General features: G+C 43.3%; 1 protein-coding gene across 1 annotated transcript; it reads left to right on the top strand.

The window, feature by feature from the left end:
* Positions 1–24,722: 24,722 nt before the first annotated feature.
* TBX15 (T-box transcription factor 15) lies at positions 24,723–128,377 on the top strand. Its single transcript, XM_054386451.1, has 8 exons — positions 24,723–24,924; positions 80,639–80,852; positions 90,637–90,738; positions 93,551–93,722; positions 94,140–94,307; positions 98,409–98,473; positions 108,989–109,086; positions 127,593–128,377. The coding sequence occupies exons 1-8, from the start codon at positions 24,723–24,725 to the stop codon at positions 128,375–128,377; spliced, it is 1,806 nt and encodes a 601-aa protein (XP_054242426.1).
* The last annotated feature ends 10,198 nt before the right edge of the window (positions 128,378–138,575 follow it).

The following is a 138,575-nucleotide window of genomic DNA, read 5'->3' as shown; positions in this document are numbered from 1 at the left end:
GGAGAGTTGTGCAGAGAGGAACCTCATGAAGTTCAGTGAGTGCAAGTGTAGAGTCCTGCACCTGAGAAAGATCAACCCCCTGCACCAGTATAGGTTATGGGCTGACATGCTGGACAGCAGCTCTGCATGGAAGGACTTGGGATTCCTGATGGACAACAGGCTGACCATGAGCCAGCAATGTGCCCCTCGTGGCCAAGAAGACCAATGTCATCTTGGGATGCATTAAGAAGAGTGTGGACAGCAGGTCAAAGGAGCTTCTCCTCCCCCTCTCATCTGCCCTGATGAGGCCTCATCTGGAATACTGCTTCCAGTTCGGGGCTTCTCAATTCAAGAAGGACAAGGAACTACTAGAGGCAGTCCAGCAAAGAACCACTACAATGATGAGGGAACTGGAACATCTACCTTAGGAGCAATGTCTGAGAGAGCTGCAGCTGTTTAGCCTGGAGAAGAAAATACTGAAAAGGTCTCATTAATGCTTACCAATATCTAAAGGGTGAGTATCAGGAGGATGGAACCAGACTCTTCTCAGGGATGTCAGGTTACAGGACAAGGACAGTGAACACAAACTGGAACATGGAAGGTTCCACATAAACATTAGGAAAAAATTCTTTCTTTTGAGAGTGGCAGAGCACTGGAACAGGCTGCCCAGAAGGTTGTGAAGTCCCTGTCTCTGAAGGCGTTCCAAACCCACCTGGACACATCCCTGTGCATATTGCTCTAAGCAAACCTGCTTTAGCTGGGAGGTTGGAGTAGACAATCTTCAGAGGTCCCTTCCAACCCCTACTATTCTGTGATTCTGTGTAAGGCACACAGTGCTGCTTACTGACTTGCCATAAAGTGTTTGCTGTGAGACTGTTAAGAGGGGTTGACTTCTGCAAAAGTCATACAGTAAGTTCCTTAAGAGAAGCTAACACAAACACTCATGAAGATACCGGGAATCTTCATGATTTCTATCCGGTCCTCTTTTTCACTAGCAAAGATAGGAGCATGTATTTAAAAGGCAAATCATAGTTTCAAGGTCTTTTCTGATACTCAAATTGTCTAATACACAGCAATTCTGGCTCATTACCAAAACTGTTCTGAGTGATATATCCAAAACTGCTAGATTTTTGCAGAAAATCACATAGGTGAAGCAGGAAAGAGCCCTTTCTGTGGTTTAGTGATTTAATACATTATGTATTTAGCAGAGTTTAAATCGAATTCACTCTTTTCTCTAACTCAAGACAAGATTAGGATTTTTCCCCTTCCCTTTCCCATATCAGCTAAATCTATCCTTTCAAGTAAGGAAATGTGTCTGCTTTGTCTTCTTTGGGAAAGTTAAACTTGTGTAAAATGAGTATGTCCACCTACTGATTGTTGACTTAGCCTTTTAATTTTAGTAGTTCCTGTGGAGGAATTCTCAAAATAAAGGCTGCCTCTGCCCAGTGAAATAATCCCAGTTCCACTGACAACCATGATCATCAGAGTCCCCTGAGAGAAGACAACTGTAATGTAGATGTTTGCAGGTTTCTGCTGCCTATTTCAGTTTTCTTAGAGCATGGCTTTTCTGGGAAGTTAACCATCTTGGCATTCAGGTTAAGAGTCTAGCTGGACCTAGACTGGCTGCCTCTTTGCATTCCTTGAGCCATTTAATTGGCATCTGGGAAGAGTTTGGCAAGCAGAATCTGAGCTCGAAGCAGCATGCACTCACTGCTCTTAGTAAAAGTTCTTTGAAAGCAAACTACTCCAATCTCTTTGCTTTTCTACCTCCCTGTTTGCTCTTCAGAACATTTCTGTACACAGGTATTCAAGATGGTGTACTGTGGTAGCACTTGCTTTAGCAATATAACACAAAAGAGTTACAACAGCTTTTTACAGAATGGTTGTTGGAGAAGGCCCGATGCTTTGCATTTCAGAAGGATTTGTTCCACAGTAACTCTAGTCTGGTGTGCCAGGGATTTACTGTTTATATCTGGCATGCAGTAGGTGCGTTTTCATCTTTGGTTTCATCCAGTTCCCTGAAACCTCTCTGTGGTGCTTGCTGAAGTGCACTTAGTGGTGACAGTGGGGAGCTTCTGCAAAAGCACACTTCTGACTACAGTGCTAGTGTAGACACACCCTGTGGTGCTGTGAAACTCATAAGGTGTTCCTCCAGGACTGGATGGGAAAGAGATCCAATCACATCTTTCCTAGTCAAAGAAGAGTTGAAAGGTGCTGTGTTCTTCATTGTTTCAGTTTCCTTTTATTCAGCAATCCTTGTCCTCTAACACAGAAATTTGAGTCTTAGTTTTCAAATCTTCTCCTTTCCCATTCCTATACGTTTAGTGCACAGGAAGTACATAGGTAGTGGTTGGGATCTCTAGTGTCAGACATAGCATCTCCAGGTAATTGAAGAGATTCATTTACATTTAGAGTTGAACGTAACTCCACAGTGAATGACTTAGTAAGATCTAACTAAAACATTTTTACAGCTGAGACGTTTGCTTTTGCAGGCAGTGGTTCCTAGGATGTCATCACTTACCAGAAGATGCTGAGAATGACTCTCAGTTCTGTGCTCCAAATTTTGAGTACGGAATTTACTGGGGATTTCGGACTCAGGAACAATATTTTCTGCAACGGAGACTCCACGTGATGACTGGCCTCATAAATTAACTCTGGCACTGCTCCAGCATTTGCATACATCCCTGCCTCAAACAACTGGAGTCTATGTGCATTGTACATTATACTGGAATTTGTAACTTTTAAAGATGTGGTTGAAGTATACTTAGTTTTCCGACACTATGATCTGGGTTCTCATGTTCTCCAGAAGGCCTTATGTGTAGTTCTGAGTCAGTATGTGTTTATCTACAGACATTAGATATTAAATCACAACAGCTGGCTGAAAATGAATGAGTGGTGTGCCCAGGTAGCCAAGAAGGACAACAGCATCAAGAGTTGTGTGGCCTGAAGGACCAGAGAAATGATCATCCTCCTGTATTCAGCACTGGTGAGACCAGTCGACCTTGAGTCCTGGGTTCAGTCTTGGGGCCCTCCCTACAAGAAAGGCATTTTTGTGCTAAAGTGGGAGCAGAGAAAGGAAGCGTAACTGGTGAAGGATATGGAGAACACGCCTTCTGAGGAGTGGATAAGGGAAGTGGGGTTGTTTAGTCTGGAGAAGAGGAGGCTGAGAGAAGAGCTTACTGCTCTCTACAACTCCCTGAATGGAGGTTGGAGCCAGGTGGGTGTTGGTCTCTTCTCCTTAGGAACAAATGATAGGAGAGGAAATGGCCTCAAGTTGCAGCAGGGAAGGTTTAGATCAAATATGACGAGAAACTTTTTTACTAAAAGCTTTCTCAAACCCTGTTAACAGGCTCCCCAGGGAGGTGGTTGAATCCCCATCCCTGGAGGTGTTTAAAAGACACAGAGATGTGGTGCTTAGGGAGATGGTTTAGCACCAGCCTTGGTAGAGTTAGATAATGGTTGGACTCAATGATTTTAAAGGTCTTACCAAAACGATTCTATGATTTCAAGCAAAACTCTTTCACAGGGTTACGGTTGCCTCCATTCAAGGTTAGGTAGTTCACATGAGTGAATACTGAGACAGGACAGTGCAATGGGATCCTTAGGGACTGGCCTGCATCTAAAGGTTCTAGGACTATACACTATCAGAGTGTTTTCTTATCCTTGGCTAGCGCCATCACAATCCTGACAACAGTACAGCTGTAAATGCTGCTGCTGAAAGCCTTTATGTCAGCTGATGTAGGAACTCTGCTTATGATTTGTTGAGGACTGGACTGTAATACGAAATTTTAACTCTTCTGGTCTGTGCAGTTTGCTAGACTATTATGTCAGCAGAAACCTGTTTGGAAATCATTAGCCAAAGCCAAATCTAATTCTCAGATCAAAAGCCTTTGAATGTTATTCCAAAAAGAGGATTTCCCTAAAACAGCTTGGGATTGATAAACTGCAGTACCAATTTCAGTAGTTACTGTAGGGTCAGTAAAAGCAGAGGTCCATTCTGAATGATTCATTCATATACTTCATTACTGCTCTGATGCATGTTCTACTTATCCATATGGCTTGAGGAGCATGGCAAAACTCAGGATCTGCACGTGGTTCTGGCAATAGCAACAATATGGCCCCGGGTGGGTTTGGATCTTGAACCTAATGAAGGTGCTCTTTTAGTAGTCCATCTTGGTTACATGTATATTCAGAGCAGCAGATTAGATCAACCACTGATGTTTCCATAGCTGAGTTCCTACATGCTGCCTATTTGTTAATTTATGACTGCTTCACAGAGAGAAAGATGGTAGCATGCCCACATAGGGATTTTAATGGAAAATAGTTTCTATTCAAGAAAGATGGTATCTGTCCTTGCCAGAGGAAAAAAAAAGAAAAAAGGAGAAAACAAACACCTCTTTCTGCTATGTTGGACTAACTAAATTCCTTCAGATTTAATCTGTTCCTTCTTTCTGGATAAAGTTGGCAATAATAACTGCAAGAACAATGTCACTTTATTGTGTAGTCAAAAGTCTTGGAAGGGCTTGAGCATCTCCTCTCACTATTTTAGAAGTCCCTTAACGTTGTGGAACTTTATTAGGTACACAAGCCAGTGTCAGGGAAAAATGTTGCAGCACAGCTGTGACATTCATTGAGCTAACTAAAGCTTTGTGTTTCCGTTTGATGGTGGGTTGTTTTGTTTGTTCATTTTTTTAGCTCTCTAGGTTGTGAGAAAAGACTTTTGGTTAAACTTCAAGTTTCCAACTAAACTTTCTATTGCATAGTCCATAGTCCTTTGGTGACTAGATGGCAGCCAAAGTAATGGACCCATCTCTATATAGTCATAGGTTTAACAAAGCCAACTGCCAGATCCTGTGTTTCAGTCACAACAACCCCATGAATGCTCTGGGCTTGGGGCAAAGTGGCTGGAAGCTATCCAGCAGAAAAGGACCTGGTGGTGCTGGTTGACAGCCATCTGAACATGAGCTAGCAGTGTGCCCAGGTGGCCAAGAAGGCAAACAACATCCTGGCCTGTATCAGGAATAGTGTGACCATCAGGACCAGGGAAGTGATTGTCCCCCTGGACTCAGTGCTGGTAATACCACACCTTGTTACTGCATTCAGTTTTGCTTTCTTCACTACAAGAAGGTCCAGAAAAGGGCAACAAAGCTGGTGAAGGGCTGAAGGAACTGGGTTTGTTTAGTCTGTAGAAGAGGAGACTGACAGAAGACCTCACTCTACAATTCCCTGAAAGGAGGCTATAGTAAGGTGGGGGTCAGTCTCTTCTCACTAGAAACAAGTGATAGGAGAGGAAATGGCCTCAAGTTGCACCAGGGGAGGTTTAGATTGATTTCTTTACTGAAAGGGTTCTCAAACACTGGAATATGCTTACCAGGGAGGTGATTGAATCCCCATCCCCTGGAAGTGTTTAAAAAATGTGTAGACATAGAATTTTAGGGCATGGTTTAGTGGCCATGGTGGTATTGGGTCTGACAGTTTTATTTTGTGATCTTAGAGATCTTTTCAGACCTTTATGATTTAATAGAAGATTCTGTGCTGATTCCCACTGTCTTTTTGGTCAGTTTCATTGCTTGTACTGATGATCATATTGTGGAAGGTCTGACAGAAAAGGTTTTCTTAGTTTTGTGCCAGTGAAAAATCATTCTACTTGCAGCAAGTCCCATGTTCTTATGCAAATGGCAGATTCATGGATAATTTTTTTTCAGGCAGCACCTTTGGTTTCACACTTTATCAAAACCCAAAAGCCAACGTCCAGCGTTGAGGGGTGAGCACACGTGCCCAGTTACAACCAGCAGTTTAACATCTGGGAAGATACTCTGCTGCTGTGGTTAATCACTGTCACAGAACACCATGACCAAAGATGAGATTATCCACTACAGCAGTAGTCTTGTGCTGCCTGTGGACATGAAACTAGGCACTGAGCTTCATGCCTGTTGTGCTTTCAGCACACCAGCACGGCTGTGAGACAGAAACAGCAAGTCTCTGCCTCACCAGAGGCCTCAACCAATTCCACATGTGCTGGATTTTGGTATATCTGCAAGAAGAAATGTCAGGACAGGAGTTCTAGAACAAAAATCTTTCAAAGTTATTAAATGTTTGGTAGTAACCGTGTGTTTGTAAAAGTCTAGGCATGACAACATGGTCATAACCTTGTTCTTATGCCTGACACAAGAAGTCAAAGGGCTACATGGGGTGGTGGAGCGAAGTAAATCATCTGCTTCCTTGATACAATCAGTGTAAAGACAGTATGAGTCTAATCTGAAGGGATTAACCCTTACAGGTGAGACACAACAGGCTATGGCAGACAAGGTGGTACCAGAACTCCATGCTGTCCTAAACCATTCTGGAACCAGATGTTTGCTGTTTGGGTGGGTACTTCACATTGTACAAAATAACCTGATGTGTTTGTCAAGAGCCAGGTCCTGCAGTTGGGTCACAACAACCCCATGCAACACTTTGAGGCAGAGTGGCTGGAAAGCTGCCCAGTAGAGAAAGCCCTGTGGGTATTGATTGACAGCCAGCTGAACATGAGCCAGTGGGTGCCTGGGTGGCCAAGAAGGCCAACGGCATCCTGGCCTGTATCAGGAATAGTGTGAGCAGCATGACCAGAGAAGCTACACTATGTCCTTCAGCACCGCATCTCTGTGTCTTTGAAACACCTCCAGGGATGAGGATTCAACCACCTCCCTGGGGAGCCTGTTGCGGTGTTTGAGAACCCTTTCAAGTCAAGAAGTTTCTTCTGATAGCATATCTAACCCCCCACTGGTGGAATTTGAGACTATTCCCTCCCATCACTTGTTACTGGGAAGAAGAGATTAACACCTAACTCACTACAGTCTTCTTTCAGGGAGTTGTAGCGAGCGAGAAGGGATCCACTCAGCCTCCTTTTCTCCAGACTAAACAACCCCAGTTCCCTCACAGACTCTTCACAAGACCTGCTCTCCAGACCCTTCACCAGCTTTGTTGCCCTTCTCTGGACCTGCTTTAGCACCTCAATGTCTTTCTTGAGGTGAGGACTCCAGAACTGAAACCAGCACTTAAGGTGTGGCCTCACCAGTGCTGAGTTCAGGGAGACAGACTATCACCATCCTGGTCCTGCTGGTCACACTATTCCTGATACAGGCCAGGATACTGTTAGCCTTCTTGGCCACCTGAGCACATGCTGGCTCATCTTCAGCTGGCTGTCAATCAGCACCCCCAGGGCTTTCTCTGCTGCACAGCTTTCTAGCCACTCATCCCCAAGCCTGGAGCATTCAGGTCCTGGCACTTAGCCTTGAATCAATGAAATGTGCTTTTGCAGAAGGCCTATTTCTAATTGGCTTGACTCCTGCAAAGCGTTGTTAAAACAGATTTCAGAGTTACAACATACCTCAATATAATAATAGCATATTTAATCCCTTTTACTTACCAGTATCACATGCTGGCAGGAACAGAAACTCAACTTTGTTCCTTCATTAAGACAGTGAAATCCTGACCCCAAGGGCTTCACTCTGCTCTCTGCTTGCCTTTGAGGAGATGGATTAGCTGATGTGTGAATGTCACTTATTGTGGTTTATGAGGATGTTTCAGTAAATTATGAGTAGGTTGTTGAGGGAGATCTCTGGGTGGCCTGAGAATGTTTAGTGGATGCTGGAAGATCTGTAGTGGTTAGTTAAAAAAAACCAAGCAAACAAAAACAAAACAAAAAAAAACCCCAGCAAAAACACACCATATCTGCAACTAAAGATCTAAAGATCAGGAGCTGAGGGTTTAAATAAATAAGATTTCCTAACGCATTCATAGAATCATAGAATCATTTTGGTTGGAAAATACCTTTAAGGTCATTGAGTCCAACTGTCCAAATGTTTTGCTTCAGCTTTGTAGAAAACAATTAAATATGCCTCAGCAAGGCCATTTTGGTCTGTGGGGTCCTTGTCTGTCTGCCTTACAGTTCTCTGTTCCTTTAGTAGTGTTTCTGCAGGAGGAGTTTTGCTATTTGGCTGAGCAAAGAAAACCTAAAAGTGCACATTACCTTCTATTTCTTTGACACCTTTGAGCAAGTTGCTTAACTGTGCTTGGATTAAGTTCTTTTTGTTATAAAATGTAGGAAACCTTATTACACAGGTACAGGGAAGCTAGGCTAATATTTGCCAAATATTTTAAGCATTTCAGTTGAAGATGCCTTCATGCGGTGTTAAGTCATAGAATCATAGAATCATTTTGGTTGGAAAAGACCTTTAAGATTATTGAGTCCAACCATTAATCTAGCTCTACCAAGGCTGGTGCTAAACCATTGCAGTATTTCATCCTGAGATGCTCTATTAGTGATGAGCAAATGTAGTGAAATGTACTGAGGGACAGACATTTCAATCCAGAGTCATAAAGGATGGGTCAAACTCATCAGCTTCACAGAAACCTGCAGGCTGTCGCTTTCTAATTTAATACGTTTTGTAAAAAGTTCAACTGTGAAATGCCTGGAAATGTCCTTTAAAAAACTCATGCCACAGTCTCTACAGCAGCTCCTTAATCTTCCATCTCCTCCTCCCTACTGCCTTAAAGCAAGGGCTTCCAGCAAGGATCCAATATCAAAAGAAAGGTAATGTCGCTGCAGGGTGGGAAAAAAATAATTACTAAATTTCCTGAATAGTAAACTGTTTGGGTTGTTTTGGTTTTGTTTTGCATTTTTCAAGGAGTTTGCCCCTCTGCTCTGCTGGTGGATGTCGCTGGGGTGGGATGCCCCTGTCTGCATGTGTTGCAAAGCCTCCTCCCACCCGGAAAACAACCAGTGGGAAAAACAGGTTTGATGAGGAATGGTGTCAAAGGGGTCAGACAGCAGGGAAGGAGCTTTCCCTTTGCTAGGGGAAAACCGCATCCTGGGTTGGACCCCCAAGACAGGCAGCTGCCCAGTGCAGTGCAAGGCGGTAGTCACCAGGCGGCAGCCACGAGATCGGGGAGCTGGCTCCAGAAGGGAGCACAGCCACATCTCCAACCCCATCTCCATCTTCTGCATCCTCTCCATCTCCCCAGCTCAGCAAGGACCCCCCAGCCCAGGAACATGGTTTGCAGAGGCTGCTTTTGCACCTGTCCTGCTGTTCTATCTGTGGTGAGAGGGGGTGATCCAGAGAGATGCAGCTCTGGGCACCCACCAAGCCACCCCAGGCATCAAAAAAAACCCAAAAGGGGGGCTATCTTAATGCTTAAGTTTTGTGTCACTTTTGTAAGCCCCTTGTCCTCTTCCTCTGCTCCCTCTGGAACAATGCTTTTTGCTCACTGCAGGGAATAAAGTCCCAGCACTGAAAGTCATCATGACATCTCAGCATCCTGAAGGGGTCTTTCCTCACTTTCCCATAGATTTATGAGCAGAAAATGGAAGTTCAGGGTAGTCACAGAATCATAGAATCATTTGGGTTAGAAAAGGCCTTAAAGATCATTGAGTCCAACCATTATCTAACTCTACCAAGGTTGGTGCTAAATCATCTCCCTCAACACATCATGCTTCCTTGAAACACCTCTGGGGATGGGGATTCAACCACCTCCCTGGGGAGCCTATTCCAGTGGTTGAGAACCCTTTCAGTGAAGAAGTTGCTTCTAATACCCAACCTAAACCTCTCCCCTGCTGCAACCTGAGGCCATTTCCTCTCCTATAATTTGTTCCTAAGGAAAAGAAACCAAAAACCACCTGGCTCCAGCCTCTTTTCAGAGAGTCGTAGAAGAGCAGTAAGGTCTTCCCTCAGCCTCCTCTTCTCCAGACTAAACAACCCCACTTCCCTCAGCCACTCCTTATAAGACCTGCTCTCCAGACCCTTCACCAGCTTCACTGCCCTTCACTGGATCAACTCTAGCATTTCACTGTCCATGTAGTGAGGGCCCCAAAACTGAATTCAGGACTCAAGGTGTGACCTCACCAGTGCTAAATACAGGGGGATAATCACTTCTCTAGTCCTGCTGGTCACACTATTCCTGATACAGGCCAATATGCTGTTGACCTTGGCCACCTCAGATCTTACTGGCTCATGTTCAGCCAACTGTTGATCAACTCCAGGTCTTTCTCTGCGGGGCAGCTTTCCAGCCACTCTGCCCCAAGCCTGGAGCATTTGTGGGATTGTTGTGACCCAAGTGCAGTATCTGGTACTTGGCCTTGTTGAATCTCATACAATTCGCCTCAGCCCATCAATTCATCCTGTCCAGGTTTCTCTTCAGGGCTTTCCTACCCTCAAGCACATCAACACTCCTTCCCAACTTAGTGTCATCTGCAGACTTACTGTGGGTGCCTAAATCCCCTCATCCAGCTCATTGATAAAGACATGAAAGAAGAATGGCCCCAAAGTTGTTGTGTTGAGGCCAGGGAATAAATCTGTGAGTTGCTGAGCACTCCAACACGGAACATTCCCCGTGGTTTGAGCTCTTTGGGATGAGCCAGAGGTTAAACTCCAGGTTCACCTGAACATATCCCAGAAGCAATGTGCATCAGGTGGGGGGAGGCTCGCTCATTTTGGAGCACCACAGCAGGGAAAATTGCAGCAACTTCCCCACAACAAAAAAACAATTATATGGAGGAAAATTAAAGAAAAAAACAATCTGAGAGTTCATGTGTTTGCAGAAATGAAGCCATAGTGCCCAGCAACTCTTCCAATGTGAAGGGTACAGGATTGGCTGCCTTAGCTAAATCCCACTGATCATTTTAATTCCTCCTGGAGAATCCCATGAATCTTCCAGCAGTTCCAGTTGAGGCTTGGAGCACTATAGCCAGCAGGGCTTGGGTAGTGCATCACTCCTGTGGTTTGGAGCAGCCACTTTCCCTCTGCTTCCAATGCTGGTGCTCACCTGAGTGGGATATCTCCTATCCCAGCTTCTCCAAAAATCCCAGTCTCATGGAGGCAAACACAGATATAATCTTCCTAGGGTCTCACTTTTTTATAATGACTTCCATGGAATCAGTGATGCAAAACTCTTTATCTTACAGTGCAGTGCACAATGTGGCGTTGTTACACATATGGTTTAGGTTCTCTCCCCACCTCCGTTACCCCCCTCCTCTCGCAGTTCTTGTGAGCTGGGCAGCTTTGAGCTGGGAAAGGCATCTTTATAACGTTTGACTCATTTCACATCCTAAAATGCTGAGGATAGTTTGGGAGGTGTGTTTGTTCACAGGGATTAGATCAGATCTTGAGCAAATGCACTTTAAAGCAGAGGGATTCCATCCGTAAGACAAAATGCTCTGGAAAAATGGTTATTGCTATTGCTGAGAACAAACTGAGCATGGAATGACTGGTGGCCATGACAAGCAGGTCAAGAATAAGAGTTAATATCCCATGTGAAAAAGAAAAAAATAGATATTTTAAAAATATGGAACAGAGACTAGGAAGGTACATGTAAAGTGGCTGATACAAGAGGAAGCTGTGGAGCTTGGGGATGAGGCAGGGGCTGCTGAGATGAGGTTTGGTGGGCAGTGAAGGGGTACTCCATAAAGGGGGAAGACAGGGGGCAAGTGAAGGGACATCCTGAATGAGGGAAAGCAGGGGACAAATGGGAGGAAGGGAGCATCCTCTGTGTGTGTGTATGCATTAGGCTGCCATGTTTGTGCCTGGTTGCTGTTTGAAGACATCTACAAGTGTTGTCTCCGGTCATCACAGAAGCCACTGGCCAAGACGATGAGGGTTGTAGCCCCTCGTTGTAAGCCCCCTATTTGTGCCGTGTCAGAGCTGCCGTTGTCAGAGCTGCCAGGCCATCTTGGCTAGAGTGTGATTTCTATCTTCTGCTGCTCAGGAAGTTTAGTCTGCATTTACTCCTTCCTCCCCTGCACTTGACAGGGAAGTGTCAGTGCAGGTGTGATTCCATGCAAAGCACTGCCTGCAAAAGTCACATGTGCATCCATCCAAAGAAATAAATCCCAGTGAACTCCACTCTCTAAACTGCTCTCCAACCGCCACCCTTGCACCCCCCTTTCCAAGCTGAAGTCAAGCGTCTTTTCGAACTTTCAAAATCTGTGTCCCTGCCCGTTGCCCACTGTCCCTCCATCTGCCTACTTTGGGGAAAGACATTCTGGGAGAGTCAAATCAGATTGGTTTGCGTGGGGTTCCCCGCAACCTGCCCCCGGAACGAGACAAAGACAGACGCATCCTCCTCAACAGCCAAGGCCAAAACTCATTCAGACCGATTAAAATTCAGGTGGCTTCTTTGAAGGAAGTGTATTTCTATTTACATATATTATCAGTAAAAAGCCCTCGAACCTCACTCGCATGTAAACGACGTGTGAAAAGGTGTTTTACGTGTGAAGAGATAACATTCATCTTCTTCTAGGCGCATTTAAAATAGGTTACCAATGTGTTGGCTGGTTTTCTTAATCTCCAGAAATCAACATGAGCCTATTTCTGAAATCATTCCTCCCCCCTCCCTCGTATTTCCCACTTTTTCTGTGGTTGTAGCTGCCGCTGCAAAAAGGATTCGGAAATCTCGGGATCGCGGTTAGAGAAGGAGCAAAGTTAATGCCCCCACCTCAAGCTCTGTTTCTAGAGTGATATATTTAGGAAAGGGCAAAATGCTGAAGCAAAAGGGCTCTCCGAAAGGACGAGCCGCTCTGAAGCTCTGGAGGAGGGAAGCTCTTGGAGCTTGTGGAGTTCCTGATCCTGAGCCATTTGCGACGATTATTCGTAGCGAGTGCGGGTAGGTCGAATATCACAGCTCTTATTGCAACTGTGCTTCGGTTTACGGCCCTAAGGGGACCGTGCTGTAAAGACAAAATCTTGAGAGCCTCCACTTTGGCCAAGAAACACCTTGGTAGGACACCGCGACTGATGAGGTGCTGCCGATGTGTCCTCCCCAGCAATCAAGGTTTCTGCGAAGTCCCGGTCTCTAGGGGTGGGGTAAGTCTTTGCTAAATCGTTTTCCCACAGCCGCAGTTAAAATTAAAAGACCCTTGGAAGCGTCGTTTTTGAGACCGGGATCCGTTGTGAATCCTAAGAGAGGATATGGAGCCTGGAAATATTTACAGCAAGCAAAGATGATTAATCGGTATCACAGCGCCCGAGCCGCGCCTTTAAAAATCAAAAGGGGGCCGGGGTGGGGAGGGAAGAGAGGTGGGGGAAACCCCTATGCGAAAACCAGAGAGGGTGCAGCTACAATAAAAAGCGGGTCACATCAAACCTTCACTAGGAGGAAGGTATGTGTGACTCCACCGGCGAGGCCACGGTCGCGAAATGGAACTGAGGGTCACGGAGCCCTAGCGCCGGTGTATTAGGAGGGAAAGGATCACAGATCCGAAACTAAAGTCCCAGAGTTCCTGCCCCTGGTGTCAACTCCGGGGTCTTTTTGCTCTGGGTAACTCGCAGCTCATCCTTTTTTCGGTGCTGGAGGAGAGGAGACTCGGAGTCGCTCTTGTTGTCCTGAGCAGAGAGCAAAGCTCTTCTCTCCGGGTGATTTCTCTCCTTGTCTGAACAACTTCGCCAGGATTTCTGTTCCCGGGGGTCTCCAGGATATATCTCCCGACACTGAATAGTCGCGGTCGGCTTTTTCCATTTGGCAGGGAACCGCCCAGCCCGTGGGGGTTCCTTCTCTGCTGCTCCAAGTTCAAAGGCACGGTCCTGAAATCGTTTAGTGGTGGACGACGACGACGACACAAAAGGGATAATTGCTAGGGAGGCACTGGGTCAGGCGGGCAGGGTCGAAGCCATTTAGAGCTTTCTGAGCCATGCGGACCCGGGGACTTAAGGGACAACGGGGAGGGGAAAGGAAATGTCATGGTAATTCCTTTTGGAATCACTAAAGAGATGGCACACGCATAAGGGCCACCGAGCTCCCGAGGGAGTGATCCCGCTGGTGAAGCGGGGCTAGAGGAAAGCTCTGTTTCTCTTCCTGGCTCCTTCCTGGGATCCGTAATCCAGAGGATCCCAGAATGGGCATACCCCTCCTAATAAACAGAGCAAACCTTGCTCTGCCGCTCCCGGGACTCTGCCTCCCTCCACCCCGTCAGCTCGAGGGAATCGGAACCTTCCCTTCGCTGCCTCCTTCTGAGAGTTACTGGTTTACATTCGGCTTCTATGTTATACGGGGAATGTACTGGATTGTTAGAAACCTTTGTCAAAAAATCAAGCCTTTAGTGACCGCCCGAGCCTGAAACTCGTTTCCCTACACATTAGAGGACATCGCGCTGTTTAGCAGTGCCGGGATCAGGGCTGACAGAAAAGACGAGCCTCGTGTTACTTCCGTTTGATGGAAAGACAAAAAAGCCGTGTAAGGTGTTTTCTGCCTCCTCCGGGTTTTGTATAGCTCTTTAAGCAGGTTATTTCTTTGGACAAGAGCCACTGATACTATCGTCTTTATCTGCTGCTTGAAAGATCGGGGAGGAGAAGAAGGAGAAAAAAAAATCAGTGTTAAAAAAACCTCAAACACTTTGAAGTTGTGCAACTGTTGCTGCTCCAATTTTTTTCTTCTGCAGTTTCCAGATGCATCAGAAAAGCCTTACTTTGATCTCACAAAGCAGCAATTTATAATTTTTTTAATTTTTTTTTTTTTTTATAAAAATGGTTGAATAACTCCGAGTGTAATGGCAAACATGCTGGGAATGAGCTCATGGAGCAGGGAGGGCCGGAGGAGGCGGCAGCGAGAAGGGTAGTGGAGAAGGAAGGGGCTTCCCTCCAAACGAGCCTGGCTTCGGAAATCTGCTGAAGGGCTGGCCTTCCATCTCAGCTCGTTCACAAGGGAAAAGGTTCTGACAATGTGTGAAGCAGGACCTTTCAGTTCCCTGCGCCTGCCTCGGTGCTGGTGAAGCGACACGATGCTGTAGAGAGAGATGAACATAGGTCATACAGTCATAGAATCATTAAGGCTGGAAAAAAACTTTTAGGAATATCAAGTCCAACTGTCAACCCAGCAGGACCATGCCCACTAAATCAGGTCCCGAAGTGCCATGTTTCCACATGTTTTGAATACCTCCAAGGATGGTGACCACCACTTCTCTGGGGAGCTAAATTACCCCCCAAGTGAAGAAGTTCCTTCTAATATCTAATCTCAACCTCCGTTGGTGCAACTTGAGACCGTTTCCTCCCCTCCTATCACTTGTTAGGAGGGAGAAGAGACCAACACCCACTTCACTCTGGCCTCCTTTCAGGGAGCTGTAGACAGTTCTCTCCTCAGCCTTCTTTTCTCCAGGCTAAACAATTCCAAGTTCACCCAGTTCCCTCAGCCGCTCTTCACAAGACCTATTCTCGAGACTCTTCACCGTCTTTGTAGTCTTTCTCTGGACTACGTTCTTCTAAGTGAGGGCCCCAAAACGGAATCCCGGACTCAGGGTGTGGCCTCACCAGTGCTGAGTACAGGGGGGACGATAACTCCCCTTGGTCCTGCTGGTCGTACCATTCCTGACACAGGCTCAGATGTTGCTGGCCTTCTTGGCCACCTGGGCACACACTGGCTTGTATTCAGCCAGCTGTCGAGCTTTCTCTGCCTGGCAGCTTTCCAGCCACTCTTCCCCAAGCCTGGAGTGTTCATGGCGTTGTTGTGTCGGGTGGCGCGGAGCCCAGAAGCTGTTAAAAAGTGTATCTGGGGACATTGCAAAGGCGAGAAAGGTCCCGTCCCTCTTGGACAGCAGACGGGAGAAGAGGGCGAGCCCTATGGTTTCGCTGGTGCACAGCCAGCATCTGCCCCTCCTCTGCACAGTCGCGCCTGGACCGGCATCCTGTTCTTTAAATTCCCCTCCATGACCGAGCCACAGCCACCTGTGTAAGTCAAGCCATCCATCTGGACTCCCAGGAACCAGCCACACGTGTGGAGGTCGTGGATTTATTTTGCCAAGGAAAAATCAAATAGGTGGAAGGCTGGAGTGTCGTGTGTGAGGGGCTGTTTCCCCGAGTGGGTTGGCTTGTCACCTGCGGGCAATCCCGGGAGCAAAAGGGTCCAGCGCTGCCGCAGACCGACACGCCCGCTCCTTGCTGCCCTCCCCCAGGAAAAGGGGACCGCAGTGATCCGCGATTGAGTATGTGGGATCCGTCCTGACCATCCCAAAACAAGGTTTTAAGAAGGACAGAAATAGTGGAATGGGGGCAAGAGAAAGAAGCGATAGAAAGGAGATGCTGAGTCCCAGGGGAACATCAACATATTGGTGCCTACAGACCGCATCAAAGGGATGCCGAAAAACAATAAAATGCCTCGAAATGTTTCTTAACGCAGCGTTTGCAAGTCCACGAATGACGCCCAGTTTGCCATCACGGGGGAAAGAGGGCAACTGTTCAGGAAATTTTGGCCAGCGTTCCTCCAAAACCTGGTTGTAGAGGGAAATGACGAAAGGATAGAGATTTTGGTAATCCTGAAAGGCAAAACCACATCAAGGCAGAGAGGGTAAATGCGGTAGGGCAGGATTATCCAGGCAAAAGGGGTGGAATCTGAATCCTCATCCCTGAAGGCGTTTGAAAAACGCAAAAATGTGGTGATGAGGGACATGGTACCAAACTTGGTAGTGTTAGATAATAGTTACACTCAATGATGTTAAAAACCTTTTCCAACACAAACTATGCTGTGATTCTGTTCTATGAATGGACTGACATCTGTGAAGGAGAAAACTTCCACTCGGGGTTGCTACGGGGAATTTTCTACTCTGGCGCTGTTTGGTCGGCCCTGCTATTTTAAAAGAGGCCACACTTGTCCTCCTTAAGCATGGGATTTTGGGGACACCCAAAGCCTGAGGCTCTCACCCCGGTCGTTGGAGAGTTTTCCAGCCACGGGACGCCTCTCGCGTTGACGGAGAAGGAGGGAAAACTGGGGCAAATGTGGATTCCAGGCAGTCCCTGCCAAACGAGCAGTCACATTCAGATGAGCGCTTAATTGCTATTGTGTTTTAGTTTTTTTTCTGTTGTTTTCCAAAGGCAGATCCCCCATTCCCGGAGCGCGGCTGCAGTGTGGCACAGGCTGGCTTTGTCTGGTTGCTGTGCAGCCGCTCTCGTCACACTGGTCCCGCCTGATCCAAGTCCAAAGTCAGTTCTAAACCTGCTTTTGTTACGCTTCCGCCTCCGTAGTTGCTGTCCCATGCTGGTTCCACACGAAACCTTCCCGATGGATTCTCCCCAACTCCAAGGACAGCTTCAAGAAGCGCTGCCGGGCTGGAGCTGCCGCACTAACCTCGCGTGTCCCCTGCTGCGGGGATGTCTCTGTCGTTCGATCCCTACGGATAGGAGATGGCAGCTGCCCATTCAGACAGCAGCCCCGCACCCCTCAAAACATTGTCCTCCAATGGCCCCTGACACCCCCACCCTTGCCCCGATCCGGCTTCGCCAAGGCTACCGACCTCATTGCCCCAGCTCCAAAAACCCTGGGAAGGGAGCCCTCAACTCCCCCGACCCCCGGCTTGGCGGTGATAGCAGAGGTGCAGGCTCGGCCCTCAGGGTCCACCTCCAGGGACGCTACACGCCTCTCGCTTGACCTTGGTCGACTCGGTTCCCCCTCCTTCTCCTCCTTTCCGACAAGAGACATGTGGGTGGGCAAGGGGACGACGAGAGGATTTTCGACAGGAGGGAACATCGCACACCCTTCGTGGGTGCCCGTCTCTTCCTGGGCATGGAGACAGGAGGTAGATTCGCTCGTACTATTAATATCGTGACAGAGAGCGACCCCGACAGAAGAACGATCTCCATCGAGGAGCGATCTGGAGGGAGGGGATTCTTTGCAGGTTTCCTCGCCTTTGCTGGGAATTACCGGGATGGTAATGGGCTGTGGGGAGCCGAGAAGGCTTCACCGAGGCGGGGGATGAAGGTGCAGATGGATCAGGAGGTACCTCATGGCTCGTTTTCAAGATTGCCAACTTCCAGCCGGAAAACAAAGCAAAACAACAAAACAAACCAACCAACCAACCAACCAAACAAACAAAACCCCAAAGCAAACCAAAACAGAACAAAACACTGCGAGGCGGCAGGGAGCACAGCAGGGAAGAGCACCCCAAACTTTATCCTGAGACAGCCCAGTGGTCTGCAGCTGTTTTTGTTACTAGAAATTAATGAGAACAATATTAGAAATGAATTAAAAAATCGCATGATAGTTAATCTGGATAAATTCCGGATTCGGAGCAAGAGCTGGTGAAGTTTGCAATGCAGAAAGGGAGCCCGGGCCAGGGTCCGAGGGATCTGCCGTCTGTTTTCAATAGTAAACCGATCACATCCCTCAGCCTTTTGGATTCATCCTGCGGAACTGTCCCGTTAAAGTCCGCTCCTTTTTAGGATCGGCCCTAAACAAGCTTGTTTTACAATATAACATATCATGTACGAGGAAAGGGAACGCACAGGGGTCTCTTGGTTCAAAGAGCTGTGCCTTGAAGAGAAAAAAATATAATTAAATTCTACATACATATTTTGTTGGGGGTTTTTGTTTGCTTGCTTTGTGAGAGGTTTGGTTTGGGTCTTTTTTGTGCGTGTGTGTGTTTTTGGGGTGGGTTTTGGTTGGTTGGGTTTTGGGTTTGGTTTGGTGGGGTTTTTTTGCTTTGGTTTTTGTTTGGTTTTTTTTTTTTCTCTCTCTCTTGGTTTCTTATGGTTTGGAGGGGTTGGGTTTTTTGGTTGGTTGGTTGGTTTGGCTTTTTTTTTTTTTTTTTTTTTTTTGTTTGTTTTTTTTACTGGACATGCATTGAAATGCTGTGCATACTTCAGTATCCAGTTTCCCTGAAAAAAAAAAAAGACTTCGGATCTCCTCTCTGTGTGCGGGTGAAGCCCCAGATCTCCACAACCATCACACTCAATCCTGCGGGGTTTTTGGAAGCAGAAGGTTTCATCTGGGATGGGGGAAACAAATTAAAACCAAAACCAAAGTTCCCCAAATTTCAAACCCCCTCAATCTACCCAAAATTACAAATATCGTCTATAATCTGTGAAGAATTATGGAATCATAGAATCGTTTTGGTTGGAAAAGACCTTGAAGATCATCGAGTCCAACCATTATACGCAGTAGTTCTTTGCATAAAAGCTGTTTGCTACCAATGTAAAACCGATTTATTTTTCTCTCTCGGAGGAAACGTGGAGCCGGGCTCTCGGCTGGGAGCAGTCATCGGCTTTCCCAGTGCTCCCCTCATCTCTCCATCTCTTTTTGAGCTATCCCAGACCTCCGCATCTCCTCCGAAATCCCATAAGGGAGATTTATTTCTTGGGAAAAGCCACACAAAATCCCCAAAAAGAGAAACAAAAAAAAAACCCAAACAAAACAACCCCAACCCAAACAACAAAACAAAGTAACTGCAAAACCCTAAACAAAAATGCCACCCTCCTCCCTCCTGCTCAGAATCGCTTTGAGATTTCTCTCATCCCCTTCCCGCTGGCCAGCACGACCCCCGAGTCCACCTGCAAACGAGGGCGGGAGGGGGCTGGGGGTGTGAGGGGGGAGGTGGGGGTGTGTGTGGAGAGAAAGGAGGCTTCCAGGGAACCCCGACGACCTCGAAAAGCTCTTTTCCAGCTGAAACGACTATGGGATTCTATGACTCGCTGCACGTGGGACACTGCCTTTCCTCTCGGCACCAGCCTTCCCGTGTGAGCGACCACATCCCGCTTCCCCACCTCGGGAGCAGGGCGGGAGTAAATATGGATGTCAGGAAGGCGATGTGGCGATGGGGAGCTGTGGACATACTGCCATGGTTGCTTAGACAACTATTTACCTCCTCGTCATGCCCAGAGGAGCAGAAGAGAGCGAAACCTTTTTTGGGGGGAGACCTTTGCTCCTGCCTCAAGCCAATTCACCTGTCAGCAGAGCCCTCAGCACAAGGCAGGGAGAAAATCTGCAAAGGATTTGGTTTTTTCCTCCCGAAAGGAAAGGAAAATTAGATTAATGATTAAAAAGCGGGAGGCAGTAGCAGCCAAACAGGAATGAGTTCTGGGGCTCCCGTGGGTGTGAAGTGAGGTGTCCTGGGGGACTGCAAGGACGCAGGGAGCGAGGAGGGGCAAGAGTCTGATTTTCTGATAGCAGTGAAAACTGAAAGCCACAGAAATTCCCGCGCCCTGCTGCCAGCTAGGCGAAGGAATCTTGTAGGCAACAAACGAAGGAAGACCTCACCTAGAACCTTACAGACAAACACACACATACGTTTATCCTTTCAGGTTGATGTGAATTTTGGCTTGGTAAACACAAAACGGATGACTCCTAACTCTGCCTGTGTTGTCCCAAGTTAGGAGCAGTTAGGAGCAAAGCAGACAAAAAGGCGTCTCCAGCTGGGGCTTTCCTCTTTGTTTGCCAGGGGAATATTTTTTTTTTTTTTAAATTATTCATCACAGGAGACCCGGAAAAGTTAGATGACAATAAAGATTTTTTTTCCAATCGAAACTTTTCTATGATTCTCTAATTCCCTATTTTCCAAACAGTTCCAGGTCTGATTAGTGCCTGCAGAGAAGCGACTCCCGAAGCTGGAGGAAAGTTAGGGTCAGTTTTGACTTTCCGATTCTCCTTGCTTTCGGGAACACTGGGGTAGAGATAGGGCTGAGTGTACGGGCTTCGGGACATGGGCCATTTTGGTTGCCTTAAACTCAGGAAACTTGCCGATGTGTTTCTGTTCTGCCTGGTCTCTTTCTGATGCACCGAAAATAGGAGAGACAAACATGTCCACGCCTTGGCGCCTTAAACAAGCAGGGAAGAAATCCTGAAAAAATGGAGGGAAAGTAGTGGCTGTTTTTTATAGCTCAAGTGTATAATCGGATTTTTCCCCCTTCTCTCCTGATAGAAAGCAGATAAATTTATGAAGGGAGAGCTAAGAGAATAATTACAGAGTGAAGGTAGTTAAATTTTATTTCGGGTCCCAAAGGCAAAAACCTGACATTTTATTGCAAACATCTGGAAGGCTTAAGAGGCTGGCATGGTGTTTGTTTAAACGCTAATAGAGATTTTTTTATTCCCTAAAACGCAAACAAAGCCCATTTAAAAACACTTGAGACCGTAAATATCTTGCGGTAGTTCAGTTCTCAAAGCCTGAGAAAAACCGGGGCGGGAACGAATCGAGGGTATAATAGGGGTATAATTATGAATTAGTTAATAATACTCAACAATGCCGTTTGTGCAGACCGTAAAAATAAATTGCAGACGTATTTATTTTTTGTTTTCTGTAGTCACAATAACTAACCCCGCACAGCCCGGGAACATCACCTCTCTCCAATTCGCTTTCAAACTCTCCATTTAGGAAAGCTCCAGCCTCGAAATCTTCCAGATCCGTTTTAAAAGTGAATCGATGTTGCGTTAAAATCCAGTAAATTTCCCTCGCTCCCAATATTACAGCCTTCCGCCTGCACTCGCTGACCTGTTTTAACATTTTTTCCCAATTACTAACTTAAAAAAAAAAAACAACAACAAAACAATAAATCCTCGGGATAAGTCCGGCTAAAGGACCTTCGGTGAAGTTTTCCATGGTGTAGAAGCAGGATTTGAAAACGGCTGGGCTCAGCCCCTCACATCTGGACAGCACTCCCACCCCGCAGCCGGATTTCTTATTGCTGTCTTTCTTTCTGTTCTTTTTTTTCTTTCTCAAATATTTCCATATATAAACAAATATTTTCAGACTCTCTTTGCCACAACTGGAAAAGCGGGAGTGAATGATTTCTTTATAAATCCCAGGGCCTGGCCCTGCGACCCTTTGCTCCCGCCACTTTATTCAAGGGAGCAGTTTCCTGGATTTAATGGGAGCTACCCCTGCGAGTAAGGGTCTGGAAGAAAAGAGCAGGCAAAGGGAACGCATTCACCTTCGGCTGCCGGGGGTCAGAGTCGAATCCAGATTAATCCCAGGCTGACTCTAGCTTTACGCTACTTTCCAGCGGGGATTCGGTCCAGAGCATCGCTTTGGCCGATGAGAGCCCCAGGGATCAGGTGCCGAATGCGTTTTGCTCTGATCAGCGAGATTTGGGCGCAAAAGCTGAGCCGAAATCCCCATCCCCCGGCTTGAGGAGCGTGGGTTTTCCTCTCAAAGAGAAGGGCAGAGATCCCTGAGAAGGACAAGCGTTGGCTTCCCCCGCTATCCACCTCTCTCCCAGCTCCATCCCTCCCCTTTACTCTCCAGCACATCCCTGTGTGTTCAGCGGCCTCAGGGTCGCTACGAGAGTTGCCCTTTCTCTCCACTCGCATTGAGAAGCAGCAAAGATTTTGTGTTGATGGCCTTTCCAACGCCTGGCACAGACGGGCAGAAGGAAGGTGAGCTCTGCCTAAATCTCCCGGGCATCAGCGAAACGGCAAGGATGAGGAAAGGGAGAGGCTGTGTGTTCCCGCAGCCCCCTGACATCGGGAATGCGGGGAAGCTGCACTCCCGTCCCTAGCAAAAGGGTCCATTCGCTGAGGTCTTCCATTTAGCGGCCATATAGGCATGGAAGTTCATCCGTGTTTCTCTTTGCTGCCGTCGAAGCTGTATCTCGCTACTCGGGGTCCGAACATTGTTTCCAGACCTCGGGGAGCAGTAAGAAGAGCACCGCGGTAAGAGCTCCGAAAAGGAGTCAGGGCTGCTTTAAACTGTCCACCCCTAAACCCACACTTAATGCTGCAAAAAAAGTATTTTTACTGTCTTACATCAGTCTTCCTCCTCCCCCCCCCCCCCCCGGCAATTTTCGTTTACACCGCCCTGCCTCTCACTAAAACTCTGTAAATAATCTTGTTGTCTTGGGCTCTTTTTCTAACCCTCCCCCCCCAACTTCTTGAAACCCCCCTCCTTGCTGTCTATCTCCCAGACCAGCGTTTGTAAGGCTTTCGAAAACAGGGATTTAAAAAAAAAAAAACAACAAAAAACATTTATTTGGGAGACATTCCTTTGCTGGGGAAAGCACACACGGCCAGGGGGCAAGAAGACCTTCTGGAAAAACATGAACCCATTCCAGATCCCAGGTCCTCAGTCAATCCCGTTTGCCGGCTCCTCCAAACCGCAACCTTTTTCCAGGTTGCTCCCGAAGCCGGGAAGCGCGGAAGATCCAAGGAGGCATACACGCGAAAACCTCTGTGACAATGCCACTGTACCCAGCATTGAGTCTTGGGACGAGTGACCTGTCAAAGGCAATGTACATTAGGAGGGGAAGGAAAGGGGTGGTGAGGAGGGGGAGGGTGAGAGAATGTGGCGGGTGGGTGATGGGGACGCACAAAAATCTGCTTCTTGGCCTAAATGACAAGGTTTGGCTTTGCCGGGATTTCGTAAAGAAACGTTATGTTTGGAGGTTTTTTTTTCTTTCTTTCTTTTATTTTCTTTCCCATCTGAAATCCTTTTTCGTGCCCCTTCACTTGTGCCGAGCCCCATGGAAAAACGCTGCCTAAGGAAAATCTCCCTTTCCTCCGTAGCTGCTGCAAGCACCTTCGGGGAACGCTGGAGAAACGCCGTCCAAAAATAGTCCCTTCCTGGGATGTGGTGTGTATGTTTCCCACCCTGACTCCGTTCAGATCAATTCTCTCATTTAATATATACAATAATTGACAGTTTATTTTGAACCAGTATTATCTCGGGACCGAGCTAACCCTCGGCAGCTTTCGCAGCCCTATTTTCCCTATCACTTCGCTAGTTTTTTTTTCCTCTCTCCCACCATCTAACGAAAACACCCAGCGGTTCCTTAGCTTTCCCAAATACAGTCCTTGTGTCTTTTCACTGTCAGCTCCGCCCCACCCCCTGCTCCACGCACGACCGAGGAGCGTGGAAGCCTCCTCCTCGACTCGGAGGCTTTCGGGACAGAAGGAAGAGGGAATGGTTAAAAAACCCCAACCAACCAACCACAACAACAACAACAAATCAACAACAAAAAAACCAAACTAAACATAAACCCACCACAATGATTTTGATTATTTCCCTTCCCAAAAAGAAAGCCGAAGGTGGCTGGATCCCCACGAAGCCCCCTCAACCCCCTCCACTCCACGGACACGCAGCACTCTGAATTGAAATTTCGACACCCCTCCGCCCTCCCCAGGAGACGTTGCTGTTGCCGGAGCCAAACACCGATTCCACTAAGCAAGCGCAAGTAATACATGGCATGAATGACATTCTAAACACCCTACCCCCTCGTCAACCAGCACCCTCCCTCGGGCGGTTAAAACCCCTCTCAGGTACTATGAGTTTAGCAGTAGCCTCCGGGAAACATGGGGTGCGGCGGCGAGAAGTGGGGGAGTTATTACCTCTCTGCATTTAGGGCTACGGGTTTCTTACTGCTTCCCCTGTTCTCCAAAGAGTTAATTCTCTCCCTGCCAGTGCTCCAGGACTCAGATGGCCAAAAATTCCTCACCCTCAAGCCCGAGAGTCTCCCTCCCCATTGGGTCGCAGCTTTTGGGTCTCTCCCGATCTCTCACTTCCATTGGCCGGGGACAGGTTTTGGTGGCGGTTTTTTCTTTTCTTTTTTTTTTTTTTTCCCCTTGACAGGCGCACACAGCCTGCCTCGGTCTTGGAGAAAATAAATAAATAAATAAATAAATAAAATCCCAGAAGTTTGGATCAATCAGAGAGAAACAGAAGGAAAGAGGAGAAGGGAAAGAAAAAAAAAGAAAAAAAAAAAAGAAAAAGATGAAATCCAGCCTGCAGCCCCTCTGAGCAAGTGGCGGGGACCTGGTCTTGAGCACACACCCTCCCGGCTCTGCCTCCGGAGTATCCGCAGCCTCATGTAGTTGCCTTGAAGGAGACTGGAGGGCTGGTTCTTCTGGGGGGTGCAGCTAGGGAGGGGTTGGGGGTGGGGGGGTGGGGGGGTGGGGGGAGAGAGAAAGAGACGAGAGGCTCTGCCTCTGCTCCCCGAGCTCTGCTGCGCTCCCAGCCCCACTGCTCGCTCTTCTGCCCCAGGGTCTGGGTTGTGCGTGTGTTTGGGGGGGGGGGAAATAAGATGAGCGAGAGGAGAAGATCGGCGGTGGCCCTCAGCTCCCGAGCCCACGCTTTCTCGGTGGAAGCCTTGATCGGGACAAATAAAAAGAGGAAACTGCGAGACTGGGAGGACAAAGGGCTGGATTTGTCCATGGAAAGCCTCAGCCCCAATGGCCAGCTAGGGGACAATGAAGACCCGACTCAATGCCTGGACCTCAACCCCGGTTAGTGTAATTCCTTTCTTTTTGGAACACTCCCCCCAGTCCATCAGCCTTGCTCCTTTCCCTACCGCTCGCCGAGCTCTGGCCGGGAGCTGCCCGCCGAATCCCGGAAAACATCCGGCACTGGGGGACTGGGAGGGTAGAAGGAAAGGCCGGGTGTGTGTGGGGGGGTGTGGAGGGCGGATTTTGCGGAGACTCCTTGCTTCTTTCTTTCTTTTCTTTCTTTCTTTCTTTTTCCTTTTTTTTTTTTTTTTTTTTTAGACTATATTTTGGAGGTTTACGGGAAGCTTTCTCCTTACTGCGGCTCTTTCCCTCCTGTAACTCCATGATGCCCCAGAATGGGAATAGTGTGTCCCTTCTTGCTTCCTCCTTCTTTTTCTCCCCACCCGGCCGGTTGCCACAATTCTTCCCTAGTGTTTCGGGACACGAGTTGCGCCTCGTCCCGCAGCTTCCCGACTATCTCGGGGATGTTTTATGGGTTCGGGGGCACAGAAGCGGGGAACGACACTGGTGTTCCGACGGGAGGAGTCGTCTTTTCCCTCTTCCCTGAGCCTTTCTGAAACACCGGGCACCCCCCAGGGTCTGGTCTGCGAAGACCCGTGTCACCCTAAACCGGAAGGTTAGGTGGAAGAGGAGGAAGAGAAGGACGAGGAAGGGGACACGCAATATCAGCCACGCTCTGCGGCCAGCTCCCACCCGAAACTTCAGCTACAGCGAGGAGCTGGGGACCTGATCCATTTCCCGGGGATCAGGCCTGACCTGGGATGGCAGAGGGACGTGTCCTCATCCCATAGACACTGTTCCCGTCACACAAAAGGATCTGAGCTGGTAGCGGGTGAGGAGGGCACTCGGAGCGGTCCGACCCCCGCTGCCGAGCCTGGCACGTCCCAGTAATGGGGGCGTTTGGAGCAGCACCGGGAGAGAAAGCTCAGTGGTATCTTTATTTTTAATTTCAAATTATTGTTTGTTTCTTTATTCTTCTTTAAAAGGAGGCGGTAGCTCGGAGGGATCTTTTGGCTCAAGCCAAGCCCTTGATGCGCTCTTGTGCCCACCGGCCCTTTCGCTCCCAACTAAAACAATGGTCCCCCAAAATCAGCGGGGAAGCTGGGAGGTGCACCAGCAGCCTTTTTCGCCCTTCGCTACCCCACTCCCGAGCGCCTTAGAATGGGACGGAGGAGAAGCCCCGCTCTCATAGTTATACTGTGAGGAGAAACCTAGTTGTAGATAATTTATCTTTATTTTTTTTTAATAGTCGCGGGGAAAAAGGTCAAAACGATTTCTGTGCATAACCCCATAAGAGAAAGAACAGAAATTTCCAAGTCCACTTGGAGAAAAAAAAATCTTTCTTATTTATTTTAAAGTATTTTTCGAGTGACATATCCCGCGTTATAATAAACATTAGCTCCACAAAACCCAGCATAGAAGCAAACCAAACCAAACAAAAAAATCCAAACAAAAACCACCCCCAATTAAAATCCAGCCAACCAAAATCAAATGGAGAAAGAATCAGAGATCGAGGTTCAAAAATGATGGAGAGTAAAAAAATCCCCAAACCCCAATTTTTTTTTTTTTTTGAAAGGAGTGAATTAAAAATCTGGAATTACGCAGACTTCGCCTCCCTCTTCTCTCCAGGATCCTTATTTCAATTTGTTCTTCCCGCTACGGATCCTGGAGGAAAAGAGGGTAAAGTTGGCTGCCTGGAGCTCACGGGTGTAAAGGAGAGTGGATAGAAGCCACCTAAATATCAAAATATCAACCCCCAAAAATGTAGCTCAAATTTCCGAGTTTTCCCCATTCACAAACCTAAATAAGGGAAAGAAAATCCACTTTTAACAGAGTAGATCTGTGCATCAATCTTTTCTGCCCCCCGAACTGCTTGCCATTATCTTTTAGCCACAATCGGATATTTTCTTGATCTTTTAGAAGTTTGATTTCCCCATTTCTTAATGAATTCGAAATAATAGTAATAACAATTAAAAAGCGAATCCTATCAACAACAACAACAAAAGCAAAAACAAATCCCCAAACCCACCAAAAAATGGAAAATTCCTCTCCCTGCGCCAGACTGGTGAGCAAGAGAGAACGGCTTTCTAATGACTGAAACCTTAGAAAGGCAAAGGTGGTGTTTTCCATAAAGAAAAGGAAATCAGGAACAGTTTGAGGAACAATTTTTAGGGAGTTGATAGACTTTAAATAAAGTCCGCGGTGGTAATTTGCGCAGTCACTTCATTAAACTTAAATCCTCCGCGGTGCACCTTTGCTGCCGGGTGAAAATTGATTAGCGGCTCTGGAGCGACCACCAAATTCCATCTTTACAAGAGCCAATTAAGAGCAAAACTTTACACCTAAAGTATTTTAAACTTGCCAAATCTCTGGTGATATAAAAACAACAACAACGACGACAAAAATTAGGGAAAAAGAAAAAAGGAGAAAAAGATGTTTTTATAGTGTCCCAAAGGTTCAAAACTTTAAGTAGCTGCCCTCGAACAAGCAAAGGGAAAGGAAAAAAGGCTGCTCGTGGTACGAATGTGCAAATATCACAGGCTGAGCTGGGAAATTGTGTTGGTTTCGTGTGTGATAACTAAATCTTCCCACATAACCCCTTTACCCCCACCTACATTTAAGCTCAGGACGGTCTGAAAAACCAGGCGCCGCCGGCAAACAAACTCCTCCAAGGGTAAAAAGGAACAAGGCTTCGCTCTCCTTTTGGCAGCTGTTTTCCCTGCAGATGTTTATCGGGTTTTCTCTCCTCACGTCTTGGGGGGATGTTCCCCTGGCCCCGTACCCGTGAGTGGTCTTCGCTGCCCCGGAGAGAGCGGTATCGAGGGGCCGGCCGTAGGGGCTAAACCGCTCTCGGTGCGGCTTTGCCCTAGGCATCTGCAAAATCCAGCCTTCCCTGGGGGAGATGTCTTGGGAGGTAGTGCTTCTCTTTTTTTCCGTTTTGCTGCAACCCCTCATTCCCTATGTGCGATTTGCCAGTCTTGCCCAAACCTTTCCATGACGGTACTGGGGATCCTGAGTCAACATCGAGTGCCCGAGAGTCAGCCGCCCCCCCCACCGCCGCATCTTCCTGGGAGAGGAGGAGAGCTTCGAGGCTGGGTCGGGGGGAGGTCTTCTCCCCTCGCATCCCGGCTCGGACTGCGTCTCCTTGGCAGGTTTGGTTTCAGAGGGCAGCAAAACAATGGGTTAGGATGTCTTCTGGGTATTTATAGATCAAACCTGAGCAGATGAAAAGGTCATGCGGGCCCAGGCGTTGCCTCCCTGGATGTACAGATTATTTATCGTGGTTTACAGTGATGTCTTTCCTTGGTCTTTCTCTTTGCCACTCCAGAATCACAGAGATAGATCTCCTTTCCTCCGTTTAAGTTTAAGATCTATTACTTTTTTCGGAGGTGGACGTCTCCCTCTGGCTTTTCCCTTAGGCGATTGAAGTCACAACATGGCGAGGTGCTATACAAGGCACTGAAGAGGCAAAGCAAAAAAGTGCATCCAAAAATATGGAAATTCTCAGCTTTGGGACCATCCTGTCCCACACAAAGAAACACATTCAAGAGTTTTTAAAATTAATTTCTCCAGTGCACTCATCATACATCCCATCTGTATTTTTGTTGCATATATTAAAAGTGCACACATCAGCTAAAACGCCTCAGCAAATCAAACCAACCAAAACACCATTTTAGAGGCTTTTCTTTTTGCCAGCCTGCAAAAGGCATTGTGTCGTAAATGTTATTCTAAAGCAACATCAATGAACTACTCCAAAGTTTTGCAAGGAGAGAAAAACCACACTATGAACATTTTAAGACCTGCAACATCTCTAATAGTGCTGCTTATCCATAAGATTAAGACCCAAAAGCTCAACAATGCCTCCTCTGATGGCTGGCAAGAGTAAAACCTCTCTTTTTTACCATGGCATGTTGTTCTCCTACCTATTCTGGCAGGAATATCCATTTCCATCCCTCTCTCCTGCAAAAAAATTGCTTTTGTCCTTGTTCCCCTAGTTATGCAGCCTGCTGACCCTCTGGATAGTCAAACACAATTGAAGAGGAGAAATGCAATTTCTTTTCTTATACCACTGCTTCTGAATGCTCACAGTGACAAAATCCTTTTTTTTATTACATACTTTTTGAACAATAACTATGCAACTTGTGAGTGGGGAGTGACATAATTTGATTCCACATGTAGTTTCTTGCTTTGGCTATTGTTTGAGTGCTCGGTAGATGGGGCTAGGATTTCAAGAGTGGCCAGAGATCTTCTTCTTGACTCTTTCTTGATGTCTACACAGTCCTTTGAATGATTCTTAAGGCTTGTTGATACACAATGCTCTGTAACAATGAAGTATAAGATAGAGAGCTATGGACAGAAGTGCTTGGGACTAGGATTTATTGATGCAATGCCTTTCTAACAAATACGTGTGTCACCAGGATCATATGAATTTATTACACCTGTTAGATCCTCAATTCATCTCCTAAAGAGGGAATACTGAGCTCAGGTCCATTGCTGTCTTGTGTGTGCGATGGAAGGAAATGCCAAAATCTCACCCTCGTATGCTGCCTACAGAGCTGATGCTTTCCTCCTTTCTCAGAGGAGACAATTGCAGGAGGTAGATGGAGCTGTCCAGACGAGAGCCAGGAGAGCCCTGGGCATAAGGGCACTCAGGAAGGAGTTGCCTTGGTCAAGTTCATACAACTTTGACCTTGGATGTGGAGGAGACAGTGTGTGTGGAGGTTTTGTTTCTGTTGTAATACATGTACTGAATGGGTGAACTCCTGCTGCTGGTTGTGTGAAATTCTTCCTGCAGAGAGGTGAAGTGCTCATGCTGTATTAAGAGGGCAGGCATTAGAATAACAGGGACGAACTTTACAGAACAGCAGAGGGCTAGAAAAAAAGGCAACATGTCATACAACATCTTCTTTCTTTCCTTTTCTCCATCCTTCTTTTCTAAGTTTTAACTCCAGAGTGTGTTTTTTTCACACATCTGCTGGGAATGGGGAAAGCTGCTATTTCAAAAGCTGTCTCTTGCCTTTGACAAGAACTTTGGGAGAATCCAAAAAGCTTCTGTTACAAGAAAAAGTCAAGTAACTCCTTACAAACCATCAATCACTTCTCCCTCCTCCCACTTGGGACTGAGTTCTTATATCAAATATCAGGCCAGCCAGCCTCTCCTCAGGCAGAAGTGTCCTGCTTTATCTGTGCCTCTCTTTAAGAAAAACTGATGTTTTTTTCAGGTGGAAGAGTTGAAAGGTGACTTCCAAGAGTGCTGCATTCAGGAAAGAGCATTTGTATTGTTTTACAACACAGTCAGTGCCACTTAAGTCGCCTTTTATTCTCACAGATCACTGCTCCTATTCTAATCAGTCAAATTAAGAATCTTTTAGTGTGGTTTCCATTTTTTCCCTGCCTTCTGATCTAGATGAATAACCTTACATCAGTTTTAAAAATGCACTAAAATCAGTCTGAGAGAGCTCAGAAAATTCCTGGAGATACTGAGGGTAGCTCATGTGACATTTACATCAGTTCCTGTTGCAAGTCAGAGCTATTCAAGTGTAATTTAAATCACTCCAAGTGCCCACATTGAGACCCATAGTTTACACCAGTGATGTAAAATCAAGTCAAATGAAAGAAGCCCCAGTTTTCCAAACCTTGTATTTCTGAAATCAACAGAGTTTCCTGGAGAGACTGAACTTGCCAGTGCCTGTTAATGGAATGCCAAGATTTTATATTAGCCCTTAGCTCTCAGACATTTTCCTGAACAACAGTTACTTTGCAACAATGGGATGGGGAGTTACATATATTTCCTGACATCAAAGGTGGAGTGGGTCTATATCTGCCAACCTAGGAAGTGTGTGGCACCACCAGGAAGAGCAGAAAGGGGCACCTGCATGTGCAGAGAAAAGCAGGCAACTGGTAGCTTCCCAAAATTCCAGCGCCCAATACTGCCCAGAGAAGCTCTGCAGACCAGGATATGTAAATATTTGGCTTTTCTGACTTATTATTCTAAATGGATTTGTTACAGGTTAAGAATACTGGGTACATAGACACTTTTATTTTAAAAAATAACAAATATGGTGTAGCTTTTTGCTGCTTATTCCCAATAATGTTCAAAAGAGGTTACAATTCCAACTATTCTGCTATCTCAAAATTTAATACCATTGCATTTATTCTGGAAAAAACTGTAGTGTGCTCTGGTGAGAGGGCTGGGGAACAAGAACACAATGTTACTAAACTGAAATATCTTTAAAAGCAGATTAAGAAATTTTAAAACTCTGGGAGGAAATGTAGCACCAGCTGAAGCTCTTGCAACTGTATCCATGCCAGGGGCATCCTCTAATGGTGTATTCTGCAAGATCAGAAAACAATGGATCATCGAATCAATCCAAGAAGTGACAAAAGCCACTTCCAGTAATATTTCCTTATGCAGTAATATTTCCATATGCAGTTTACTCAGATGAGCTATTGATCTGACAGTGTCGTGAAGATGATAAGTCAAAACTCTATGACAAGTGGGTAGTCCTGTGTTTGCTGTCTGTTTTTAAATGCAAATTTACAGCTGCTAGAGGGAAGGCTGTGCCTACCAAATGCAATTGTAGAATTGTTTTGGTAGAAAAACACCTTTAAGATCACTGAGTCCACCATTAGCTAACTCTACCAAGTCTGGTGCTAAACTATGTCCCTCAGCATCACATCTCTGCATCTCCACAACACCTCCAGGGGTGGGATTCAGCCACCCCCCTGGGGAGCCTGATCCAGTGTTTGAGAACCCTTTCAGTAAAGAAGTTTCTTCTGTTATCCAAACTAAACCTCTCCAGGTGCAACTTGAATGTCTTAGGCGAGCATATAGTGATTTGCAAAAGCAGAGGTATTTAGAGGAGGATTTTTCATTTGAAGCTTGAGCTGTGTAGAAGTGGAGATGGTGAGGAAGCATTTAGATATGATTGTTTGGGGGGGTCTGATTAATACTTATATGTTTTTAAAGGGTGAGTATAAGGAGGATGGAGCCAGACTCTTCTCAGTTCTGTCCAGTAACAGGACAAGGGGCAATGGTCACAAAGTGGAACACAGAAGGTTCCACATAAACATCAGGAAAAAATTCTTGCCGTTGAGGGTGGCAGAGCACTGGAACAGGCTGCCCAGAGAGGTTGTGGAGTCTTTTTCTCTTGAGGCATTCCAAACCCACCTGGACAAGTTCCTGTGTGATTTACTGTAGGTGATTCCGCTCTAGCAGGGGAGTTTGATGAGATGATCTTCAGAAGTCCCTTCCCACTCCCACCATTCTTTCTGTGATTTTGTGATTCTGTGAATAAAAGACTTCCTGTGTCCTGACCCACCCCCCCCCACCCCCCCCCCCCACTTTATTGAGAAACAAAAAAAACTTTGGTTTTGGCCTAGCTTTAAATATCTATTTTTTCATCATCACACTACTTTGCATTTTTACGTTATGCTTGTTTAAATGAACTAAAAATATTTCTAAAATAAATTGTAAAATGAGTTTGAAATTAAGTAAGACAAGGCATTTTGATTCAGAAAATAATGAAAGCAAGCATTTGGATATTCCAAACTGCTTCCCAAATTTTTCATCTTTTAAAAATCATACTTATTTGACACATTCTCCAGGATTACATAAATAAGTTTTCATTTCTCCATTTGCTTGGTCAGTTCACTATATGCATATATATACATATATATACTAAAAACCCCACAGCTCATCTGAATTCTTGCATGGCAGAATTCAATTCCTGTCATAGTGTAAAATTTCACTGTGCTGCATCTGGACCTGTTTGCTCCTCTTAAAGCTTTTGTTTTTTTTTTTTTTTAATAGAAATCTTCCAATATTGTTAAACCAACATTTCCAGCAGTGTATGCACATGTAGTTCAGAGAAAGGAGCTTGGGAAGAAATTATTGCCAATTGTCTTTAAAAGAACCAATTTATATTTACTAATGAGTACTTCACCAACCGGTTAAGAACTGAAGTGAATCATATTAATAACCAGAGCACTTAGACGATGGCAGCCACAGCAAAAATTGATTGAAAAATAGTGGGCCAGGACACACAGAATAAAGATGAATGACTTACAGTTCTTTGACTTCACTCAAGATCTTTCCATGCTCTTGGCTAGTGTTAACATTTTTTCCTGTGACCAATGAATTTACAAAACCAGCCTCTACTTTTAGGAGCTTCAGGAAATAGAGAACTCTCTCAAAAATCTACCCCAAAAACGTAGGAGAAAAGCTGAACACACCAGAATGTCTTTGCTTGAGAGTGAAGACTTCTTAAGCAGATAGAATCACAGAATTGTTTTGGTTGGAAAAGACATTTAGGATCAACCATAGATCGCACCAGTCACCTGTATTATCCCTAAACATGCCACCAAAGTGGTGACTGACCATGTGAATGCTTGCAAAGGATAATTCTAAGGAGAATGTATAACACGTCAAAATATTTAGAAATGTATGGTGCATATAATGAAGAAAGTTGGGGAACAGTCAAAGACAGGTTCTTGTTGTTTTATTCCTGAAATGCCTGCAGATAAATTCCTTAAATTTGACTTTTCTGGGGAAGAATGGACCTTGGGAATAAAGTGAGCCGTTTAGAGAGAGATTGTTTTCCACTACTTGCTGCACCAGATTGTCAGTCCTGCTCATGGGACCTTATTAGCAAGTCAGTTATTAAGTGTGCATAGGTGTTGTTGTCATCAGTTATACAACAAATGCTTAGTGTGATGCAGAAATTATCCCACCACTGCCCCGTCATCTCTCTTTCAGCTCTGCATGTAGATGTGCTTCGCACAGAAAAATGCAAATGTATTTTTATGGGGCTTTAAGTAGCCTTTCTTTTTTGGGGTGAAAAAACGGTAGAGGAAGAGCTGTTGAGTATTCCCATGTATCTCCTCAGACTCTAACGGAAACAATCCCACTGGCTTGAATCTGTGTTTCAGAGGACTTCACGGTGCTGATTTTTGAGGGTGCAGATTTTTTAACCTTATTTTCAGTGGCCTTAAGAATGTGTGATCGCCCTGGAAATCTTAGAATATTTTGAGCGGAAAAGACCTTTAAGACCATTGAGTCTAAACGTTCTGTTACTCTACCAGGGCTGGTGCTAAATCATGTCCATGAGTACCACATTTCTGTGTTTTTTAAACAGATCCAGAGATGGGGATTAACCACCTCCTTAGGGATTTCACTTGATTTCTCTTCTGAGATTCCCTAAATAGACAGTAATAGCCAGAAAGTAGCCTCCTCCTTAGAATGACTATCAGGATTAGAATAACTTTGACTTATGTAAGGGGATTTCTTCCTCATCTGCTGGATAATTTTTACTCTGTATGAAGAAAATAATCACATAAGGGAGGTTAATGCCTGAGATACAGGAGGAATGTTTTTTTCTCTGGTCTTCAATTTTACTGCAAATACCTGATTGTATGAAAACAATCAGGTTGGACCAGATATAGGTTCCTAAATTATGCCCATTTTGGCAATTTAAAGGTGTTCCTACCTTTTTATTGTCTTATACTACAACAGTGTTCCATGCAAGGCAACGAGGCTGGTATTTTTAAACCAACAAGTTTTGTTCTTCAGAAAACACTATCTTTTCATGACAGAAGGTTGTGGGAAATACAGAACACAGCACATGGTCGTGGGTACCTAATGATTTTTATTTTACTCCAGGATTTGAAAGGTAAACAGGAGATTTATTATAGGATTTGGGTGTTTCCTGTGCCAGGCTCCTTGGAGCAAATGAAAAAAAAGTCTTCATTTGCCATCAAACAACCATAGCAAAGTCTCCATCTACCCAGCAGCAAGCCAGTCACATTATTGGCTTCAGTGCTTGGGAAGGTTACCCATGTAAGACTGTACCAGCACAGTTCTGTGGCCCAAATCCCTGCAACACAGATGGAGCGTCAGAGAGCCAGTGCTGCCCTGTTAGAGATTGCTGGGGTTATTCTGTACATAGGAATTCTGTTTATTCCTTAACTCAGGAAATCATGCTTGGGGCTGGAGAAAGGGAGGGTGGTCGTGGAAGTAACTAGTGGTGTGCTGTTATAGAAATGAACAATAATTAATAGCTTTTGTGAAAACAGAGTCATAATATGTGGCTTCAGGAAAAAAAAAGTCCACTCTGTTCTGCTTGTTGGAATGAAAGATTCAATTGTGAAGTGACTGTTTATGAAAAGTATTTCAAGACCTTTGAACTATTTGGTTGAGTTACCTAAAGATGCTGAGCATCATTAATCAAGGGTAATTTGGGAATAATTTATTTAGGAAAAAGTGGAGAAAACCTTGACTGAACACATACATGACACATGAACAGAAAAGTAGTTCAGTCTCAAAAAGGGATGGAAAATGTTTGGAGCATCTGTTGCCTCTCTTCTCTTGCTCTGTCAAATACCACTGGTTCTGCTTCCAGACACAAGCAGGGACTAGGCTGTCCCTGGATTTCTGTAGAGCCTGGCTTGTCTTTGGGCTGAGAAATAGTAGAAGAATGCCAAGTAAAGGATAGCAGTGCTGTAGCTCAGTCTGGATGAGGACTGGCTGCCCTGTATTGCTCTGAGGGCCTCACTTGGCGGGGACAAGGGCCATAACGCAGCAGTGAATGGACTGGGTTGCCTTTCTGTTAACTTCATTTTAGTGCTGAGTTGTGTGCGTATGCTGTCCTCCTGGGGATGAGGTGGTGGTGAAATGAGGAAGAGAGGAGACAGCATGGGCAGAAAAGAGGATTGTGGTTGGGAAGGGAAGATGAGAGTGAGGCAGGAAAGGGAGCGGCGCAGGGCTTCATTGCCTACTCACCGGCTGCTTGTGGCATGAGGAGGGGTTAGAAACTATTTTTAGACTTTCTCCCTGCATCTGGGTACCCTCCTGGGTTCTTTTGGTTGTTGATGTTTTCGTTGGGTTTTGTTTGTTTTTTATGTTGGGTTCCAACCCCCCCCCCCCCCCGCCCCGAAAAATGAATGGTTACTATAAATGAAATATACTGTTCAAAATAATTTGTAACAGGGTTGTACATTATACCAGACAAGCACAACTATTTGGCGTAGCTTAGATATGTAAGAGACACAGAAGAAAAAAAAAGGAAAACCTCTGAAATAAGCAGAATTTTTCAGGTGAAAGCATGAAATTCCTTCCCATGGTCTTTTTATTCCATAATTTGATGTGAAAAATCTAGAAATTTCAGGAAAAATTATAAAGACTTTTCTAGATGAAGTATTTTCTCTTATAGTGAACTCTGTAGATTTTTTAAAAAATATTTAAACTCTTTTCTGTTATATTTTCTTAATTTTTTCTTTAATAATCAATAGATATTACACTTGTAGTTAAGTCTATTTTATTATGCAGTTGCATTAGCTGTACATCATTGATCCCCACTGTCTATAAAATCAGGTATTTCAGTGCTTTATATTATTAATATTTAAATTGTTGGTATATAGGAGTTTTTTAGGTTCCTGAGAGAACGTGTTAGTCATTATTGCAATGAGGGTGGTTATTTATTATACAGGTATACCTGGAGGCAACTTCTAATTGCTAATTACATTGCACGTAGCACATTTCGTATTCTTAAGGAAGTAGTTAAACTGGCCTTATGATTGTCAGCTCCTACACATAATTCAGTCTTCTCCCTCTACTTCAAATTTATACTTGTTATTCAGTATATTTGTGTGGTTGTGTTTTCTTTTTTCTTTTTCCTTTTTTCCTGGGAGCGGAGGGAAGAGGGAGGCAACTTTTCTGCATGGCAGCAAAGTTATTTGGAATTGTCACCCTGGCTAAATAATTGAAATGAAGAACTGAATAGTACAAAGGAGATTTTTTATTTACATTTATTTGTAGTTGAATGAGAATATGTATCTGTGAACTGGTCCTTAATTGTTTTATTTATGAATATTCAAAACAATTGCTGAGTATTCAGGAAAACGTTTGGAAGCTCTGAATTAAAATATAAACAATCCCATCTCAGATAGTTGCTGTTCACTGTGGTTTTTTTGGAATGATACCTGCTGTGCAGATAAATGGGAAGAAAAAGCTTATTATTATGGTGTATGCTATTTATTATTTTTTGTTCCTTGTAGAGTAAGTGTGATTGTTTTTTAATATTTTAAAAATTCCTATTTCCACTTCCTCCCCCCTCCCCTTTACTCCAGATTCACAGCTGTATTATTTTTGACTCACAACTGTAGTATTTTGACAGGATGCTTAGAATCATAGAATCATTTTGGTTGGTAAAGACCTTTAAGATCATCTATCTTAATTTCTGAAGCAAGAGGTGATTTATTGTCAGCACCTGGGCTATTGCACATACTTGGACTGTTGACTTGTCAGGGTAGCCTGATGATCTCCTTCACATTTAACAGTGCAGCAAAGTGTCAGTCGATATCTGGGGCTTTAAGACATCACAGTCATGCAAAGAATAATCTTGTGGAGGTGTTGCTGGTTAGTCACCTTCCTTTAATAAGACAACACTCACACCAACCATTTACACTGTGGTTGGATAATTTTTTTCCCATGCACACTCTAATACATGATCTTCATTTTGTATGCCAGACTTTGCTTCTTTGAGCACAGCAGGTCAAATTCTGTTAACTCTTTCTTAGTATCTCCATCACTAGGGAAATAGGAACTTCAATGAGGTTTTGTCATTATTTTACTTGTGGTCTGAGTTTGACATCATGTGCTAATAAATACCACTCGTGATATTTGAGTAGGAACTCCACTCTCAATCCACTGGAAACTCTAAATGAAGAATAAATAATAATAATGAAATTATTGTTAATAATAAAAATGAAAACTAGATCATGTAAATGAAAAAATGAGAACTAGAATTAAAAACTAAATAATGAAAGTGGAGCTTTATGAAGTTGAACAGAGGTCTTCAGTGTTTTTTTCTTTTGGTGCACAATGCACAGGTGAAACCTTCATTTTATAAAAGATTGGTTTGTGAAAAACAAAAAGCAAACAAAAAATCCCAACCAAACAAAAAAAGCAAACCCAAAAATTCCCAAGGTTTGTTTACTCCTCCTCTGTCTCATAGGTTGAGTGAAAAAAATTCCATTCTTGTATGTCTTAAAAATAAATGAGGAAACAGAAAGCATTTTTCTTTTATGAGTGTAGAAAGCAGTCTGAAAGCAGTCTGAAGCTCAAGGCTCACTTTGCAGAATTTGCAGAGCAATTAAAAGCAACAGGATTCCCAATTCAAATTGCTGTGTCAAAACGCAACCTTATTTAGTAAGGAAAGCACAGGAATCAGTCAGTGATGAAGTTCCTTATGCAAGGGATTTACAAAACTGGAGATCTAATAGTTTCATTTTCATCATTTAAATTTTGGCTACCCTCACAGAGAGAGAAAGGTTCTTTTTTTATGGGAACATGACTTTCAAAAGTTATTTTAAAATCTTTGTTTCTTTATTTCTCTTCAGAAAGATCTGTAGAACCTCTGAGGGTTCAACAAGCAGCTGTTTTAAACACCATTTGTGTTTAAATGCAGCCCACTGTATTTTGAACACAAGCTTAACAGTGACAGTGAATTATTCCAAACATCTAACATTCCCCATTTTTAGTAAATGTAGTTCTCTGTTTGTTTTGTTTTGTTTTGTTCTGTTACAGAGTTTCTTTTCTTTAAAAGTTGGAATTTTTCTATAGGCAAGTAATTCTGTCTGCTCTTACTAGTGACAGCAAAGAATTTGGGTTCAAATCCCATTTTGCTTTACTTTCTCCACACTGTGCGCATGTACAAGCATCTCTGGATACACAGATTAATAATATGTACATGTATATATTACACTATTTTGAATATACATGTATACTGTAGTCTAGTAATTTTCTAGGGTCACTAAATCCCTGAATTTAAAATTTTAACATATTTTAAGTATTTTAGAAATGCAAATGTGTTCCCTTCTTACTTTGCATTTGCAATTTGTTATGGCAACAAGTATTAGGTACTAGTGTTGGATTTGATGGCTAGAAATGGATTTGAGTCTCCTGCTCTGCAAGAGCTTTCAGGCTTTGGGCAATGAGAGCTACTTTAGCTTTACAATGGAATCTAAAGACCTGTTTTTGTAGAGGGCAGCGAAAAAGGCCTTTTTTCCAGGGGAGATGGGGGGACAAGCATTGTCTTATGCATCAATTTATCTGATCAAGTTTGCAGCAAATAGCTAATGTTGCGGAGTTAAACCGTAGAATCAGAGAATTGTTTCAGCTGGAAAAGATCTTTACGATCATTAAGCCCAACCGTTATCTAACTCTATCAAGTCTGGTGCTAAATTGTGTCCCTTAGCACTATAACTCTGAATCTTTGAAACACCTATCTTTTTTTTTTTTGTTTTTTTTTTTTTACACATCCTTTTTGAAGGTAGAACTGTCTTTTGCCTTTGGTGAGAACCATTCAACAAGATTATTCCCGTTTCTCCAGCATTTATATTTGTGGCAGCAACAATTTCCCTCCAGGCAAAAGTGGAGGTGAAACCCTGTTTTAGAAAGGCAATTCAAAAAATTCCCCATTAAACAGAAGTGCAAAAAACTTTTAATGAAAGACAGATTGCCAACGTTTGCCTGAGATTATCACTCTGCTAAACTAAAGCAGAGCAGCCAAAATTCCTGCATCATTTGCATTCCATGAGCAAGACAAGGGCAAAAGCTGGAGGGAAAATATTCCATAGGTTGGGAACAAACAACTGTGCGGAGGAAAAAGCTATGCTTTTAGTCAGTGAGTCTTTCACCAAAAGAAAATAATAGTTCATTATAAGGCAAACTAAGCAAACTCTGGGCTAGAAATCTTAAAAGGGACACTCTCAGCTGGGATTTAAAAAAAAAAAATAGGAGAAAAAAAGATCACTTCTAAAGCAGTCCAGTTTCTGCTCCCTTTAAATACTCTACCCAGTGTTTAAAGGTGTATAAAACTTTAATTTTTGTTCCTGGGGTCTTTTCCTCTTCGTCTTTGCAAAGGTCGTTTCTGTTAGCCAGTTTCCCCTGCTCTATCTGAGGACCGGATCCTGCCAAAATGTATTTGCGTCTTTTATTGTAACAAGTCTCCAATCAAAACCCCTCCCAGCAGGAGAGTGAACTCACATATACACATTTTTGTGTTTGTAGAATGAGTGGCTAAATTGTAGGGGAAATGGAAATTGTACAGGCTTCTGTCTGTGGCACAAAGTAAACGACAGAGAATACGGAGTGAAATATAGGGGCGTTTTTAATACTTCAGCTATAGAGATGCTAGATGTGATGTGTGGCTCTAGTAAGGGACAGGTACTTCAGGGAGGACTGTAATTTTTCATGTTCTAAGTATATAGTTTTAAGCAGAAATAGATATTAAAATAGCATATATTGAAGTTATTGTAGTTGTGAGATGAGGAATCAGGTTTTTTGTTTTCATTCTATAACTTCCTTTGGATCTTAAACTGTCAAGTCCTTTTGTTATTTATCATTCAACTCTTAGAGAAATTTGATTTTATTTCCCTGTAACATGATTTTGTTGACTGTATTCAGTGGTTCTGATAATGGAACTTGAGATAAGTCCATTCAGAAACTGCATTATTTGTTAAGTGAGTCACTTTTTATGATGTCAGTGAAAGACAGAATGACATTTATGTGGAATATAAGTGTGACCACTTGTATGTCCTTATTCAGAAAAACAGTGTCACTGGAGTCACTTGGAACTGGGAAATACAACCAAATCAGTGTAGGCATTTACTTGAACCTAAAATCATAGAATCACAGCATTGTTTGGGTTGAAAAAGATCTTTAAGATCATTGAGTACAAATATTATCTTACTCTACCATGTCTGGTGCTAAACTAAATGCCTCATCACTGTGTCTCTGTCCTTTAAACATCTCCAGGGATGGGGAACCAACCAGTTTCCTGGTGAGTCTATTCCAGGACTTGGCAACCCTTTCAGTGAAGAAGTTTCTTCTAATATTAAAACTAAACCTCCCTTGGTGCCACTTGAGGCCATTTCCTTTCATTCAATCACTTGTTACTATGGAGAAGAGACCAACGCCCACCTCACTTCAACCTCCTTTTAGGCAGTTGTAGAGAGTGAGAAGGTCTCCCCTCAGTCTCCTCCAGACTAAACGACTCCAGTTCTTGTGGCCAGTCCTGATTAAGATATGTTACCCAGACCTTCTGCCAGCTTTGTTTCCCTTCTCTGGTCACATTCCAACACCTCAATGTTTTTCTTGCAGTGGGGGCCCCAAAACTGACTCAAGGTGTAACTTCACCAGTGCTGAGTCCAGGGAATGATCCCTCCCCTAGTCCTGCTGGTCACACTGTTACTGATATAGTCTAGGATGCTGCTGACTCATCTTCACATGGCTGTCGATGTTAACATTTAATGTAAATGAATTTAGTGTATTAAGCTGCATTATTAAAACACCTCAGGGTTTTATGAATATCATTTTACTCATGTGTTTTTTCCAGAAGGAGATTTGGGTTGTCACACATTCAACTGATGTACTACAACATTGCCTTAATGCTGACTCCAACAAACTGTTCAGGAGCATTTTCCTGGGGATTGCTGTACCTTCTCTTGGGTTGTTTTAGAAGCCCTTCCAAGGCAGAAGGAAATGTTTTGCCCTATTTGGTAGATGTTAGTATTTTTCTAATGACAATTAATAGAGAACTAATCTTCCATATTTTTTTCCAGTAGTTTGAAATAAATAATTGCATCCTTTGAGTGAAAATCTTCCTGTCAGGGAAACCCAGATCTAAGTTCCCATTTACCACGTAGGACTAATTTAACCCCCACATTAAGGGTTTAGTATAGCTCATTGGATACACTGGATACAAATTTCACTGGAATATTTTTAGCTGTGTTCTTCTTTTGTATCACCATCTGCTCACCACCTCTGTTTCTCTAGCTGAGCTTCAGGGTCTGTACCAATGTCAGCGGAAGCTTTAAAATCTGCCATTAAAATAGCAACTACAGCAGAGATCTGCTGTTAAAATAATAGCAACAACATCCCTCTGTGGGATGCTAGGGAACATACGACTATGGACAGGTCTGATCCAGCATTCCTTTCCTGCCCTGGGAGCTTTTTAGGGAGAAGAAAAGAGTATGAAAGAAAAGAAAAGGAAAATAAAAGAATGCACGGGCTCACTCTGTGTGTAGATCAATTGAAATATGGAACTATTTTCTCCCATTGTCCTTCCTGCTGAACACTTGGGTAGAGAGTGGAACAATGCATGGAAACATCATAGAGAGAATGTAAAGAGATGCTCAGCAGATGAATTCAATATAAACAGATCTAAATCCACTGATAATAGTAACTTATAATTTTTTTCCATGTAACTCTCCATGTAATTGTGCCTGAGCCACCTTCTACACATGCTGCAGTTAATGGCAGCAGAATTGCCATTAATGGGACCAGTTACCACTGATAACAGTGGGACTGAACTTATGAGTCATCTGTAAAATACCCTGAAAACGGTTGTGAGCAAGGAAATAAGATGTGAAAATGAAAGTTATGAATAAACATGAAATATTTGGCAAATTTTAATTTGATTGTAAGAGAAAAAACATTGTGGCAACATCATCTGGCTTCGTGCATGAGTGGCTCTTTTTTTCTAAGGCGGCCAATGATAGAGAAAAAGTTGAAAAGTGTCCCTGGACAGCTTCTCAACACATGCACAGATCTAGTGAATCCACATCATATTCAACACCATGACTTCTTAGCATGTTTTCACTTGTTTGACTGGCAGAACTTCAGGCAACGTGATTCCTGATGTGAAAATAAGATTGTGGTGGCTAGTATGAAAGAAAAAGGTGATTACCATGATTGGTAATGTATTCTGAGAGGCTTTACTTTTTGTATTTTAATACTGCTGTGATACAAAAATAGTGTAAGACTTTATGATGACAACCTGAAATACAGCATATAGAGCAACCAAGAGCTTTTAAAATTGCCTTTTTTGCAGAAGAATCATTTATCTGGAGTTTTTTAAAAAAAGGCAGAGATGTGGTGCTGAGGAACTTACAGTAATAAATTTACATCTAGAAATAGAAGGAGCTTTGCTGATTTTGTTGTGACTGATGACTAACAAGGCAGAAAAGCAATTCTGTGTCTTGTGGTCCAGTCACTGTGAAATGTAATGCTCACGGGAGGAAGCATAAGGAGCAACATCTGAAGGACCAAGACTGATATTAGGTATCTGCATGTCAGTGAAGTGACTTTGTGGAAAATATTAGTAATGATTGATAGCTGATCATTTCAGAACAGCAACACTGTTATCAGTAAAGGGTTCAATCTCTAAAAATACTCAAGGTCCTGCTCAGCTATTGCACAATGCAAGTAGACACTTGCAGTTTCATGACACGGGAAAAATATACACAGAGTTAATTAGGAAAGAGCATCACAAAATGGCAGCATATTAAGCAACCAGTTAATGGTTTAGCAATGGTGAAGAGTAGCAGGAATACTGTCTTTGTGTGCAACTTTATTTCTTTTCATACCCTGCAGGATTACTTCGCCTTGCTTTCCTTATGTGTTCAGAGAGTGCTGCTGGCTAAGTGGAACATCAGATGGTGTGAACTGCTGGCATCTCTACTGTCAGAGGGAAAAAAGGCTGCCCAGTTTTGTTTTCCTCTAGACTGTGTGAGTCTGTCAGCAAGAATATGTGGAAATGAACAGGAGATCAAAACAGAAGGGGAAAATAAGAGATGTCCGTAAGATAAGGGAACCCAATTCATTATTTTTAATGACAGGCATGTGGAAGAGACACTTATACCACAGTCGTAACAAGAAACAGTCTGCCATTTAATAACTGTAGAAGACAGCATTTATTTTTATGGCAGGTCAAGAGCCCAATCCACAAAACAGATGAAGCTTTGCTTTCATGAGCTCAGCAGGCCAGACCCATAACACCATGCAACCCATGACTGCAGTGGGACTGGTCTTTGAAGTTAGTCGTGTTTGCCTTTGCAAGGATCAGGCACATGAAGCCTAAGACAGTTAGGGAGGAAAAGCTTAAAAAAATTACCATAAGGAAAACAGGAAGTAACGTAAAGGAAAACAGACACAAAATCCACATTCTTGTGGCTATAAATCAGTTCCAGTGACCCGAGTGAATTTCCCCCTTGTTAATACTGTGTGAGGCTCACCCAGAACGACAAAAATATGAATACAGTAGCCAAATTGGGCAGAACAGCAGTGAGAAAGGCATTATCTGTGTAATCTGAGATAAATGCCTTTTATTTCTTTTCAGTGAAAGTAAGAATTGCACAGTGCAAGGCAGTAAGACTGGGCTGCACCTCTTGGTGTGCTAAAGACTGTCTGTAATCTACAAGAGTTTGAGATGTGGGTTTGAGGCTTTAATTTGATCGTGGTCTATTAATATGCTTCCTACTCTGTGGTTTTGCAGAGCAGCAAACTGGGATGAAATGTCCAGAAGGATGTTCCTGGCCAGACATGCCTTTTCTGTGAAGGGTGTACCTGTCTGTCTAGGAAGAAGTATCCATCATGAAAATAGATAGCTTTTCCTAACTACTTTAAGCTATTTTCAGTTGAGCTCATGTCTTACTATCTATTCCCAAATTGTCCATCTTCTCCCTTTTATTTCAGGATCCTCTTTTTTTTTTTTTTCCTTTTTTTTTTCCCTAGAAAACTCACCATGCTCAGGTTTGTGAACCACCTTGGATCATCTTAGACTTATTCTCCAGACCTGTCACCAGCTTTCTTGTCCTTCTCTGGACTCACTCTATATCTTTCTTGTAGTGAGGGGCCCAAAACTGAACCCAGGACTCAAGGTGTGACCTCACCAGTGCTGAGTACAGGAGGACAATCCCTTCCCTGCTCCTGCAGGTCACACTGTTCCTGATGGAGGACAGCATGCTGTTGGCCTTTGGGGCACATGCTCTCTTGTGTCCAGCCAGCTGTTGATCCATATCCCAAGGTCTTTCTCTACTGAGAATCTTTCCAGCCATCCATCCCCAAGCCTGGAGTGTTCAAGTCGTTGTTGTGACCCAAGTGTGGGACCCAGCACTTCCACTTGTTGAATTTCATGCAATTAGTCTCAGCTCATTGATCTATATCATCCAGCTCTCTCTGTAGAGGCTTCTGACCCTCAAGCAGGTCAATACTCCTGCCCAGGTCCTGCAGTGTCATCTGCAAACTTAGTGAGGGTGAACTCTGTCTTCTCGTCTGGATCACTGATGAAGATATGAAAGAGAACTGACCTCAATATTGAAAGGAAAAGAGTTTTTTTCTTATTTAGCTTTGCATATCAAAGAGAATGAAGTAAAGAGGTGGCTTTAATTTGTTTTGTCCTTACTCTCTTATGCAACACTTAGAAATTTCATCACACTCTTCTCATTCTGCATCAGTTTGTAAATACAAAGTACATAGCATCCTTCAGCTGAGCTCCTTATTTCAGCTGAGATCTGGAATAATGTGCCACTCTCTCAGCCCTGCAAGATTTCCCATTGTGGGAGGCCTTAATAGTATAAAGCCCTTTGTGTTTTGGCTCTACCTGTTTCTAGATGAAATTCATGACAACAACTTTTCAAGTCTTTAAAATGTTGTCTGGTACACATGCAAGTGAGGAGAGAAACATGAAAAGAATGTGAGGGAATATGTTGATTTTCACAATTTATTTTAGCCAATCTCAGATAATCTCAGTTTTCAAAGACTGAGATAGGCTCCCCAGGGAAGTGGTTGAATCTCCATCCCTGAAGATGTTTAAAAGACACAGAGAGGTGGTGTTGAGCAACATGGTTTATCACCAGCCTTGGTTGAGTTTGAAAATGGTTGGACTCAACGGTCTTAGAGGTTTTTTTCCACTGAACTAGTTCGATGATTGTGGTTTGCTCCTATCTTTAATACCTTATCTCTACTTTCCTGAGTCTCTGAGCACTGTTGTGTGCTCCCCCCATTGGAGTGCAACAATAAATTGGAGTGACCCCTAATTACTTGTTAACAGAAGGTACTCAAGTGGAAGGTGTTTACAAAATGGAGAGAGAGGCTGAGAGAGTTAATTTTAGTTCAGTTTAAAAGCTCTGCCAACCTGGCCATTGAGGCCAGTTGTTAGCCTGCTTGACAGCCTACCCAAAACCTTTCTGCTCGTGTGCTGAACCGTAGGGGTAGGAAGGGAACTCTGAAGATTATTTAGTCCAGCCTCACTTCTAAAGCAGGGTGGCCTAAAGAAGGATGTGAAGGATCACATCTGGGTGGGTTTTTGAAAGTCTCCAGAGAAGAAAAATCCACAATCTCTCTGGGCAGCCTAGTACAATGCATAGGCAACTTCACAGGAAAGAAGGTTTTCCTTATGTTAAAGTGAAATCTTTTGTGTTCTATTTTCTGCCTTTTGCCCCTTGAACTATGAATGGGTAGCACCGAAGAAAGCCCAGCCTCATCTTCTCGCCCTTCACCCTTTAGATATTGATAAACATTGTTAAAATCCCTTCTCAGTCTGTTCTTTTCCAGGCTAAACAGCCCCAGGTCTTAGCTTTTTTTTCCTAAGAGAGATGCTCCGGTCACCTCAACATCTTTGTGGCCCTCTGTTGGTCTCTCTCCAGTAGTTCCCTGTCTCTCTTGAACTGGGAAGCCCAGAACTGGACTCTAGACTCCTGGTGTGGCCTCACAACGGCAGAGTAAAGGGGAAGAAGAACCTTCCTTGACCTGCTGGCCACATTCTTCTTAATGTACCCCAGAATACCGTTGGTCTTCTTGTCCATGAGGGCACATTGCTAGATCAAGGTTAGCTTGTTTTCCACCAGCACTCCCAGGTCCTCCTTTGTAGAGCTGCTTTTCAGCAGTCAAACCCTCACATGTACTGATGAAAGGGGTTAGTCCTCCACAGGAGCAAGACTGTTCACTTGCCCTTGTTGAACTTCATGCTGCTTCCCTGTGCCCAACTCCCCAGCCTGTCTGGCTGCATGTACTTTTCTGAAACGTGCTGCATATTCCCAGCCTGAGCTTCTTCCATGAGGTTCCTCTCCACTGCAATAGATTTTAGTCTTGCAACGGCAGCAACCCCTTTCCTGATGATGAGCATTCTCATTTCTCTTGCTATTTTGGCTCTACTGCAGCAGAACAGGAAGCTGTAAATTTACTTTTAAATTTTTTTTTAATGTCTTGTTGCATGGCAGCACAGCATGACAGGGCATCAGTCACTCCTCCCCTTCCTGTATCATCAGCAAACTTGCTGAGAGTACACTGTCCTTTTATCCAGGTCATTGGTGAGTATGTTGAACAAGACTGGACCCAGTACTGACCCTACAGGCCTCCAGCTAGACCCTACACTGCTGATCACAACCTTCTGTGCATTGTGACTCAGTCAGCCATTCAAATCAAATGAAGGACAGTGTTTAAGAGCTGCCTGAACCTGAATGACAATGTGCCTTATTCAAGATGGTGTCTCTGCACATCGTGTGCCCACTGCCAAGAGAAGGATGTCTGCTTACAAGTTTTATTTCCTACATATGGAGGGGCCCTCAACCATCCGGGGTAACTTGGCAGGGCAGAAGTCTTTGGGTGTCCACAGTGCTTTTGCTCTCTTTGAAACTCAAGTCAGGGAAGGCACCCTGCCTCGCTAGAGAGATTTCTGCTGCCCAGACGGTGAAGTGCTGCTTGTTATTAAGTCTCTTGAAACTGAGCAGTTGTGAAAGCATGTTTGAAAGCAGGATATGCTCTACAGTGATATCCAGGGCTCATGGGGGATTTTAAAGGGGTTTAAAGAGGAAATCAGGCCTGATCAAGAGAGCTTGAAGGTGGTAATTGAACAGGGGAACTCTATATAATCTGAGGGTCTTGCTTTCCTGTATATTGATTTTTCTGTGATTCGAAACTGAAAGAAAAAAAAAAGAAAAAAAAAAAGAAAAAAGACACTGTAATATTAAAACCAGAGCTTCTGAAGTATGGTTTAGATGAAATCATGAAGTGGGAGAATGTGGTGAATTTGCCTACGCAAAGCCCAGTGTAACTTTTCCTTTAAAAGTCACATCAAAGCCATAAACATGGCAAGATGTAAAGCAGGACAAATGTGCAAGCAGAAGAATACCTCTCCCTGATCTTTCTGTCTGAGCCTACAGAGGAGATTATAGGATAAGTAAGAACAGTAAACACTCCAGGATAGAAAAAGGAATAGTAAAGCAACCAGTTCAGGATCTAATGCAACTGCTAAATTAGTCCTGCAGGTTTTGCTGCAAATTTACGGCACATGTGCTGCATATTTGCTACATATATACTGTCATTCGTAAGAAAGCTGTCTTTAGTATGGAAGCTGCTGCAAGTGTGTGCTCCTGATAACCCCTCTCCTATCCACAGAGATCCAGGTGTCTGGGTGGGGAAGCCGAAGGGCACAATGGTATGTGGTCCATCTGCATCGCAGGAAAGGAATTACAGTCATAGAATTGTTTCAAGTTGGAAAAGACCTTTAAGATTGTTGAGTCCAACCGTTATCTAACTTTGCCAAATCTGGTGCTAAACCATGTCCCTCAGCACCACATCTCTGCATCTTTTATACAATCATAGGATCACAGAATGTTTCTTTTGAAAAGACCTTTAAGATTGTTGAGTCCAACCGTTGTCTAATTGGCATTAAACCATGTCCCTCAGCACCACATCTATGCATCTTATAAACATCTCCAGGGACGGGGATTCAACTACTTCCCTGGGAAGCCTGTTCCAGTGTTTGAGAACCCTTTCAGTGAAGAAGTTTCTCCTAATATAAAAACTAAACCTCCCCTGGTGCAACTTGAGGCATTTCCTCTCATCCAGTTACTTGTTATTAGGGAAAGGAGACCAATGCCCACCTGGATGCAACCTCCTTTCAGGTCATTTTAGAGAGTGAGAAGTTATCCTTTCAGCATCCTTTTCTCCAGACTCAACAATCCCAGTTCCCTCATCTATTCTTCACAAGACCAGTTCTCCAGACTCTTCACTAGCTTTATTTTCTCCTGACCAGTTCCAGGACCTTTATTGTAGGGAGTTTTTCTTGATGGGAGGGTCCCAAAGTTGAACCCAGTACAGAAGGTGTGGCTTCACCAGTGCTCAGTCCAGGGGTACAATCCCTTTCCCGATCCTCCTGGTCACACCGCTCTTGATACAGACCAGGATGCTGTTTGCCTTCTTGGCCACCTGGGCTCATGATGGCTTATGTTCAGCTGGCTGTTGACCAATACCCCCAGGTCTTTCTCTGCCAGGCAGCTTCCCAGACGCAGAGGATATTTGTTTTGCCTCAGTTTTTTTTTTTTTCACCTTTATTTCAGATTCAAATTTCCACTGGTTTAGCAGCTCAGAAGAGCTAAATAGGGTAGATGACTGGTCACTCCTTTGATGGCTGTATCTTCCTTGTAGTGAAACTCAGAGAGAACTTTCTAGAGGCTTTCTAGATCTAATAACATTCTTTCACAATAGTGGCTTTTTATTTTTAATACAAATAAGGACAAGGATATGACATAGTTTAACACTGCAGATCAAACTTTTTGCAGTATCATCAGGGGTATGAGGCAGACCATGAGGAGCTGAACAACCTACTGATAGCTTCTAGGGGCTTTGTAGGATTTTTTTGTTACTATGCTGATTAGCTATAGTATTTTACTGTCTTCTGCCAATAAATAACATTTTCTTTTACAATGAAAAAGGATATTTACTACTTCTCTATTTGCTAACATATGGTATTAGGGAAAATGCATGTTGCACTTCTGCTTGATTTTTTCCCCTTTCAGTAGTAAGAAGGTCAAAGCCTCACAATGAAAATGGGCTGTGAAGTCTCCATGAAGTCATCCTCATTATTCAAAGTCAAGAGCTTCTTCATTTGGTGTTTTGGTGTTTGCTATTTAAAAAAAAAAAAAGCCTCTAAGCTCAATGAATGCAAGGACTAAAAGATTTATTTCTTCCTAATCGATCACAGCATATTAGGGGTTGGAAGGGACCTCTGGAGATCATGAAATAATCTGAGATGCCTGTAACTTTATGGTGTCCTTGTGCGTAGCAAGGAATCATCTTTGGCCCTAACAACATTCTTAGTTACTTTGATGAAAATCCATGGAGACTCACCTACTTTCTAATCATGATAAGTTTAGATATATGGAGATTAAGAACCCCAAGACCATTAGATTGCCTCACAACCTTCTGTCTATCACAGACTGCAACATCTTACTCAGTCACCTTTTAAATTTGGTTAAAGGGCATCTTCTAGAGAAGTACATAGGCTTCATCTGAAAGGTTCAGAAGCTGGAGATTTCAGCACTGTCCACAGCAGGAGATATCACTCACATACTAAGAACATGTGTCTTCTTTTCCTCAGAAGAGGGCTTCATCTTCCTGAATTGGTTCTTGTCATTCCTTCCTCCAGGAAATGAAAGAATTCTCTTGTATTTCATGCTTTATAGTGAAAGCATATTTTTGCAGTGTAATAACCTCACCCTGGCTTCCTTTGCTGTATGAAGCAGGCAGAGCTCCTTGCCTCTTTCTCTGTAATATGTTTTTCTCCAGACCAGAAGTAATTTTGCTGTTTCTTTTCTCTACCCCATGGAACTTTTTAATGTCCTTTAGGAAATTTGTACAGAGGATTGTATCTGGTACTCCAGTAACAGCACTGCTACTTAAAAAAACTTAAAAAATTTGGATTCAAACTACCTCAAATCCCACTTAGTACTCTCCAGTTTAATCACAGTTACTTTTTTTTTCGCCCCAGGACATTATACTGAGAGTTCATGTGGTGTAGCTTGTTACTGCACCCTCCCCCAACCCCTTTTTAGACCCACTGCTGTTCAAAACACAATCCTCAGTGTGTAGGATTGGCTCCCATTCTTTGCTTATAAATATACAATGCTTCATTTTCCTGCTTTAGCATGCCCTGTTTAACAAGATTTATGTTCTATAGAATTATGTGATATAGAATTATTTGCATCTTTATTCTTCCACTATTTTATGAATGGGGTCCCTTCCCAGTTTTCACATTTTTCTTGCCTGGAAGGAATATAAGGCACAGCAGCAGAGCTCCTCTGCTCATCCCATTCACTTCATACTGACACTATTCTAGTCTTCCAGAGTTCCCTTGCATTTCCAAGATATGTTCAGATCATCCCAGCAGGCCAGAGATCTCTTCAGCCAAGTATCTTGGAATTGTTGTGCACAAGTGATCTCTGCCTGCCAAAGCTGAATGTGCTTAATGCTAGGGGACTGATCTGAATTTGTCGTATTTTTCTGTTACTAATAAATAGAAATCATAAAATCATTGAATCATCAAATCATTTTGGTTGGAAAAGACCTTTAAGATCATCAGGTCCAACCATCATTTAACTCTACCAAGTCTGCTTCTAAACCACATCTCTTAGCATGTTTTTCATCATTCTTACACGGTGCTGTCTCACTTCTGAGTCCCAGGCATGAGTAACAGTTGTTTTATATTTATATTCACGAATCTGAGTACATTGATCTTATAAATGCAGCATTCTTACTTTTATAGGCTACAAGCTAATATTTTTTTTCTGTTTTCTGATGAGGAACATTACACTTGGAAATTCCCTGATCCTTTCAACATTTACTAATGCAGAGTTCCTTGTTGGTTTTGGCCAATTTTACTTTGGATCAGTCAGATCTCTTATAAAGCTCTAGCCAAAATTATCTCCTTTTCCCCTTCCTTCCCTCATATTATGGGTTCCAATGGACCCTTGTTTTTTTCCTCCAAAAATTATATAGGGACACTAAAATGAGTCACTTCTAAATACAAATACCCATGCACTTTTAACCAACTTTCAGGTCAAGCCTGAGAACGCAATTTGACCCTTAAGCTGTTAACTGCAAAGAGTGTTAATCTTCTGCCCCCTCCTTCAAACAAACTATTTTTATAAAAGTGATTATCTTGATGGAAGCTCTCACACCTGCTCTCAGGAAGCTTTGGTGCGTGCTAATGGTTTGCTGTAACACTAGAACAGCAGCTGCTTCAGGACCAGGGGCTCTTGGTCCTGCTGCCATTCATGTGGACACAAGACATTCATTCTTAGTGCTGTGACATGGGGTTGGTGGCTACCAAGTCAAACACTCTGTACAGACCTGAAGGCTACTCAGTTCACAGAACAAAACATCATTTCCATAGTTTTGAGTGCTTCCTGAGCCTGCTCTTCCCGAGCCGGCTCTTCCCGCTCACAGATGGGCATCAGAGTACTGCTGTAGTTGTGTGCATTTAAGCACACATTGGAGGGGACCATTATGGTTATTTTCTTTTCTGTTTTTTTTTTTTTTTTGGAAGAAAATGACAAAGAAAGGAAAAAATAGATGAAAGGAAGAAAAAGAGGGAATATTCACTGACAAATGACAGCAACTTGAAGGATGCATATTAATGTCTACTCATTCCTTCACAAAAAAAAAAAAAAATCAGTCAATGAACAGAAATTATTTATGACATTGAAGCCTGCAGGGACTGAGAGAAAAAATAATTGCCAACAAATGAGAGGAAGCTGAAGGTAAATTTGTTGTTTTAGTAATACAAACCCAGAGAGAGAGTTTTAAGAACAAAATGCCTGGCTTGTGTAGTAGAGATCGCAACCAAACTGAGGGCTCCAGGTATGTTTAAAAATTCTTAAAATAGTTAACACCATGGTCTCTATTGTAGTCTTAGAGAGCCATTTGGAAGTCTGCTGTGCTTGCTCTTTGAATCATAAAATTATAGAATCATTTTGCTTAGAAAAGACCTCTAAGATTATTGACTCCAACCATTATCGAACTCTACCAAAGCTGGTGCTAAATCACATCCCTCAGCACCACATCTCTGTGTCCTTTAAAAAACACATTAAGGGATGAAGATTCAATCACCTCCCTAGGGAGCTGATTCCCATCTTTGAGATCCCTTTCAGTGAAGAAGTTTCTTCTAATATCCAAGCTAAACCTTCCCTGGTGCAACTTGAGGCCATTTTTTTGCATCCTAGGACCTTCCTGTTGGATCTGTCTTCCTATTGCCTCTATTTAGCTTCTGATGAAGGTCCTTCTGATCTGCTGAAATAAGTTGGAAGTATATATATCACCACCACAGATGTTAGAGTTTAAGTGCTCTTTTAAACAGTCGTGTTTAATACAGAGTATTTAGTCTGTTAGAGTTCCTCTGCACTGACACAGCTGGTAGGTGATCAAAGTTACTCAGGAGGTCCTGAAGCTTTTTGAACTTTAATGGTAATACTGGAAGAATATCAGCTGAGGGCTTATACTGGAAAGGTAATAACTTTTAATGTATTAGCTAATTTACATGGAAATCCTGGGTATCTGTTCTTTAGAGATGAAGTGAAAACAGAGGAGGATCATTCTAATTTTCAGCAGAGATTTCTTAAGTGGATCAATACAGTTTTAAAAATTCACTTTAAATTCCCCAGTTCCTTAGTTTAGTATAGTTTTCCTGAACATCTCTGCGTAGACAGTTCATTGAAGACAAATTCCTGCAAAGGTGGTAATATTCAAAGCTGCATGAATAGTTTTATTCCAGTTTGTTTTAGATTGATTTAAAAAATAAGGAGCTGACTCAAGGAAAAGTGAAACAATCTACCCTTTACCTAGCTTGTTGACGTCTCTCTAAGATTTAGTGTTGGCTTGCTTAGTAACTTAGTTGCTTAATTAATTCTTTCACGTACAACCTTCCTAAAACCCCAATTTTTTCAAATAGAGATTGCCTCCAACCAAGCATCTGGTGATGAAAATATGCAAGAAGGAAACCTTCTCAGACTGTAAGAAGCTGGAGGGAGGAGACTAGATAAGACGTCCTGCAGAAAGCCCTTATTTTGGGTGGGGAATTTACTGATAAAAGAGGAGAGGCATGAAAATCATTATAATTAACACGTACAGAAGTTTTCATGATGAAGAAAAAAGTAATAATGGAGAAGAAAGTGGCATGAAAAATCACATCTCTATAAAAATAATGGAAAGCAGGGGAATGGGAAGCTAGAGGAGCAGAACTACTCCTGCATAAGGAAAGCATCAGGAAGGCATAATTCAGGTCATGTTGATTATGTAAGAAAGAATTAGAGAGCAAAACCAGACCTGAACTAGAAAGGTTTTCTGTACTAACTATAGCACTGGTTGCTGATGGCTCTAAATTGGAAGTAATTTTTGGCTAATATGCGGCTAATTTTTTCCTCCTCTGTTAAAATGTTTTTCATTTTCTGGTGTGCTGAAAATATCTCTGAATAGGACTTTACAAATATATGAACTTTTACCACAACCCATGCAGGCGGTGGAAGGAAGAATGCTGGAGAAAATAGCTTTTGGCTTGAGTGACATAGAAGACAATGAGAAGTTTCTTTAAAAACAAAACAAAATAATTGAGTTTGAATTTTGTTGTGAAGAGGACCACAAGACCTGGTTATAGGAATCATCCCACAAAGAAACCCTTTCATTCTCTCTCACTATTGATTTACACTGTGCAGCAGGAGAAGCACCAGTATTTTCCCTGTCATTGGTAGAGAACAAGAAGTGGAACTGAAGTGAACTATCAGATACCTCTCTGCTAGAGGAGGACAGCTTCACTGCTTCAGCTTTCCAAGACAAGCGAAAGTCTGGAATCTTTCTGTCCTAAATCTTCAACAGAAAAATCTGCCCACTGCACTGGAGCTGGGCAAAGAGATGCTGGAATATATAGAAATCCAGCAGTTTATAGCCAGGCTGCAGAGTCTATTGCCTATATGAGTGTTCAGAACAGAATGTTTTATTTGTCAGTGTTCATGGAATAACTATTATTTGCCTTTAATATGGAGCAAAAGCTATTTGGAATACCTCCTGTAGAGAAACTGAGGCTTAAATCCAGACTCTGGCATGTGGACCAGGCACATGGGACAAGCAGTGGGACCAGAAGTGGGGCAGGAGAAGTGCAGGAAAGGAAACCCTAGGAACTGCTTTGAACCTTCTCCACAGAGTCCTCACAGTCTCTTTGGTACTCAACAGCAGCTGAGCAGGCCCTACTGTCAGCAGCTTCTCTGTTTACCCTCCTTGCCACCTTTGTCTGCTTTTCTGCAGGGTCCCATGCAGCCACAGATTGTGTTTGTGTCTATTTGAGCTCCTTTTCACCGCGCAAGTGCCGTGGTGATACTGGGTGGGGACTTCTGCCCATGAGTCATGAAACGTGGCATTTACAATTCACCACGTCCTAGAATCATTTTGGTTGGAAAAGACCTTCAAGATCATTGAGTCCAACCACTACCTAACTCTGCCAAGGCTGGTGCTAAATGATGGTCATTGACAACACATCTCTGCATGTTTGAAAAGTCTCCAGGGATGGGGACTCAACCACTTCCCTGGGAAGTCTGTTCCAGTGTTTGAGAACCCTTTCTGTGAAGAAGTTTCCTCATTGTATCCCATTTAAACCTCGTCTGGTGCAACTTGAGGCCATTTCTTCTCATCCTATCATTTGTCTCATCTTGCAGCACTGTTTCTTTCCTGCTTTGGCTTGCTCTTTCTATTTGGTAATGTACCTCAAGCAGCAGCTATTTTCTCTGTCTAACGTATTGTAAAGGACTTCATCTACTATTTTGTGTCTTTTGCTGGTTTTCACCCAGGTGTTCTCCAGCATTTTAGGGAAGGTGAACTCTGCACTGTGCACATGCTATCCTCTACACATGGTCTGTAGGCTTCTCTTTGGAGGCTGAAAATTGAAAAATGAGGGCAAAATGCCTCCTTAAAACCAACTTCCTCAATCAATAAATCAAGGCACACAGTTTTCAAAACTGCCTGTGGGGTTTTTTTTTGAGGGAAAACCTGAATCTCTGTGTGTGCCTCTCTGGTTTGTATGGTGTTTTACTGCTTTTTAAGTGTTTGCCTTAAAAATCCTCTTTTAATTGAATGCAATTATAAAAAAAACAGCCTGGCAGAACACCAGTTAGTGAATCCTGATTTATGTCTGAACTGCCATTGCATGAGTCAAGATGGGCAAAAATTTTACAGGCAGCACAATATGCAGAGCTGAGAATAAAGACCACAGGGTTCACCTCTGAATTTCTCCCACTTCCCATTTTTTGGGAGTGGAGAGGAGAGGAGAGGAGAGGAGAGGGAGAGGAGAGGAGAGGAGAGGAGAGGAGAGGAGAGGAGAGGAGAGGAGAGGAGAGGAGAGGAGAGGAGAGGAGAGGAGAGGAGAGGGAGAGGAGAGGAGAGGAGAGGAGAGGAGAGGAGAGGAGAGGAGAGGAGAGGAGAGGAGAGGAGAGAGGAGAGGAGAGGGAGGAGAGGAGAGGAGAGGAGAGGAGAGGAGGAGAGGAGAGGAGAGGGAGAGGGAGAGAGGAGAGGAGGGAGAGGGAGAGGGGAGGAGGGGAGAGGGAGAGGGAGAGGGAGAGGGAGAGGGAGAGGGAGAGGGAGAGGGAGAGGAGAGGAGAGGAGAGGAGAGGAGAGGAGAGGAGAGGAGAGGAGAGGCTGCTGTTATGATCTGAACTGCTTGTGTTGTGTATCTAAACTGTGCTGTGCTTCTGCCCTGGAGTCTGTTAAGTGCAGCCTCTAATGACATTGCTCCAGCTGTAGGAATTTGCTCAGAGAAAGAGGAGGAGGAGAGGCAGGATGGCTGCTAGCCATTTTTGTTTTCTAACATGCATGGGTTGAAGAAAGAAGAATCTCCTATGGGATTTGATTTTGATGGCTTTGGCAGCTGGAAATGACTCACAGCATGCTACAGAATTTGTGTGCCGAGATATTTTCAGTTTCATCAAAATCTCATGCTAAAAAAAAAGAAAACCAACCCCCTCCCATCCCCACTTAACTAGAACAAAAATAAGGCAGCAGGGTAGAAGATTGCTGCAGATGACTTTCAGCTGGTTTATGCCTGCCTGCTCTGCAGGAGGATTTTTAAGGAGCTGGATTCACCACTTAGGGAATCCTGAAGAATCAACAGTGAATGACAATGGAACAGTTTTCACAGAATCATAGAATTGCCTAGATTGCAAAAGACCTTTAAGATTATCAAGTTCAATCATAAGTCTAACACTGTCAGGTCCTTGACTCTAAGCACTACATCTGCTCTACTCTTGATTGCCTCCAGGGATGGGGACTCTACCACCTCCCTGAGCAAGCTGTTCTGAAGCCTGATAACCCTTCCAATAAAGAAATTCTTCCTAATATCCAATCTAAATTTCCCTTGGTGAAGCTCGAAGCTATGTCCTTTTGTCCTACCACTTGTTACTTGGTTGAAATTGTAATGGAGAAGAAAATGGTTTTCTTCAGTTGCTGCTTTACATTAGGGTACACTTACAGAAGATACTCTCTGCCTTTCATAATATTGTGCTGCAGCACAGGGTTTTAGAGGAATTGAGGAGTATCCAGCTGGTACTTTCTAAAACATTGTTTACTTCTGTGGTTATGTCCTGAAGGCCATTCAAGAGTGATTCTTAGTCAGAGGGAAGAGCTGCTGCTTAAAAATTATACCACTACAAATAAACAAAGAAATAAACAGAAATGTGTTAAAATTAAAATTCTCTTGCAGCTGTAGGAGGATGGTGTGCAAATACTTCTATTTTGTGATGGGATTGTTCTAAAATTATGCTTTTTTTCTTAAAAAAAGTAAATTCACAGATTCCTATTTCTTCTGCTGCAGTAGAGGCAGAGTAGCAAGAGAAATGAGAATGCTGCCATTACAAGACTAAAATCTATTGCAGTGGAGAGGAAACTCGTGGAAGAAGCTCAGATTGGAAATATGCAGGACATTTCAGAAACATATATGGTGCCACACAGACTGGAGAGTTGGGCAGAGGGGAACCTCATGAAGTTCAACAAGGGCAAGTGAACAGTCCTGCTCCTGTGTAGGAATTACCCCTGCATCAGTACATGCGGGGGGTTGACTGCTGGGAAGTAGCTCTGCAGAGAAGGACCTGGGAATGCTGGTGGACGACAAGTTCCAATGAGCCAGCAATGTGCCCTGGTGGTCACGGAGGCCCATGGTGTTCTGTGGTGTATTCTAAAGAGTGTGACCAGCAGGTTGAGAGAGGTTCTTCTTCCCCTTTACTCTGCCCTCGTGGGGCCACACTTGGAGTAGGGTGTCCAGTTCTGGGCTTCCCACGTCAAGAGAGATGGGAACTATTAGACAGAGTCCAATGGAGGGCCAAAAAGGTGTTGAGGGGACTGGAACATCTCTCTTAGGAAAAAAACCTGAGAGACCTAAGGCTGTTTAGCCTGGAAAAGAGCAGCCTGAGAGGGGATCTTATCAATATTTAGCAATATCTAAAGGATGGAGGGCAAGAGGATGAGGCTGGGCTCTTTTCAGTGGTGGCCAGTGATGGGACAAGTGGCAGTAGGCACAAACCAGAGCACAGGAGTTTTCACTTAAACATAAGGAAGAACTTTTTTTGCTGTGAGGGTGCTGGTGCACTGAACCAGGTTACCCAGGGAGATTGTGGATTCTCCTTCTCTGGTGTCTTTCAAAACCAACTCAGACTCGTTCCTATGCAGCTGGCTTTAGGTGAATCTGCTTTAGCAAGGGGGTTGGACTAGATAATCTCCAGAAGTCCCTTTGAACCTCTATCATTCTGTGATTCTATGATATTAATACTGATGTTTTTACAAATCTCAGTACAAAAAGAGTTATAATAATAAAAACGAAACAGGCAGTTAGAACAATAGAATCATAGAATGATTGATTGGAAAAGACCTCAAGGAACATGTACTAAAAACACAGTCTACATAAGATGGCCCAACAGCTTGTCTAGCTGAATCTTAGAAGTCTCCAGTGTTGGGAACTCTACCACTTCCACTGTGGCCAGCAGGAACAGGGAGGTGATCATCCCACTGTACTCAGCACTGGGGAGTCCACACCTCATATATTATTTTCAGTTCTGGGCCTCTCACTATAGGAAGGACATTGAGGTGCCAGAGCATGTCCAGAGAAGGGCAACGAGGTTCATAAAGGGTTGGGAGGACGTGGCCTGTGAGGATAATCTGAGGGTTTGGGGTTGTTCAGTCTGGAGAAGAAGAGGCTGAGGGGAGATCTTACTGCTCTCTACAACTACCTGGAGAGGGAGGTTGGAGCAAGGAGAAGGCCAGCCTCTTCTTGGTGGCAAGTGATAGGACTAGAGGAAATAGCAACAAGCTGTACCAGGGGAGGTTTAGGCTGGATCATAGGAAATATTTCTCCACTGAAAGGGTTATCAAACATTGGAATAGTCTGCCCAGGACAGTGGTGGAGTCACTGTCACTGGCGGTGTTCAAGCAGCATGTGGACCTGGTGCTTAGGGACATGATTCAGTGTTGAGCCTTTAATGCTGAAGATTGGACGGATGATCTTGGAGATCCTTTCCAACAAGGTATATTCTGTGAGATTAATCTGATGGGTGATTGTCCTCATGAAAAAATTTCCTCTTGAGTGTAATTGGAATCTACCGGGGAGTAACTTGTGCTATTAGACATATTTTCAATTAGGCAACATTCATAATACTTGTTTGATGCATTTCTACTTCTACACAATGACGTTTTCTGAAGAAAAACTACTTCATCAGAGTGTTCTGATCTGTTTCAGTCACAGTTTCATTTTCCCATCACTGTCTCAGTGGATTAGAACAACAAAGAGTCAGGAAAAACACTGGTATCTTGCTTTGCTAAACTAGTGTTGACGAATACCCAGCTTCCTTGCTGCCTTCCTTCTCTCAGTGGATCCTTTGCTGCAGGTACAAATGCACACATACCCAGACACCCATCCCCCATGGATGGGTGGTGGGCAGTCAGACAGCTTTTGGTCTTGCCTGATTACATGCACCCCTCAACCTCCTTTGATCCAGAGGTATTGGCAGATGAGGAAACAAGGGAGAAACAATGCCATATGTTCTGTTGTTAATGCTCATTTTGTGTGAAGCGTCTTGACTCACCCTCTCCCTGCTGCCAGGGGACTTTTGAAGGATGTGCAAAATGTTTTCTCCTGCTTCTCTGCTGGATTAACAGCTGCAAAATCTGGAACATTGTGCAGTTTTAATCCCTGAGCTCCTGTCAGTGTTTTCCAGTATTGGAGACTTCTTTTGATAGAGAAGAAAGAATTAATATATCAGTCTGGGGCCAAAGGATACAGCAGTAGTGGTTTTGTGCTGTCATCTGTTGTCTTGCATATTGTCTCTGCACGTTTTCCAAATAAATTCATTATTGCTTCTACCTGAGCTTCCACAGGATAATAGGATAAGTCCTGGTTTTGACAGCTCAGGTAAGTCCACTCCAAGGTTCTCTGCAAGAGCTTTCTGAATTGAGATAGAGATGTCTAAATAGTTACTGTTATATGTGGCACTGGACAGCCCATTCTCCCCTGGTGGGTTACAATGCTGGATTAAGATTCAATATTAGAGGGGTTACATAGATGTCCTCCTCATCTCTTCTTCCACTGATCTCTCCATTTCCCCCCCATTCTCTTTCTCCTGCACTTTCTCCCTTTCTTCACTTCTGTGCAGCCGGCAGTGTTCTGACCTGTTTTCTCTGAAAACATCTGGACTCAAGATGGTCTTAAGAGTTTTGAGTATGAATATGAGCCAATCCTGCAGCCAAAACCTTAATTTTAGTACATAAAAAGTATTGTAGCCTTCCCTGTGGCAGGAGAGGTTGGTCCTGAGTGCCTGCATTAACTTCCAAGCCACCTAGGAAATTCTTGGGAATGTTTTCCATGATTCAGTTTGCTGGTTTTTAAGTCTGCAATCACCAAATTATTTTGTGTATGTGTGGGCAGATTTTCTCTTTTTTTGCTCCCCCACCTCGCTGTTCCTTTATTCCATTATGCCAATTAACTTTAATTCAGATTTTACTTTTCCCCTCCCTTAAATTATTTTTCTCCCCACATTATCTATTTCCCCTCATATGTGTTTCCAGGTCCTATTCATCTTGCTTCTTCTCCTCCTTTTTCCATTGTGTTCTTCTTTGTCTTAATGTCCCTATCATAGTTTGCTTACTCCATGTAAAATTCTGGAGAGGAGAGAGCTCTATGACTCTAAGGAACAGTTTTTTATGGTATTAAAAAATAAATTGTAGAGAGTTCACATCAGGAGGGCTGATAGCTGCCTTTCCTGAGACAGTAACTGTGTTGGGCCTAAACTTCACCTTTCTTGTGCAATGGTCCCTGCTGGATACTCTAATTTTAGGAGCAGAGCAAGGATATTGCCTGAGGTGTCTGTTATCTTTGTTAAATGCCCAAGTAGCATGGCAGCCTTAGAGAGCATCACTGGCTGCCACTTGCCATTTCCTGTGGCAAGAAAATGGGGAAGAGTGTGAAGGGGTATAGACAGGGAGAAGAGATCTCTTGCCCCTTTCCATGGCAGCTTTCAAATCTCTTTTCCCTTGCATCCTGGTTTCTTCCATCCACACTTGGGAAATCCCTGTGCAGGACAGAATGTCCTGAGTGTTGATCCGCTTGAAGGTAGGAAGGCTCTGCAGAGGGACATGGACAGGCTGGATTGATGTGCCACAGTCAGTCCTACAAGATTCAGCAAGGCCAGGTGCAAGGATCCAGGTTTGGGCCAGAGTGGCTGGAAAGCTGCCTAGTGAAGAAAGACCTGGGGATGTTGATTGACAGCTGGCTGAACACAAGCCTGTAGTGTGCTCAGGTGGCTAGGAGGGCCAAAATCATCTTGGCCTGTATCAGGAGGAGTGTGGCCAGCAGGACCAGGGCACTATGTTCAGTGTCAGGGCACTCACTACAAGAAAGACATTGAGCTGCTGGAAGAAGTGCCAGGAAGCGTAACAAAGCTGGTGAAGGGCCTGGAGAACAGGACTTATGGGGAGCTACTGGGGGAACTGGGGTTGTTTAGTCTGGAGAAGAGGAGGCTGAGGGAAGATCTTCTTGCTCTCTACAACTTCCTGGAGTGAGGTGGGGGTCAGTCTCCTCAGTAACAAGTAATAGGACAGGAGGAAATAGCCTCAGGTTGCACCAGGGGAGGGTTAGGTTGGATATTAGGAAACATTTCTCTACTGAAAGAGTGATCAGGCATTGGAGTAGGCTGCCCAAGGAAGCAATGGAGTCACCATCGCTGGAGGTGTTCAAAATGTATGTAGACATGGCACTTTGGGACACATTTTAATGGGCATGGTGGTGTTGGGTTGACTGTTGGACTTGATGATCTTATACGTCTTTTCCAACTGAAACAGTTCTATGATTCTCTGATTCTTTCTCAGTGAAATGCCTGAGTGCAAAAGCTGTTGAACTGTTGCAAGTGTTAAAAAGATTAAATTGTTTTAAGACTACCTGGTGGATCTAGCTGCTATATAGAGCTGATAGGAGTGCTATAGGCAATAACTTAGGGTGGCAAGTCCTCAGGCACCCTCAGTGAGCTCAACTCTGCCTTCATGTTTGTAAAAGGAAGCAGTCTGGCTGACGGTGAATGCTAATGTATTTACTGCTACTTTGAGGTAGTGACTGTGAATTCATCATAACCCCTTGAGGAAATGGCTCAGATCTGAGCAATTCTGGTAAATGTGATTCAGCTTGAACTTCCTCAAGACACTTCCAGCCCAGCTGAGCACAGGCACAGTGAAATATTCCTGGCAGGGACCTGAGGGCACTGTGTGTAAGTAGATGTGTGTGTGTGCCTTTGTGCTCGCACATGCTAATCATTGTGTAAACCTCAGTCAAGCTGACCTTGGTCTGAAATAAGGAAGAAATTGCTTAAGCTCGTTGAAGATACTAGAACAGAATAGTTTTCTGTGCACAGAATTGCATGCAGAAATGAAAACATTTATTGGGATACTGGGATCTGTACTAAACCAGTCTGTGCTACCACAGAACTTTTTTGCTTTCTGGTGGTTTGAACTATCAAGACAAGCCTTATAAAAATTTGAAAGCTCTGTTCATTCCCAGGCAGACTGTGCTGGCCTGTGTGACTGATTTGTGTGAACTGTAACAGGCTTTTTCCTCAAGAGCTCCAGTTTCTGGCAGATTCTTTTGAGCACTTGGCAAAACTTTGAAATGAAAAGCTGTAGAGTATCGGAGTGAGTAAATAAATGTGAGGAAATCACATGCAGTAAATCACCAGGACTGCACAGACAGGCTGAAGATTGTGAAAGAATTAGTGTGAAATAGCAATGATACTGTAAAAGAGATATAATAAAATCAGAAAAAAATGGGGTGTCAGGTGCTAAGCAGTCTGAAGGCTGTTTTGCTCCATTCCAAGAGCTCAATATAGCAGTTAAACAAACATTTCAGAGCTGGAGGTACACATACTCTAGTTCCTCTGAAGCTGAGTGCTGGGCAACTCTCCCTGGGAGGGTGAAATAGTAGCACACAGTCTGCAGCAGTACTCATTCAGTGGGTCAGGATATGGGGATGGGACAGAAGCAGTATTCACTGCATTAAGTTTTTTGTGTTCAGTTCAGTTCTTGCTTAGTTCATTGCAAGTTACAGAATCACACAGAATCACAGAATGGTAGGGGTTGGAAGGGACCTCCTGAGATCATCTGGTCCAACCACCCTGGTTTGCCTACAGCAGCTTGCACAGGAACACATTCAGGTGGGTTTTGAAAGTCTCCAGAGAAGGAGAATCCACAACCTCCCTGGGTAACCTAGTCCAGTGCTTTGTCATGCTCACAGGAAAGAAGGTTTTCTTTATATTTAAGTGAAACCTCTTGTGCTTTGTCTTGTGCTTTCTACCCCTTGGCCTATCACTGGCCACCACTGAAAAGAGCCCAGTTCATCCTCTTGCCCTTCACCCTTTAGATATTAATAAACATTGATAAGATCCCCTCTCAGTCTGCTCTTTTCCAAGCTAAACAGCCCCAGGTCTCTCAGCCTTTCCTCCTAAGAGAGACGCTTCAGTCCTCTCAACACCTCTGTGGCCCTCCATTGGACTCTCTCCAATAGTTGCCTGTCCCTCTTGGCCTGAGAAGCCCAGAGCTGGACACAAGACTCCAGGTGTGGCCTCACCATGGCACAGCAGAGAAGGAGGAGAATCTCCCTAGACCTGTTAGCCACACTTTTCTGAATGCTCCTCAGAATACAGTTGGCCATGAGGGCACATTGCTGACTCATGGTGAACTTGTTTTCCTCTTGCATTCCCAGGTCCTTCGCTGCAGAGCTGCTTTCCACCAGGTCAGCCTCTAATCTGTATCGGTGCATGGGCTCATTCCTTCTCAGACTGTACATAATTAGTTAATTAATGAGACCAAGTGCTGTATTTTTTGCAGCTGATATCCTTCAGTCCCCACTGCTGGCATGCATGTGTGTTTAAGAATTATGCCTTAACTAGTTTGTAGGAGCTTCACTACAGGGGTATTGTTATACTAGAGCTTTTTCCCCATGAAATGACATTGCCCAGCTCAGTGGGTGTTGGTGGCTGCCTCATTTGTACTGTAATGTTCCCAGGGCTTTGGTGGAGACAAGCCTGAAGGAAGGGTTAGAAGGAAAAGAATGACTTGGCTGTGTAAATATTTCCTCCCATGTGTGAGAGGTGTCACAGGAGAAGTCACAGAGACTCATGCTGAGGTCTGTAGCATGCTTGTTTGTTTTCATCTAAATCCTGTAAGATTTAAACAAAGAACAGACTCTCCAGTCAAGATCCTGAGTGTTTCATGCAACACAAAGTGTCCTATTGAAGCAAAGCCATGTTCCTCTATCATGTTCATATTTTCCCCTGTCTTGGAATGAAAATGGGCAAGAAAACTGCTGAGATGGGTTGAAAGGTCACTACTTCCCCAGGGAGGTGGTTGAATCCCCATCCCTGGAGGTGTTTTAAAGAGGCAGAGATGTGGTGCTGAGGGCCATGGTTCAGCACCAAACTTTAGGTAGAGTTGGACAATGGTTGGACTTGATGATCTTCAAGGTTTTTTCCAACCAAAACCATTCTATGATTCTTTGATTCTGTGCTTACCTGGTGCACACAGGAGAAAAACTGATCTGCCTGAGTAGATCAGTTATACAGCCAGCAGTAGAAAGCAAGAGTTTTCAAAAAGAGCTGTGCAAAGGGAGGGAAAGAATTGTATGATATTGAGCACATTAGCCTGGCTCATTGTCATCTTTCTGCTGAGGTGTTTTGTGAAGAAGTGTATGATACGGGGTTGTAATGCTTCCTGGGCTGTCCCCTCTTTACATCATTTAGTGTCCAGAAGCCAGTTTCAATGAACCGTCCTAAATTCCCAGCCTCTTCCTTCCCCTTTCTTACTTATGTACATGTGTTAAGCTTCTGGTTTATCCTCATTTTCTTCCTTTCCCTCCCTCTCCTTCTCTGTCTTTCATAATGTGTCTCACTGAAGAGGAGCCCAGCTGCTTCTCAGACCCTGCTGGGCTCCAGGCTGGAAGGGGTGGGTCACAGATTGGCTTTGATGCATCACTGTGGGACTTCGCAATTGTATTGAGAGGAAATTGCTGTCTCCTCCTGTAGCCGCATGGTCAAGATCAGCAACATTAGAGACAAGCTCAGCCTGCTTTTCACATCAAATTTTACCACACAAGAAGGTGATGATGGAAGGAAGGTGGACAGAAGGGGAGGAAAGTAAATAGTTTTGAAACTATCTTTTTCTCCTCTTCCCCCATGGGAACTGAGTGATCTCTTCTTGGTTTGGCACTTCTCTCGAGCCACCTCATGCTGTAGGACATGAAAGGTTGAAAGGAGCTATTGAGCAGCCACTGGCAGCATTTCAGCACTAAGCAGAGTATGGAAAGATGGACAAGAGTGCCACAGATAATAAATTAAGTGAAGAAATAATGTTTTTAGAGCCCCAAGAAGGAATGTGCTAAGTGGCTGCTTGTGCACTTGTACCCTACTCACACTGAAAACCCAGTGACAGCTAAAACCCTGCTTTGCCTCTCTGCTCCTCTTGAGTTGACCAGTAAGATAAAACTAAAACAGTGTCTGGGAAGGATGGGAGGTATCATCTGTAGAGCAAAAACCTCATGGGCTTTTTCATGACGATCTTTCATGTGGACTATGCTTGAAGCACTGACAGGGCAGAATTTCAACAAGTTTGCTGATGAATCAAAATGGAGATCAGTGGCTGTGCTGACATTCAGTGAGACCTGGACAAGCTGGAGAGTTGGGCAGAGGGGAACCTCATGAAGTTCAACAAGGGCAAGTGAAGAGTCCTGCACCTGGGAAGGAATAACCCCATTCATCAGTACAGGTTACAGGTGGACCTGCTGGAAAGTATCTCTGCAGAGAAAGACCTGGGAGTGCTGGTGGGTGACAAGTTCACCATGAGCCAGCAATGCGTCCTCTTGGACAAGAAGACCAATGGTATTCTGGGATGCATTAAGAAGAGTGTGGCCAGCAGGTCGAGGGAGGGTCTTCTGCCACTCTGCTCTGTTCTGGTGAGGCCACACCAGGAGACTTGTGTCCAGTTCTGGGCTTCCCATTTCAAAACAGACAGAGAACTACTGGAGAGAGTCCAAAGAAGGACCACAAAAATGATGAGGAGACTGGAGCATCTCTCTTAGGAGGAGAGGTTGAGATACCTGGGGCTGATTAACTTCAAGAATAGCCAAGTGAGAGGGGATCTTATATTGTTATCAATATCTAACAGTTGGAGGGCAAGAGGATGAACTGGGCTCTCTTCAGTGCTGGCCAGTGATAGGACAAGTGACAACAGATACAAATTAGGAGGTTTCACTTAAGGAAGAACTTTTTTGCTGTGAGGGCGCTAGAGCATTGGACCAGGCTGCTCAGAGCAGAATCTGCTTCTCTGGAGACTTTCAAACTCACCTGGGCAGTGTGTCCAGGTGGCCAAGAAGGCCAATAGCATCCTGACCTGCATCAGAAATAGTGTGGCCAGCAGGAGCAGGGAAGTCATTCTTCCCCTATACTCAACACTGGTTAGGCCACACCTTGAGTACTGTGTCCAGTTCTGTGCTCCTCAATTTAAGAAGAACATTGAGACACTTGAACGTGTCCAGAGAGGGGCAACAAAGCTGGTGAGAGGTCTTGAGCACAAGCCCTATGAAGAGAGGTTGAGGGAGCTGGGGTTGTTTAGCCTGGAGGAGTCTCAGGGGAGACCTTATTGCTCTCTACAACTACTTGAAAGGAGGTTGTAGCCAGGTGGGGATTGGTCTCTTCTCCCAGGCAACCAGTGACAGAACAAGAGGAACAAGTTCAGGCTTGAGGTGAGGAGAAACTTCTTCACAGAAAGAGTAATTTGCCAGTGGAATGTGCTGGCCAGGGAGGTGGTGGAGTCACCGTCCCTGGAGGTGTTCAAAAAAAGATTGGATGTGGCACTTGGAGCCATGGTTTAGTTGTCATGAGGCATTAGGTATTAGGTAATTGGTTGGACTTGATTGATGAACTCTGAGGTCTTTTCCAACCTGGTTGATTCTGTGTGATCCTGTGCAACTTGATATAGGCAAACTTGTTTTCTCAGGGGGGGTTGGAGTGTGATGTGAAGATGCTGGATTTTTGGTGTGTGGGTGTCCATGGTTGTCTTTGTATATCTGTGAATGACTTTGACTTTCCATTCGGTGTGTTTCTGCAGTAACCCACTACCATTTTCCTCTGTGCCACCATTGTTTGTGATGGAAACTCCTAAGTGTGAGAAGAGCATCTCAGTGTGCATCTCTGATGCTGGATGGCAGAGTGAGGTTGAACTGGACTTTCAGGGAGGCACAAGGACACTGCAAATTCAATGCATTATCACAGTCACAGAATGGTAGGGGTTGGAGGGGGTGTCCAGAGAACAACGAGTCCCATCGTCTAATTAAAGTATACTGATTTAGCTGTCAGCGAGTTTTGTTCATGGAAAATTAATTATTTTCACTTCATATCTTGAAGGCTGAAGTAGAAGTTGGTGATGATCTGAACTCTTGATGTTTTCTGCTTCAAAAATGCACAACATATTTGCTTTCTTAGTTGTACTTGTGATGGACAATTTGGAGATTTTGCAGACTTCCTTTTCTGGTGAAAATTTTCATTCTCATTTTCTCACTAGGAATTCTAAAGTAATTCAATAGAGTGCAACACTTGTCTTTTTCTAACTTGCAGTAAGATACAGCAAGCCGTTCTTCCTGCTGTCTAAAAATATAACCTTTTTTTTTTTTTTTGAGATAAGGTGGTTGGAAAAAAATCCTCAATAAACTCAAAATATGCATATAATTTTCCAAGTGTAGGTCATGGTTTTAAAGCTTTTGGAAGAACAAGTCATGAAATAGTTTAGCTCTGCATGGTTGAAAATGTGTGGGTATTCATACACACAGAAAATTACTAGGCCTGTTTTTGACATCTGTAAAGGATGCTGAGGCCACAGAAGCCAAGAGGCTTCTGAGGTCATCACTCGTGCACTGGTTAACATTGCTGGTTGGGCAATCAGTCAAACCTTTGCAACTTCAATGCTCCCAGACTGCATTCTTTCCAGTGTATTTTGCTGTAAGATAGAGATTGCTGAGAACATCTCAATGAGGAATCCCAGTGTTTCCAGTGCACTGAACAGCAAACCAGTGAGGCACAAATATTCTGAATTGAAGTATTTCTCATAAAACACGAAACTTGAACTATCAGATGTTCTTGCCTATGTTCTCTTTGAACATATCTTTTAGATTACATGCAGATTACAGAAACAAAGGAAAACAGACTGGAAATTTCCAGGATCCAGAAATGATGAATCATGCAACTAGCAATTTTACTGCTGAGCAGTATCATGTTTTAAATTAGCAGATACATGGATATTTGGATGTGATCATCTTTTTTTCTTTTATCCATTTATTGCATTAAAAAAAAAAAATCTTTTTATCAGGTTTATTCTGTCATGACTTCTAGCCAGAAAATGGAAAAATGAGCCTCATAGCAGGTAAGGGCTTTTAGGCACATGTACAGGTATGACCGAGAAATAAAGAAGTGTGCACACACATTATGTGCAGCACCTCTGAAGTGTTTATGGCAAGAGCCATTCATGCCTTGTTAGTCAGAAGAGACTAAATGTGTGTTTTGAGAGTAAGTGCAAGTGTTTGGTTAGCAGGCGGGGTTGGACCAAATGATTTCCAGAGGTCCCTTCCAACCCCTACTATTCTGTGATTTCTGTGTGGTGGTGGATGCCAGGTTAAAAGCACATACTTCTTTCAGTGAAGTGGAAAAGGTTATGCTCTTCAGCAACATGCAGATGAAGTGTTTGTGATTTTTGTAAAGAAGAGCAAAGCTCATGGAGTTACTACATTTAGCTTGTGATGGCCAGATGTTGCAATATGTGTGCTGGTGCATGCTGGTGCATCTGTTGTTTGGATAGCAGGCTACACACATGGGGGAAAACTGTGCAGTGTGGGTGTTACTGCACTTGGGACTATATCTCCAGCAGGCATATATCAGGGTGACTCAGTGGAAGGCAACAAAGTCCAGCAGTGTGTGCTTCCTGGAATCAGGACATGGGACTGTGTGTAGGGATTTTTGACATGTGGGATTGTGGTTGATAAAGTGTGCCAGGATGTGACTTTGAGAGCTTGAGCTGAAGGCAGTTGGTAAAACAAAAAAGAAAAAGCCAAGCCACAAATACACATCCAAGGAGTGTGCATGTCAAGGGAAAAGGGAAGAATACATGTGCTGAGATTGGCCCTCTGGGCTAAGCCACTGGTTTTGTGCTGCCATTTCTCAATGGCAGTGCATGAAAGCTGTGGGATTTTAGAATAATCATCTTTTACATAATTAACGAGTTATGCAGCCTGACAGGAAAATCTGATGTTCAGACTGTCCAGACTGTCTGACTTTTGAGTAGAGCTGATTTAATGTAATTGCTGTAGTAGGCCTGGGAAGAGCCTGGACTCTCTCTTATCCATCACCTTGCTTCACTGCTGCTCCATAGGGGAATAGCTTGTACTTGCTGTTGTGCCACCTCTGAGCTCCTCTGTACCCTATCCCTTCTTCATCTTGCTTGTCTGATGGATTGAGAAAGGTCTCCTTCTTCTGCTGTACAAGAAATGTGAGTCTCTAGTACCAGGGCTACTAAGTGTCTCCTGCTGTACATGAAATGTGGGTCTCTAGTACCAGGGCTTTCTCATGCCCTGCTTGCTAAATGCAGCCACAGCTTGGACCTCGCTGAAACACTATGTTTGTATGGAATCTTCACAAGCTTTGTTGCCCTTCTCTGGCCCTGCTCCAGCACCTCAATGTCTTTCTTGTAGTCAGTGACCCAAAACTGAACCCAGGACTCAAGGTGTGGCCTCACCAGTGCTGAGTCCAGGGGAGCAATCACTTCCTTAACTCCTGCTGGTCATGCTCTTCCTGATACAGGCTAGGATGCTGCTGCCCACCTTGGCCACCTGAGCACACACTGGCTCACATTCAGCTAGTAGTCAACCAACTCCTCTAGGTCTTTCTTTGCCAGGCAGCTTTCCAGCCACTCTGCCCCAAGCCTTGAGAGTTCATGGGGTTGTTGTGACCCAAGTGCAGGGCCTGGCGCTTAGCCTTGTTAATAGAAGAGATTCAGTTAATAGAACAGATTTGAAAGACAAACTATTACAATTTTTATAGTCAAGGAGAAACTTTGTTATGAATAAAATCTGGGGAAAAAAAGACTGGCTCACAAACCAGAAGTTTAGATAGAGGGCAATCAAAATTGTAGTAGGGCAGATAGCCTTCCAAAGTCTGGTGTGGGGTGTCTGAAGGACAGCTTGGCTAATATAACATGTGGATGAAAAAAGTGCATTTTAATGACTTGTTGAACCATTACAAACCCAAACATCAGTTCAGCAGGGGCTAGCCTGATAATTGCTGTTTTCCCAAAAGAAAATTGTAACTTGTGAACAAAGCAAGCAGTTTAAACTCAAAACTTCAGTGTAGTGGGGCTGCATTTTTCTTGTAAAACCATTCCTGTGGAAATTTCCTAATAATTTCCTTTTGGAATGGTTTTGTTTAGAAAAGAAATAGGAGCAATATGTAGAGTGGTATTTATCTCATCTTAACACTGCAGAAAATGAACGTTCATACTAGAAAGACAATGCATTTTAAAGTTCTCTTCTTCGATGTGGAACTCATCACCATGTGACAGCAATACTGAGAGATTAGTAGGACTCAGGAAAAAAATGGACATTTTTTGTTGTTAAGATGCCAGCTGGCTCCCTGATACAGATGTTACAACCACCCTGGTATAGGGGAGCCTATGTAATCATAAAATCATTAAATAATTTTGTTTGGAAAACACCTTCGAGATCATGTCTCATTCCGTGTGGTGTGTAAGCCACCAAATACTATTTGTCATCTTGCAAATATTTTAAATGTTAATCTTTATTTGCTTGAGCAGTGTTTATACCTACAAAAAGACACCGATATTTTCTGAACTTTGCAGTCAATTTCAGTTTCTCAGTGACTTCCCATTGGTCTCAGCATAGCATAGCATTACTTTTATGTCATGTTTTCTTTCTTTCTTTCTTTTTCTTTTTTTTTTTTCTTTTCTTTTTTTTTTTACAAAAGATTTCTTTGTTTTCCTGGCTGGCAGAGAGCAGTCCAAACGGCAGAATCCAGAAACAGACTGTCCCAAAGCTTGTGCCTGGAAGGGCTTGCCACAGAGCTGGGATCTAGTTTCAAACTCCCTCACAATTTGTGGTTATTTAGAGCCAATATTTTGGTTGAGGCTGCTCCCTAAATATTTGTTGTATGGTTTTATTTACAAGAATAATGAGTGTATGTTTAGGGGCTACAGCATATAATGCATCAAATGCCCAGTCTCTTAATTTTTTAGCTTTCCTTAACTCTCAACTGCATTTCCACTCTTTAATTTTACACTAAGTCTTGGACATTGGCCAGCCAAATTCTTTGTAGTCTGTGCAGTTGGGGATCTTGGCCTGATCAAAGTTGTCAGCAATTGCACCTCCCTCTTATTTTAATAACATCCCACTTTCTCCCTAGAATTTGTCATGTTTTCAAAGTTGCCACTCCCTGTCTTCTTCTGCATTTCCTTTTTCATTTTCTCTCCTGATTTAACTGAATCTTGTTTTTCTGCATGCTCTTTTAAAGCCCTTTACCATTTTAAATGTGGGCTTTCTGAATAGCCTAGGTGAATAACAGACTAAACTTTCGGGTGAAAGGTTTGGAGAACAGATCTTGTGAGGAGTGGCTGAGGGAACTGGGATTGTTTAGTCTGGAAAAGAGGAGGCTGAGGGGAGACCTTGTTGATCTCCATAACTACCTGAAAGGAGGTTGGAATGAGGTGGGTGTCAGTCTCTTCTTCCTAGTATGAAGTAATAGGACAAGAGGAAGTAGTCTTAAGGTGCTCCAAGTGGGGGTTAGATTGGATAGTTGGAAAAATTTCTTTACTCAAAAGGTGGTCAAGCATTGGAACAGGCTGTCCAGTAAGGTGGGCATCACAATCCCTGGAGGTGTTGAAAAAATGTATAGACATGGCATTTTGGGGCATGGTTTGGTGGGCATGTTTGTGTTGGATTGAGGGTTGGACTTGATAATCTTAGAGGTCTTTTCCAACTGAAACAATCATCTGATTGTAATGTCTGCTACTGAGAAGTCTTCTTGTGAGTCTGTGCTGGTGATTCCTTCTCCTAAAGCAGTGCTTACTGAGAGCTGCAGACAATCTCCTCGGAATTTTAGGAATCTCAGTTTTTTTTCTATGCTGAACTTTCAAATTGCATTTTCCTCAAAGATAGTCTGAGATAATGAAGTTCCAAGTTGGTTAGGGTTTTTCGTTTTGTTTTGTTTTGTTTTGTTTTGTTTTGTTTTGTTTTGTTTTACTTTCCTGGAGAACAATAATAAAACATCAACACTGAATCCAAGTTTTCCTACTTCAGTGGGATTTGTTCTCTTGAAATGCTAGAAGCCTTTTCTGGGGCAAGGTTATGTTTATAAAATGCTTTTAAGGCAACAAGTTACCTCAGTCCAGAGGTGGGACAGTTTACAGAATAAGTTTTAGGTTGACATCTGTTTGATAGGATATTTTCAGTTGTGATGGATAGTCTGAAGCACAGGCTGAGGAGTTGTAAGTGGTTTTCCTGAAAGACTATGTTAGAATTTGGTGTGAAGTCTACAAAGAAATTCTATGCCATGAGACGAATCAGAACACTCTTATTCACCAGTTTTGTAGAGAGAATTTGTATTTAGAAGGATTACTTCAGAGCCCAGCAGCCAACATCTCCATGTTTAGCTGATGCGGCTTGATATTGGCGCTGGTGTTTTGAATGTTTAGTCCCAAACTGCATGTTGGTAAAATGTGTAAGTTTTCTTTTTCTTGGCATTCTGAAAAATACAGTAGACTGTGAGATTAAATAATCACTTTAAAGTTTAATAGTGGCTGATAGTCTTTCTCTTGGCTGGAGCAAGAGTTAACTTTTGAGGGCAAATCCCCAGGGCTAAGCATACCAGTAAACTCCAGCTGCTTTGTACTTCTTTGCCAATACTGAGAAGCCCAAACCAAATTTAACCTTACTGATTAAACCAGGTTTACAGCTGTTTTGCATTGCTGGAGTGGAGCAGAGCAGCTGGAGCAGACCAGTGAATCAGGGTGATTTTTTTTCTTCATTGCTGAGTCTTGTGTCCCTCTTTTGGGCCTTAATGCAATAAGCCAAGGCAGAGGCAATCAGCTCTTGGCAGTGTGCAGTTTGATGCAAGACTTGCATTTAAAACCAAAGCCACTGTGTGTTTTTATCTCTGTATTACTTTTTCATTCTCCTACTAGTTGTGTTTGCCATGGGGACACAGATATGTAGTAAGTCCATGTCATACTGACCTTATACTCAGTCTTTGTTTTGGTAATGGCAGCCATCATCTTGAGTGCATCTTACAAGCTTTGCTGGCTCAAGTTATCTTACAAAAACACCTTACAGCAGTATAACTGAAGAGGATGAGGAAGTCTTCGAGGTAAAAGTGCCAGAGGAATTCTTCAATTCAGAATCAGCTTGCTGTTCATTGATTTAATTTGTGTCTGTATCAGAGATCTGTATTTGTCTATGACATATTTGTACATCTATAAAATGTCTTCTAGTTTTGCCTGTTGGAGTCTTGCTGATTTTTATGCCATTTTGTCCTGTTATGGTTTCATGAAAGGGTTTAATTAACCACTTGAAAATTACTAGAAATTAATTACATGGATGCATCTTCTAACTGTGTGAGATTATAATGCAGCATGAACACAGATGCAGTTCTCTGGACAGTTGTACTGTCTCCAGACAAGTAAATGCTAATATTGTTTATAGACCAGTAAATGATACTATTGGTTACAAGTTGTAGTCTCTAAAGTAGTAATAAATATTATTGACGGGGTAAACTAGCTGATCTTCAAAATGTTTCTTCCAACCCAATTCTATAACTTCATTATCAGTAATAAACACATAAGAAATTCTAGCTATATGAAGCTGATAATGGGCCAAATGCTTCAATTAATGTGGTAGGGTATGTAAATAAATGGGAAACAGTTCAGGGTGATAAGACACCTACAGAGCCAAATTTGTGGTGGAGGTGGTGGAGTCACCATCCCTGGAGGTGTTCAAAAGACATGTAGACATGGCACTTTGGGACACTGTTTATTTGCCATGGTGATGCTAAGTTGGACAGTTGGACTTGATAAAGATCTTTTCCAACCAAAACAAATCTATGACTCTATGATTGTGTTACTTCTTGTGTGCACCATGTGCATATGGTTACAATCACCTGGGAAGCACGTAGAAACCTCTGCCTACAGCAAGAGCAATTGCAAGATCAGCTGTGTAAAATGCAGCCCTACTGTTCTGAATGGCTCTGTTGGACTCCATCCTGCTTCACCTCTGTTGCTCCTGCTGTCTTTCATAGAATCATTAAGGGTGGAAAAATCCTCTAAAATCAAGTCCTACCACTGACCAACCACCACTGTGCCCACTAAACCATATCCAGAAGTGCCATATCTGCACATGTTTTGAACACCTCCAGCAATGGGGTGTCCACCACTTCCCTGAGCAGTCTGTTCCAATGTCTTACTCTTTCAGTAAAGAGATTTCCCCAAATATCTAATCTAAACCTCTGCTGGTGCAACTTGAGGCTGCAGCTGGACTTGAGCAGCGTTGAAGGTACTGAAGTTTTAGCTTCTGCCCAAGCATTAGCTACCAAGAGAAAACAGTTGTCTACCTGCAGTAGCTGTATCAGCAGTCACCGTACTGTGGCCAGGTGAAGTTCCACTCTTCCTACTGACTTGGTCAGTTTCTGTTCTTTCACTTTCATAGGGTTGTGACATTTTGTATCTGTATTCCAAAAGAGTCACAGGGCTATATTCAGGGTTACTTTGCTGCTAATTTTGGTGGTGTGGCAGTTCCTTGTGTGAAAACTAGAAAAAATAACTATAAAGAACCAGGAGACTGTCTGCAATCTGCAGCAAAAACAGGGTGTCCACTCTGTTGATTTCAACTAATTTCATAAGGAAGGGAAAAAAAAAAAAAAGAAAAGGAGAGATCCCCCAAATTTTCTCAGCCCATGCATGCCCAGGAATTTGGATCTTCTTTGTAGTCTGCAGATCCTGATTGCCAGCAAATCAAGTGCAGGGGAAGAGGGAAGGACCACCTGTTGCACTAAAAGTTCACAAAACTTGCAAACAAAAATAAACGGTTAGTGCCCCTCTCTCCTCCAACAGCTTGTAACAGCTGTCACATTCCACCCAAGAGAAATCCTTGCACTAATGGAATCTGACAGGATCTATGTTAGCTAGCTGCATGTATGAAAAAAAAGAGAGAGAGAGAAAGAAAGGAAAAAAGAAAGAAAAAGGAAAAAAAAAGAGCGAAAAAAAGAAAAAAGGAGGGGAGAAAAGAAAGATAGAAGTAAAAAGAAAATAAAAATAATTAAAAGGAGGAAAAAGAAAAGAAAACAAAGAAGAAAAAAAGAAGAGAAAGAAGGAAGGAAGGAAAAAAGAAAATGGGGGAAAAAAATATCAGTTCTTTGGGCTCCTCTGGGCAGGTGGTGTTTTATGTATATAAGGTTTCTCTAATTGTTCTCACTCCTGTAGTTTACATTCTTTGATACTTTGGAGTAAAACATTAGTTGAGCGCATGAGCTGCATGTTATGGCCAAGGCTGAAACCAAGCTCTTTTGTTTTATTGATGAAATCAGGGGAGCACTACCCCTGCTGTGCTCCAGCTGCAGAGAAAATTCTGTGGAAGAGTCATGTATGAGGCTACTTAGAAAATTAATGTCTTTTAATGTCTCACATACCAGTTTGCTGCCTCTACCAGAGTGAGGAAAAGAAAAAAGCAATAAGGAAACTCCACGAGGATCACTAAATGACTGAGTTTTAGAAAGAAGTCAAGCAGTAGCAGCTTGGGTTTTTTTGTGTGTGCAAGAAGGCTCTGACCACAGGACACATAGCGTTGGTGCAGAAAGACGATTGGGGCACTCTGTTGGGATGATGTCCTCAGAGTCTCCATGCTTTGTGAGAGTGGTGTTTTCCTTGCTCTCTACCAACAAGAAGTCTGGGAACTTGTGGATCAAAGGAAATGAGCTGAGTATATTCAGGGTGATCTGGAGATAGTAGAAATAGGAGAGAGATTAAGCAATATATATATATATATAAAATCTGAACTAGTTTAATGTTCCTCTGTAATCTCAGTGATGGTCATGATATCTCTGGGAGCTCTAAAAGCTGCTCTATGGCCTTGTTGGTAGGCTGAAAAGTTAATGGAATTACTGAGAAATTTTCTTTCCACCAGGTCCAACATTGTTAGCTTGCTGGATACACGTTCAGTACAGAAAGAAGGGGTGATAGGAAGCTATTCATCAAGGAAGTGAAAAAGAAAGAGCCTTTTTACACAGTGGCAGTGGAGGAGAGAATGTTTCAAGCCCCAGAGATATTTTTTTTTTGCACCAGAAACCCATGGATCTTCTCCATAGACTTTTCAGCGTTGTCACATTAGACAGTTTCAAGCTCTATGAAATATAGTGCCTCTAAGAACCTGTCTGGTTTTGACAGATCAGGCCAAATCCTGTAGTCAAAACCACTTGGTCAGCCTTTTCCACTTAAACCTAAGGAAATAAATATTCCCTTTGAAGGTGGCAGAGCACTGGAACAGGCTGTCCAGAGAGGTTATAGAGTCTTCTTCTCTGGAGACTTTCAAAACCTGCTTGGATATGTTCCTGCGAAACTTGCTTTAGGCGAACCTGCTTCACCAGTGAGGCTGGACTAGACGATCTCCAGAGGTCCCCTCCAATCCCTACCATGCTGGGATTCTGTGATTCTGTAACTTGGTTGTCCAGCAAGCTGCCTGTAACAAGTGAAAGTATTTTAGGAGCCTTTCTATGTGTTTCTTCTGGGGGAATGTACTAGACTGGAGGAGTTAAGCAATGGTGTTTCCTTGTGGTCTCCACGCAGATCCAAACAGCTGTGTTTTCTTCTAACTGCATGTCACTCCATCAAACAGTAGAAGTAGTCAGTGGGAAAATCAGAAGAATAAAAGAACATAAGGAATGAGGAAGAGTGGAAATGGATTGTATTAGAAGAGATTTACAAGGAAGAGGACATGAAAGAGGCCGAGTGATGCCAGCTGTGCAGTCAGCAGGAGCTTTGGTGATCTTTACTAGCTGTGGTGCAGCAGGAGGGGCAGATGGGTAAAAGGAAGACCTTGTAGAGAAAAGTAGTTCAAGATCAGAAAGTACAAGTTCATAGGTGCCAGTAAAAGCAGTGAGGAACATTTTGAGCTGAAACTGTCTTAACTGAAAGTCCAGTGGAATACTGTAGGTTTAGAAACATCGGTTGCACCTACTCCCACTTTTGCTAGTTGCCAGAAATGGATGAGCTTGGTATTGAAGTATCCTTTACAAAAGTCTGTACTCTACCCTAGGTGAAGAAAAACGCAAAACTGTTTTAATTGCTGTTTGCCTAGCATATGACAAAAGCAGTACGGAAGGAAACCTAATATGGCACCAGAGAACCAACATTCCTATGGTAGTGCTCTGAGAAGGTCTCCTAACTCTGAAAGGAGACCTGAAAGAAGCCCCTGCATGGTGGGGGCTCCATTTTCCTGTGACTGATCCTTGAATCTGAATTTCTGGACAAGGCATCTCTTTAAGGAAAGGTAAATAATCTTACCTGGTCATTTTGGATCTGGAAGGAATCACAGGAAGCTTATCTTCCCCAGAAAGCCTTCTGTTTATTCTTCAGTCAGATGCAACACATAGTACAAACCACAGTTTGCACCTCAGGGTGTTCAGAAGCATGTTCTGTTTTGTTGGAACTTCAGGAGCTAATCCTTAATTCCCCTCTACTTACACCAACATAAAGTACAAGTAATGTCTTTGAGTTTAGAGAAGTTGCACTCTATTAATACTGACTTATGAAGAAAAGAAAGCTTCCAGTTCAAGTGTCAGAAGAAGGCTGGGATCTTCCTGTCTTGTTTCATTGTGAACATGTATGTGCAGCAGAGTGACTTGAGTGTGCTAGCTGTCAGCCACAACAATTAGTTACTACATATTGAGTCTGGTTCACCCTACAACCCTCTGAGTGTTGCTCACTTACAGATGTTGACACCTCTTTCTTGATTAATTAATAATCCTAACACATGTATAGAATGCTATTTCAGAGTCACAGTCTTACAGAACTGGATGTCATTAGGGAGAATTTTCATATGCCAGATGCAGATAACTTCTCTTGAATTCCCTGGTTCTGGAATCAACTCAGCATCTCCAACTGGATTCACAGAATCACAGAATGGTTGGAAGGGTCCTCTGAAGATTGTTTAGTCCAACTCCCTTGATAGAGCAGGATCACTTAGAGTAAATCACACTGAGAGATGTCCAGGTGGGTTTGGAATACCTCCAGAGATGGAAAGTCCACAACCTTTCTGGGCAGCCTCTTCCAGTGCTCTGCCACCCTCAAAGAGAAGTATTTTTTTCTGATGTTTGTGTGGGACCTCCTTTGTTCCAGTTAATGCCCCTTGCCACTTGTCCTGTCACTGAACACAATTGAGAAGAGTCTGGACGCATCCTTCTGACACTTGTCCTTTAGATATTGGTAAGCATTAATGAGATTCCCCGCCTTGATCTCCTCTTTTCCAGGCTCCATTCAGGAGGGTTTAGCTCAGAAAATGCTGAATAAAACACAAAATACATCTCAGAGCCTACTGATACTGAACTAGGAGCAGCAACAGTAGTGACTCTCCTCCTATTTCCAAAATTGGAGGAGGGGGAGGTATTTGCTGTTCTGTGCACTAATTCTTGGGTAAGTATAGATCATATTTCAGCGAACAATATAATAGTCCTTGGGGGAAAAAATAAGTTCTTTCCTTCATGCTGCTTCCCATGATGCACAGAGGATGCACAGAGTTCCTGAGTGCATGAACCAAGCACAGATAATGTGGTCTCAACCAGTCTGTTTAGATTCAAACCTGTAGTTTAGTATGTCATTTTGGAAGGAGAACTTCATAACGAAAGGTTTTCCCTAAGTCTAGTCTCTTCAGACTCCCAGTATAGTTTACCTTTACTTTCTTAAGTCCTCAGGGCAGATCAAAGACTTTTGATTAATGCTTCAGCACATATGTAGGTATCTTAAGGTCTTCCTGGGTTTTGTGAATTCTAATATTGTTTTTGGTTGAAGGGCAAAGTGATTAACCGTCACTGGGAAAAAAATGTCTTAAGCATGGTGGCTTCCTACTCAGGTTTACCTGCCTCAGCTCTTGGATGTGCAATAATTTGAGCTAGAGGAAAGATGTAAGTATTGCTTTGCTCTGGCATTACAGGGCTTCTGAAGCAGGAAGCAAATGGCTCAGCCTCTCTGTACTCTTGGTGATTCTCTGTCTTGTGGCCACAGAGCCTCAGGAGGCTGTTTTGTATTATCTTGAATTAGCTTGTGTTTTAGGATGTCATTTTTGGGTGTAGTACTGCTCTTCATGTAACAATCCTCTGTTGGTAGGTTTGTACTGCTCCTGTAGAGGACTGAACATGTCATTGCTTAAGCCCAACTTGGAAGTCAGAGGGAGACATAAAGAGCTCTGTACTCAAAATGGATTGGATGGGAGCAATACATATTGCACCTTTCGCTTAGGGAATTCCTACATTGTACTGGCAGATTGTTTATAAATTGTTGCCAGAGTTTACTGAAAACATCTCTGAAGCAAAATCACAGAATAACACAGAATCACAGAATCGACCAGGTTGGAAGAGACCTCTAAGATCATCAAGTCCAACCAATCACCCAACTCTAACTAATCAACTAGGTCATGGCACTAAGGGCGTCCTCTAGTCTTATCTTAAACACCTAAACCTTAAGTATAAACTTAAACCTTAAAATGCTCACTGCCTGATGCCATACCAAGTAGGCTTCTCACAGAAGATAAATCAGAGAATCATTTTGGTTAGGAAAGGCCTTTAAGATCATTGAGTCCAACCATAATCTAGAGCAAATGAAACACATTTCCAAAAGGGTGCTGCCAAATAACAAACTAATAATTAGTTATTTTAATAATAATTATTATTAAAATTTTATAATGTTAATAATAATAAAATAAAAAATATTAAAAAATAAAATAATTTAAAAAAGTTTATAATAATTAGCTCATTATTTTTGATGGCAAGAATATTGAAAGGAAACTAAAAGTTTGGCTTAAAAATAACCATCTCTTCAATACTTGTTCAGGAAGATATTGTATTAAATGGAATATAGTCTTCCAGTGAGACTATCTAAACTCAGGTTGAAACTATGGGTTGAATTAATATTTTTTTCACTTCTGGTTTGTTTTTTTTTTTTTTTTAATCTATAGTTTGTACTCCATTCCCTCTATTGTTTTTTACATATGTCCTTTTCCAACTGTTTCTTAAACTTTACACTAATGTCAGATGGCATGTTGGGAACCTAAAGCCCCAAATCAGGCCACAAATCACAACATAACATAAATACATATATATTTTTATAGATATAAGAGACCATTGTACTGCTCTTTAGCACTTCCTTTGTTGGCTTTCCTCTTTCCTCCCTTTACCACTTACAGCAGGTAGAACTGCTGTCTCACCTGGTACATTTTCTTTGCAGATTCAGAGCAGAGCACTGGATCAGACACAGAAGTGCTGGCAGAAAGGACCTCCTGCTCATTTGGCTCCCATTCTGACCTTACACCTGGTGGCTCAGGCCCTCAGCCTCCTCCACCTTCGTCCATGGAAGAGATCCAGGTAGAGCTGCAGTGTGCTGACCTCTGGAAAAGATTTCATGACATTGGAACAGAGATGATCATCACAAAAGCAGGCAGGTAAGATATCTCTGGCTTTCTGTCTAGTTTAAAAAAAAATATGTTTGTTTCATTTTCTTTTGTTTTTAAGAAAGTATTGCCCCCTTTTTATTTATTATTTTTTTATTGATAAGCCAAAGGAATGGACATGCAGAAAAAATTAAATGACTGTCCAAGTTTCACAGCTGTATTTTTTACTAGATTTCTTAAGACAGGTAAAGTTATTTCCTATTACTGATTGAATCAATGTCTTCAAAGGATAACTGACAGCTGCAGGAAACTGTAGAGGATAGTCTTTCCTTTGAGCAAAGAAATCAGGAAATTATCATTGTACTTTTGGCTATACTGAGTTGAAGATGAGTTAAGAATTTGGAGGTGAGCCATTTGAGTTTCCTTTCAAGTTCCTACAGCACTTTATGAGCCAGTTGATTTAACCTTAAACAGAGTGAAATAGTTGATTTAATCTCAAAACCAGTGAAATTCAAACTCATCTTTGCACCAAATGAATGTCTTCCTGAAATTCTAAATAGTAAAAATGTTAATGACTTCCTGTATAAAAAAATGTGCAGGGTGAATGTTTCCCTCTGCTCCTGCAACTGATACTGTCTCAGCTGAGGTTAGGAAGAGCCACTAATAAACCAGATATTTTAAAGAGAAAAACCCACTCTGCCAAACTTCATTTCTATTCACTATTCACAGAACCACAGAATCACACAGGGTGGTAGGGGTTGGAAGGGACCTCTGAAGATCATCTAGTCCAAACCCTCTGCTAGAGAAGGATCACCTAGAGTAAATCACACAGGAACATATCCAAGCAGGTCTGGAATGCCTCCAGAGACAGAGACTCCGCAATATCTTTGTGTATCCTGATCCAGTGCTCTGCCACCCTCAAAGGAAAGTGTTTCTCCCCTGATGTTTATGTGGAACCTCCTATATTCCTGTTTGTGTCTTTTATGCCCTGTCACTGAATACCACTGAGAAGGGTCTGGCTCCATTCTCATCCTATTAGGAAATGTCTGTTTGTCAAAACACAACTTGAAGCCATTTATACGTTTCCTGATCCCTCCAACCAAGATGTTTAGCACTTTCTGTGTTAACATAATTTTCCTTACTTCCATCCAATGATGTTAATTAAAATTTTTGCAGTGCATTGAAAATGTGAAGTGCTCCAGGAACGTTATCCTTATTATGGCAGTCTCAAAAAGTAATAACTTAATCTATGAAATTATGACTCCACTCTCCAGAATTACAAGTGCATTTATGATGTGGATGCTAGAGCAACAAGCTGCAATTCAGGATGCTGGGTTCCGCTCTTGGGGCTTTGTCTGCAGTCAGATTGTGACTGTGTGCTGCTGAGTGACAAATGACCTGGGAGAAGGATGAGGAAGGACAGAATCAGAGCACCTGAGATTTAATTTTATGACTTCTTGTTCCCATCCCTCATGCCTGCACTTATGGGTGCAATAGCAGAGAGCTCTGAGCAAAATAATCTTGTTGAAGATGTTACTATTCATGGCAGGGGGGTTGGAGTAGATGACTTTTAAAGGTCCCTGCCAACCCCAAATCATTCTATGTTTAATTCTGTGCAGCAGGAATTCAGCACCATGGACAGAGCCAGGGACAGCCAGCAAACCACGTGACTACCCAGGAGCTGTCCTGCCCCTTCCATTGGAGGGAATTCCCCCCAGGTTTTAGGGGAAAAATCAACAGTGCGCTGTTGTTTAGAGCTTTGTTTCCTGACTGGGTTCTCAGAATTCACCAAATGGAGAAAGGTTCCCCTCTCCCTCTACTCTGCCTTGGTGAGGTCACATTTGGAATATTGTGTCCTGTTCTGGGCTCCCCAGTTCAGGAGAGACAGGGAACTACTGAAAAGAATTCAGCAGAGGGCCACAAAGATGGTGAGGAGACTGAAGGAGGAGAGGCTGAGTGACCTTGGGCTCTAGCCTAGAGAAGGGTAGACTGAGAGGGGATCTCTTATCAAAGCCTATCAATATCTAAAGGGTGGAGGTCATGAGGATGGTGTCCAGTGATAGGACACTAAGCAATGGGCACAAACCAGGACACAAGAGATTTCACTTAACATAAGGAAAGATTTCTTTCCTGCGATGGTGCCAGAGCATTGGACCAGGCTGCTCAGAGCGACTGTGAAGTCTCTGTCACTGGAGACTTTCAAAGCTCTCCTGGATACATTCCTGTGTAACCTGCTCTAGGTGATCCTGTTCAATCAAGGGGGTTGGACCAGATAATCTCTGGAAGTCCCTTCCCATCCCTACCAGTCTGTGCTTCTGTGAGATTGGCTAGACTTGTCATTTTATGTTTTTGTGAAGTGACCACTATTGGACTCTGTAGTCTCAAGAAGTCCATATGATTTGGGGAAAGGTATACGGAGCGAACAGCCCACATAATTCCTGAAGAAGATTATCAGAACCAGACTGGCTCCCAAATTTGGGTATATGACCTCACTGGCACAGGAAACATCCTGTATCAGCACAGAGTGGGCTGCTGGTTTTGCCTTTCTGCCTCCAATGGAAGAGGCAAAGTAACAAGAATGATAAGACTTGCTTATATCCAACACCTTTTCTCTGGAGATGTCAAAGCAGATGCAGAGAAATTATTCTTAACCTGTTTTCATAGAGGGTGAAACAGATTAAGTGATCTGGCCAGCACCATAAAATATGATACTGGCAGAAAAAAGTTCCTTCCTTCTGACTTTGTTGTCTTGGTTGGTGGCTCATGCTGTCGCAGAAAATTGAAATAAGCACATAGAATCACAGAATTAGCCAGGTTGGAAAAGAGCTTCAAGATCATCTAGTCCAACATATCACCCAACACCATCTAATCAACTAAACCATGGCACTAAGTGCCTCATCCAGTCTTATTTTAAACACTTCCAGGAATGGTGACTTCACCACCTCCCTGGGCAGCCCATTCCAATGGCCAATTATTCTCTGTGAAGAATTTCTTCCTAACATCCAACCTAAACTTCCCCTGACACAGACTGAGGCTTTGTCCTCTCATTCTGTCACTGGTTGCCTGGGAGAAGAGACCAATCACCACCTGGCTACAATCTCCTTTCAGGTAGTTGTGGACAGCAATAAGGTTTCTCCTGAGCCTCTTCTTCTCCAGGCTAAACAACCCCAGCTCCCTCAGCTGCTCCTCATAGGTCTTGTGCTCCAGACCCTTCACCAGCCTTGTTGCCCTTCTCTGGACACTTCTGAGCATCTCAACATCTTTCTTAAATTAAGGGACCCAGAACTGGACACAGTGTATTTTTTCCTGTTGGATTAGCTAAAATTAATTTTCCTATGATCCATGGAATGGACAGACTCAACGACAGCATAAGTATCTCAAAGTCAATCAACACTGGTGCACACTAAAATATCCATAGCTTAGTGATATGAAGATAATCTCAGCATCTCACATGTTTCTGTGGAAGCTGACCTTTCTGGGATCTTAAAAAAGGCATATCCTAATAACAGGCTTAATGTTTTAAAAAAGGTCGCAAAAAAACTTCCAAAATCAATACCACTCAAGTTTGTAAGAAGTTAAGTTCAATGCAACTTAAGGCAAAATCTTTGACAACATTGGCAGGGGCCATGCAGAATGAAGGGTGCATGGGAAAAAAAAAAAAACACAATAAAATATTACTGGGAGTTGGCCAGGGAAGTGACTATCCCCCTGGACTCAGCACTGCTCAGGCTGTACCTTGAGTATCGGGTTCAGTTTTAGGCTCCTCACCACAGCAAAGACATTGAGGTGCTGGAGAGGGTCCAGAGAAAGGCAGTGAAACTGGTGAAAAGGTCTGGAGAACAGGTCTTGTAAGGAACAGCTGAGTGAACAAGGGTGGTCTAGGCTGAAGAAAAGGAGGCTGAGGGGAGACCTTGTCATTCTCCACAACTCTCTGCAAGGAGGTTGGAGCTAGGTGGGTGTCAGTCTCTTCTCCCAGGTACCAAGTGAAAAGACGAGAGGTGTCGTAGTGTGGTGGCCTGAAATTCCCCTCCCACATTAACACCACCAGACTAGCTCAGTTCAGAAGCAAATGAAGCTGTATTTACAAGGCAAAAACTACAGTCTACAATGGAATGCGATGAATATGTATGCATATAGAGTATTTACAGTATATACAAATATGTACAATTACCAGAAACAGCACAAAATCCTCCTGGCCAAAGCCAGGAAAGCTGTCCCTCTGCCTTCCACAGACCCCCCTGGTGGAAGGAATAAAGCCAAGAAGCAGAGAGGTTGTTAAACTTAGCTTTCAAGGTCAGTATGCCAGTATGTTATCTTTGAAAGCAAAAGCCAGAAGGGAAACACAGACTACCCAGTAGAGAAACACCAGACAGACTAGCAGACTGCCTGTACTTTGTTTTGAGTACAGACTCTTAAACATTTCTAACCCTCCAATGGAAATGTTTAGAATAAATATTATTTTCTTTCTTACACCCAATTGTGATTTATTTACATTCTTTCACTTTTCTGCTCAAACTCTGTGAGAAGAAATTAAAGGTATAGCCTTAAAACCATCACAAGAGAAAACAGCCTCAAGTTGCACCAGGGGAGGTTAAAGATGGAAGTTAAAAAAAAGTTCATCACTGAAAGGGTTCTTAAACCCTGGAACAGGCTCCCCCAGGGAGGTGGATGTAACCCCATCCCTGGAGGCGTTTAAAAGATGTGAGATGTGGTGCTGAGGGCCATAGTTCTGCACCAGCCTTGGTAGAATTAGATAATGGTTGGACTTGATCGTATTGAATGCCTCTTCCAGGTGACATGATTCTATGATTCTGTGATTCCATTTTATGCATCTTGTATGGAGAAACAGGACTACTAGACTCAGCTCTCACCCTGAAAGGTGAAACATTTAATTTGTAACTTTTATCGCATCTATAAGGAAAATCCCTAATAAAAGGAGGTACTACCTAAAAAACCTGCCCAGCTCTTCATTATGCTCTGCAATGGTTAACCTACCGATGTAAATTCCTGAAGATTTCCTAGTACTTATTGAAACTGTGAGAGACACAGTGTAATTTGCAACTTCTTCTTTTTCCAGGGAAGATTTTGTTCTTCTAGTTGCTTTCCCTTTGGAAACTCTGTTTCAGTCCTCTAAAGCCTTCTTGTTTTGAAAGCCCTTATGATTACAAACTCAGTTGCCTATAATTACAGCTTCTCCTTCATTTTCTATGACTTGTAAGGCACTGCTTGGTTCCTGCCTGACTCCACAATGTGCTTCTACTCTTACTGTATAATGCTAGATTCTAACCTAAGTTCCCATTTCAAACATATTTCTGGAGCTATGCCCTGCCAGACTCTCTCTCCCACTCACATTTAATTCTGCTTTGCTTATTCTTTTTGTAATGCTGTATTTATAGTTGTCTTTTTTCATCTGTTTCCATAAATTACTTCACTCCTTTCAGAACTTTTCCTTCCTTTCTTTCTTTCTATCACAACATTGTTATTCAGGATTTAACAAGATGCTTGTACTGAGACCTCTTTGCGCAAAAGATGGAAAGAGCTAAATGTCATTTGCATTATTTTCAAACCTGCAACCACAGAATCACAGAATGTTAGGGGTTGGAAGGGACCTCCAGAGATCAAGCTATCCCCTCTTTGTTTGAAAGTCAATCTTAGACTCTTTACAAAGTAAAATAAATTCAACTTAAGTCTCAGGTCATACTTATTTAAGTAACTAGTTCTAAACCCGTGCTTAACTTTTTCTCTATTCTTCTCCACCAATGGTGATCACGCCTGTACCCTGGGCAACCTCAGCAAAGGAAACTGAATCCTTCTCCACACACCTCTACAATCTCTATCTAAAGTCTATGTGTAACTGTTAGTTAACTGCTGCATAGAAGTGTTACCCAAAGGGGAAACCAATGTGCTCTTACTGCTGGTGGGATACACTATGAGGAGTGCTTGGAGTACTGCTCTGGAAGGCAAGTGCTGCCTTCTCTTTATGAGTGTGACCATACACACAAGCACAGCTAGGGGATAGCACCTCTGGGGACACATCTCACAGAGCCAGGATCTCACAGAATCAGAATGGTGGGGGTTGGAACAGACCTATGGAGATCATCTAGTCCAACCATCCTGTGAGAGCAAGTTTGCCTACATCAGGCTGCCCAGAAAGATTGTGGAGTGTCTCTGGAGACATTCCAAAACCACCTGAACACGTTCCTGTGTGATTTACTCTAGGTGACCCTGCTTTGGCAGGAGGGTTAGACTAGATGATCTTCAAAGATCCCTTCCAACCCCTACCATGCTGTGATTCTGTGGTTACATTAAACAGTCATGATATCTGTACAGTAAATTGTGTCAGTCCTCTTAAACTCTCCTGTGATTTTTGTGCACTAAGCTTTCTGTACAGGAATATCTCCAATATCTGAAGAACTTCAAAGAATTGTATTTGTCTTTTGAGACAACCTAATAGATACCTTTTAATTTTTTATTCCTTTGCGAGGAAGTACCCTCTCTAAAACTAAGCTGTGAAACAGAGGATGCGTTCATCATATTGGAAGGGATATTTGGAGGTCATATGGCCCATACCTCCACTCATAGCAAGTCAGCTTTGAAGACTGATCCAACATGAAAAACTTTTCACGTGCTTGTTCAAGGGGCAGGGATAAGAATTAGCACCTCGAGGCTCCTAAAGGTTAGAAACTGAAGCTTTTGCTACTGTGAAAAAAAAGTCTGGTTTGAGGATACACCTGTGATCCTCCTTCTTTGAACAGTTTCAGAAAAGGAAAATTTTAAACAGCAACACTAAAAATAGTGCCATCTGCCACAGTTCTGCTACTCCTTTCTATTGCTAGAAGTTCCTGAACATGGTTCCTTATATCAGTACACCAATGCGCTAGTAAACACTATTTTAGTCACATTTTAGTGTTCTTTTTATATAATTGATTTTCCTCACAGTCAGAGTTTCATAAGCCTCATTCTCATTATGGAAAGAGACAGGAATTGAATAGTCTGTGGCACATGGTTATTACAAAAATGTTTTTTAAAACAGTAAAATAATTGTAATAACAAAAATACCTTTAAAGACACTTCTAAATGGTCCTAAAACAATTGTAATAACTTATTTTGAATTGCATTGTATTTCCTCTAAAAGGGTACTGTGTCCAAGTTCACAGCCTAGGTTTAGGAAGACTCTTTTCCTGCTGAGTGGTAAAGCTAACATATATATAACTTGAGCATCCAAAACTACTGCTGATATGAAACCTCCTCCTGAAGCATATCAGATATCATCACATGTTCCTGATGAAAACAGTCTTCGTGTCTGTAGCTGTTGTCTACAACACTAGCTGATGTCTTTCTAGATGAAAGGTTCTTGACTGTTTATGAATTCAGCCATATTCTAATTGCCTGAGTTCCTTTTCAAACTTTTGAGCCTCTCATTTTCTATAGCACTGGTGCCCCTAGATGGCCAAGAGCTAGCCAATAGGAACACAGAGCACAGGGGTTTAACCAGGATTACACCTGCGTACATCCCTAACCACTGTTTGTCTTTTCCATTTTCCCCCTTTCCACAAAGCAGTGCTACTGGAGACTGCTGTGACAGTTTCAGGCCACATTCTTACGGCAAAGAAACCTGAGTTTACACCCAAAAAAAAAAAAAAAAAAAAAAAAGTGGGGGAAAAAGAAAGGGAAAAAAACCCCAAACAACTGCAATAATTTACAAAAGTTTAAAAGTAGATTCAGAGCTTAGAGAAAGCAATAGGATCAGCCAATCTCTCTCTGGTCATTTTGGAGATTAGCTTCTAAGCCTGTTGAGTGGTCTGCGGTAATCTTTTACAAGGTATTTCACAAGCAAACAACCCCACAGGCTATACTACAACTTTACACAAGAGCTTCTCGGGACACACAGCATTCAATTTCCACAATACAGCGTGCAACCTTTAGACCCAAAGAGACTCGGATTTAATCCTCGGTTTCTCATCAACCCTCTGAAACATGACCTACCTCTTAAGCTGCTCCCAAGTCACTTCTCTCCAATTAAGGAGAGCTGGCCTGTAAAATGTCACATCCTGTACCCATTTGGCTTGGCAGATTTAATGAGCCATTGTGGTAGAATCAAGGCAATGCCCTCAAGCCCTCGAAGCTAATCCATTATTCCTTTTTTCTCCCCAAAATCATTCAACAAGAAACTCACACCATCAGTTGCATAAGTCTGCTCTCCACTTGAAGGGTTTCCACAGACAATTTTTCTGGCAGTTTTATGTCTCTCATAACTTGTGTTAGCTGTGCTCTGGAAGCTGTGGGGTGGTGCTTTCTCTGCCTCCCACAGTAAATATCCTTTTCCAAGGCAGATGTGGTTCCTAATAGGTCACTACTTTCCTTCATAGTGGCCTGAAATGGAAGAGCTGCATGTAGAGCAAAGTCTCAATACCAACTTCCTCCTTCCCTCTTTTCTGCAAGTGGTTTTCTGTGGTCTGGATGGGAAAAAAGTAAATAACTTCTCACAGTCACATTCATTTCAGTGTAAAGTTTTAGAGACGTGTTTGGAGATGTGACACAAACTTCCCTATTTTCTTTCTCCTCCAAGCTGTGTCCACTGGTAGTACTTTGAGAAACAGGGATGTAGAGAGGACATCTAAATCTTCTTCTCTAACATTTCACTTCTCACTGAATAGAAAGGAAAGCATTTGTGATGGTTTGAGGTGATGATCCTCAATGGGATGATGAACTTCCTTGGGATGGCTCCTAGAAACCATGGACAAATATTTCTTATACCCTTTTGTATGATCTTGGTATTGTGATTTAAAATTCTTCTATAATATCTTTCTTCCACCCAAACTGCCCTCATTCCACAAGGATGTATCTACTTAGATGAGCAGAATGTAATTTCATATGAGTATCCACTGCTTTTAGAGTTTCTCTTTCCAGAGTTCTGTTGCTTCTGGGCAGAAGTCACACAATTGAGTGCCACCATCTTGTAGGACCTCAGCTGAAGGCTTTCTCAGATAAGCAGTGAGAAGCTACTAAAATACAGCCCAGGTGTGAGGTAACAGTCAGGAAAACATGGCAGAATTTCATTCAGTGCTCTGATTTGATACGTGTTTCCTTTTGCACTTCACCCAGTTCTGCTCCTCAGCTTTTATGAAAACATTAAAAATCCCTCATGAGTTGGAGGAAGTGCAAAACGGCAATTGGGTGACTGTCAAACAGAAAATTTATAAGAAGAAATAAATCCAGAGTCACACCAACACTGATGTGCATTGATGTTAACACTGGTCTGAGCTGCTCTCTTCTGAAATATTCACCCAGCTACAAACACCTCCAGAACAGTCACTAGTGTACAACAGACCTAAACTTGGGCTCCAACAAGAAGAGAAAGGCTGGAAATTCATCTCTTGCTGGTGTGGAGTTTCATAACTTGCATATCAGGAGAAAATGTTTAAGGCAGATCTGGATCATATGACGTAGAAAAGATAACGCTTATTAGAAAGATTGCACAAAATACTCCCAAGACTTCAAGGAAGCTGTGACCATAAAGAGGACAATTTGTGGGGAGTGTAGCAGAACTGTCTGCTAGGAGATTGAAATACAAAGCTCCCTCAGCTGGGAGTGTTTTATTGTTACCCACAGGTTGTTACCTTGCTAAACCTCTTCTCAAATGGGAAAACTGTGAAGATGCAAACCACAGCCAGCACAGTCTTTGCTACTCATATGAAGCCCAGAGGTGTCATGCCAAGAACTGGCCTGTGTAAAGTAGCACGCTCCTGGTGTGAGAGAGAGGTCTAAGTAGTCCCTTCAGGTTTCTTATTCACCATTTTCTTCCTTATTTCTACTTTTTTTTTTTTTTTCCTAGGAGAATGTTTCCAGCCATGAGAGTGAAAATCACAGGCTTGGATCCCCACCAGCAGTATTATATTGCCATGGACATTGTGCCTGTAGATAACAAGAGATACAGGTAAGCTTTTTAGATGCAGAAGAAAGAACCTTGTAATAACTTCCCATCAACGACAAGATAGGAAGGACACATTTCATTAAACACCGTTGCAGAGGTATGCTGGAGGAGACCATGTTGATTTACACCAACATAGTTGATCTGACCAGAATTGTGAGACAGAAACCCAGGGGCTTAATATACTCTCTTGTCCTTCTGGATTGAGATCTTATTTTTATGGAGTAGCAGTTTTTTCATCAAGGTGATCCCTAGTATGCATTTCACCATTGACATGATTAGCAATGACTGTCTGAGGGAACTGATAACTGGAATTATCAATAAAGAGCCTAGAGAACCTAAAATTACTTCAGTGAGAAAGGAACTACTAAGCAGCAGCTGAACTAAGATGGACACCTCAGGTCTGGCCTGAATTTTTTGTTCAAAAAGTACTCACTGTCTGGCACAGCAGCCACAGGGAATATGAACCATGATCTACAGTGTGGAGCCATTGAGGAACCTTCTGGTCAGCATCCACTACCGAGCTGAAAGACAGGAAGAAAAGATTTCTCTGACATTAATGAGCTTTAAATCCTAACATATAGTCTGGAAAACTCACGGTCCTTTGGAGAACAGGTCTTCTGAAGAGTGCCTGAGGGAACTGGGATTGTTTAGCCTGGAGAAAAGGAGGCTGAGAGGAAACCTTCTTGCTCTTTATGACTCCCTGAAAGGAGGTTGGAGCAAGGTAGGTTTTGCTCCCTTCTCCTAAATAACAAGTGACAGGAAGAGAGGAAATGGCCTCAGGTTGCACCAGAGGAGATTTATGTCAGATATTAGAAGAAATTTCTTCACTGAAAGGGTTCTCAAGCTCTGGAACAGCATGCAACTCTATGACATTAAAGGTCTTTTCCAACCAAAAAATTCTATGATTTTGTGATTGTATGACCTGAGAAAACTATCCAGACAGAGGTGATTTATCTCTACTCAGTTACACTCCTTTGGGAGCAAGTCTTGTTTCAAACAGCCTTGACTGTACCACATTTCAAGTATTGGAGAAATGATCCTCTGCTTCAGATGCTAAATGTTTTCCCTGGGAAGCATCAAGGGAGTGTCTGATACTGATCTAGATGTTTTTTCCCCTTCTTTGAGTGTGATTCTGACAGCATTATTATCTAAAATATATTTATTCTCTTTCACTTTGTTTCTTGTCCTTGTTAGCTTGCGCAGCTATGTAGAGTGAACCAGCAGTGAAAGGAACAGATTATTTTATAGAATCATAGAATCAGTCAGGGTTGGAAGGGACCACAAGGATCATCTAGTTCCAACCCCCCTGCCATGGGCAGGGACACCTGACACTAGATCAGGCTGGTCAGAGCCTCATCCAGCCTGGCTGCAAACACCTCCAGGGATGGGGCCTCAACTACCTCCCTGGACAACCCACTCCAGGCTCTCACCACTCTCATGGTGAAGAACTTCTTCCTCATGTTCAGCCTGAATCTCCCCACTTCCAGCTTTATTCCATTCCCCCTAGTCCTGTCACTACCTGATAGCCTAAAAAGTCCCTCCCCAGCTTTCTTGTAGGCCCCCTTCAGATATTGAAAGGCCACAATAAGGTCACCTTGGAGCCTTCTTTTCTCCAGACTGCACAGCCCCAACTCTTTCAGTCTGTCCTCATAGGAGAGGTGCTCCAGCACTCTGAACATCCTCATGGCCCTCCTCTGGACACGTTCCAGCATGTCCATATCCCTCTTGTAACAGGGGCTCCAGAACTGGATGCAGTACTCCAGGTGGGGTCTCACCAGAGCTGAGTAGAGGGGGAGAATCACCTCCCTTGACCTGCTGGCCACACTTCTCTTGATGCAGCCCAGGATCTGGTTGGCTTTCTGGGCTGCAAGTGCACATTGACAGCTCATGTTGAACTTCTCATCCACCAGCACCCTCAAGTCCCATTCCTCACTGCTGCTTTCCATCCAGTCACTGCCCAGCCTGGATTTGTGCTTGGGATTTTAATTTTTTGGGGGGAGTTTCTTGTGAAAATACAGTAAATGAGTCAATATTTGTAGGTGAGGACTGAAATAGTTTAGCAGAGCTGATCAGAGACCAAATGAGTGGCAGCACAAGGCAGAATTCAGAGGTATTAATGGGGCTGCTTGTCAAACACTGTAGGTTGGAGGAACCATAGGACAGTATGAAAAGAAGTGTCTTAGGCAAAGCTGTGGTAGAGGAATTTCTGGCACATATAGGAGGGCTAGATCAGGAACACAAAAGACCATGGAAGACCAGAAACACAGAAATTATTTCTTTCCTCTAATACTAATTTTATATCATACAGAATGTACTGCTCCACTGCATTTCAAACAAGAAATCCTGTTTTGTCAATTATTCTTGTAGCATCCATTGGATTTCTTGTAGCATCCATCAGTCTTTCTAGGTAACACATACGTGTTTTGCACAGGCTGGCATGGCAGCCAGTGTGGATTTCTGGACATTAGGGGGCATGCATTAATATTTGCAGAGAGGGTTTTTGTCTTCACATTTTCCAGCCTCCCGCTTTGGCTCAGAGAGAGTTAAAGACTTGAGAAGGCACATGTGGCACAGTTTTACAGGGAAAATAACTGCAAAGGTGGTTTTAATAAGGAATCAAGTCTGAACAAGTGGCTCAGGGGTGATCTGGCTTTCATTTAGAAGGTAGGAGGTTGCAATAAAGCACATTCATCCTTGACTGCAAATGAGAACTTGGGGGGTATGTGGTAGGGTGGTAGAGGAGGGAGAGCCCTGGAAATGTTCCTACAGTTGGTGAGTGACAGCTTCCTTTAGTCATCTGCCCTTCCTCTTACAGGTATGTGTATCACAGCTCCAAGTGGATGGTGGCTGGTAATGCTGACTCCCCAGTGCCCCCAAGGGTTTACATCCACCCTGACTCGCTGGCTTCTGGAGACACCTGGATGAGGCAGGTGGTCAGTTTTGACAAACTCAAGCTGACCAACAATGAGCTTGATGATCAAGGCCACGTAAGTTAGAAGCTAAGCCTTGTGTCTGCTGCCTCGCTCTTCTCAAACTACAAAAGGTGCTGCTGCTTTGATGCTTCTCTGTCCCGCTGGGCACATGTGTCTGTAGCCACTCGTCAGAGTTAAGGAGACTTTCCCCTTGCTTCACTGCTTTTCCTCAAAATGTTGCCTGAACCTATAAAGCAATAAAGCCCTGTTCTGTCAGCACATAGCACAAATTTCTTCTCATTCATACTTGTAAAAACGCATAATTTTCTTCATATTACCCTTTCCTCCATCCCTGTTTTTTTTCTTTTTTTCTGTTGTTTTGTTTTGTTTGTTTGTTTTTTCCATACATCCAGATGTAGCATAGAATATTTGGGGGGGGGGGGAGGGGGGGAAACTAAACCCAGTTTTCCTTCTCTTTTTTTCTGTCTTCAGATAATCTTACACTCAATGCATAAGTACCAGCCCCGTGTTCATGTGATCCGCAAGGATTTCAGCAGTGATCTTTCCCCTACAAAGCCGGTTCCTTCAGGAGATGGGGTGAAAACCTTCAACTTCCCTGAGACTGTCTTCACCACAGTGACAGCCTACCAAAATCAACAGGTAAAGCTGTGTGCCTTCAGGCTCTTTTTATGTTGGGTGTTCATAAAAATATCAGTGTGCTTTTCTCTTTAGTTAAACATAAGGAAAATCTTCTTTACTTAGAGGGTGCCACAGCACTGGAACAGGCTGCACCACAGAGGTTGTGGAGCCTTACTCTCTGAGACTTTCATAAACCTACCTAGATGCATTCCTGCACAACCTGATCTAGGTGATCCTGCTCCAGCAGGGGGATTGGACTTGCTGATCTTTAGAGGTCCCTTCCAACCCCTACCATGTGATACTGTGATTCATATTTGAGACATTAACTCTTCTAAGAAAATAGCTCAAGAAGACTATGCAGTGGATTTTTTTTCTTTTTCACAAGAAGGTAGTTCTTGCTATGGTGTAGTGTGTAGGCATAAAGTATCTAACCAGAAAACCACCTTGCAGATAAGGTGCCTGAAGTTTTTGCCATAAAGTATGTAGGCAATGTCAACCATGCAGAAATGCACTGTGTTCACATTTTCTTGCTGCCTCATAGTACAAACTGCAGTGTCCTATTCCCACTAGGGTAGTAACCTGGATCTGTTATCTCACAAAGAAAATACAGTTGCTGGATTTTTTTTAGAGATGATGGAACAAATCTGAGAGAAGCTCAATCTCATCAGTCTGCTGACAAAAGAAGCCTTTGAACGTAAGCAGCAGCAGTCCATGTGTGGCATATGAACTGAAATTCTCATGCAGAATTCATGCTTGATTCAGATCTTGCACAGTTTCCAGTGGAGAGTGTTACTACTGAGCCCAGATATCTTAAGGAAAAGATGTTGTTATAGTGGGATCCTCTCTGTAGAGACCTTGACTCCTGAGCTTTGTAACTGATCTGACCTTTTTCTTAAACTAGACTTCATGGCGCTAAGAATTGTAACCTCATTGTATACCTCTGTTTGATTTCAGAATTCCCTGTCTATCCCTGTTTTCCCCCAATATATGATATCTTGCAGAGGAAATTATTCAGTGGTGCTCAATGATAGAACAAGGGACAATGGACACAAACTGGAACACAGGAGGTTTCACTTAAACATGTGGAAAACCTTCTTTACTTTGAGTATGCTGGAACACTGGAACAAGCTACCCAGAGAGGTTGTGGAGTCTCCTTCTCTGGACAGATTCCAAACCCACCTGGAGGTGTTCCTCTGCAAGCTGCCTCTGGATGACCCTGCTCTAGCAGGGGAGTTCAACTAGATGATCTTCAGATGTCCCTTCTAACCCCTGACAGTCTATGATTCAGTAAAACATAAGCATTTGAGAGTGTATTTGAGACATCAGGAAAAAAGGATATTTGGAAAGGCCTCCTGGTGGATTACACCTATTTGCTATCCCTTCTCCTTCAGTGGCCAATTAAAGCATGTTCATTGCACAGAGAACTCCTTAAGCCCATCCTTATGGCTCATCTACCATCTAACACTGTCCTGGGGATTCCCATTAGCCTTCAAACCTCCTCTGTCATTCTTTGCATTCAGTGTGTTCCTGTTCTTTGTGTACATAAGCTCCTTTTTTTATTTTCAGGTGAGAGGTAATGTGAACATCTCAGTTCCCTTTCCTGACATTCTCCTTCTTACTGGGGGTGTGTGTGTGTTTGTGATGGCTTGAAAAGGGCTGTGTAAGGTAATTTTTTCCCAGCTGTATCAAACAGAATCTCAGTTGGTAAAGCTTTTTGCTGTAGTGTGCCCACTTGGAAGGCACAAGGTACAAACCTAGAATAAGGGTACAAACCAGCTCGGAAGAAAAATAATCTATTAGGAAAGGAGGTTATACAATTTTCTGCTATTAATTGCAGAGGAGTCTTGAATCGGAAATGGTGAAGTGAATATTTTTTTCCATGAAAACATCTGTGTTTCTGAAGGCAGTGGACATCATTATATTTAGTATTCTTGGTCTGAGAGACAGACCTGTGTCACCTCAGGGTGGATCACAATATTAAGCCAATTCATTACAATTTAGTTAATTGTTATAGAGTTTTTATTTTGCACCATGGGCTTCTAGTGCTCCCTTTACTGCTTCTGGATCCCCACTCCTCATTCTTCCTTCATCTGGTCCCTTTGAATTGACTTAAACTGAAATCCAAATTGGGTCAACTCTTCCAGCAGTAAAAAAATTGCCACACAATGGAGAGTTTGCTGTCAATGAAGCATCTTAAATTTCCTGCCCCCTTCACACAAATGCATGTTCTCTACCAACTTTTAACTGTAGAGCAGACATAGAAATTTTGAGAAAGGAGAAGAAAGCCTGTCATTCTCCCCTAGTGACAGGACATATAAGACATAGTAAGGCAAATCAAGGGAGCTGCTAAGGGAGGGGTCTTGGTCAGGCACTGGATCTTTAAGCCACCTCACTGCAAAGCAGCACTGGAATTTCTTTCTCTATTTTTGAATTCCAAACACTTTCATGTTTTGTCCCCCCGCTCCAAAACAGTGGATTGGATTTTTAAAACGTAAGCAAAGGGGATTCTGATGGGTTGGGGGAAACCTTTTCCCTTAAAATAAATTTAAATCCCCCAATCTGCCTGCATGCCCTCCAGTGGCTGTAAAACTTTGCCTTATTGGGAGAGGCGTCTCTGGAAACAATTGTAAAATGTTAGCAAATCCACCACGGGGATTCCCTCTGCTGTAATTCCATCCTCCACAGAACATATTTGTCTCTGTACACACAAGTCTCAGGACAGCTGCAAAGTCAGTCTAGCGGAAATTAAGTTCACGAATTAAGCTTCTGCAAAAATAGGAGCTGCATTCCAGATCTGAGGTTAATATCCAGAGTCAAGGGCTCGATTCTGTCAGAGGCAAAACACCTGCAAATCCACTTCAGGTCAATCTGTATTAAACTTGTCCCTTTTGAGCAGTTTCTGCAAAAACATGACCAATTTGATAGGATCTGGTGATCTCTGTCTTTTCACTTCAGAGACAGGGTCTCTGTGCCATTGGAAGGCTGGCAGAGGAAAGCTTTTGTGCTCTGCCAGGTTGGGGAATAGCTGACAGGGAGTATGATATGATGGGCTACAAGGTCAAAATCCCAATATGATTTTCAATATTTACTGACATGGAATTCAAAGCAGGAAGGAAGATTCCCCAAAAGCACTCAGTCTGCTTTTTTCTTCATTGTATAGACAAAGAATAAAAAGCAACTAAATAATATAAAAATAAATTAAAACAAACAAATGTTTCCAGACCAGAAAATCTTTGAAGGGCCACCCAGATGCTGGACAGAAGAGCAGTATTTTGTGCGTGTGACTGAGCGTCCACCTGCCATCTTTGGAGGCTGTGGCTTGCGCTTTGCTCGACCTTTTCTCCTGAACATTGTTTGGAGGAACGTGAATACATCCAGCTGCTGGATATCTAGAAAGTTGAGGCTGGGATAACCCAGATATCAGTCAAACCTGAGCAATATGCTTGCTTCCCAAACCATATGGCTGTGGTTGTGAGTTATAACTGATCAATTCCTGGTTGTATAACTGCTAGGGTTTTGCTCCTGAGTCCAAGGTGTGCTTCTCCTTTGGGAACAACTTCTCAGCCCTGGTGCTGTGCCTGGTTTTCGAGTGCTGCTGGATTTCTGCCTCTGTCACTGTTCATTTGCAAAGCAGATCATCTGCTCTTGAATAAAGGTCTGAAGAGAAGGCCAACTTTAATACAAGGCTGGGGGAAATAATATATGTCTTCTGTGTCCAGAAAAAGGCCACAAAACTGGAAATGGCCTCAAATTGTGCCAGGGGAGGTTTAGATTAGATATGAAGAAAAATTTCTGTACTGAAGGAGTGGTTAGGCATTGGAATAGGCTGCCCAGGGAAGTGATGGAGTCACCATCCCTGGCAGTGTTCAAAATGTCTGTAGATATGGCATTTTGTGATATGGTTACTGGACATGGTGGTGTTGAGTAGAGGGTTGGACTTGATGCCCTTAGAGATCTTTTCCAACTCCGATGACTCTATCATTCTATGAGTAAGTGTGAAAGGTCATAGTAAAAGTGATTTGGGCAAAAGTGGTTATCATTAGTAACTTTCATTAGTTCAAAGAAAGAAGGAATTGAGACATCAAATAGATCAAATAGTTACTTTTTTTTTTCCCTTTGCAGATCACCAGATTAAAAATTGACAGAAACCCCTTTGCTAAAGGTTTCAGAGATTCTGGGAGAAACAGGTAAGAGTAGCTTGTTTCTGTTTCCATACTGATCTTCTCTTTCCTGACCCTAAGGAGTGCATAGAACATGTGTCTAAAGGCTGAGGAAGAAGTTTTGTGATCCTAATTAATTTTTACAAGAGAAGTTTGTTGTAGACTGGTTCTTAGAGGAATTAGAAAGATTATTTTACTTTGCCGAAACAGATCCAACGTGTTACGATGGATTCCTTAGAAAACGCTTTCCAGGGTAGCCAGCTAGACTAGACTGACCTCATTTCTTTTCAGAAGTCTTTTCCAGTGTTGCTTTCCTACCTTTGCCTGGATCCTGCAATCCCAAACCCTGAAACAGGGCTTTGGATAATCTTAAATAACATATCAAAGACAATTTATGTTTCCTACTTGGCAGCATTTCTTCTCCATTTCTTCTTGAACTATTTTTTTTTCTGTTTTGTATTTAATTTCCTGCTCATTGCTACCTCAGTACCCCTTCTATTACTACTACTTGCAAGACTTTCTTCTGTATAAGTATGGTTTGCGGTTCTTTTGGTGGTGGTGGTGTGTATTTGTTTTGTTGTTGTTTTCTGATGAATCATTAATTTATTTGTGCTCATTTATGTTGTTTTCATGTTCCTTTGAACTTCGCAGTTTCGTTCTGAGAAATACAGTTATAACCTTAACATCTGTGATAAGTTGTTAGTAAGCTGTTCATGTATTACGGATACAGTGCCACAATACCCAAAGAATTAGGTAAAATGAATAAATGTAAAGATATTGCAGAATTTGTTAAAAAAATGTTGGTTTGTTGTTACTAACATGAAGAACAGAGATAGAAAAAGGAGGATGGCAGATTGTAAACTGGACAAATAGTTCATAGGCAAAATAATGGAAGTTGTAGAGGAGGAGAACTAGACCCTTTTGCTTGTTGTTTATTAAATGCTGAGCTGACTGAAAAACAGTTTTTAATTTTTCACAGAAAATTCCAAAACTTGGAGCACAAACACTTGCTTTATATTAGAAGAAAAACTTCTAATTAGAAGAAAAACTTCTAATAGGTTTGCAGGATAAGAGCGCAAAAGTTTTCTGGTTTCAAACAATATCAGTTTTTCTCCTGTGGTGTCAAATTATTTCACTTTGTGTCATATTTAGTTTTGCTAGAATTTTTATGAAAAGATTAAGTGGACCACCTTGAACATTATTTAGACTACATTATATTTTGACAATATAGTAAAATATAGCTTTTAGCAACAGTAAAACATAGTTTTTAAAAATAGTAAACACTGGCAATCTTGCTCTGTCCCTCTCCTGAATCAAGGGACCATCAGGGACGAGGGTGAACCAGCAAGGTAAAGCCCTTCTCATTATAAGGGTGAATCCAGTTCAGGACCACTTGAGGAACCTCAACATACATAAATCTATGACGAGATGCATCCCAGAGTTCTGCAAGAATTGGCTGATACAGTTGTAAAGGCACTCTCCATAACGTTTGAAAGATTCTGGCAGTCAGGAGAAGTCCCTGGAGACTGGAAGGAAGGAAACATTGCATCCAATTTTAAAAGGGGTAAAAGAGAGGAGCCTGGAAATCACCAACCTGTCAGCCTCACCTCTGTGCCTGGGAAGATCATGGAACAGATCCTCCTGGAAGCTGTGCTAAAGCACATAGAGGACAGGGAGGGGATTCAAAACAGCCAGGATGTCTTCACCAAGGTCACATCCTGCCTGAACAACCTAGTGGCTTTCTATGATGGTGTAACTACATCAGTGGACAAAGGAAGACCAACAACCTTTGACACAGTCCCCCACAACATCCTTCTTTCTAAACTGGAGAGATATGGATTTGATGGGTGTACTGTCCAGTGGATAAGAAATTGGTTGGATGGTCACAGACAAAGTATAGTGGTCAACAGCTTGATGTTCAGATGGAGAAGGGTGGCAAGTGGTATCCCTCAGGGGTCTGTATTGGGACCTGTGTTGTTCAATATCTTCATCAATAATAGAGACGGTCAGATTGAGTTCACTCTCGGCAGCTCTGTAGATGATATCAAGCTGAGTGTTGTAGCTGATAAGATGAAAGGATTGGATGCCATCCAGAGGGACCTGGAAAGGCTGGAGAGGTAGGCTGAGGAGAATCTCATGAGGTTCAATAAGGCAGAGTATAAAGTCCTGCACCTAGGTCAGGACAATCTTTGATATAAGTCCAGGCTGGGGGATGATGAAATCAGGCAGCTCTGCAGAAAAGGACTTCAGGGTGCTGGTGGATGAAAAGCTGGACATCAGCCAACAATGTATACTTCCAGCCTAGAAGGCAAATCACATCCTGGGCTGCATCAAAAGAAGCATGGCCAGAAGGTCAAGAGAGGTGATTCTGCCACTCTGCTCTGGTGACACCTCAGTTGGAGTACTGTGTCCAGCTATGGGACCCCAATGCAAGAGGGATGTAGACCTGCTGGAGCAGGTCTAGATGAAGGCTGCAACCATGATCAGAAGGCTGGAGCACCTCTGCTATGAAGACAGACTGAAAGAATTGGGACTGTTCAAGCCTGCAGAAGAGAAGGCTCCATGGAGACCTTATAGCTACATTTTAATACCTGAAGGGGACCTACAGGAAGACTGGGGAAGAACTGTTTAGAAGAGCTTGTAGAGGTAGGATGAGGGGTTAATTTTTAAAAGGACGAGTTTTAAACTGGAGCAGGGTAGATTTAGGTTTGACATAAGGAGGGAGCTCTTTACAATGAGAGTAGTAAAATCCTGGAACAGGTTGACAGGGACGTTTTTTGAGGCATGTCCCTGGAAACATGCAAGATTAGACTTGACATGGCCCTGGGCAGCCTGATTTAGTCGGAAGTGTCCCTGCTGACTGCAGGGGGGTTGGACAATATGACCTTTGAAGTCCCCTTCCAACCTGATGCAATCTGTGAATCTGTTTAAAGCAAGAACTTCAAGCAAGAACATTTCTGTATTGGTAAAATAAGCTTCATTGTTTTCTGCTGTTCATGAATCCAGCAAAGTGTTCATCAATTCTAAATATTTTACAGAAGCATTTTTGTTGGAAAACACCTGTAGGAGCATCTAGTCCAACCATTAGAATCTAAACTATGTAGGTATCCTTTAAATCAGCATCACAAAGGCTTTAAACATTAAATTAATGATAGAATTAGGCATATATTGCCAGGTTACAGGAACCCTAGGCTTGTAAAGCAAGTGTGTGAAGACTGAAAGTCTTTTGTGTAGCTGTGATCTGCTGTATCCAAGGGCACTGTAATTCAGTTTTGATTTGAATGCTCCTCTTGTGTGTGTTCACCAGGACCACCACCTCCTTCATGGTTTGGCACAGGAAACTTTCAGTGAATGGGCAAATGCTCTGCATTCCTCATCACCCGAGTAAATGCCATGCTCTCTGTGATCAGAAGGGCAGCATCTTACTGATCTAATAGCTTCCCAGCTTGGGTTCCCTCTTTTCATCTTAATGTAGCTAAGTGAAAAGATGCCACCACCTTTATTTAATTCCCACTGTGAGCATTAGTTCTGGTGCTTGAGGCTTTTGTGAATTTTACTCTGCTCTCCTCTCCTGTATGGGGGAAGTAACATGTGCCCCAAGTACAAGATCATGGTGTGTGAAGAGGTACAGCTGCACTGAAGTCTGAGCTTCAAATAGGGATTGATGCAGTTCCAGGTCCATGGTGGGCTAGATTAACGTGGATGGGATTAATAAGGTCCTAGCCCAGTCAATCTGGACAGTTTCCTGAAAAGGCTGAGAATTACTGATCTTTGTAGCTCATTGATTTAAGAAAGGGCAGGAAATTGCTACATGGCTGCAGCTGTGGAGAGGGCTCAGTCCAGTTCTCCACTGATGTAAAGAGGAATTAAAATCTTTAAGGTATTACACATCAAAGAGAGCAGCCTGAGGCTTAGGATGAAAAAAACAGGCAAAGGTATTTGCAAGCAGATATAGCAGTCAGGCGCCTGCCACACGAGCTGTGGTCTGGCTAAGGTTGCACCAATGCTGTCAATTGGCAGAGGACACTCTTACACTCAGCTGTTCCCTTCAAAGAGGACATGTGCATAGAAGTACACACAGGAGGAAGGAAAATATTAAGGTCCAAGCTGGAGTCTCTAGATGGGACTTTATTCTGGTTGGCTCCTCTTTCCTCCTGACTTTCTAATCTCTGGTCAGCTGGAGTGAGAATTGTGACACACTGTAACTTCCCACATACCCTGAACAACTTTGGGCAGTACACCAAGCTGTAGCTGGAAAACACGTCCCGGTGAAAATGTAGGCCTCTTTTGAAAGAGAAGCAGGGTAATTAGGGGACTGGAGCATCTCTCTTAGGAGAAGAGGCTGAGAGACCTGGGACTCTTTATCCTGGCGAATTGCAGACTGAGAGGGGATCTTATCAGTGCTTATCGACATCTAAAGGGTGGAATTCATGAGGATGAGGCAGGGCTCCTTTCAGTGGTGCCTAGTGATAGGACAAGAGACAATGAGTACAAACTAGAGCACAGGAGGTTTTACTTGGACTTAAAGAAAAACTTCTTTCCTTTGAGGGTGGTGGAGCACTGGAACAGGCTGTCCAGAGAGGTTGTGGAGCCTCCTTCCCTGGAGAATTTCAAAACCCACCTAGACACTCATCCTGTGCAACGTGCTCTAGGCGAGCCTGCTTTCTTCTGTGATTCTGTGTGATTCTGTAATTTGAACAAGGGGCCATTTGTGGAGCAGGCAAGTGTAATATATGCTCAAGAAGTTTTCTGTATAACACCTTGAAAGAAAAAAAATGTGCAAGCAGCAGGGGGCTACAGATCATCTGAGGCTACCCCAGTGCATTATATAATCAGTGACATCAGGATGCTGAATCAGGGCCACAGTTAAAGTTTGCTGGCAAATAAAGGAGAAAAAAACCCCAACATACTGGAAAAAAGAGTATTGTGGGAGAAGAGGAACTCTTGGGCCTTTCTGCTTGGAGCTGACACTTTTCCACAAAATGAATGTTGATGGTTTACCTTCATTTATTTCTTATTCTGATATTGCTTCACTATAGTTGCTCATTGCAGAAATTCTGGAATTAACTGCTTTATAACATTTCCCATTTAAATCTTTCCCTTTCATCAGCTCAGTCTTTCTGTATGATTCCTTATGGCATATGTACATTCATCTCCCTTAATTAGTACAAGAGAATCCTAAAAACCTGCTGCTCTGGGAATACCCCATCATGATGTCACTGCCTGTATCCAGCTGGGGAAGCAATCTTCTAATGAATCCCTTCTTGGATCTCCTTCATTTGTTTGCATGGTGGTCTCCCCTCACAGCTAACTGCTCCTTCTATTGGGAGAAGGAGTAGGGAGGTATTTCACAGGACAAGATACAAACAGCTCAGCAGCTGGATGTTGTTTTGCAGTCTAAGCACTCAAACAATGTTAATCAATGGTGTTCAGCAATCTAGTCATTAGCCTTTATGGATTGGGGATTTATCCTGCGTTAGAAGGCCAGATCTTAGTTCTTGCTTATTAGATATTTGCTCTATGTGTTTTTTTGTTCTTCTTTCCTTTATCTGCAAAAGCACCTGAAGCACCTGTGAAAGTGAAACAAGAGCTGTCCTTTCCAGGTGGTGAAAGGACATCTATGTAATGCATGTACAAGGCAGGTAAAACTTAGCTGCTTTCCTGCAAGAGGCTGAGGACTAGAGTTTTTGACACATGGAGCTCAGCTAGCCAAACGTTTGGGTAGCAAGGGTGAAGGTTTAATGCCACAGAGCCTATTTTAGGAGACTGAGTAAAGTTCATTTGATAGTGAGTTGTTCATGGGAGCTCCTTATCCAGGGGGAAGACAGAAGGGGCAACAGTCAGGAAACCCGGTAGGCTGAAGGCAAGTAACAGTCCTCTGCTTTCAGATGTAGGCAGCTGAGGTGAATAAACATTGTGTTGTAAATGCTCTTTGAGGTTTTGTCTAGGATAAGAGAGCCAGGAGGGCACTTGGAGCCAATTTTCCCTCACCAGTGAAAAATGAAATGACCTGGATCCTGCATGCAGCAGGAACAGCAAGGTCAGCCATATGGGATGGATTATGAAGGTGCACAGATAGCTCATACATCTTTTTTTCATTTTTCAGACAATGGAACTGTTTCATTTGTTGCTGATTATTAAAACTTTATAGCACTAAAAATAAAAGAATGAATGAAAAAGAGAATTCTTGGATACCTTTTAAAGGGCTGACCTTATTAAAATAAAGCTGGCAGTGAGTCCTCTTCTGATACTTTTTTTGCTTCCTTCATAAAGATGGTGTGAGAGGGGAAGGTTTATGGTCTGATAGGCAGCTTGAAGTCAATTGTTTAGTGCAGTTCTTTGGAAGAAAAAGTGGATGCCACATAATAATTCTTCAGCACATTTGGTACCAACAGGCCTTGCCAAAGCCCCAAAGAAGCTTCTGTCACATTTATTGCTATATCAAAATGTCTTTTCATTGGTCAGATGGCATTTGTTTTCTCTGCTTGTGGCTGGAACACACACAGAAGATATTTCTACTGACTGTGAGAGAAAGATCTCTGGATATGTTGGTGCCACACCAGTGTAAAAAACGACTATAGGAGAGAGGGTGGGTTGTAAAAGTTGTCCACAATAAAGTCTCTTGATTCACACCACCTCACCTTAACATTTTCTTTGTAAAACAGCGATGTAACAGGAAAAAAAATATTGAAAGGTTGGAGACAAAGTTGTAAGCTCAGTCACACAAAGGTGGTGTTGCCTTCTCACCAAAGCTGGTTTTTGCATGGCTGAATCTTCTTTCACTGCGAGACTCTATCCACAGGGTAGTAGGTGCCTGTCAGGTTAGCACATTTGGTTGCTGTCTCATAGATCTTGACTGAAGGATGGAAGGGTGTGAAAGTTCTGTAACGATGTGTTCTGGTTAGATATGATTTCAAAAACACCCACAGGGTTGCTCTGCAGAAAGGAAAATACCAGAACAAACCTATGGGGAAAAAAGGATGATCTAGTCTATGGGGACCTAAATTTGTGTGTAGGAAAACTGGACATAACTTTAAGCTCTGTCATCAAGATGCCTTGAAAGGGTGTTTTATAATGCATGTTCAGCATGTGTACACCTTTGAGAGAGTAAAGGACTCTCATTTGGGCCAGGAAGACCTGGCATACCAGGCAGGAATAGTACACCCATACAGAACATTCAGTGCTGCCTTTTACCCTCTGTCAGCCCACAGGCACAGTGAGTCCAGCAATTGTGAGCACCATATTATTCTCAATTTACTCTTTTATTTGTAGTGAATGACATTAACTCCAGTTAGCAGCCAGTAACAAGAAGTGTTACCCAGGGCTCACTTTTGGGACCAGTCTCGTTTAACACCTTTGCCAATGCTGTGGACAAGGGGATTGAGTGCACCCTCAGTAAATTTATGGATGACATCACACCAAATTGGGTATGAGCGTTGACCTGCAGGACCAGGGAAATTGTTGTCCTGTACTCAGCACCAGTGAGGCCATACCTTGGGTACTGGGTTCAGTTATGTGGTGCTCACTACAAGGAAGTCACTGAGATGCTGGAGTAAATCCAGAGAAGGTCAATGAAGCTGGTGAAGGGTCTGGACAACAGGGCTTGTGAGGAGGGGCTGAAGGAACTGGAGTTGCTTAGTCTGGAGAAAAGGAGGCTGAGGGGAGACTTTCTTGCTCTCTGCAACTTCCTGAAAGGAGATTGGAGCCAAGTGAGTGTTGGTCTCATCTCCCTAGTAACAAGCGATAAGATGAGAGGAAATGGCCTGAAGCAGCACCATGGGAGGTTTGGATTGGATATTAAGTAAAATTTCTTGACTGAAACAATGGTCAGGCATTGGAGCAGGTTGCGTAGGGGAAGTGTTGAAGTTATCATTCCTGGAGGAGTTCAAAAAACATGTAGACATGGCACTTTGCAACATATTTTAGTGGGCATGGTGGTGTTGGGTTGAGGATTGGACTTGATGATCTTAGAGGTCTTTTCCGGACATAATGGTTCTATGATTTTTTCTTTTTATTTTCTCCTGACTATTCTCCTTTTCCCACCCCCCCCCCCCCCCCCCCCCTTTTATATGTATGAATTATGTATTGCTTGCAAGAATTATGTTGATATATATAGTGGAGAGTGATAGAGTGGTAGTTAGAGAGCTAGAAGCTTTGGACTTTGGATCAAGTTGATCTGAGAATGATGCAGACACCAGGCAGGATCAAGGGATATTGAGACACTTGAATGTGTCCAGAGAAAGGCAGCGAGGCTGGGGAGAGGCCTCGAACACAAGCCCTACGAGGAGAGGCTGAAGGAGCTGGAATTGTTTAGCCTGGAGGAGAGGAGGCTCAGGGGAGACCTCATTGCTGTCTACAACTACCTGAAGGGAGGTTCTGGCCAGGAGGGGATTGGTCTCTTCTCCCAGGCAACCAGCACCAGAACAAGAGGACACAGTCTCAAGCTGCACCAGGGGAGGTTTAGGCTGGAGGTGAGGAGAAAGTTCTTCACGGAGAGAGTTGTTAGACCTTGGAATGTGCTGCCCAGGGAGGTGGTGGAGTCACCATCCCTGGAGGTGTTCAAGAGGGGATTGGACGTGGCACTTGGTGCCACGGTTTAGTGGTCATGAGGTCTTGGGTGACAGGTTGGACTTTGATGATCCTTGAGATCTTTTCCAACCTTATTGATTCTGTGATTCTGTAATAGGTTATCCTGCCTTTGCTGCTTTTCTGAGTTGCCTTCCTGAGGGGCTGGGTTTTACTGGAAGGGAGTCACAAGAACAGAGCTAGAAGTCAGATGCTGATGCAGAGCAGGGTTATGTGAGTAGGAATCTAATGACTGGGACAGACTCTGCGAACACAGATCTCAGTGAGCCTGCCTCCCTACGTCCCCCACACCATCCCTGTCGCAGACACAGAGCAGCTGGATGAGCACAGCTGGCACTTTCAGTCTATGTTTCAGGATACATTACTTGGTTTTAACCACCAAGGCAAGTGTTTTAGACAGCAGGTCTTGTTGCATTTTGCAGCTTGCTTAGGGCATTTTATGTTCCCTTATATGGTACCAGAAAGTTCTCCCTTGGATTCAGCCTGGGAATTGCTTCATGAGGGTGTAAAAAGGTGCTGTTCTCTTCCCAGCATATGGATTTTGAACATGTGTGACTTTCTCACACATGGGGTGGAGTAAATCCAGGGGGTGATACCGGTAGTCAAAGAGTTGCTTTTGCACCCAGAGCCGAACTTTGCAGATGGGTTCACCTTCTGCACTGCCTCGTTGTCTCTGAACTCCATAAGCTGACAGAGGCCACTACATTAACCAGATAGTTGTGTTGCAATGTGCTCAGCACTGGTGTGAGACTGCTATGCAGAGATGTCTTCTGTTTCTACTTGTAACAGCTTAGCAGCTAATAAACACCATGCAACAACCTCTCTTCCAAACCTCCTCTTAAAATACAGAGTTTGGTTTGCCAACTCCAATGTATTTAAAGCATCTGAGCTTCCGGGGAGACTTTGGAAAGTTGACTGAGTGAGAGAGGGCACGTGCAGAAAGACATTTTCAGAAGCAAAAGGCAGCTCCAGTATCAGAGCATCAGCTCAACACCTCATGAGACGTTTTGGGGATGTTATAGCCTTCTGCATGGAGAGGGGATATGTTCTTGCATTCCATGAAGCATCTCTAGTCATGTTCACTTGCGGTGAGGGCTATAACCTACTGTTGCAAAAGAAGTAGGAGAAGGTGAGGAATGAGGAACAAAGCAATGTGCAGCTTTCACAGAAGACACCCTTTCCTGGGAAGAATCTCCAGGAGATTGTCTCATGAAGAACATGTTTGCTTTTTTTTTTTTTATTCCTGATAATGCACCTATGTCCTTACTGAGATGTAGAGTTAGAGACTTTCAGCAGAGCTGTCATTATGTAATGAAAATAAGACCAAATCGAATACCTCAGCTATTCAGAGAGGATATATCCTTGTTTGGAGTTTTTGATTTTTCTTTTTGGTAGTGTCATAGAAGTGAGTTAGGGACCCAAAACAGAGAAGCCATGGATTTTTCATAAAAAGATCTTTCATTCCTAGTTGTAGTCCAAAACCAGGGAGGTTTCCTTTTTTGATGGCTTCCCATAGCACTTCAGAACAGTGTCCAGAACTACAAAGTAGAGGGGAAAGGTGATTCACAAAATCCCTCTCATTCTGTAGGCCGAATCTCAGACCTCCCTCATCGGCAGCCACAAAGTGTGGAGGTCTACTCTATGATAAAACGTGTCTTGAGGAGCTACTGGTCATGTGCCCCCTGCAAAACAGCCAGGAAGTTTGGGATCCTTGTGAAAAAAGTGAAAGACACTGAGAGACTGTTAGGAACTTCTGAACTCCTGGGCTGGAGAAATTTCGTTTTGCTCTGGTGGCCAGCACCTGGGCAGGAAGACTCACTTGAGGAATTCACAGATGCCAAGGTGACCTTTCAGTGGCTGCTGGTAGCCTGAGGTCAGCCCTCTTCCCCCGGAGCTGATACTCTTGCCGGCTGACTGACATTCTTCTTCTCTCCTTGTTTTCCTTTCATTGTATAGGACGGGGCTGGAGGCCATTATGGAGACTTATGCATTCTGGAGGCCCCCTGTGCGCACTCTTACCTTTGAAGACTTTACTACCATGCAGAAGCAGCAAGGTGAGCATACAAACGGCATGCAAAGAGCTGTATAAAGAGCAGAAGAGGGTGTAAGAGCAGCAACGTGCTCTGCTGTGTGGCCAGTGGCCAGGATGGGGATGTCACACAACTTGTTGACCTTTTGACTGCTATGAAGGCACAGAGAGGATGGATAGAAATGGTGGACCGGCTGTGCCTTATGATGTGCAATAGAGCCAATTAATCTCCTTCGTGTCCCAGGGCTACAGCTAGAGTCTTAAGAGCTAGAAGGAGATGCAGGAAGGAGCACAGGATTAGGTGACCAGGCACAAGTTAAGCATGAAGAGGGCACAGAGAGGCTGAGGGAACGCTCCAGCATGTCAGGCATGTCATTCTCCATTTACAGTTACTGTTTGCCGTTTGTGTGGAAACACAAGGAGAAGGGGTCTGTGTCCTCTGCAAGCTTTCAGAGGCCAGAAATGCGAGTCCCCCTGGGATATTGCTGCCTCACTTCCAAAACCTGCTAGCCTTGATGGAGAGACTTTCTGTTTGCATGAGTCTGGGGAGGAATTACTGGGTAGGCCAAGTGTTTTCCGCTTGTTCATGCTGTATCTTTTCATAGCTGCTGCCCTTTACATCTCTCATTTGCTAAGTAGGGCTTTCATCTCTTATTTCAGGCTGTTACTATTTTTTTTTTTCAGGAATAGGGCTTCCCCATTCATTTCATTACAGCTATTCCTAGTTAAAACCACAGGATCAGTGGAAATAGATATATCAGAGCAACCTGGTGCCTTTTTTTTTTTAATTCCAATATACACACAAGAAAAGAAACAATCTGAAAATGTGTTTTAAAAGGACATCTACAAGATCAAAAAATCAAACCCAAGTGCTCTGTGCAGAGGATTCTCCAGTTTCTCACACTTGAGCTTTACATCATCCCAAGACTTCCCTTTAGACCTTCAATCTTTATGTGCATAACACGATCTCCTCCAGAGAGAGGAGGGGGTAAGACCTTATTACTCTTTACATCTCCCCAAAGGGAGGTTGTAGTGAGGTGGGCTTCTGTCTCTTACAAGTAACTAGTCATAGGATGAGAAGAAATGGCCTCAAGTGGTGCCAGGGGAGTTTTAGGTTGGATATTAGGAAAAAAAAAATTACTGAAAGACTGATCAGGCATTGGAACAGGCTGCCAAGGGAGTGGTGGAGTCATCATCCCTGGAAGTGTTCAAAAAACATGTAGACATAACACTTCAGGGTGTGATTTAATGGTCATGGTGGGGTTGGCTTGACAGTTGGATTTCATAACCTTAGAGGTCCTTTCCAACCAAAATGGTTCTGTTATTCTATGACTCTATCACCAGAGCAGAACCCCGAGGAGATCCAGTACAGGAATCTCTTCTCCCAATCTGTCCCCCACCCCGGGTCCCTGTCAACACCTCAGAGCCCAGGTCACTTGCTAAATATTTTTTCTGATGGCACAGCACTAGAGGAGGACAGAGAACTCTCCTGTTGACTGTATTAGTCTCCCCATGCATGGTTTTTACTTGACCACCCACCACTTCTTAAACGTCACAGCACGGGGCAGGAGAGGTTTTGCATAAGCTTAGGGGATCGTGTTGAGGAGCAATTGTGGTGGGGCAAGTGGTCAGAGATGGGTTAAAGCAGGGATTCAGTAATGTTTTCATCACCCACCTAAATAGAAACATAACAGCCTCTTCTGGTCTTGGTGGCCAAGTCGCTCTCCTCTGTTTCACCCCCTTTTTGGGCTCCCACGCCTCTCCTCTCCTTCCATTGGTTATCAGATAACACCCTAGTGGCAAGTCCAGCTACTGCTTACGTGGTAAGGTAATACTAGGAAAGGAAAATATTACACGTATTTATAGCTTGTTTTAATATAGTTTGGCAGCTGAAAAACCAGGAAGCAAGCCAGTACCTTGTGACCAGCCAGGTCTGTACAGACCACCACAGACCACTAGGTTTAGTTCAGCCCTCAACTCAAGTTGTGTCCCCATGTGGGTCTCAAAGCTCAACACAAAACAGTTCTCTCCAGCACTGCATTTAGCCATGAGAAACAACCTCAAGATAATAAATCTTATTACTATATTACTTCCATCATAGTATTCACCTCTCCAGTGGTTGCTGGTTTATGTGATAGGTGCAAAGCCAAGGTACAAGCACATTCTGTTTTAATTGCTGACTTCTGGGACAGCTTCCAACGGCCAGCACCAATACGCTGGTCTGGAGACCTTGGAATTACTGGCAGAAAGAGTAAGAAATACTGAGGTGACTACAGTAGACTTTTGAGTGTCTGGTGACAAGATAGAGGGCAATGGACACAAACCGGAACACAGCACATTCAACGTAAAAATAAGGAAAAACTTCTTCACTTTGAAGGTGGCAGAGGACTGGAACAGGCTGCCCAGAGATATTGTGGAGTCTCCATCTCTGGAGGCATTCAACCCCACCTGGCTGTATTGTTTTGTCCAGGTGATTCTGCTCTAACAGAGAGGTTGGACCAGAAGATCTTCAGAAGTCCTTTCCAATCACTGCCATTCTGTGATTCTGTGACTAGGTGTGGCCCCATGTTGTTTAAGAGGAGTGAACACTTACTGCAGGGAGACAAGAGAGGAGCAGCAAAAGTGGTCACATGCCTAGCAAAAAAACACCATCAATAGTATGAGTTATGTTTGTTCAGCCTGGTGAGGAGAGGGGAGTACATAATAGTGCTGAAATAAGATGCTGTCTGTGGTGGGCTGGAAAAAAGTGGTAGGCTTCACTTATATGAAATCTAGTGATGTGCTGGAACACATCCTGTAGGAACTGTAGAATTCAGCCTTGGTTTTTCAGAGATGAGTCCCCACTATTATGGTAGGAAAAAGGATGTTTTCTGAGACAGAAGTTTGGGATTTCAGCAGCCTAATTATGGTGCCTTTGCTGCTTTCCAGCTAGATTTTCCTGTGCTTGCTATAGATTCTTACCTTTTCTTATCTCACTTGGTTAATTTTTGCACGAAATAAAAGTGCTATCTGCCTTTTCCATAGGAGTTAAAGAAATACAATTGAATTGTTTGGATAGGGTAGAGATTTTACACATTGAAGTAACTGTGGATTTTGCAGAGCGTTTGACAGATGGCCACATGTGCCAGCTTGGAAAAGTTGGCCTTGGCGTGCATTCAGAAATGATCTCAAAGCTGATGTAGTAACTATGAATGTACCATCCAGTGAGGACAGCCCTAGTGTTGCTCTGGATTGGGGTTAAATCCACTTGGCAGCCAGTCACAAGTGGTGTTTCCCCAGGTTCAGTTTTGGGGTCAGTTAATATCTTTATCAATAATGTAGATGAAGGGACTGAGTGCACCCACAGTAAATTTGCAGATGACACTAAGCTGGGAGGGAGTGCTCATCTGGTTGATGGTAGAAAGGCTCTACAGAGGGACTTGGACAGCCTGGACTGATGGGCTGAGGCCAGTTGTATGAGATTCAATGAAGACAAGTGCCAGGTCCTGCACTTGGGTCACAATAACCTCATGCAGAACTCAAGCCTGGCTGGAAAGCTGCCCAGAGAGAAAGACCTGGGTGGGGGGGGTGTCAATTGGCAGTGTGCCCAGGCAGCCAAAAAGGCCAACAACCTCCTGGCCTGTACCAGGAATAGTGTAACCAGCAGGACCAAGGAAGGGGATTGTCCCCTTTGACTCAGCACTGGTGAGGTCACACCTTGGTACTGTGTTCAGTTTTGGGTCCCTGACTACAAGGTAGACATTGAGGTGGTGAAGCAGGTCCAGAGAATGTCAGTGAAGCTGGTGAAGGGTCTATAGAACTGGTCTTGTGAATGCAGCTGAGGGAACTGGGGTTGTTTAGCTGGAGAAAAGGAGGCTGAGGGGAGACCTTCTTGTTCTTTACAACTCCCTGAAAGGAGGCTGGACATAGGTGGACATTGATCTCTTCTCCCAAGTAACAAGTGACAGGATGAGAGGAAGGAAATGGCCTCCAGCTGCACCATGGGAGGTTTGGATTGGATATTAAGAAAAATTTCTTGAATAAAAGAGTGATCAAGCATTGGAATAGGCTGCCCAGGGAAGTGGTAGAGGTGTTCAAAAAATTATTAGGCATGGCACTGTGGGACATGGTGGTGCTGGGCTGATGGCTGGACCTGATTATCTTAGAGGTCCTCTCCAACTTTAATGATTCTGTGATTCTGTTTTACGATTCTGCAGAGACTGGATCCAATACTAATGTCTCCAGAACTAACTGAAATAGTATGGTTACTAAATGGTGTGAACCTCGTAGCTGCAAAATGGTCAGCTATGGTGAGGACAAAGGTATGAAAGACAATAAGAGCTTGCTTGGTAGCTTGCATCCAATCAAGCAAAGCGTGGCTTTTAGTTCAGGGAAAAAGTGAGTCAGATGGAGAAGATATCTGAGAATGAAAACTCAGTTTTCATAGTCAGTCCAAAAGAAGATCAAGAATCAAAACTCTATGGCCTGTATTGATTTGCAGCGAGAAGAAGATATGTGGCAGATTTATTTCACCCATCCTTGACAGATTTCTGTGACTGCAGTTTCCATGGTTTTGTAACACAATGGTGTGGGACAGGCTTCATTCAAGTAGCTCTGATTTTTCTAATTCTATCTAAATGTTCAATCCTTTTTTGGGGGGATATTAAGAGATTAAGAGAACAGAAGTTGCCCCTCTTCCACCTTCTTCATAAGCTTAATTGTTTCACAGATTTTTGCTTCCCTTTCCTGTGCTTTTCACAGTGAATCATCGAATCATTTAGATTGGAAAAGACCTTTAAGATCTGAACTACCATGGCTTCTAAACTATATCCTGAAGCACCACATCTGAACGCTTCTTGAACACCTCCAGGGATGGCAGCTCCACCACCTCCCTGGGCAGCCTGTTCTGACGCCTCACCACTCTTTCAGTAAAGAAATTTTTCCTAAACATCCAATCTAAACCTCTCCCGGCACAACTTAAGCTAATTTCCTCTCATCCTATCAGTAGTTACTTAGTAGAAGAGACCAATGCCAGCCTCACTACAATCTCTTTTCAGGTCATTGTAGAGAGCGAGATCTTCCCTTAGCCTTCTCTTCTTCAGACTAAACAAGCCCAGTTCCCTCAGCCACACCAGTCATTTAATTTCTTTCCAAGTGGGAAGTTTTCTAGGTCCTTAATACTTTCTTTAAAAACAACTCTGCACAAAGTATTACAGATATGATCCCATGATACAATTATCTAAAGGTATTATAATTTTTTCCACATTCTCCTTTCTACCATTCAGTATACATCCTAGTGCTTTCCTCATTTGTTTGGACCAAGCTGCATGTTGAGCAAGGGCCACAGTGACACACTGATTTGATACTCAGCACACTGGATGCAGCTGTTTCATACCAGGATTAAATACCTTTCTAATCTACATAATGATAGGTTTCAGCTGCCACACAAACTGGAGATCTTGGTAAGATGACCAGTCACACAGATGCCTGACTCTAGTGGTTCCTGTTGCAGTCAAGGACATCAGTAAGTCTCTGCAGGTCTGTGACCTGAGTGGTCAGCATGTTGTCCTACCAAGGACAAGAACATGTTGTTTCTGCCAGTGAAACCCTCAGGCATAAGAACAAAACCTCTCTTTTGGAGCATGCAATTCAAAAATCCTCACAGCTTTATAAGGGCAAGCAGCATGCTTGACACAACCACAGAAGATCTGCAGGCACTTGGAAAAAAAGAAATCTTTCCCTGAAAAAAAAACCTTTGCGAGAAATGCTCAGAAAAGAGCAGTCCAGGAGAGGCTGACCTTCTGGAGAATGATGTCACCTGCTCTGCAGTCTGCTTATTACTAGGGAAAAAAGGGTGCTTGGGATTATTGAATGCACATGGCAGTGAGATGTGGGGAAAGCCAAGAATCTATTAAAGTCTTTAATTGGAATATATTTTCAAAATGTAGACTGAACCCTATCCAGATTCTCATTATTAAGAATATGCGGCTCAGTTTCTTGATTTTAACAGGGGGCTTTAAAAATAAAAAATATAGGAGAGGAGGGGAAAAGAGTTCCAGTAAGTCTGGATTGTGTCACTTTCCAAGAGTAAAATGAGCCATTGTCGACTGCTATGCCACATACAGTTTCCCACAGGTTATTGTCATGAGCAGATTGCTATCCATGACTGTAAGTTATGACAAGACATAGAGGCTAGAAAGACAGTGACAATACTGGAATTGTTACCTGTATCTGATCCTTCCTACAACAGCTGATGGAAGAAGTAAAATCAAAGGTACCCTGGTGACTAGTAAAAAGAATTTCCTCCTAAGCAGAACTCTGGGACCAGTATGAGATTCACATAAGGTATATATATCAGTGGGTTTGCAGCACATAACATTTTACTTCACCATTAAATTGCTGTTTTGATACACATACATGAAATCCACAGGAGTCAAGCACAGAATCATAGAATTGTTTCAGTTGAAAAACACCTCTAAGATCGTTGAGTCTTCACCAGTTAAGACTGCTGTTGCTACCTCTGATATCAGCAGACATCTCTGGTACCAGGAGGTATGCTGCTCTCTCTAGAGCAGCAGGTGTGTACAACCTGGTGATTGAGTACAGTTCCTGCTGTCTTCGTCTGAGAGGGAATATTGTAACCCTGCTGTCTTGTGTCAACAAGGATAGGCTCAGAAGGCTCCCTCTCCTCTGTACGACAGGGCTTCAGTCGTCTCATCCACTGCTGGAAAGGAACAATGTTTTCTTGTAGTAACAAGATGATGGGAGATAGATACACTGAGCTAAGGTGGCACTGCATTTCCAGCTTCCCTGATTGCAAACATCACCCTTTTCTGAGCAGGCATCATCTCTATTTTGCCAAAGTTTGTCTGTACTGCTCATTACTAGTTTCTTCTCTGGTATAATACTCTCCTCCATGTCAGGAATGATGCTCAGAGAGCTTGGCCACTTGCCTCCCGATGGCAGCCATTGGTTCTCTCAGCAATGTCACCAGGATAATCTGGATTCCGCTTCCCTTTCAAAGTCAAGTGTGAACGGGCTACTGGCAAAGGTCAGGTATCTGGGTTTGGTCTCAATTATTTTCTTAGTTCTTTTGACCTTGAAGGGGAGATTGGAAACAGAGCAGTTGTTGCCAGAGTTACTGGGATCAAGCACTGGTTTCTGCTGCATACTTCAAATGGCTCATTGATTGCCTCATTTAAATGAAGCAACAGGGAACAAACTGTTCCACCTTCTTCTTAGTTGAATTGCAGACTGTTTTTCATTAGGGAAGAGGTGTTTCTGCACGATCTCATCTTTCACAGCAAAAAGCTAAAATACCCGCCGAGACGTGACATAAAGGGCTGAGAATCAAACCCTGTGCCGTTCCTTGATGACCTGAAGGAAGCCTGAAGCACTCTGTTACTCCAGAGAGGTGTTTACTCCAAAATTCAGTTACTGAAGTCTAGATCTCTGTTATCTCATGGACACTGATGAGACTTCACAGGAATGAATGGAGGGGGGCTGCTACTTTGAACATCTTCATAATCTCCTCAGAGCTGCACATTATTTTGTTATGAACACAAGGTGGCTTGTGCTTTCAGCTTGCCACAACACTGAAATTTTTTCTCAGTTCAGGAACTTTGAACCATGGTGCCTCTTGGGTTTTCTAGCTATTTATTGGGATTTTTTAATTGTGTAATGTGCTGGAGCTTCCAGGACCTGTATTGGCCCACAATAGACTCCATCAAGATTGGCAGGAGAGATTTGCAGTTCAGTTTCCTTCTGTAATGACCAAATTAATTGCCATAGTTTCAGTTAAGCTCATCTGCAAAGTTGCACCAGCTTCTATTGTGACTTTCTGAAGGACTGGTGCCACAGGGAGTCTCTTTTGCATCCTTTTCTCATTCAGTATTGTCTCCTGGGGTAACTTTTGTTATATGACTTCATTGTCAGTGCCTGTGCACAGCTGATGGTTGTAAATGTAAAGGATAGTGCAAAATTATCACTGATGAATTTTTTTCTGAAGTAAAGTGGGGTGCTCATCATCCTCCAAGACTGGAATCTTCTAGAAAACAAGAGTTCTGAGGAATGGCTGAGGGATCTGTGGTTGTTTAACCTGGGAAAAGGAGGCTGAGGGGAGACCTTCTATCTCTCTATGACTCTCTAAAAGGAGGTTGTAGCCAGGTGGGTGTTGATCACTTTTCCCTAGTAACAAGAGATAGGACAAGAGGAGATGGCCTCAAGTTGCATCAGGAGAGGTTTAAATTGGATATTAGGAAAAATATCTTGACTGAAATAGTGGTCAAGCATTGGAACAGGCTGCCTAGGGAAAGTGCTGGAGTCACCATTTCTGTATGTGTTAAAAAAACATGTAGGCATGGCACTTTGGGACATGGTTTAGTAGGCATGGTGGCATTGGGTTGAGGGTTGGACTAGGTGGTGTTGGGTTGAGGGTTGGACTGGGTGGTGTTGTGTTGAAGGTTTTTATGATTCTATGATTCTGTGGTTTGATTTGTCTGTACTTGAAGAAGGGAAGCAGGAGACAATTCCGTAGGAGCTGATATTCAGCTCATGAAAGTCTTGTGTGCACCACATTACAACTACCTGCACACATAACAGAAAGTCATGTCCAAAAGATCTCAGCCTAAGACAACATGGAGCTGGCCCAAGAATACTGTGAATTTATATGATCAGAAACTCTTGTATTAAAGACAAGTCTACAGGGGCTGGGAAAGGGATATTGTCTTTTACTTTGGGAAAGCTGTCTTAGTGTTCTAGGTACAGGTGGGAATGGAAATCAGCCATCCTGAATTGCACTTTTTGTCTACATTAGGAAAAAGGTTTGTTTTTTACCATTAGATCTTGAAAATGTTCCATTTTGGGGGACAGCTGAGGGAAGTTTTGTCTCTAATGTTTTGACTGCTCAGCTTGTGTTGTAGAAATCTCCAAGAGCTAAAGGGAAGTAAAGTGTTATTCTGTGTTGTTCTGGATTTACCATAAATTCCAGTGACTCTTTTAATGTGCGGCTATAAAAAGGGTCATTCTCTATAATGTACTAATCTTAAATAAAATTCCTAATAATTTTTTACTTTTGTGCCACACAGCACATACTTTCCCCTTAAATCTGTTACTCTAGTCACTTTTTTCTTTTCCTCTCACTGTGAGTTGTATCTCAAGGAACCACAAAGCCCTTTTTATGTTTCCCCTACCAACCCAGTAACTTGGCAAGAAGTACATTCTGGGTCTCATTTAGACCTTTTAAAGGTTTTACCAGTGGATTCATAATTTGATAATTGGCCAAGGGCTCTAGAGAGAAAACAGCTTGTTATACTCTTGGAATTATAGAATCTTATTGGTTGGAAAAGACCTTTAAGATCATCAAATCCAACCATTATCTAACTTGAATATGGTGCTAAATCATGTCCCTCAGCACCACATCTCTACGTCTTTTAAACACCTCCAGGGATGGGGATTCAACCACCTTCTTGCAGAGTCCATTTCTGTGCCCAACAACCCCTCCAGTCAAGAAGCTCTCCTGTCAAGTAGCACCTCTCCTGGTGATACTTGAGGCCATTTCCTCTTATTCTGTCACTTGTAAGGAGGAAGAAGAGACCAACACCCTCTTTACTACCATCTCCCTTCAGGGAACTGTAGAGAGCGAGATCTTCCCTCAGCCTTCTTTTTCCCAGGCTAAACAATGCCATTTCCCTCACACACTCCTCACAAGACCTGTTCTCCAGACCCTTCACCCACTTCCTTGACCTTCTCTGGACCCTTTCTCTAGCATGTCAATTTCTGTCTTGTAGTGAGGGCCCCCAAACTGGACTCAGGACTCAAGGTGTGGCCTCACCAGTGCAGAAGGGACAATGCCTTCCCTGGTCCTGCTGTTCACACTATTCCTGATACAGGCCAGGATGCTCCTGACCTTCTGAGCCACCTGGACTCACACTGGCTCATGTTCAGCTCACTGTTAATCAACACCTCTGGGTCTTTACTGAGCAGCTTTCCAGCCACTCTTCATCGGCCTGGAGCATTCATGAGGTTGTTGTGACCCGAGTGCAGGATCTGGTACTTGGTCTTGTTGAATCTCATACAATTGGTCTCTGTCCAGCCATCCAACCTGTCCTCAAGCCAATCAACACTCCCTCCCAACTTAGTGTCATCTGCAAACTTACCAAAGCTGCACTCAGTCCTGTTGTCCAGATCATTGATAGAATCATAGAATTAACAAGGTTGGAAAAGACCTCAGAGATCATCGAGTCCAACCTATCACCCAGCACCTCATGACTAACTAAACCATGGCTTCAAGTGCCATGTCCAATCCCCTCTTGAACACCTCCAGGTGACTCCACCACCTCCCTGGGCAGCACATTCCAATGGCCAACCACTCTCTCTGTGAAGAACTTTCTCCTCACCTCATGCCTAAACCTCCCCTGGTGCAGCTTGAGACTGTGTCCTCTTGTTCTGGTGCTGGTTGCCTGGGAGAAGAGACCAAACCCCTCCTGGGTACAACCTCCCTTCAGGTAGTTGTAGATAGCAATGAGGTCACCCCTGAGCCTCCTCTTCTCCAGGCTAAGCAACCCCAGCTCCCTCAACCTCTCCTATAGGGCTTGTGCTCAAGACCTCTCCCCAGCCTCGTTGCCCTTCTCTGGAAATGTTCAAGTATCTCAATGTCCTTCTTGAACTGAGGGGCCCAGAACTGGACACAGTATTCGAGGTGTGGCCTAACCAGTTCTGAATACAGTGGCACAATGACTTCCCTGCTCCTGCTGGCCACACTATTCCTGATGCAGGCCAGGATGCCATTGGCTCTCTTGGCCACCTGGGCACACTGCTGGCTCATGTTCAGGCGGCTGTCAACCAGTACCCCCAGGTCCCTTTCCACCTGGCTGCTCTCCAGCCACTCTGACCCCAGCCTGTAGCTCTGCATGGGGTTGTTGTGGCCAAAGTGCAGCACCCGGCACTTGGACTTGTTGAATGCCATCCTGTTGGACTCTGCCCATCTGTCCAGCTGGTCAAGATCCCTCTGCAGAGCACTTCTACCCTCTAACAGATCAATATCTGCTCCTAACTTGGTGTCATCTGCAAATTTACTGATGATGGACTCAATCCCCTCATCCAGATCATCAATAAAGATATTAAGCAGGATGGGGCCCAACACTGACCCCTGGGGGACACCATTAGTGACAGGCTGCCAGCTGGATGTGGCACCATTCACCACCACTCTCTGGGCTCAGCCCTCCAGCCAGTTCCTAACCCAGCACAGAGTGCTGCTGTCTGAGCCATAGGCTGACAGCTTGGCCAAGAGTTTGCTGTGGGGGCCGGTGTCAAAGGCCTTGCTGAAGTCCAGGCAGACTACATCCACAGCCTTTCCCACGTCCACCAGGCTGGTCACCTGGTCATAGAAGGAGATCAGGTTGGTCAGGCAGGACCTGCCCCTCCTAAATCTATGTTGGCTGGACCTGATCCCTTGGCTGTCCTGCAGGTGCACAGTGATTTCCCCCAAAACAATCTGCTCCATAATCTTGCCTGGCACTGAGGTCAGGCTGACAGGCCTGTAGTTTCCAGGTTCCTCCATCTGGCCCTTTGTGTGGATGGGCATCACATTGGCCAACTTCCAGTCATCTGGGACCTCACCTGTGAGCCAGGACTGGTGGTAAATGATGGACAGTGGCTTGGCCAGCTCATCTGCCAGCTCTCTCAGTACCCTGGGATGGATCCCATCTGGTCCCATGGACTTGTGAGTATCCAAGTGGCTCAGCAAATCCCTAACTACTTCCTCCTGGATTTCAGGGGGATTATACTGCTCCCTGACCCCATCTACCAGCTCAGGAGGCCAGTTATCCCGAAGTCCTCCTGCCTTGCTGTTGAAAATATAGGCAAAAATGGTATTTAGTACCTCAGCCTTTTTGTCATCTTTGGTTACCCTATTCCCCTCTAAGTCCAACTAAGAGTGGAGGTTTCTTACCCCTCTCTTTGGAATTAATATATTTATAAAAATGCCATTTATTGTCTTTCATGGAATTGGCTGGTTTAAGTTCTAACTGGGCTTTTGCCTCTCTAATTTTTCTCCCACATGATCTAACAACATCCTTAAACATATCTTGAGTTGCCTCCCCCCTTTCCAAAGGCGATACACCCTCTTTTTCTCCCTTAATTCCTTCAAGAGATGCTTCCCATCCAGGCTGGTCACCTTCCCCAGCCACTCATCTTTTGGCACATGGGCACAGTCTGTTCCTGTGCCTTCAGGAGCTCCTGTTTGAAGTAGGTCCAACCGTCCTGGACCCCTTTGTCCTTAAGGGCTGCTACCCAGGGTATTCTCCGAATTAGTTGCTTAAAGAAGCTGAAGTCTGCCCTCCGGAAGTCCAAAATAAGGGTTCTGTTATTGCTCCTCCTTATTTCCCTGCATATTGAAAACTCCACTATCTCATGGTTGCTGCACCCTAGACAGCCTCCTGCCATCATATTTCCCATCAGCCCTTCTGTATTTGAGAACAACAGGTCAAGTAGGACCTCACCACTGGTAGGCTCACTTAACATCTGCATCAGGAAGCTGTCCTCCATATACTCCAAGAACCTTCTGGACTGTCTCCTCTCTGCTGAGTTAAGTTCCCAGCAGATGTCTGGCAGGTTAAAGTCACCCACAAGGACAAGGTCTGATGATTTTGAGACAGCCTTCAGCTGCTTATAGAATATTTCATCGACCACTTCATCCTGGTTGGGTGGTCTATAACAGACTCCAACCAGGATGTCAGTTTTGTTAGCCTTCCCTCTGATTTTAACCCACAGGCACTCAATCCCTTCATCCTCTACCTCAAGTTCTGCAGTGTCAAGAGATTCCCTAACACACAGGGCCACCCCTGCTCCCCTTCTCCTTCGCCTGTCTCACCTAAAGAGCTTGTAACCGTCCAGTGTAGTACTCCAATTCTGTGAATCATCCCACCATCTTTCTGTAATGGCAACTACATCATAGTTTTGCTGGTTAACCAAGACTTCCAGTTCCTCTTGTTTGTTACCCATACTGGCTGCATTGGTGCACCTGCACTTCAGCTGGGCTGCTGCTTTCTCGACTAACTGTCGTTTATGTCCCTCTCTCTCCTCTCTAGAGAGACTGGTTTCATCACCCACCCCCTTCAAACCTAGTTTAAAGCCCTCCCAATGAGCCCTGCCAATGCGTGTGCTAGAGTCTTCTTGCCCTTTCCAGATAGATTCAGCCCATCTAGGTCCAGCAGGTCAGGTGCAGAGAAAGTTGCCCCTTGATCAAAGAACCCAAAATGCCACTGCTGGCACCATCCCTTGAGCCATCTATTGATGGCATGGGTTCTCCTGTTCCTTCCAGTGTACACCCTTGCCACTGAGGGAACTGAGCAGAAAACTACTTGAGCTCCTGCCCCATCAATCGTCTGAGGGCCTTGAATTCCTTTTTAAAAGACTTTTTTAAAGACTTTAATGAGAACTGGCCCAAATATCGAGCCACTTGTGACCAGCTGCCAACTGGATTTAACTCCATTTGCTACCATGTGAAGAGACATAGCTCTCATTCCCATGAAAGTGGGGAATTTTCATTCCTAGAAACAGGGAAAGACAGAGTCCACCACGTCACAGACCAAGTGTCCCTGCCTTTGCCTGGTGAGAGGATGAAAAAGAAGTATCAAAGATGTTTAGTTTTCCAGTGATGTAAGGATGCAAGAAGGATGTAATGAACAATATTTTCAATCCTTCTGAAAGTTTTAGGCTTCAGTTCTGGAAACCTAGGAACAGGAAGAGATAACTTGGGCTGTCATTTACACTTACAAGGCAAAAGTTGTCATGTTATGTGAGAGCAGATGTGACACACAATTTTGTGGCATTTAGATGCCTGGAGACACAAGGAGGTGTCAAACAGGAGTGAGGTATACACTGCTTGAAGCAGAAATTAATCCAGATTTGTGCTAAAGTTCTTAAAGGACATGAGACCAGTTGATTACAGTGTCACCCTCTGGCCTCAAAATTGATCAGTCAGATCACTTGGCAATCTGCACAAACACTCTCTCATTATCATCTCAGGTTTCCATACTTGGGCAAGTACGTAATTTTTGTTTTGTGACCAAAGGTGCAGTAACTTGGAAGAGAGGGAGTAAGTTTCATAAGTCATCCTCAGGCTCCAGCCTGGCAATGGAATTTTAGTTTTTGTTTCAGTTTGTTTTCCAACATAAGTGTGATCACATTTCTTTATGGTTGCGTTCAAGCATAGAATATTGCAAAAAATCTGGGAAGAGTTGGTCTCTCCCATGCTTTAGAAAGTTCCTTTACATATGTGTACACATTTGTAAAGTTTTCACCAAAATCAGACCTTTCAGGAGTAACAGTGTATGTCTGCATGGACAGGCTCCTCTGGCTGTGCTCCATACTGGCCAGACAGAGGCCAGCTCCCAGCCAGCTCCATCTGGAAAGATGAAGCTTCATTAGTGTGGCTCTGTGCCCAGGTGAATCTAACCAGCCTATTAGGAAGGTGTATTTGCTTAAGTGCCAGGAGAGCTATGAGCCAGGTGAATGACTAGTGGCCATAGCTTCTCTTTCCAGGACCCTCAAGTACTCAGCCACATGTCTATCATACAGTGGAGATGCCAATGTGTGGGGCATGTGTCAGAGGAGTGGCTGTGGCTCCCTCAGGAGACTGATCAGCAAAGTTGTGCAAGAATTGCTTCCAAGCATCTGGCCTTTGGGCTAGGTCTTGCTCATATCTGAAGATGGGAGAAGATGGTAGGACTGAGGATGTGGCTAGACACTGTCCTCTTCATCTGAGTGCAGGCTTATCCATATAGTCTGACCATGCAGATCTTGCAACTTGCGTCTATGACCACGAGAAGCTGCACAAGCTTGTAGGCAGAAGCAGGCCAAGCTGTTTAAGAAGAATTTACGCTCAGTTAATAACTTTGTGCTGACTGACACATTGAAATGTAAAATCTTAAGACAAGTCCCCTTGCAGTTCCCATCCTTGTTAGAAGGTCAAAGCACAAGCCCTAAGGACCCTCAGCCACCTCTCTTCTTAAGAAGATAGTGAATGCCAGGATGTGCTCAACCATGTCATAGAACTTCAGGTTCCTGATGTGGTCAGATAATGGCAGCAATCAAGTTGCCCAAACTACTTTAACACTCTTGACTGTCTGGTGACACTCCTGCCATTGCACAGAGCATGGGGCTCATGTTCAGATACTTTATGCTGACTGCAGCTTCAGTTTACACTTGCTCTCCAGCTCTGCACTAAGCAAGGACTTCAAGGACTGAGAGGTTTGAATGGAGGCACTGCAGGTCATGGTGGTGGCCAATACCTCGAAACATTAGCAAGCCAAATAGGCCTCAGTGGAGTCCTCAAGACACAGAGGCCTCAGTGAAGTCCTAAGTGTGATTTATGTGTATCTTTCAGATAAAAGAGGTTGGGTTACATTGTGGGTCAACTGACTAGTATAGTGCCATTTGTAAGAGAGATCCCAGAAAATTTTCCATGCGCAATTGCCTCAGACTCCCTTGGCACTGGTGCTCTCCCCCTTACTCACTGTTGCCAGAAAGTTCTCCTGACTAATGCTGGTTGCTGCAGATGTGTTTTCCATCTATACTGTACTGTTAGAAGTTCTCTACGTGGCCTGTCCTGTGTGCAAGAGATCCTTGTTGCCAGGATGCCCTGATGTGCTGAATGTTTCGAGAATACTCCACCCCCCTCATTTTAAGACATATCAGACCTCCGGATTCGGTATGTTTGGGTTTGCGGTTTACCTTGAAATCGTTCTTAAGACAAGCTCAGTCTTAGGTAAAAGCAAAAGCAAGGATCTACTGGGAACACAGAGAGAGAGCACCATTACCAAGGCTTGGAAGGACAATGGTGGCAGGAAGGAAAGACTAGTCAGAAGCTATGTGAGGGGAAATTTAATGATAGCTCTTATTTGCACTCAGAAGAGAAGCTGTAGTTTTTTTCCCTTATGCTTGTGGGTAAAGATATTTGATTCTGGTGCACAGCCAGAATTTCTAGACAGCATCACAAGAAGGAATGCTAGTGTGCAGAAGGTTTGCCTTTAGACCCCACCCTCTCCAGAGAGTTTATCTGTGTTCCTTCATGATTTCATTCTTCTTTTTCCCACCTCCTCTTCTTACTTTTCAGTCCAGTTTGCAAGTTTTGACGTTTCTTGTACTAATCATTCTCCACTTCTCCTCTTTGGAAATGACCTTATCCTTATGATAAGGTCAATTTAGTTATCATTAGTATGCCTGTAGTGAGAGCAGCCTCCTTTCAGGATGTCACCAGTGCTTGGCTAAGCCCTGGGCATTAATAGCAGGGCACTGTGTGGACAGACACTTTCATCAGAGGTCTTTCCCAGCCTTAACAGTTCTGTGGTTCTACAATCAGCCATGCTGAGCAGGGTTCAGATACAAGGGAAGGGGCTTTGAAGTTCAGAACCTTATACTTTATACGAATGTGGCTTGCTAACATATGTGGGACTGATTCATGCAGAGCCAAAAATGTTTTTCTGGAGACTGGAGACAATAGTAATTCATCACTTCAGAGTCATGATAAGTGTGGAGGTGAAAGATACTTTGACTTCCAAATGCTGTTGGTGTTGGCAACAATTTCTAGGGGGAACAGCAGGTAGAGAAAAGGAAGAGAGGCAAAGTATTGAAGGATTTATTTTGTTCTTGCTTAAATGTGATTTCAGCTGACTAAAAGCAGACCTAAACATAATCTTGTATATCAGTTTAACTAGATTGGTTTGTATCTATGCCTTTTTAACTTTGTATCCTAATTACTGTGTTGTCACCTCATGGTTTTCCCATTGGCCTGCAAATAGGGATAATTCAGAGCAGAATCACTTCAGTCTCTCTTTGGGGTTAATCTGAAACATGGAATTCTTACTCGGGGAACCATTAAGCAACCTTCACAAGTGCTGATCAGAGATCTCTAGTTACTCTGTAGAGTCAAAGTCTCAGTTATGGGTACAACTTCATCATAACTCCTTAGCAGAGGTTTAAAGCCTTGTGCTCTAGGTAACCAATGTGAGTCTCTTTTGCATAGTCGTTAATGGTTAACTATGGGATAAAGGAAGATTGAAATTAAAACTTTGCAGTTATTAATTTATTCCACATATTTTATTTGAAACACATCATTCAATGTTCATACCTACATATGCCTTTTCTCCAAACACTTTCAGTAAAGAGAATAATTCAAATAAACTGGCAAAAATGTTTCACCCCATAAGACTGCACTCCCTTAAGCACAGAACTAATTTTCCTGGTTGACCATGGAAGTTTCCTCTAACTCAGAGTCTTGTCTATAAATAATCTCTTCTCAAGCTCAAAATGGTGCCATCAGCTTCTTCACAGAATTGTTTTGGTTGGAAAAGACCTTTAAGACCATTGAGTCCAACCATTCTCAATCAAGTCTGGTGCCAAACCCTGTCCTTCAGCACCACATCTCTGCATCTTTGAAACACCTCCAGGGATAGTGGTTCAACCACCTACCTGGGGAGCCTATTCTAGTGTTTGAAAACCTCTTCAGTGAAAGAGTTTCTTCTAATATCCAGTCTAAACCTCCCCTGGAATAAAGTGACGCTATTTCCTCTCATCCTATCACTTGTATCATAGAATTGTTTTGTTTAGAAAAGATGTTTAATATCATCAAGTCCTGACTCTCCATTTGTTACTGTTCTTGGTAGTAATTCCAAAAGCACTAACAGTATTGTTTTGAACAAAACCCAAGTCAAACCCCGTTTTCTCAGGGCAGTACATGTGAGCATTCCTGCTATGGAAAAGAATAAATTCCATTATTCATAGCATAAATATTATGTAATACATTGATACTACTGATATGCATATACGACAATATTTTGTTAATACCAGTGATACAACAAATGGAACCCCTTTCAAAATTAAAGTACATGATTGAAAATCCTTCACTCATCCCCTTTTTCCTCTCTGTAGAGCTTCAAACTGTCTCACTTCATTTTAGTGCTTATTTCTGGCTTCAATCAGTACTGCTGCACCATGAGCCACCTGAAAAAGCTGTCCAGTGGTGCAGAAGTCCAACATACTTCCATCCACTTCCTGTTGCAAGCCTCCAAAATGGATGATAAAACATGTTTGCAGTGAGGCCTCAAGGCTCACTGACTGGTGGTCTTCCCCTGTAGACCAGGAGACAGCAGAAAAGACTTCTCTCTTTTTTTTTTCCCCTTCCCCTAAAAAGAAAAAAAGGCTAGACAAACATGCCTGGACAAGGAAGATCTCTTGACTGATGAAGTAATGCTTCCTTGCAACTTTTTCTGCTGCCTTGGATTGCTCTGTGTTAAGCTTGCTTCCCTGTCCTATTTTAAAAGGGAGGAAAACCTCAGTTGAAAAACAAAGTCATAACAGAAAAGCAGCAGGAAAGACCAGGGATGCTATTAATAAAGTGAGGGCCCTTGCCAAGAAAGGCTGAGTTTCCCAGTGGCCGTTTTACCACCCTTGTTACTTTATTAAACTGTTTCCTACTGAGACCGACTCATTCTGCAACTGTGACCCAGACTCTGAACATCCTCTCTTTTTGTTTTTGTTTTTGTTTTTCAGGAGGCAGCACAGGCACCTCCCCAACCACCTCCAGCACGGGGACTCCATCACCCTCTGCTTCTTCTCACCTTCTCTCTCCATCCTGCTCCCCTCCGGCCTTTCATCTGGCCCCAAACACTTTCAATGTCGGCTGCCGGGAGAGTCAGCTTTGCAACCTCAACCTGTCTGATTATCCCCCATGTGCCAGAAGCAACATGGCTGCCTTGCAGAGCTACCCAGGGCTGAGTGATGGTGCCTACAACCGGCTGCAGAGTGGCACTGCTTCTGCCTCGCAGCCCTCTGAAACCTTCATGCCTCAGAGGACTCCATCCCTGATCTCAGGAATGCCAACTGCTTCCTCTCTGCCCAGCAACAGCAAGATGGAGGCATACAGTGGCCAGTTGGGATCCTTCCCCAGCTCCCAGTTTCAGTATGTTATGCAAGCTGGCAACCCTGCCTCCACCTCCTCCTCTTCACACATGTTCGGCGGTGGCCACATGCAGCAGAGCTCCTACAATGCTTTCTCCCTGCACAATCCCTACAATCTCTATGGATACAATTTCCCTGCTTCCCCCAGGCTGGCAGCAAGCCCAGAGAAACTCACCACCTCCCAAAGCACTTTACTCTGCTCTTCCCCTTCCAGCGGGGCCTTTGGAGAGAGGCAATACCTTTCCACAGGGATGGATCACGGGATGCACATGATCAGCCCTCCCTCCAGCAACCAGCAGACGGCCAATGCCTGTGACAACAGACAGTATGGGGGGGTTCAGGGCTCCTCCTCACAAATGTCTGTGCACATGGTCTAACAAGCCACGCCTCTCCTTGGACATTGAAGGCAGCTGTACCTTCACCATTTCCAGGGGGAAACTCATCCCAGTACCTTTTTGCCTTCAAACTTATAGTGGAACTAATATTGTAATGATCAACAGGAAAACGAAACATCTAGGTGTGCACAACAGAACCTTGTGAAAAGCCTCGGTTGACTGCCATTGCATTTTGTTGTAGCCCAGGACCTCCAAACCTGGCACAGAGTGTCTGCTTTTTCTGGACATTGCAGAGAGAAGGACATGACTTCAATGAGAAGCTGGGGATAAGCAGCTGAATATACCCTTTATGCATTAGCCCTCAGCTAGCATGAGCTCTCAATGTGGAGGCAGCTGTGCTCCTGTGCTGTCTCCTCTGGGTGCTGAAGAACGGCAGTCTCCCCAGGCTTCATCCTCTGAAGCTGCATTGCCCATGGCTTTAAAGACCTCCTCCTTCCCAGACTGTTCCTCATTGCTGGAGTGGCTAAGCCCATTTTGGAAGCTGACAGTGGTCCATGGGTCCTTCTCCTACTGTAGCACAGCAATGACACTGCTGAGCTGGGGCTTCTCCTCCAAAAGAGGTTCCTACATTTTTACCATGGCTCTACCCAATTGGTAGGATCAAACTTTCCAGCAGCCAGCCTACAAGTGGAGATGTGAGAAAGAAAGAAGAGAGACAAAAAATTTAACCCACAACTGAGCCTCAGACATAAGAGGGGACTGATCTTCAGAAACATGCATGGGGGAGCTCCTGTAGACATGACCCAAAGTGATGCACCCAAACTGAACGTCTGACAGCCTTTGTGGGGAATGTGTCCCACTAGTACTCAACCCAATGGGAGGAAATTGTCCAGACTGAGCTCACAGGGAAGAGCAACAAGAAATGACAGCTCTGCTCTAAAGAAGTACAGTTGGCCTCCTTCACTATGCATGCAAGAGTTGCTAGAGAAAACCATTAGCATTTCAGTAACAGTAAGGTTGACTATTTGCCAGCCTCCTGCCTGCCACATGATCTCTGTTTAACCATAGAATCATGGAGCCATTAAAGCTGGAAAAGACCTCTAAGATCAAGTCCAACCATCACCACACCACCACCATGCCCACTAAACCATGTTCTGAAGTGTCTAACCAAATAGATTCTTGCCTTTTGACATTTTTTTTCCTGATTTTTTTTTCTTCTTTTTCTTTTCTTCAAATCCTTTGAGAATAAGAAAACAATTGTAGCTTGGTGCAAGCTATGCATTTAAAGTTGTGTGAAAATGCAAATACCAAGTAACAGAACACAGATATTATTGAGATTTGTTGTTGTGAGGTGTTGTAGATAAATGTATTTATATGCCTAGTGAGGGATTCAATATTATGAATATAAAAGAGGGCAATAAAAATGGTATGTAAAATATGTATGAAGAAAAAGGTGTATAAAGATTTGCCCTATGCACGGAACTCTGTTTCTAAGTGCCAAGCACAGAATGCGCTAAATAAATCTTTGCATTTGTTCCCTCGGTGTTCTTCTCTCTCTGTGAGGCTTCCTGGCTGGCCTTTTAGAGATGGGACATTCTCAAAATGCTGTCATGTGTGCTTGCACAACCAACACGAAGACACAGAGCTGAATTAGGAAGTCCAGGCAATATTGCAACACAAATAAAAATTCTGTCTTCTCAAAAAATGTTAAGAATTGAGTGCTTGGGATTGGTAAGGTGCCTGCCTTCACAGCAGGCATGTCTGATGGGCAGGTAGAGATACTATTTTGATTGTTAAAGTCTCATAAAAAGCTCTTCAGTGTTATATCTCACAGTCAATATAGAAAATAATCCTTATAAATAACAGTAGAATCTGTTTCTCATTTAAAAATGTAATTTTTGAGTGTGTGTCAGTTTTCCATTTGCACCACACTTCTAATATGATATTGAGACATTAAAACTGAAAGCAGCTGAGAAGCTGAAGCCCCTCCAAACACAGCTTGCAAGTTATGGCTGCAGAGTTTGAAACTTTCTTTGTCACAGAATCACATGGTAGGGATTGGGAGGGACCTCTGAAGATCATCTAGTCCATTCCTCCTGCTAGAGCAAGATCACCTAGAGTAAATCACACAGGAACACATCCAGAAGGATTTGAAATACCTCCAGATATGGAGACTCAACAGCCTGTGGCAGCCTGTTCCAGTGCTCTGCCACCCTCAAAGGGAAGAATTTTTTCCTTCTGCTTATATGGAACCTCCTCTGTTCCAGTTTGTGTCCACTGCTCCTTGTCCTGTCATTGGACACCACTGAGTCTGGCTCCATCCTTCTGATACTTGCCCTTTAGATAGTGTCAGGCGTTAATGAGATCCTTCCTCAGTCTCCTCCAGCCTAAACAGCCCTCAGCCTTTCTTCATAAGGCAGGTGTTCTAGTAAACCTTTTCTTCTGAACTGAAAAAGTACCAGGAAGGAAGGAAGACCTTGAAAGAGAAGTTCTGCAAGCATTTCTTAATTTTTAGATAATATACCAATACCATTCCGAGTTCTGTGCCTAGTCTGTCTGACTGCATTCCAGCTTTTGCTATGTCTCTCCATGGATGCTGCCAAAAAGGGCTGGAATGACTATGGATCAGAGAGAAGAATTTCCTCCCCTTGTTGTTTTCTTTTTACCCCTTAATAATTAATCTTGGTTTAATTTTAAAATAGGGAGTTTTATAGGCTTGCTAAAGTCCTTTCAGAAGCTTTCAGAAATACTCTCAGTCTGTGGTTTTGTGTTTGACTCCATCCTGTGGCAATGATTCTGACAGGTGAATGGTATGTTCTGTGAATCAGTATTTCCTTCAGCTGGCTATTTACATTAGATTGCCCTTTCTTATTTATTCCATTTATAGCATCATAGAATTGCTTTGGTAGAAGACTAAGGTTATTTATCTTCATCCTTTAACACACTGAGAGGCCCAGGACATAAATACTACCATAACCACATTCAGTGCAGCTCAGCAATATAGGGACATCGAACTCCATTACAACATTAGTGTTCTTGGAGGAAAAGTGATACTGTGTGCTAAAGCAAAAGGCTCAGGACACAAACAGAAATACAAATGGAAGTGCCTCATGAAGCTCAACAAGAGCAAAGATAGAGTCCTGCACCTGGGGAGGAAAAACCCCCTGCATTAGTACAGGTTAGGGGTTAACCTGCTGGAAAACAACTCTGTGGAGAAGGACCTGGGAGTGCTGGTGAGAAAACAAGTTTGTCATGAGCCATCAATGTGCCCTCATGGCCAAGAAGGCCACCAGTATTCTGGGATGCATTAAGAAGAGTGTGGCCATCAGGTCCAGACAGGTTCCCCTTCCTCTCTAATCTGCCCTGGTGAGGCCACATACAAAGAATTGTGTCCAGTTCTGGGTACCCAAATTCAAGAGAGACAAGAAGCTGCTAGAGAGAGTTCAATGGAAGGCCACAAAGATGCTTAAGGAATTGAAACATCTCTCTTTAATGTGGAGAAGAGAAGACTGAGAGGGGGTCTTATCAATAATTACTGATATCTAAAGGGTAGAAATCAAGGGATGGTGTCTGGTGATAGGATAAGGGGCAATGGGCACAAACTAGAACATGGGAGATTTCACTTAAACATAGGGAGAAACTTCTTTCCTGGGCAGGTGCTGGAGCACTGGACCAGGCTGCACAAAGAGGTTGTGGAGTCTCCCCCTCTGGAGATCTTGCTCTAGCAGGGATGGTAGACTAGATGATCCCTACCATTCTGTGATTCTGTACATAGTCCATGACATTATGCTAGCTACAGCAAAAATTCAGCAGTGATCTGCTAGTGTGGGTAATTTATTGTGCACTGGGTACAGCTTTACTGATGCAGGAGAGAGCTGACAGGTAGTCATTTGCTATTAAAAAATGTTCTGATTGTCTTTTTTCACCCCAGTGCTGCTAGGTACATTGAAACTGAGCAGACATCTCATGTTAGACTGCACTAGCAGATGAGTTTTGCTGAATATTGTTTGTCAGGCACCATTCTAAATAAGACAACAACAACATGAAAGTGCACCTGAGGACCAGCACTCCAGAGCATGTAAATTATATGCTACAGTTACACTAGAAATGCAGCTATAAAAGCAGTGGCAGAAGTTTGTGAGGAGGTTGATGGTGCAACAGAGAGGTAATTTGCTATAAATAAGCCAGGTCTCATCCCAGAAACATCTGACTCCTTCAGCACTTTCTTCTTCTTCTTCTTCTTCCTTTTTTTTTTTTCCCCCCCTTTTTTCCTTATAGAAGCAGCCTGAAGGACCAGGCATTTTGACCAGGGATGTAACCCATTGTTCTGAGTTCAGTGACGGTAATATTTCTGAAAACTTCTCCGGTGGTCAGCTGGGAGGGGTTAGCAGCAGCCTCTGCTGACCCACAAAACTTCTGCTTGAAAAGCAGCTCACTCAGTTTTCTGACTCTTCTTTCAATGGAATCATAGAGTAGTTTTGTTTGGAAAAGACCATGAAGACCATTGAGACCAACCATTATCTAACTTTTCCAAATCCGGTGCTAAATAATGTCCCTCAGCACCACATCTCTGCCTCTTTGAAACACCTCCAGGGATGGGTATTCAACCACCTCCCTGGGGAGCCTGTTCAAGTGTTTGAGAACCCTTTCAGTGAAGAAGTTTCTGCTAATAGCCAACCTAAACCTCTCCTGGTGCAGCTTGAGGCCATTCTAATATTTCTGTAACTGCTGTTTAGGAAACTGTATGGAATACATCTAAAAGCCCTGGAACTATTTTCAAGGGTTGTTTTGTCATGCCAGTAACTGTCACTCATCACCCCAGAAAAGCAATGACCACAAATGGCAGGAGCAGTGCATGGAGCACAACTCTTTAAACATTAGCTCTTTTTTTACAGTAAAAATCTCTAAAAATTCATTGGCTGGTTCATGAAGGAGAATAAACGTCCACAGTAGGGTTAATTTGTACAATAGTCTATATCTGGAGCACTGAGCTTGTCTAGTTTTCTGATTCAATCTGGAACTCATTGCATGCTGTGAGGGTGAAGGATTAGGAGCCTGTATAGCTTTACACTGGTTGAAGTTCCTAGAGATGCTGTTCTTATTCCAGCAATGTTCTAAATGTGTTGAGCATTCTGGAAGCTCTGACATTCAGCTGGATGGTGCCCTTCTCTGCTGAGCCAGGGTGACTTCTGCGGGCTCCTCTTGGACACTTTTACAAGCAGTTCCAGGCTCTGCTAGACCATGTCTTCCCTTGAGCATCCAGCACCCTACACACTTCAGGACTCTTCCTAGCTGACTGATTGCAGCAGTACTGCAGAGACACAGAGTTGGTCCCTGTGGGGCTGTGAGCACAGGACATCAGCCCTTTTTTGGGATGATGGTCCAGCCAAAACTGAAACCTTTAAGGTCCCTTCCAAATCAAACCATTTTATGATTCTATGAATAGGACAGGCTGCCAGTGAAGGTGCCGGTGCCTGGAAAAGGCTTTTCCCTCCAAACTACACAGATCACAGACCTGGGGGGCATGCTGCATCACCTACAGCCTTCCTAGTGTTTCCTTTGTAAGAATCAGGGGTGCCCAAGGCGCTATTGGAGAGGTGACATCACCTTGAGTTGCTCTCCTACCTTTTATAGCATTTCCTTTAGCATTCAATCCAATAATTGAATATTAATATAGTTGCATTTTAAGCTGGTGCATCTGAATCTGGAGCAGGCACAAAGGAAAACTGCAGTCAGTTTGTAGAGAATAAAATTTAGTGATTGGAGGTGGGTTATAATTACCTGCATTTGTCTCTCCAAGTAAAGCTGGAACAAGTTGCTGTGCAATTAACCCGGTATAAACTTATGCACAGCCTACCAACCATCCAAACCAGTGCCACCACTGTCCTCTGTGGTTTATATTATGTTGCTGTGCAAATGTCTGTATCCAGAAATATTCATAATAATTAGGAAGAAGTATGAAGGCAGACATGTGTGCAGAAGCACTAGAGGAATGTGAGAGCAAGGATTCAAAGAATGCAGGTACTGATAGCCAGGGACTTGAGAAACTGCTAAATCCTGAGGAATAAGTTGCTTCCACCCGATTCACAGCAGGGATGTTTCAACAGCAGTTAACCAGCAATCCAGTAAAGGGAAAATGGCAGCACATTGCATATGCCCCTTCTCTTACTCTAATCTCAACCAGCAGCCAAGCTCTTCTAGAAAGCTGCTCAATATGTGGAAGAAGGCAATGTGCAATAACAACACTCAAGATTTACAATGCATAATTAAACCAAGATTCCAAATGAAACCTCAATACCCGTGACTCCTGAAATATATGGCTGGACTCCATCGTCTTAGAGGTCTTTTCCAGATGAAACAACTCTATGATTCTATAGTTCTCTATATAAGACATGTCCAAAACCCAATGCATTGTCACCTGGGAAAAGAAAACCAGAAGATAGTGATGAATTCAGGGAAATCACTCCTTGCCCACAAGTTATTCTGCTCAGAACACTTGGAGACACTTTGGAACTTGTCAGTCGCATGTGTGCATTGGCAGTGTCAAGTTTTCTAGAAAACTAAATAAAAATCGTTCCAACTTCTACAAAGTCTTGTGTCCTCTCTTTCTTTCTTTCTTTCTTTCTTTCTTTCTTTCTTTCTTTCTTTCTTTCTTTCTTTCTTTCTTTCTTTCTTTCTTTCTTTCTTTCTTTCTTTCTTTCTTTCTTTCTTTCTTTCTTTCTTTTCTTTCTTTCTTTCTTTCTTTCTTTCTTTCTTTCTTTCTTTCTTTCTTTCTTTCTTTCTTTCTTTCTTTCTTTCTTTCTTTCTTTCTTTTTCTTTCTTTCTTTCTTTCTCTTTCTTTCTTTCTTTCTTTCTTTCTTTCTTTCTTTCTTTCTTTCTTTCTTTCTTTCTTTCTTTCTCTCTTTCTCTCTTTCTTTCTCTTTCTTATCTTTCTCTTTCTTTGTTTCTTTCTTTTTCGTTTCCTTCTTTTTCTTTCTTTCTCTTTCTCTTTTTTTTTTTTTTTTTTTTTTTTGGACATGAATTCCTACAGCTGTAGTAGTTGTCCATAAAATACTCAGACACCTAACCCTGTAAGCAATACAGTCAAGTTTTACAGAATATCAGAATAAACCAAGATACAAATTCCATGAACTGAGAGAAAAAAAAAGTCAAAAGTAAAAGATTGTGCAGAAGGAGGTTGAGCGATCCTGAAGAAAACTCCATAAAAATTAAAGTGTATGCATCCAAAACGAGAAAAAAAAAGGCCATACACACAGAGCAAAAGGGACAATGGAGAGTCTGTGAATAACTAAGATACTTTCTGTGAATAACTAAGATACTTTTGGGTAATGAACCATCCTCCCTCTTCAAAGGAGAATTTGAACTAGTCCAAAGGAGCTTCTAACCACAGAGCGAAAAATCATATTCACACAAATTTAGCCTTTCAAAGAAGATGTATTCACCCTTTAAACATAAAATGTGCTTCATTAAATTAGTTACTTACACTCTATACACTGTTGTACTAAAGCTATCAAGCAACCAATCATGAAATATTTGTGATTAAAGTCACATAGAATCATAAAGACATTAAATTTGGGAGAGACCTCTAAGATCATCAGGTCCAACCATCAACCCAACACCACCATGTCCACTAAACCACATCCCAAAGTGCCACTCTGGTGTATTCAAAAAACATGGTGAGTCCCTGGCCAGCCTGTTGCACTGCTTGACCAGTCTTTCAGTAAATAACTCTTCCCTAATTGGTTGTGTGGTCTGTACACAAACATAAATGGTTCTATGCAAAACCTAATTGTTCTTTCTTTATTTAGGATGACACAAACACCACAAAGTGTTAGGAATTATCTTAGCTGTCTGTCCCTGTAACAGGGAAGCATTCTCTGTCACTGCCATGACTGGTGAAGGAAACAATCTAATTCAAAGAACCTCTAGAGTTAAAAACCTGTTTAATAGTGATTTTTTATTTATCATACGTGAGTTTTGTTTCATGTGTACTCATGCACAAAATACAAACTGGGGTGGTAAATAACTTGAGGGTCTATGTTTCCCATCACTTAGGTTGTTGCTAGGAGGTTTGGTAACAGCATAGGAGAAATATAAGGGTGGAAACAAGATGTCTAACATAACTGTAGTTCAACCTGTCAACTAAGGCTTAAAAAGAGTAAAATGTGAGAGGGGCAGTGTGCTGGTTTGAGCTCTGACTGGAGTTTAGGAGCTCAAATGATAACAGATTGAGATTACTCCCCCCTCCCTTTTTTCCCAGCCAGGTAGAGAGGGAGGAAATAAAAAAAAAAAGGGGCAAGGGAGAGGAGAAGAAAATTCACGAAAGAAATAGTCTGGAATCAGTTTGGAAGTAGAAGAGGTAAATTTTTTACCAAAAAAAAATTTTTATATATATATATATAATCAGTGACAAGGAGGCTTCACAAAGGTAAGGAGTGAGGGTAAATGGGAAAATATACAAAACCAAGCCTGGATGGCCTTGTATTCCCCAGGATGTGAGTGGATTCAGTTGGAAGAAGCAGGCCCTGGCCACGTGGTCAGTGCAGGAGGCAGCGGCAGCAGCGATGTTCTTTCAAGCAGACAAGACAGGAAAGAGAGCAAGCAGCGAGATGTCTGCCCTTTTATAGGCTTGCTAGACAGGAAGGGAGAGTGGAATAGATCACCTTTGAGCCAGGGGACACCTTCTCCTGGCGGGAAAGGAACCAAGTCCCACCTGGATTAAGTTTCTTTTGTCCACCTTGGGGGCTGGGTTCATTCAGCCCCATCCAGGATGGGTGTAACCCAGCACAAGAGAGGGGAGCAAGGGTTAGCTGTCATACGGCGTTCTTTCTTCGCCTTCTTCTTTCTATTGTGTGGGTCATACTCCCCTTGCAAAGTGTACAAACATGCCCTGATAGATGATGTGAAGGGATCTGCTGATGTCCTTCTCTTTCAGATCTAAGCTGGTAGGCTATTAATTGTGTTGGCCTCAATGAACAACATCTATGAAATGCAGCCACAGCCATCTACAAATCAATGTGACCTATGATCAGTGCAGTTCAACATCCCTTAGCACTGATTTACTTTTTATCATATACAAAAAGCTGTGAAGAAAAGTTACAGCAAGTAAAGGGAAAATCAAGGGGAATACCAAGTAATGTAGCTAGACAAGCTGAATGTAGCTAGACAAGCTTAATTTAGCTGTGGAACAGGGTCACAGGTCTAAAGCTGCAGAAAGTTAAGGAGTCACAAAGTGGTAGGGATTGGAAGGGACCTCTGAAGACCACCCAATCCAATCTCCCTGCTAGAGGAGGATCACCTAGAGTAAATCCCGCAGTAACACATCCAGGAGGGTTTGGTATGCTTCCAGAGGTGGAGACTGAAGTCCTTCAGGAGCAGTCTTGGGTGGGCTGTCAACTAGATGCCCAGTGCTGATGTTATTTTCCATGTCTAAGTCAAACAGTTCCACAACAGAAGAGGCATACAGTATCCATGAGTTACCCCTACAAAGCAAGCTGGGAATTCACAATTTTAATTGAGCCTAAATTCAAACCTAAAAAATTCTCTAGGTTCATTCATCCATAATATCTATGTTTTTTTCTCCTTTCAGCTGTTGCCACAACTGTGCCACTGGGAGTTTTTTAAATTCAGTTCTCAACTACTTTTATCCATGTTTCCCAGAATGCTTCCCAGCTGCAATTGAAGGACATTATTTATGATTTCCAAATATCATCTTTTAAAATATCTCCCAGGCCAGCAAAGCAGCAACCCAGTAAATCTCACTGAACCAGAGCTGCCTGTAGCTATCCCAAAGTGTCCAGCCATCCATTTCCTGACTTCACTGCTTTCTCACCATACTTTTTCAGATTTCTTTTCGGAGCTTATATATATATACACATATATATGTGTGTGTGTGTGTGTGTGTATTTGCACAGCAATAATGGAAAAAAAATGTTATTTGATGTGGTTTTCAATCCCCGAAGAGGCATTGCAACAGAAGCCTCTTTTCTAGACTATTTTGGTATTATAAAGGGGAAAGAACTTTAATTTTGTCTTTGATGCTGTCCCCAAACACGGACATGGTGTTACCTGACCCAGCAGCCCCTGAACAAGAGTCTGCAGTGACATGGACATATATGTTCCCACAGCTTTCTGGTCAGATCTCAACAGCTGGCATTTCTTCCCTTCCTGAGTTTTTCTCACCCACTTTGGACTTTGTGCTTTCACAGAATCACAGAATGGTTTGGGTTGGAGGGGACAT

The sequence above is a fragment of the Indicator indicator genome, chromosome 1 (assembly GCF_027791375.1).
Source record: "Indicator indicator isolate 239-I01 chromosome 1, UM_Iind_1.1, whole genome shotgun sequence".
Taxonomy (NCBI): Eukaryota; Metazoa; Chordata; class Aves; order Piciformes; family Indicatoridae; genus Indicator; species Indicator indicator.
Note: the sequence above shows the minus strand (reverse complement) of the source record. Positions and strands in the feature narration are given on the sequence as shown.

Excerpts from the sequence above, each read along its gene's own strand:
- TBX15 (XM_054386451.1), top strand. The coding sequence starts at position 24,723 with ATGAGCGAGAGGAGAAGATCGGCGGTGGCCCTCAGCTCCCGAGCCCAC. Across the intron at positions 80,853-90,636 it reads ATCATCACAAAAGCAGGCAG|GAGAATGTTTCCAGCCATGA; the intron begins GTAAGATATCTC and ends TTTTTTTCCTAG. Across the intron at positions 90,739-93,550 it reads GTAGATAACAAGAGATACAG|GTATGTGTATCACAGCTCCA; the intron begins GTAAGCTTTTTA and ends TTCCTCTTACAG.